The sequence below is a fragment of the Varanus komodoensis genome, unplaced genomic scaffold, assembly GCF_004798865.1.
Source record: "Varanus komodoensis strain SLA01 unplaced genomic scaffold, ASM479886v1 scaffold43, whole genome shotgun sequence".
NCBI classification, from domain to species: Eukaryota; Metazoa; Chordata; class Lepidosauria; order Squamata; family Varanidae; genus Varanus; species Varanus komodoensis.
Window position 1 is genome coordinate 979,139 of NW_025335985.1, and position 122,623 is coordinate 1,101,761.

Genomic DNA, 122,623 nt, shown 5'->3' on the forward strand with positions numbered 1-122,623 from the left:
AACATTTTTGAGGCTTAAATTAAAATTCTGGGTTACCATATAAGGACAGAGGAATAAGTGATTTTCATGCTCACCAAGAGTCCCAGAAAACAAACTTGTGGCTTGCTTCACCTCATTTCTTGCATTCAATCATACTCTTCCTTTTGTTAAAACAGGAAGAGTATACATTTCAAATGGGAAAAATGCACATTTTAAAGAAAGTGGTGTGCTCAAAAGTGAACACCCCCCCCCGCAGAATAAGGTGTGCATTTTCCATTAAAACCACACACACACACTTTTTTCCAACATGAAAATTTCCAACATGGGGAATTTGCAAAAAATTTGGAGAACTTCTGCTCCTGCTTGCATTCACATTTAGATGACAAACAGCAGGATTTGCTAACACAATCACAATTCTTGTCCCTCGTAGTCATCACACTACCAGCGTTCATGGTCCATATCAGGACTGTTGCCACCCTGCTGTGTGAATGGTCCTCACACTTATTTTACATACAACTACGCTTTAACCTAATGATCACATCTCTTGAATTTCACTGGACTACAGTCCCCATCATACCCAGCCAGCATGGCCAGTGTTTAAGAGGTCAAATAAAAGGTCTGGCCTTGTGCTTCGGTTGCTTGAGAAAACATCCACCTCCAAGTCACCTTTTTCTCTTCTTACTTAGCCAATCCACTGGGACTCCTCATAGCTAATCTCCTGTCACCTGCAATTGTGCAGGAAGACAAAGATATTCCATTACTGGTAAGTGAAAATCATCAATTTAGAATTCCCCACCACTTCCGTATCCTTGGCACAAGAGCCAACCCCTTTTCGTTCCTTTAAAAATCCTTGGCTGGGGTTGTGTTTTCCAGCTTGGTGTGTACGCAGGCCCTGCTGCATTTGCTTGTGTCTTGGCAACCTTTGGCGTTCATCAGAAGGTTCCTCCGACACCTCCGTCAGCCAGCGCCTTTCAGTCTGATTCTCTGTCATTCTCCGGAGGCCTGAAGATGGTACGTGGCAAGTGAGGCAACATAGTGAACTGGGGAACTGAGCTTACCAAGGTTATGCCAGATCAGGTGGCTGGTCCATCTGGCTCAGTGTTGCCTCTTGAACAGCCCTGCCCTGCCTCTTAGTCAAGAACCTTGATGAGGAGATGCCAGGAATTAATTCTCTCCTCTGCTGCATACACATTATGGGGTCTGCTCCTCCTCTCCTACGGCTCCTCCAAAATGTAAGCCTCCAGTCTAGCCCTGGGCCTCCAAGGTGGTGCCCTTGGACAACCCTCCTGCTGCTTGCCAGACTCTCTGCTCCTCCTGATTTTTAGTTGTTTCTTACCATTTTTCTAGAGCCATCTTCTTAACTGGGAGACTGATACAGTAGAGAGCAAAGGCCTGCCCTGCAGTGCCGGCTTTATATGATTTTGGAAGAGCGGCTTTGCATTTTGGAACTCAAACCTTCACCTGGAGGGTTCTTGGACAAGTTAATGACCAGTTTGCCTTCCGGTAAATGTGGATTTTCTGACTGCTCATGTCTACTGTGGCAGCCATTCTTGGAGGGCATTCAAGACACCCTCTGCAAATCCCAGATGTGAGCACTGACCCCCCAAAACCAGGGACCTCTGAACTTGGTATGCTGCGTGTTAGAAGTGGCCATCTGTGTACATATCCCAGCTGATGCACAGTTGCCAACTGGGGTCTAAGACATCGTGGGGCCCTTGCAGACACTTGGTGACACCATTGAGCAGTTCAGGAAGGACATCAAAGTTGGAGCTAAATGGTGCTTCCATCTGCATCTCCCCCTCTGACACACACACACACACGCGCACGCTCCTGCCAAGTGGTTGATAGACACAACTGGCTTTTGCATGTGTGAACCAGACTGCTGGGCACACATGCCATTGAATTAGGGCCAAGTTCTACAAGATTCTTGTAGATGTATCAAGTGACACATCCAGGCTGTTAAAAAGGCACCTCTGGAGCAAACCTGCTCTCCAGTCTTTTTTCTCAAAGCTCCCAAGAAGGAAAAGGGCATGCTCAGATATCAGAACTAACAAGGTGAATAGGCACAAGGAACATGAGAATTACTCCCTGGGATGCCTGTAGCAGCCCCCTTGGGTTGCAGTGGACTTTTGAACAGTCCGTTGACTTGTGTACCTGCTTGCAAACACCTCTGGCTAGTCGGCGACTTCCATCCTCCTGATATTCCTCGGTTCCCCCTCCCACTTTAGCTTTTCCCTGAGGTCCCTGCCCTATAGGACAGCCTTTTCTGGGAATGGAGGAGGTTGCAGTGGGGAGGAGCCAGAGGCAAATCCTGCCTTGTGCTGGCATTTGGACACAAACCAGTCCTTCTGATGGCTCGCAGCTGCACACGGAAGCACGTTTGGACAGCACGGCAGGGGAGGGGAGTGTATGCTCAGGCTGGCAGGATTCATTCTGCCATGCCTCTTTTGCACCTGCAAGTCCTCATCGGCTGCTTCCAAAGGAGAGGTAGCACAGTGGGACCATGGAAATGTCACACAGACCAAAAAGCTCCCTCTTGGTGACCAGTGACTTCATCAGTTTTCTCCATTTTTTTTGGATTCACTAGTTTTGCATGATGGAGAGAAAAATCCCTTTCGTGGGCAACTTGGTTGTTGCACCAAAGGAAGGTGTAGCTTCAAAAGACAAAATTACAAGAAAGCATGCTTCCTCAGCCTGGTGCCCCCCAGGGGTTCTGGGCTCCTATTTCCAGCATTCCTGGCCAGTGGCCATCCTGTCTGGGGCTGATAGGAGCTGAAGTTCAAAACATCTGGATGGTGCCAGCGTGGAGGACACTGCAGCTGCAACAGTCCCCCAAATCACACTGGTGCACCACCTTTTAACCTTTCCATTGCTCCCAGTGAGGTTGCGGTGGCCCGTGTGGAGCCTTCCTATTTTCACAACAACCCTGAGAGTCAAGGTGTAGCAAGTGATGCTTCATAATCCTGGCTTGTTCGACACACCCTCGCTTGAATTAGCCGCCATTCCTGCTTCAAACAAAAAGACTGATGGCTCCAAATGGTCGCATGGACTCACTTGCTGGAAAAGCAGTGCTGCTTCCTGACCAGTCCTCCTTCTTTTCCATGCTCAGCTGCTGCGGAACAAGGCCTACCTCATCCTGGCCGCCAGCCTTGGGAGTGGGATAGCGCTAGTCACATGCTACAGCGCTCTGCTGGAACAGATCCTCTGTGTGAACGGGTATTCAGATGTAAGTCACGGCACACTTCTTGCAGGACTTTGTCCTCTGGGGAAGGGGCAGGGCTCGTAGGTGAGCGGGGAGACTGAGAACATGCCCGATACAAAGCGAAGAAGATGCCACCTGAAGTCTTGTGGGGAGCAGTGGATGTGGTGGGTCTCGGGGTGCCTTTTCTCAAGGGAGTCCAAGGTAAAGTTTCTGGCTTGGGGGCCTGCCACTGGCTGGGTTTTGGCATTCGGCACCTTAAGCAGGAGAATGTTCCTGAACAACCAGGGGAAATACCCCGATTGCTTTCTAGTGATACATTCTGATCTGAAGAATGTGCCACCTCTTGTTCTTTGGTTTGTGCAACGCAACCTCTGAATCCATCATGTTTTACAGTCTTTTGCAGGCATGTGTGGTGCTTTCTTCACAGTGTTCGGATTAATTGGTGCCTTCTTCCTTGGCCTGTATGTTGACAGGACAAAGAAATTTACAGAAGTTACCAAGATCTGCTTTTGTCTAACTGCACTGGCTAGTACTGCATTTGCAGTGGTAAGTAGTTAAGACTAAATAGTGCCTCAAACAACGTAGTCCTGGAGATGTCTACTCAGAATTGTCCCATTGTGCCTGATCCCATACTGGACTGACCCCCTTGCACTTGATTATTCATTTCATTAGCTTTTATTCTTTTAGCTTTTATATACTGTTCATTCGGTGGACAATCTCCAAACAGCTTGAATTGCCTGTTGGGGCAAACTCTGACCTAGTTTCACTCTAATGTAGTCACTGCAGTCATGCTGTTTCATTTTTAAATCCTACATATAGAAAGAGCTCCTTACATCATGTTGACATAACTCCAAGATAGTCCTCTTTCATATGACCAGACTCAAAAGTACACTGTACCATCTGTCTTTAAAATCTTCTGTTCTTCTAGACTTTGCTTTTGAAAAGTCTTTTGTCTGATCGACAATTGTTGTTATGTGCCAACAAGTTGTCTCTAACTTATGTTATCCTAGGAATGCCCTTCAAAATGGCCTGTCCTAGTCCTGCTTAGCTTTTGTTAACTCAAACCTGTGACTTTCTTTATGGAATTGATCCATCTCACTGTTGGTCTCTTCCTGCTTTTCCTCTTCGGCCTTCAACCTTCCCTAGCCTGACTGTCCTTCTCCGGAGTCTTACAAATTTCCACGTGCCTGTTTCATGAAGGCTTGGCAGTTGATGCACTTGTCCGCTTATTTTATTTTCTTTGAGAGGGAAATAAAGGTTGGTTGGGGGTGGGTAGGGGGTAAAGGGATTAAGGTAGAGGGGGATATAAGTCAATAAGGTAGGAGGTTTAGGAAGATTTGGAATTTAAGAAAGATACACAATGAGGAATTTGTGAGGGAAATCGAAAGTAGACTGAGAGAACCTGAGGACAGCGAACGGCGGTTGAAAGCAGACTGGCAATAGGGTGGGGACTCCGCCTATTTATACAAGGGGGAGGGATGTGGAGTTCCCGCCAAAAATGTTAGTAGCTGAGAGAATTTTCCCGAATGCAGGCATTGCACAGGCATAGCTCCCATATGTGTGATGCACAGAGACCACGACTTGATTGTCTTTCAGTCAGTCCAGAGTGTTTGCAAAGCTTTTTTCCATCACCATGTTTTAAACACATCAGTGTTCTTCCAGCTTTTTTCTTCCAGCTTTTGCACCCATCGTGACTGGAAATACAATAGTGTGGATTCTCTTCGCCTTCATCTCCAGTGAAACAGCCTTACTCTTGATTATCTTTTCTAGTTCCTCCATTGCTGCCCTTCCAAGTGTCAGTCTGCCTCTAATTTCTTGGCTGTAGTCTCCATTTGAATTGATGAATGAGCCAAGATATGCAAACTCTTTCCCAATGTCAATTCCTTCATTATGAACAATTAAGTTCTGTCATTCTTCTTTAGTCATTTTTGTTTTCTCACTGCTCAGCTGCAGTCCTGATCCTCTTTCAGAAGTAGCTGACCACTGCCTCTTTCCGCACATTGCTGTTGTTTTTGAAAAATCCTGCCAGTGTCACTTTCAGCTACTGCTACTTCCCAGTCCCTTCAGAAGTTTCTTTGCCATATGACCATTGGAGTTACCCATCCACTTCTGCCGATGTGACATTACTCCTGAAGAGGGTGGGTGCACCTTAGTCTGGTGTCTCTGCTTTCACCATCCCACCTTGGGGGGCCTTGCAGAGAACCCAGCCTGATGAGAGAGTCTGTTCTCCTAGGGGATAATTGCCTTCAGCCCCTCTGACCCTCTCAAACCCCCTCGCCATATTAGGGGTGCATCCAAGAGGGGGCTGATTAACAATACATATTCTAGGTGGCCATTCCTCAATATTCTAGTAATCCTTTCCACTGGTTATCAAAACTGAAATAGCTGTTGCTTTATTCAGCACAATGCCAAGCAAACCGAAAATTAGTTTTGGGGTTTTTCTTTAACTTTCTACCTCAGAATTCCCTTTCCAGATCAATTGGTTTGCCAAGACAACCCAATACACCTGCCACAGAAGCCCTACATTGCATATTGCGGAAAATTTGGGAACATTCTGAATGCAAAGATCATAGGGCTAGGCCTTACTGTCATGCCCCATGACTCAAGTGTGCCTTCAAATATGCCCAATATCTTTCTGCAGGAGACTTCTGACAGTGCGAGGAAAGCTCCCCTTTGTGGAAGACCTGTTTCCAATGAATTTCTAGGGTTCCTCAGCTTGGAAACCACAAAGAAAGCAGGCAGTGTGCCTCTGAGGCAACATAAAATGGTGGCTGAAATCAACCCATTCCAAGTAGATCCAGGATTTCTGAGGTCCAAGACTTCTGAGGATCAAAAGAGTCAGAAGAGTAGCAGCTCATCCTTCAGCATGCCCCAGTAAGCTAGAAGCCGGAAGAATGATCTCAGCAAGGCATGCAGGGTAGTTAGGGAGGGCAACATTCCGGGCCCCGCTTGACTGAGGTAGTGGACAGCTGGGAGGCTTCGCAAAGGGGCTCTCCACCCTAGGTACAAGTCTGCTCCTTATCCTGAGCTGGAAAGCTTTGTCCTTCTAGAACCCATGAACGGGATTGCCTTAACTTTGTTGTGTGGAGCAGGAGGGTCGTGCTACAAACAAGGGGAGACAGATGCATCAGTATCCCACCTTCAGCATAGCCTTTCCTCCTGCAGATGTCTCACTACAGAAACCAGACCTATGCCGTGGCCACCTTCAGCGCCCTCTTCGGGTTATTTGGATTTGCTCTCTATCCTGTCGCAATGGAACTAGCCGTCGAGTGCTCTTACCCAGTGGGGGAAGGAACCTCATCAGGACTTATTTTCGTGATGAGGTAAGTAGCAGAAATGAGACAGATTCCTTCACCCATTGAAGCAGAAATGGGACGATGCTGAATTTTCTCTTCTGCGCAACAATGTGTCATGGGCAACAGGGTTAACCCCAGATCTGGTCCTCCGGGGGTTTCTTTCAGGCTTCCCCAGATAGCTACACCCTCTTTCCTCCAGCCGCCCGTCCTTTAGTCGTTTCCAGGCTTTGTGCCATTTCTGAAAGGTCGAAATGCCTCTCCTACAGCTTGGCAATAGGCAGTGAGAGCTTTACGCTCCCACAGGCAAATGCCTTCCTGTTTATAATTTGGCCCCATTTGTGTATTTTGGCCCCATCCAGCCCTGGAGTGCAGCCCTTAGCAGCTTGCCTGAAATAAAGTTCAGCCCTCCACCGCCGTAAGAGGCGCACTCTCTCCAGCAAGGAGGCGGGCTTGCCCAGCTTTCAAGAGCCACATAGGCTGCTTATCTGATTTTCTTTGATATTAGCTGCTTCCAGGCTGGAGCTAAGCAATTGCTTCCTGGCACGCTTAAAAAGGCATCCCGTGGAAGGGACTCTGTGCAGAGAGGGGATAATGGTGCTGGATGCTGTGAAGGATGTGCAATTAAGTGTTTCCCAGGATAGAAGGGCTTTCTCTTCTCTGTCTTGCTTGGCTCAGGTCTAATCCTCCCTCCCTCCTTCCCAGTGCAGGGCTTTCCCCATGTTGAAATTAAAGTGCACGGACAGGGCTGCAAAGCAAGCACTTATTCAAGTGATGCAAGTCTCAGAAAACAGACTAAGTCAACTTTCGAGAGAGCAAGGGATGTTTCGTCTTCATGGGATGCCGAATTCTCAATGGATAGGGCCAGGCTGCCCCGTCTCCAATCCCGTGGCCAATTTAGTTGCCTAAAATGCACTATAGAGGCTGGGGTGAAGATTAACTTTCCCAGATCTTTCAGCAGTGAGGCACCGGCAGTCGGAGTGAGAGCATCCACACAGCCATGCACTGTGTTCCCCTGGGTGCTACAGGGGGAAAGCCTGCTTTTCAAAAGCAGTCATAGATCTCCAGAAAGGGTCTCTCTCCCCTTCCTCCCTTCCAAATTAATCCCAGAGGTTCACTGGTTGCCTTCCTTCCAGCTTTCTTCCTTAACTTCCTAGCTCAGAAGCCAGGTGAGGAGTTTCTCTGGCTTCTTGTGGGGAAAGAGAATTCTGACCTGGGTTCCACACCAATTTTTTCGCTTGGGGTATGTTAGCACATGTTCAGCGCCACCTCTGCCAAGCACAAGATGTGAAGCAGAGGAAAGCTTCAAGTCAAGGAAGGAGAAATAAGCAAGTGTTCTGGGACCAGACCCAGTTCACTGGCAGATTCCTACTTGACTGAGCAGGCAGAAGATGCTCATCTGGGCCAGTACAGATTCCACTGGGACATGATAGGAATCCAGGGAAAGCAAAGATAAAATATCTATTCTAGGAACACAAGCCACCATCAAGTGCAAATATCCCACTGCAAAATCGTCAGGCTTAGAGTTGGGGTGTCAGTAAGCACGAGATAACAAGGGTAAACTGAATAATGGTCCGTTTTGTCTTGAACAGCCAGCTGCTAGGAATGCTGTACATGTTCTTGTTCCAAAGCCTGGCTGTGAAGAAGGAAGAGGCCCCATTCTCAACTTGCACTGTAGCCAGCGGCGGAGCGCTAGACTGGACAAGTAAGTGCTTTCTCCAGTAATACAGAGCGATACTTGGCTGGGCTTTGAGGTTCTAGGCAGCTTCTCTGCTCCATTGCCTGGTGGGGAGGCTCTCTGAAAAAGGCACAAGGCCCCTCGCTGGGAAGAAATGCCGTAGGTGTTCACAAGGCTCAGGGCCAAACTTCATATAAGGTTGGTTATTCACTCTTTTCTTAAGGTTCAGAGCCTGAGTCAGTTTCCTTCAAAAAGGAGAAGAATCACCTCTGGCTCCTATTTGCTTGCAAAGACGCTGTTTGCCACCAACTGTACCTTGGCGGTGGAGAAGAAAGAAAGAGAGCAAGAGCGAGCAAAGAATCCAGGGAGGCAGAAGATGACTTGGAGGCTCAGGAGTGGTGGCAAGCTCTCCTTCCTCACCTCACGTGTGTTAGGTGGAGGGAGACTGCCTCAACGTTTTCACGGCAGCTTCCTGGGGCTGCTTAGGAAGGGCGTCGGGCAGCAGCTGCAAGTGAAAGCTGGCAGTCTATCCATAGCAAGGCTGTTCTCAGGACCACAGTTCTTCCCAAGATTCGACGTAGGGAAAAAGCCAAGAGCTGAGCCAAATGTAGCAGTATTGAATGAAGCGACTGTTCACTGTGGAACGAAAAGCCCCCATGGAGGAATTTTCCCCAGGGCTTCTTGTGGCAGTGCCCATTTTCAGCGCTTGAGCTGTAGCCGTAGCTTGGTGTTGCGTGTGGGGTGGGTTGCTGGGGTGGCTTCTTTGTAGGTTATCTGTTGAGATGGAATCAGTGTTACAGATGTATGAATATTGCTCTGAAGATCTTTGGGTGCTGAGGCCCAAATCCACGCTGGTGTCCCAGCGTTACATTGCAGGAGAATAGTGTTTGTATTCCATTTAGCCTGACATGCCTGAGCCTGTGTAATCCTGGAAGCTGTGCAGGGTCAGGCCCGGTCGAAATCTGGATGGGTGACTTAAATGTTATGAACTGCCCAGAGAGCTTCAGCTATGGGCAGTATAGAAATGGGAGGAGAAGGAAAGATATTGAGCTTTTGTTTCATACTATTTGGCAATTTGAAGCTGCAAGATAATAATCTGGTCTTTGATACACCCTCTTGCCTTGTTCTGTCCAGCTGCTCATTCATTCATTCATTCATTAGTTTTCTATCCCACCCCTTTGGTTAAATCTTTCCTGATTTCTGTAATGGCTGGTTTTAGTTGTAGATCCTATCTGTTTAAAATGTAATCTTCAGCTTAATTAAACTGGTAAACAAGTTTGGCTCACTTGTCTGTAGTTCAGTTACTCAGTAGTGGAGCCCTACACGTGACCTCTCAGAAATCAGGCTTATCATGTCTTAGGACTCTGTCCCAGGTAAGTAGATTTAAGACAGCACTGTCAGTTGACCCAGCTAATTTAATCTGTTTTTAAGACCAGCATCCATACCACATATTTAGAAATGAAGTACTGATGAAGCATCTTCCTCTTCCTATCGTAGCTTCCACCCTGGTAATGGCCGGACTCTCCTGCGCAACGGCCTGTACATTTGTTGTCAGCTTCCACACGGATTACAAGAGGATCTCGGCAGAGACTTCTCGTGGCTGCTCAGTCAACCCAGTGGAAGATGGTGCAGTGACGGCACAAAGCTGAAATGCTTCCCGTTGACTTTCAGAGGAACACAAGTGCCTAAAGACAGTCGTTGATCCCTCAGTGACCTCAGGTGCCACAGCTACATAAAACAGCAGGATAAGTTTTATCTGGACAGAAATGGATAGGAGCAAAACTTGCTGCTTAACTATAGAGCTCCTGCTTCTGAAGTCCAGATATGAGTGCGGATAATTGCATAACAAGTACAGCACCATCTGTACACAGGAGTGCAGTATCAGCAGGCTTGAAGGAAAAGCAGGTTGCTTACCTGTACCTGATGTTCTTCGAGTGGCCATCTGTGCAGTCACACATATGGGTACTGCGCCTGCGCAGTGCCTTTGACCGGAAGATTGATAGCTAACGGTTTGGCGGGAAAACTCCGCTCCCCTCCCCCCCTAGCAGTATATATGGAGCAGAGTGTCCGCCATTTTCCAGTCTTTGACAGACCGGACGTTCGCTCTCTAAAGAATAAATTATAACTAAATGAAGGAAAAAAACGTCGTCAGTATCAACGGTAAGAAGAAAAAATACTGTGTAGGTACCGAGGACAAAAATAGCACAGTACCAAAAAAAAAAAAAAACCACAATACCACCCAATGACACCAAGTGGGGCCGGCGGGTGGGTTGTGTGACTGCACAGATGGCCACTTGAAGAACATCAGTTACAGGTAAGCAACCTGCTTTTCTTCGTCCTGGCCTCTGTGCATCACACATATGAGTAGATTAGCAAGCTTACCCCAACTGGAGGAGGGAGGTGTCATCAACGAAGAATAGTTGAAAGAATGGCTCTGCCCAAGGAACAGTCCTGTCTAGCCTGAACATCCAGTCTATAATGCTTAGCGAATGTACATGGAGTAGCCCAGGTGGCAGCTTTGCAGACATCGTCGATCGGAACTCCCGATGCAAAGACTGAAGAAGCAGCTACAGCTCTAGTAGAATGACCCCTGGGAATTGTAGGTAAGTCTATCTTGGCCAACTGATAGGACAGAATAATAGTGTGAACTATCCACTTGGAAAGTCTCTGAGGGGTAACTGGAAAACCTTGATTTTGCTCAGAGTACTTAATGAAGAGGTTATTGGAATGTCTAATAGACTCAGTCCTCGATCTGTAGAAGGCTAGGCAACGCCGTATGCTGAGCGTGTGTAAGGACCTCTCAGTCAGATTCGAAGGAGATGAAAAAAATGGGTAAGACAATCTCCTGGCCCATGTGGAAAGAGGTAGCCACTTTTGGAAGAAAAGACGGATCCATTTGTAGAACTACTTTCCCCCTATGAAAGTTCAAATATGGAGGGTCTACCCTGAGGGCACAGAGCTCACTAGCTCTCTGGGCTGAAGTAACTGCTACAAGGAAAGCAGTTTTCCAAGAGACAAGGTGCAAATCAATTGTTGCCAAAGGTTCGAAAGGAGATCTTGTTAGTGCTTGTAGCACCACTGAAGGACTCCAAGTAGGCATAAGCGGTCTGACCGTCGGATGGATGTTATGGAGTCCTTTAAGAAATCTCTTTACCAGTGGTTGAGAAAAAATGGAAGAACCTTGAACTGCACCACGGTAATAGGAAATTGCTGCCGTATACACTCTTACGGAGGATGGTTTAAGTCCAGAACGGTGGAGTTGTAAGAGGAACTTGGAGGATATGATCTATGGATGCAGAATTTGGCGAAAACGAGTGAGATTCAGCAAAGATAGAGAATCTACACCACTTCGCCGCATACCATTTTTGAGTGGACGGCCTTAGTGCAGAATCGAGAATACGATGGATGTCTGGATGAAAAACTCGCGAACCCGACAGAATATTCGTCGGATCCGAAGACATAGAGAAGGTAGATGAATTCGAAACATGGAAGAGCGTGCCGGATCCGGAGACAGGATCAGTAGAAACTGCAGATGACATCGGTACCAAGTAGACGCTGACTGCTATCGAATTCGCCAGGCTGTCAATTTCAGTGATGCTAGATCCGGGTGGTGAATCGTGCCTTCCCGCTGAGTTATTAGATAAGGAATGGTGGGTATTTTAGAATATTATGAGATACATACCGAAAAACCAATGGCTTTATTGTTCATGGATGCCCAAAAAGCCTTTGATAATGTTAACTGGCAATTTATGAAGCAACAGATGATTGAAATGGAGTTTGGTGAAAAATCTATGAATGCGATATCAAGTATTTATCAAAAACAGTCGGCCAGGATCTTAATTAATGGAGAACTTTCAAACCCTATAGCGATCCAAAAGGGCACAAGACAAGGATGTCCGCTGTCACCCCTTTTGTTTATTTTGATCTTAGAGGTACTGAATAGATGTGTTAGGGATGACAAGGACATCAAAGGAACTAGAATTAGGGACGAAAGTTATAAATTGCAAGCCTTTGCGGATGATTTGGTTTTTATAACGGAGGAACCTTCTGTAACAATGCCTAAACTTCTACAACGGATTGAGGAATATGGTGAAGCTACGGGAATGAAAATAGAGAAAAAAATGAAATTGTTAGTTAAAAACCTTACACAAGAACAAAAAGACTCCAGGAACAAGTAGATTTGCAGATTGTTAAAAAGGTTAAATACTTGGGAATCTACCCAAATGTACCACTTTGAAAGAAGATAATTATGATAAATTATTGAAGGATATTAAAGATGTTTTGGAAAAATGGGCCAATTTACAATTACCTTTGATGGGAAGAACAGCACTTGTTAAAATGAACATATTACCTAAACTTCTGTTTCTGTTTCAAATGATTCCCGTAAAAATTGATAAAAAATTATTTGATGACTTAAATTTTTATATCTCAAGATTTATCTGGAGAAAAAAGAAACCAAGGATTAAATTAAAAATGCTTCAGGAAGCTAAAAAGAATGGAGGTTTTGGTCTTCCTTATTGGATCTTGTATTACCAAGCATCTGTTCTAACTTGGCTAAAAGAATGGATAATGTTGCAAAATAAGAGAATTTTGTATCTTGAAGTTCATGACTTACAGATGGGATGGCATGCTTATCTGTGGTATGAAAAAGCTAAGTCACATGGGTCGTTTCTGAGTCATTTTATTAGAAGATCTTTAATGTCAGTGTGGGAAAAACTAAGCTAAAACTGTATAATAAATTACCAAGATGGCTTTCACCTATGGAAGCTTTTGTATATCCAAATGTATTGAACTTTGAAAAGATCATAAGATATGGCGATATCTTGGAGAAGGATGGTGGCCTGAAACTGGAGCAAGAAATACAAGAACAAGGACTTAATATTTCCTGGTGGTATAAGGTACAGATGCAATCGAGATATGCTAAAGATTGTAAAACATGGGGGTTCTACAAAGACCTAACAGAATTTGATCAAGTGATGCTTAAAACAGATGAGAAAATTATTAAAAGACTATATGATTTTTTACTTGACAGTGGAAGGAGAACAGGGTAAGGAAACTATGATAACGTGGGCACAAAACTTTGGATTTAATGTTGAACTAGAAAAGTGGCAAAAACTATGGGAAAGAAACATTAAAGCAACATTAGCAACTTCATATAAAGAAAATTTATATAAAAAGTTCTATAGATGGTATTTGTCACAAAGTCGATTAGCTAAGATGTTTCCAAATATGTCAAATAGATGTTGGAAATGTAAACGTAAAGTGGGTACATTTTATCATATGTGGTGGACTTGTGATAATGCAAAAAATACTGGATTAAAATACATGGATGGAGGAAATATTACAAAAACCCTTTGTCTTTAAACCCAAAGTTTTCTTGTTAGGCATCATACCAGAAGACGTTAACAGACAGGAAATGTATCTGATACTGCATCTAATCACAGCGGCAAGGATTGCATTTGCTCAATATTGGAACAGTGAGATCTTGGACTGTGCAGAAATGGAAAGATTGACTTTATTGTTGAAGGAGAAAGAGGATACTGATTTCTATCGAACTTGGGACTCTTTCTATAATTAGCTGGAGAAACGGGAATTGGCGTAAATTTAGAGATGTTTTTTAAACTATTATAAACTGATTTGAAATTTGACTTGAGAATGTTAAAAAATATGTAGTAGGAGGTTAACCCAGTAAATCCAATGTTTGCCATGTTTGATGTTTTTTAGTGTTAGTTTAAAATGTTAATAAAATATATTTTAAAAAAATAAGGAATGGGAGGAAGTTGAAGGTATTCTTCTCGAGAAATGTGAAGAAGTGTCGAAAACCATGGTTGGCGTGGCCACCAAGGAGTTATTAGCAGTCCTGTGGCTCCGTCGTGGATTATCTTTGCTATTACTCTCATAATGAGGGGAATCGGGGGAAAGCATAAAAGTTCATATTGTTCCAAGGGATCATAAAGGCATCCCTGGACTACGAACGGCGGTTGCAAAGACTGGAAAATGGCAGACACTCTGCTACATAGTTACTGCTAGGGGGAGGGGAGCGGAGTTTTCCCGCCAAACCATTAGCTATCAATCTTCCGGCCAAAGGCACTGCACAGGCGCAGTACCCATAGGTGTGATGCACAGAGGTCACGACGAAGAACCTTAAGGTTTGCAGAAGTAGGAAAAAATAGGGGGGGAAAGAGCAAGGGAAGACTTGCAGTCCAATGAGGACAGACAGTGACCACGAAACACCAACAGTTGGTGGGAAGAAGGGAACAGGAAAGTGGGTGGACTGGAGCATCTTGGAAGGAGACATAGCTGACTAACTGAAGTATTGGGCAGGAGCATTTTTTTTTGTTTAGTTGCAAAGTCGTGCCCAACCAATCATGACCCCATGGACAACATTCCTCCAGGCTCTCCTGTCCTCCACCATCCCTCAGAGTCCACCCAAGCCCACACCCACCACTCCAGTGACTCCATCTAGCCACCCCATCCTTTGTTGTCCCCTTCTCCTTTTGCCATCTATTGTTCCCAGCATTAGGCTCTTCTCCAGGGAGTCCTTCCTTCTCATTAGGTGGCCAAAGTATTTGAGTTTCATCTTCAGGATATGGCCTTCTAAAGAGCAGTCAGGGTTGATCTCCTCTAAGACTGACTGGTTTGATCACCTTGCAGTCCAAAGGACTCGCAGGAGTCTCCTCCAGCACCACAATTCAAAGGCCTCAGTTCTTCAGCGCTCAGCCTTCCTTATGGTCCAGCTTTCACAGCCATACATTGCAACTGGGAAAACCATAGCCTTGACTATACGCACTTTTGTTGGCAGGGTGATGTCTCTGCGTTTTAGTATGCTATCTAGATTTGCCATAGCTTTCCTCCCCAGGAGCAAGCATCTTTTAATTTCTTGGCTGCAGTCCCCGTCTGTGGTGATAGTGGAGCCCAGGAAAATAAAATCTGTCACTACCTCCATTTCTTTCCCATCTATTTGCCAGGAAGTGATAGGACCGAATGCCATGATCTTAGTTTTCTTAAGGACAGGAGCATACAGTACTGCAACGTTTTGTTGCAGGTTCCACATGTACCAGCTTAGCATTAGACTACAAAGACCAGATGTGGTTCAACAGCCATTTCTATAATTTCTCAGCACTGACTGGGCTGGCTATCTAGGGTTGATAGGAGCTGTCATCATCTCAAAGGCCAGATGTTCCCCAGCTCTGGTTCAAATCTCAGTGCTCACGCTAAGGAGCAGTAGAGCGCAAGCCACTTATTTCCCCTGCCCGATAAGCTACACCGTTTCTGAATGGTACTCAGAAGGGATTCAAGAATGCCTTCCTTGAATCCTCTGAAGTCCAGGGCTATTGTGATTATTAAATGGGATACCGCCATGTGTCACTAGCCTAAGTTCTTATGTGGACTGAAGAGGAAACAGTTCTGCCTATCTCTGCCATAATTACTATTAATTATGTAATCAACAAAAAGGGCAGGTTGCATACCTGTAACTGCCATTCTTCGAGTGGTCATCTGTGCATTCACCCAGAGACCATGACAAAGAGCAGCATCACCCACACACAAGAGGGCAGTAGAGGCCAACTCTGCAGAAACTCTAGCTTTGTAGAAGTACAAAAATTACCTTGGAAGAACCCTAAGGACCTCCCTTCCTCAAATAGCCCATGGAATGCTTGCCCACTGACTCTTGCAGGGGACGGGGAATGGAACAGCCCAGCTGAACCACTGCAAAGAGCGCCTGTCACACAGCAATGTTTTCTTGCAGATCCCATTTGAGTATTTCAGTCACAGGGTGTATGCATTCAAAGGGTCCTCTCTTGTCAGCATAGGCAAGGGAGATGGAAGAAGTGATCAGTCCATCGGACACACTCAGTTGTTGCATGTTCACATGCTGGTTCTTTTGGACCTAAAAACGAGCAAATTCACATGACAGGTTGACCAGGGGAATGGCTGTTTGCAAGTCTTTCTGTCGCAACACAATACAAAGGACCAAAATATTCATGGTACAACAAAAATTGTTATATTCATCACAGAAAAATTCTAAACAGATGTCCAAGACTCAAAAGCACTTGATACGGAATTGTTACAGAATTTTAAATCAGTGCAAAATATACAATCAAAATGGGGCCAAACACAAATACATAACAAAAATATATACAGACTCTTCCTAAGGATATACTTTGAAGACAAACTGATATTTAAATAAAAAAGGAAGCACGTCATATAAATAATTTTTACAGACATTGCGTTTCAGGACTCATCACCCCAAGACAAGAAAAGTGGTGTGCAGCGCAGACAACTCGAAAATGGTACACAACAAAACCCTGTTTAAGACAGAAGAACAAGCAAACACGTATGATGCGCATTTCTAGCTTCTGCTTTAGGCACACAAGGTGGAAACAGTGTTCACCTAATTTTTACAAGAAAACTATGTCTCATGAGCAAATAGTTTAGCACACAATTTGCAAACAGCAAGCACTACATGAGGCAAACCAGTCCAGGTGACCAGCTTTGCCCAATTGTGTGGCATGATCAGGAATGCTCTGCAAGGTATTTGCTAGATGGCTCAATGCAATGCATTGCCTCGACGTTTCTCATCTTTTTTTCAAATGCAGGCCTCCTTCTAAGGCATCTCTTTGGCAAGCACATACAAATCCTCACACACACCCTATGTATACAAAGCACTACAGATTCAGCGGTTTGGGCCACTAATCTTAGACTGATATTAGAAAAGGCCTGGCTAAGAGAAGGTACAAGGAAAAGCTGCCATGCCCAGGTCTCCTATGTTCCCCAGGTGTTCTGCAGCTCTCAGAGTTAGCACGGCAGCTTTAGTGGGTGCAAAGTTCAGCCTCTGCCTCTGGGAATACTTTGCCTGGCCTCACCTTTGCCTCCGGATTGAGCTGAAATTGCCTCTCTGGAATTTCCTCCCTGCACCTATGTCCTCTCCTGCCCCTGTTACAAGCGAAGCCGCTGCATGAGCTGCAGGAGTAAATGATTTACAGTCTGGCTAAAATCAAGATTAGCTGTAGACTAGTGGCCAGGTGCATACGGAATAAACTTGGGCTTTTGCTACTGCGTCTCTAATCACCTTCTCTTCCTCAGAGTCAGCTGCATTCACAGAGGAACGGCCTTAACAGTCACTGTCTGCCTCGAGCCACACACACCCTCCGAAAACCCCGGCCATTCTGGAGAACCTCACCGAATTACACCTCTGAGGATTCCTTGGGGGAAGTCAAATGTGGTACAACAACATATTTGTGGCGTGGATAAGCCCTGAGGTTGCATTCTCACTAGTTCCTAAAGGTTCCTGAGGGGCTTTTAACCTTGAATGTTTCTAGAGATCTTTTTAGTTACAAAGAAGTAAAACTATGACTGTTTTTAAAAATTTGTCATAAGCCAAATGAGGACACTCACTCATTTCTTAAGCACTGATTTATCCATCTAATTTAAGAAATGGGACAATCCTGATTTCTGGAACACTGGAGGGTGTTTGTTCCTTACTCGTGACTACAATCTAGCACAGCCACTTAAGACAATTTGGTTTAACCACCTTTTTGAAAGATGACCAAAAAAAAAAAAAGCCAGAACATTGAGCTGTAATTATCCCCTAAGAACCATCCCATTCCCTCAAAGTGTAGCTTTTCACACTGTCTTCTGGGGAACCCTCTGGGTGCTGGGGTCCCCTTTTTGAGACCGTAAGGGCAAGCATGTTCTTGGGGCTCAGGAGCAATGCTAAGCCTTGGCAGGCCTGCTTGGTTTGAAATTTGCTGACTGAAAGGAATTAGCCCCGCTAAACAGAAATTTAAAGCTAAGAAGCCGTTTGTATTTTCCAGAAAATTTGAAAGGAAGGTTTGCATAAAGTTAGTACATACAATGCAATGCACACACTGAAAGTTTTCATCTTTGCTCAAAAGGGCCTCTTAACCCATGCCAAATTCCTCCTCCATATAGGCAATAATGTAAGCACTGAGAACATGTGATCACCCTGGTCACAACATGTGCAGTTTACCATGCGCATACAGCACAACAAACCTCAGCCAGGTGTGTGTTCATAGACAAATTGGCCTGTGTATGGATGGAAGCAAGATGCGTGCAGAAAATTTAGTATGTGCAGCTGTTGTGCTTTGAAAAGTTGCAAAAAAAAAAAAAAAAAAAGCAGTGTAATAGAAACTACGAACACAACTTTTGCACTTGGAAATAAGTTCTCTGTTAGCAAGTTTGATTAGATGATGATTATTTGAATTAGCATTTACATTAACACTTCCATTGTATATAAAAGCTTCCTTATAAATTATCTTCGGAAAATATAAACCATCTAAATAGAAATATTCTGTTTAATATTTATGCTAGTACAAACTCTGTGCATTCTTCATCTGCAGCTACACACAGCTTTGAAAGGTTCTACTTTGGAGGCTGGGTCAAGAAAGACAATTATTCCATTCATTGTCCTAAGCAAGAAGCATAAACCTTCCCATGGAAGCAGCGCACCGATAAGGAGGTTTACAATCACCAGTCACCACCCTGTAAACATCAAAATAGTTGTGCTACTGCAAGCAATGCAAAGAATGGCTTTACAGTCAACTCAAGAACCACAATGAATGAACGCAGCAGCTATTACAGGATAACCTGATTCACAATCTGATTTAATCAGTCTGGAGTAAATGCATGCAAGCTGATGTCATCCCACTAGATGCAACACTGGTTGGAGAGCCATAATCTGATCTCCACAGCTTATTAGGTTTTTTATTTTCAAAACTCAGAGCCAAAGGTGATCCGCAAGTGACTTTAGGCTGCCATTTGGAAAGGATTTAAAAAAACAAAAAAATGTTCCTTCCCCTGGCCATTTCTACACCCCAAAGCACCTCCCAAAGTTTATGTCATGTATAAACTAATAGTAGCATTGGAGGCAAAGGAAAAAGTGCAGAGGGAGTGCTAAATACACCTTCCTCAGCACAAGCAGATTTAATTGGGTTTAAGCTGCTTTAGGTCAGAAAACTGTCAGTACTTGGCCTTTTGTTCTTCAGCTTAATGTAGATCAGCCTGTTGCAGGAAGGTGGAGGCAGCACAATCACAACCATGAATTCTCATAAAATTCCCATGAATGGCCTTGGAAAGTATGTAAATTCAGTCTTATATATCCCTGCACCAGGCTGCTGTGGGGTCCATAAATTAGACCTCCCCGGTTACAAAAGCGAGTGCATGGGCCACACCTGCCTTCCCCAAACTGGTGTCCTCAAATGGTCATGCTGGCTGAGAACACTGGGAGCCCAATGCACCTGTAGGGTCCTAGGACGGGGATGCTGGGCCCTGTAGTTCAGACCAGGACACTAACAGTGGGCCAGCACAACCCTCATCTCCCACTCTGCTGGAGAGAACAGGGCTTTGCTTTGAATATCTTCAAAGGCAATTTTCATCTGGACTTAAAGTGAACTTTCAGTTGGCTTATTCATAGCCTATAGGATCAACTACAGAAGTCCTGACTCTATTTCCCTCCTGAATTTGCCTAGGAGGAAAGTTCAGCTAAATAGGCACAACTGGACACACTAAAATGATCAAGCTGAATGTCTAGCCATATATTACAGGCAAGATCTCAAATCCAAAATATATCTTTCCTGCTATGTAAGGGCTTAAAAAGCCAAAAGAGTTTGCAATCAGCTATACAAAATATAATACCATCTCTTTTATATTTTCAAGTGCAAATGAAAGAAGCTGTAAACAATGAATGTAGATCTTAGCAATGACAACGACAGCAGCAACATGGTCTAAAATCAGTAACAGACCTGATTTCAAAAAGCTCTTCGGGAAGGCTGATTCCAGCATTCTGTTTTTGAGAATGCGCATCCAGGCTTATATGTGCAGATAGAAGTATCTTTGTTCAGTAAGAAAAACTACACTAGCAGTGATCGTCCTTCCGTCCTTCCGTCCTTCCGTCCTTCCTTCCTTCCTTCCTTCCTATGCTTTTATTTTTTTAATTCATGTCAAACAAGCCAATCCATGCATTTATTTTCTAAAACATCTACACACACACACACTGATATGACCAATTCTACATTAGTAGTTACTCATCCCGCACGTACGTGTGGACCAGCTGCACTGTGGACAAAGACATAACGTGGCAAGCGGCCCCAGTCCCAGCTTCATTTGGTGGAGCAAAGGCCCACTGCCAAAGTAATGCCAGTTACACGTGAATGTCAGCTTGTGTACCAGGAGTATGCGGTCCTTCCCTCTCTGTTCCCAGAGTGACTCTTCACTCCCCTCTTAGCTTTCACCATGGTCGGCACCATCCATGGCCACCTACACCAGTCACGGTTCTTTTGCAAAGCAAAGCCTCAGTGAGCGGTCGCCCTGTTTATCCTGGTGCGTATGCGGAAGCGTAGCTAGTGCTGGGAAAGGGAAGGCGCACAAGCAAGCTCCTGCTTTGGCGAGCCAAGATCTTCAGGGAGGCCAGAGGCAGATGGGCTACTGGGACAAAAATGATGGGAATGGCAATGGCAACCCACCTAACGAGGAAGGCAGAAATTGGCAGGAAATGCACCTTATCCCTACACAGGCCGCAAGTCACACAGAGAAGCATTCTGTAGTGCAAATGAGCATGTAATTTGTAATGCCCAGGCAAATACACACCGCACTTTAATAAAGTACACCGTTTAGGAATAAATGCATTAAGCATAAACAACGTATGGTACAAGCCATAGAGTTCATTTTTTAGGATCCCAGCTTTTCAGTCCATATCTCTTTTAGCAACAGTGTAATGAAAATATACCAAAACACTTTTTAGATGAAAATATATGAAGTAATACTCTCTTCTAATCTGAATGCTTCATAATCACAAATCTCTAAAAAATCTCTGATATATCACAATCCTTAAAAAAAGCAAAACCCCTCCAAAGTGATAAAGTGTTCTTGAGCTTAAATCTTACCAAAAAGACATATTCCATATACAGTTCCATGTAAACTTAATTTAGGAAGCACAGCTTGGGGATCTTTAATAAACTTAGTAACACATACTTAAGTCTAGCATTACAAATATCAAAAACTAAGAATGGACTAGTTTTTTGCTCCAGTCCAGCACTGTGCCTTTTGTTTTAGTGAATGACATTTGCTAATGATGACAGACACCCAAGATACTGTGAGATTTGGAGCAGACACCTCAATGTTCTGAATTATTTCAATCACCCCCCCCCCATTTTTGGCATTAAGCCAGAGAATTCAGAATGGCAAAGTAATACAATCAAAACTATGGGCACAATCCAGGCTGCTAAGGCTGATCAGTTCAAGTTACATTCCATTTCAATAGAAGAGTTAAGAGAATGCTTAACTTCTCTCTTCACAGAGAGTAACAGGGTTTAAAAGTGCTTAACTGTGATTGGTGTGTGTGTGTGTGTGTGTGTGTGTGTGTGTGTGTGTGTGTGTGAGAGAGAGAGAGAGAGAGAGAGAGAGAGAGAGAGAGAGAGAGAGAGAGCGCGTGCGCGCGCGCGCATCCTTGAAAAACTTGTATTACTCGTATTCAGTTACTACTGAAACACTCCTTAGTTTGAAAAGTAGTAGTGCCACCTCAGGGGCACCGAACAAGTCTCAGCATCACTCTTTGGATCTCAGCTCATACCTTAAAACTTAACCACCCTCCCCCACAAAAAAAAAAAAAAAGAATAATTGCAGCATAAGCTTTTCTCTAACCTGATGTGGAACTGGTCCAGGGACTAATTTAGAGTTTCTAAATGAAGTCATGCAATTATGTCTACATACATACTCATTAAATGTATGCAAAGAATGCATCATCAATGGATTGGATGGCAAAGCATTTGAGGAAGTGAAACTCTGCCCTGCTACAAGTACAGTTTTGTGTGCCAGTATAATTTGTTTTGGAGAGCAGAGTTCACAGATGAAGGATTGAGTTGGCCCACAGAGAAAACAGGTGGCCACTTCAGTATAAACTAATGTCACTTGACATTTATTTAGATTCTGCTGAATATGGCCTTTTAGCAGAGTGCAAAGTTATTCTATTGGACTAGTAAGTATTAAACTGCACAATACTTATGCAAGTTCAGAAGCAGTAATTGGTTGAGGTGAATTTAAACCTCTGCTGACAAATGTACAGCGCATGCTTTTGCAATTTCTATCATTCGCAATTTAGGTATTTGGGGAAGCGGTCACATTTCAAAAATATTGTGCTATTTCACTGACTGGCAGTGAAAATCACCAACTGTACAAACCAACTGTCTTTTATTCAGCTTGCAAGGTGGATTTATAAGTAAGTAACTGCAGAAGAAGAAAATGCAGAGTGAGAACCAAAGAGCTACTGAAGGCAATTTTCAGAATAAATATGGCAATCCTCCCCAGCCTGCTACCTTCCAGAAATGTAGGATTGGAACTCTAACAGTTGCAGTCTAACACACTGAAAGTCAGGCTAGGGAAGGCTGCCCCATGATATGGGGGCACTGCTATTTGAGAAAAGCAAATTTAAATCCTTCTCTTGCTCTGGGAACTCATTTTTGCAGTTTGTTGGAGTCTGGCCAAGCTGTATGACAATTTAGATTGGATAAAAGAAAAATAGGAGTATGATTCTGGTAGCTTAAAAATATGGTGCATCTCTGTGTGTGGGGGGGACTATATTTAATTGTAAAAGACTAGTTCACAGACATTTGTAATGAATATTTCCATTCTATATTTTGCTTGCAAACCCTAATTATCAAGAGCTTTAAACTTCTGCCATCCATGAAAGAGACAATTCCATTTTTAAAATTACATGAGAATCTTTTACAAAACTTGCACAATTGCCCAGTTTTATTCCGGGCATTGCAGAAGTATGTACAAACCACAATGTAGTCTAATCATTCGGAAGACAGATGCATAAAGACAAGTTGGCTGTAACTGGCTGCCTGTAGTTTGCAGTCCTTGCTGTGTAACATGCAATGAATAAAAAGAGACTTGGTGAAAATGGAGTGCAACAGGCAATGGATCCACAGGTGATGCTGGAAGAAATGTGGGCCCCAAGAGCTGGTACGCATCGAGTCTAGTTAAGGTCCTTTGGGTTAGGTGGGTCTATTGAAGCACCTTTGCGTCCATCCTGGTTCTTCCAGAAGAATCTCGATACCACAGCAGCAAAGCAACAGCACGTGCTTCTTTCGTGCAGAAGCGGCTGTGGAGGCAGCCATCACACAGCTGGTGAGAGCGGCTGCAAACAGCCATGCCTCCTGCAACCAGAGCTACTTCTGCGGGTCCTCTGGGTTGCAAGAGGCCTGCGCTAGTGTTCCAGGCACCTCCTCACTAGTGTCTGCAATATCAAGGGGAGCACATGGTGAGCCCTCCTCTGCCTAGCCGCACCATTCTGAACATTTGGCGGCAGGAAGGAAGTGTCTAAGTGCCAATTTTCTTCTAGTGTCGTGCATGCCCTCTCCCCGCCTCTGAATGCAATCGGCAAAAGGCTGACCTGTTCTCCTTAAATACACACAGATGGGGTATTAGAGTAGATGGCTGTGAAGTAGTCCTACAGCTTCTGGGACAGCCGCAGGAAAGGACTTCTCTGGCCATTGCCAGATGGAGAAAGGCAGCTTCAGCATCTGTGCAATGGGGAGCCTTTTAAAACCTGAAAGGTGCCATCGTGCATCTGCGTAATGATTATGAGAGTGCTTGGTGCTACTGCTACTGCTTTGGTATTCATGGGTCATGATATTTCTCCATAATGTGGCACCATTCAGGAGGTTCCCCACCCCCCGGAGAGGAATATTCTGCTAAAGTATGTCCATCTTTTATTACAGCTATGTGAAATAATACTGAACTCAAGCCAACTCCCATGCTTAGGTTGCTTTCTGTGGTTTCTTCCAGCAACAAAACAATACTGGCTACAATTGACTTTGGCCATGAGGAGTTCAGAAGTTTTGATCAGCTACAGTTGAGTGGTGCATCAAAACCTTAAACTGTGGTTAAGCTTAACTTTTGCTTAAACAACAATTAAACAAGCAAGAGTATGATTGCCCATAGTTTGCCTAGGTTCAGATATGACAAAGTGTACAATGTGTGGTTAATCAAAAATAGCAGTGGCCTCCTTGCAGATGCACCAAAGCAAGAAAATGGGGAGCAGGAGAGCCCAAGGGTCACTGTGGTTTGTTCTTGTAACTATAAACTATTGCTTACTATTAAGATCATAGCAACATTTGAATGCAGATCATAGTAACATTTTGTGTAATGTTAACTAATATCAAGGATAGAAAAGATCCTCTAGAACTCAAAATACTAAGAAATGCCAAAGTGAAACTGGTGTGGAAAACATGTAAGCAAATACTACCTCACAATTACTGGCATTAAGACAGAAAATGTGTCTTATCACTACAGATCTCTCAATGTCTTGTTTTTTTTCTATACAATCAGTATACAGCCAACCACAACCAGTTTCATACCCAACAAGGACAAAGCCAGAGATCAGAAGGAGTGATTAAAAGAAACAAAATTTAGAACATTACTCAACAGAGAATAAACTAATACATCTTTCAACTTAGTGTATCAATATTATATCTATCTACATATCTGCATCTATATACAGATATAAAGATATACATATTAATGCTGAAATAGATTAGTTTACTCTATTGTGCCATAAACTACACATTCTAGATTTGGCATTAGGGTTGCCAGTATCAGTCTCACACAGTTAAAAGATTTTAAGGAATGAAATTAGAAACCTCAAACTAGAAACCAAAATTATGAACAAATGATGCATTGCTGCAGAAAAACAAAATATTGTAGTGCATATAAAAGGGTCTGCAATAGAAAAATAGACAAAAGTACAGCAGGAGAGCTTCCCCGTTGCTGCTGTTTCATCGAGTAGTGTGGAACAAGGAAGCATGGCACACAAATGCGACGAACGGGAGGGGAGGGGGCTCAGTCCATGCTAAGCTGTCACTCTCCATCCCGTTTGCCTGAGCATGTCTCCCTGCCAGGTCTCCACTGCATCGCATCCAGCCATTGCCAGCCAAGATGGGGAATGTGAGCAATTTGTGCATGGCAATCTGGAGAGGCACAAGCTGCTGGATCCCCCCGTGTGGGGCCATGAGCGCCCCCCCCCACCAGAGTAGGAATGGCCAGGAAATTTGGTAGTGAAGTGGGTGCACTGGCAGCAGCACCCGCAGAACAGAGGACAGGTTGCTGCCGCAGGAGCCAAATGATTTGAAGCATCTTTGCACAACTAATCAGCAACATAAAATCATCCATTCTGCACGGCCTTCATTACAGTTGTTTGGCTTACACCTTCAAACAGGGAATGATATTTTAATGGCTTAACAGGGCGAAAAACTTATTTTTATAAAATAAGCTGCTTCCAGGGAGGAAATAGTAGTGTGTGTGTGGGGGGGGGGGAACAGTATAAAAAGCACATTATAATGTGATCTCTGCTTTATTCACTTGTTGCATAAAGCAAAAATGGGTGAATGAATTGCGGAAGGGCTACCCAGTGCAGAGGTCTCTGATCAATTTGTGATGTGTGGATCTGTCTCGCGTCAGCCACGGGGTGGTCGCGGGAGCGCAATGTGGGACAGAGCAGCAGCCCATCTTGGCCTGAGCAGTGCAGTGCAGCTTTACCGGGTAGACTCCCCTTCATCCAGAGCAGGGCGCCACACTGGCTCCACAGCTTTCCTTTTCCATCAGCGCCCCACTTCACCAACTGACGCGCTCTCCGTCTTTGACTCCTTCACGTTTCCAGTTTTTTTCTGTTTCTGTTTTGATTTCTTTAACATGCGCACCTGTAACAAGCATTGGTTAAAGACAACATTTAGGCAAATGCATCTTTATCTGAAGGAACCATAGGTACTTTAAAAATCGACCACAGTTTTAGATCCGGGTCTCTTCTTTTATATTTATCTATAGTAGCAAAATGCATAGGAAAAGACTGCCTCACATGCAACTGTAGGTAGTTTCTTAAAAATTAAAATTAAAAATATTAAAAATAAAAATAAAATTCAATGGCATAATTGACATGGGTTCTGAACTATGTCACAGCATATACACATGGAAAAAATACCCCCCCCTGTTTCTCATACACTCAGAGGGAGGGAGGGAGAGAGAGAACATAGCAAAGAAGTATATATTTACTCAGTCTTTAACATGTGCTTCTTTCTAAGAACATATGAATCAGGCAACTGTGAAGATGATAGAACTAGCATGTGAATGGCTGGGTGAACACTAGGAGTTTTCAGGCTTCCATTCCAACTCGCTGTATCATTTTAGGTTCTTAATGAGGGCTCACCAGCATGACTGCTACTTCATACATAAAACATTTTGTACAACGAGATCTAGATGTCTGGAAGAAAAACTCTGGCCAAGCTGGTATTCTAGGTAGAGGAAGGGTTTTGCATGGAAAATCATTGCGTTACTGTTAGTCTCCTCCTGCAGTCTGAAGTGATACATCCGAGACACAACTTTATCTCAGACAGTGAGAATGTGGTCCAGTTTAACACAACACACCCCACTTGTTAAGCCTTGTATCTGCACCCCACTTCCTGGCACAGCATGGATGAAAACTTCTGAGTGAAGTAACCATAGCCTCCCAGTGTGAATGCAGTGGGGCACACTGGTTAATTAACCTAATTAATTCTGGTTAATTCACATAGGAAGTCTTCTAAATCATGATATACCAAGCAGAGGACTGAAGCAGCAGACACAACACTCGTGTGTATCTTGGGCCAATATGCTGAGATGTGTCATACCTGAAGAAGGGAAACCTGAAGAAATGTTTTTAATATTTACTGTCTATTAGGTGTAAGTTGTATGTTTTTAAGGGCAATGATTCTGAGAGATCCATTTCTTTAAATGAATGAAGCATGTTTGACTTAAGACATGTACAAATACCTTTGGTCCTGCGACAGAAATTATGATCTGGCCTGGTGGCTGAATCCAGGGTTCTCCATCTACTTGTACGGGAATCGGTTTCAGAAGAGTTACACGGAAGTAGGAACCTTGCGCTATCCGGATGCCTGAACGGAGGCCTCCCTGCACTTGACCCTGTTGAGAACAGTCTAGTCAGAAGAATCATTTGTAAAAAACCAACAGATTGTCATTATCATTATTTTCATTCCTATACCGTCCAATAGCTGAAGCTTCCTGGCAGGTTTACAGCAGTACACAAAAACAATATAGTAAAATACAATAAAAGTGCAATAAAATCTTACCAAAACAGAAAGATAAAAAGTTAAAAATATACCATGAAGAATAACTCTGTAAAAGAAAAATACTTGAGGGGGTAATCCCCTCAAGCCCCTAGATATCCAAGTCTATCTTTAAAAGCCCCAGTATAAAGGGCAATCTTAAACTGGTGCCAAAAAGGTGACAAGGTCGGCCCCAGGAAAGCCACAGAAGTGAAGTATCTCCATGTGGGGGGGGGGACCACAAAGCTCTCCCCCTTGTTGCTGCCCTTCAAGCATCCCTTGGATTTGGCACTCACAGGAAGGTTCTGGATGTTGAGCGTTATCTCCTGGTAGGCTGCTGTTGGGAGAGGTACTCCATCAAGTTTGGTGGTCCCAATCCATGTACAGGTTAAAACCAGCACCTTGAATTGGGCCCAGAAGCATCCAGGCAGCCAATGCAGGCAGGTGAGAATCGGTCATATGATCCCACTTATTATGGGTACCACTTATTAATCCGGCTGCCACATTCTGCAGCTTCTCTTCAAGGGCAGCTCTACCCAGAGTGCACGGCAGCCATCTAATTTAGAGGTGACCAGTGGGTAGATTACTGAAACCAGGCTATTCCTGTCCAGATAGAGGTGTAGCTGGACCACCAGCTGCAGCTGGTAGAAGGTGCACTGAGCCACTGAGGCCACCCGAGCCTAGAATGACTCAGATGAATCAAAGGGAGTCCCCAGGCTATGAACCTGCTCCTTCAGGGGGAGTGTAACTCCACCTAGATCTGGCTGAACTCCATCCATCCAGTCAGAGGACCACCCACCAACAGCATCTCAGTTTTGTCAGCACTGAGCTGCACTTTGTTAGCCCTCCTCCAGTCCATGGTTGCAGCCAGGCGCGGGTTCAGTACAGCTACAGCCTCACCTGCTGACAATGGAAAGGAGAAAGAGAGCTGCGTGCCATCAGCATACCGATGGCAGTGCACCCCAATACCCCAGATGACCCCACGCAGTGGTTTCACGTAGATGTTAAATAACACGGGGGGCAGAACAGACTCCTGAGGAACTCCACACAGCAGAATCCACAGAGCTGAACAATATTTCCCAAGCATCACCTTCTGGGGAAGACTCTCTAAGAAGAGGGTGAACCACAGTACCCCCCATTCCCAACTCAGAGAGTTGCCCCAGAAGGATCCTGCAATCAATTATCAAAAGGATAATTGATCACAGGATCAATTATCCTGGGAGGACCAAGAGTATCACCAGTGCCACACTCCCCTGTCACACTATCTTAACAAGTATTAATGTTATGATAAACCCCTTATTTATTTATTAGCTGCCAAATAGTCCAGAAATACTCTCTATTTAAAACTGGATGTTACAGTTTTAGAAATAACTTTAAAGGTATTTTTCCACTCATGAAACATTTCAAAGCATTATAGCTTCACAGCATTTTTGCCAACAATGCAGGGTATTCTTTTCATTTAAATACCAATGCTATTTGACTTACAGGTTAAACCATTCTGTGTCAAGTCTAGTGGAATAAATGCTATTAAAGTTGGTAGCACACTGTGTTTATGAATGGATCAAATCCAGGAAACATTTAGAAATTGGGTGCTAATGATTCAGATGCATTTAATCAAATGCACTGGTGTTAAATACTGGACTTACCATATGAACAACTCCAGTGACACCAACAACTTCCAGCAAGCCATCATCGATTCTTGGTTTCTCAAACCGATTATCATTATCAGATCCCCAAAGATCAGCACCTGATCCCCAACTAAGCAGAATGAAACAAGGTAGCCATTAGTAACTTTTTTTCCCCCCAGGAAGTCCATTTGCAAAAAACTGGTAGACCTGGTTTGCCTGATACAAGAAATCATTTTGGCTAACTATCCAAACCCAGCCTGCCTCCTTCTGGCTTATTTTGAAACAACAAGTCACCCTAATAACCCATGGCTTCTTACGGGTTGCACAATCCACAAAAGGGTGTTGTGTCATTCGACCCCAGTAAAGCAACATCATGATGGGTGGAAGGACTGTCTTCTGAGGCAGTCAGCAAGACTGGCAACTTCCCATCACTCTTTATAATCTCAGATGCACTGCTGACAGCCCACTGACTGATAGCAAAGTGGGACTTTGGAGTGACTGTCACTGGTTTGCCACCCATTCTAAAAGCTAATGCTGCCTCAGAAAACTACACAATTCTGTTTCTCATCCTTGTCATCACTGTTGTCACGGTCCTCAATAGTCTTTTGGAAGAGCACTCTTGGGGCTATCTAATACATGTAGCCTTGTCTGGGTAACTTCCTTGTCTACTTAAGCTGGTGAAAGGAGAGTGAAGTGGAGCAGCTCATAGGTTGATCAGGTGAGACTGCATACAGGCTAATTCGCACAGAGCTGCTGACTGAAAAGCACCAGTAAAGGGGAGAAAGTAGGCAAAAGAGGGTGTACCAAAAGGGGGAGCAGCCTCTCCCCCTATGCAAGGCGATCCTCCAGCTATTAACTGATTAACTGACGGTTCTTGGTATACTGCCTCCCCAAGTCTCCAGATTTTCTAGAAAGGGGGAGGGTATTAACTCCCTCCTGCCAACTTTCAGAGTTTCTTTTGGAGCATGAAATTGTGCTGTGGTTACTGGGGCTCCCTAACAATTCTAAAACCCCCACAGAAAATATGCAAATTTATTGGCTGGAAAGTAAATGGAGGGGAAATAGGCACCAATTTACGGGCTGAGAAGTAAACATGAGATATTTGTGCAGTTGCAGTAAAGGAGCAGTTCACGCAGGTGCACACATTTCTTCTCAATTTACATCTCAGCCATTAAATTTGCATACATTTCATCAGGGTTTCCCCCCCTAAACTGTCAGGAAGCTGCAGAAAGAGCCATTTTTTTTAAAGCAGCAAACCAAAATGCATAGTGATGAGCAGGGAGGGGAGATGAGGCTGCTTCATGAAGGACATTTGAATTTCAGCCAGAGTACGGGGGGGGGGGGGCAGAAAAACAAGCCATGGTGAACCCATTGTCTGGCAGGCACACTGCCAATGGCTCCCCAAACAATCCACACCTCAGAGCAGGTTTGGGGGATGGTTTGGCGTATGTGCAAATGTGGCCAGGACAACATAAGAGAGCCAGTGTGGTGTAGTGGTTAAGAGCCTGGGACTGGGACTCAGACGATCTGGGTTCTAGTCCCCGTTCAGCCACGGAGCCACCTGGGTGGCTTTGGGCCAGTCACAGACTCTCAGCCCAACCTACCTCACAGGGTTGTTGTGGGGATAAGATGGAGGAGGAGATGTAAGCTTGAGCCCTTTGTAGGAAAAAGGCAGGATATAAATTGAAAAATAAATAAATAAGATGTCCCTAAACCAACAGCTGTGTCATAATTGGGCTCAACCACAAATGAGGGCTAAATGGGGAACTGCTCTGACTCCAGGGCCAGACGGGATCAGCAGGCAGGCCGCGCCCTCCCTCCCCACATGCCCTTCCCCAATCTCCATTCCCTGACATCAGAGAGAAGGGTGGACTTGCTTGGCCAGCACAGAGCAAGGCTGCCTGTGTCTGACCTGGAGAAGGGAAAGGCAGGGCGCCTTGGAGCAGGCAGCCTAGATGGGAAGCCCTGCAGGCCGGACGGCCCCCATCCCTACCACAACAGGATTCCATCTTTTAATAAAAATGCTTAGCAGGGAGCAGTCTTTGTACTTGGGAGTTCAAATATTTTACAGAAGCAAGGACAGAAGCGTGTTGCCCATCTCCCATTCCGATCATGGCCCCAAAGGGCCAAGAAAAGAAGCAAGAGCAATCTGGGCTTACTCTTTTACTCCAGTGCACAAAGTAACCTCCTCTGAGGGATACATTACAAGGAGAGGATGTTGTGACAGAGCCACATGGGGGCAGCCTAGTTGACCTGTCTTGCTCCACTCATCCCTTACAACAGCTTTCCCCTACCTGGTGCTTTTCACAGGTTTTGAACTACAACTCCCACCCACATGTCCAATGGCTGTGCCTCATGGGAGCTGTAGTCCAAAACCTAAGAAAAACACCAAGTTGGAGAAGGCTGCCTTAGAGGCTCAAAGGATTCGCCTCATCTGATTAAATGCAATCTCTGGCCTTATTTTCCTTATCTACTCCTGAAAGTGGGTTTGTCACTGCTTCATCTATTTGTTTTCAGGCCTCATAATTTAACATTGTCAACAATTTATCACATTGACGCCCATAAATCTTTCCTTTAATGAGCTTGAGGCAGTGTCCATCTCCCTGCTTTGTCCTGGGAGTGACCCTGTGAGTCCAGTGGGCTTCATGACAGTACTTGCCCTAGCGCCACCCACTGGACTTCAAGCCCTAGTAGAATTTGAACTGGCAACTCCTCAATCCTAATCCAGCCCCATTAAAATACATGTGATGCTTTCTACTGTCTCAGTATTAGGCAATACTAAACTGGATTAGGACAGAGACCACTGACCACAGGGAATGATGGGTGTGATGGGTGTACTAATTTGACTGCAATGTGGCTGACGTACTAATTTGACCAGTAAAGACCTTCCTCACCTGCAGGGGTGTTTTACTTTTAGTAGACTGAACTGTGCCTGTATTATAGAGGTCTTTATCCTACCAAGCATTTGGATATAAAGGGAGCAGAATTCCAGGAGGAATGGTTTGTACACAGACCCAGATAGTGGCAACAGGATGAGAGTGTTGCAGTTAATTAGTTTAACAATCAGGAAAGTGGATAGTTCTCTGGTGGACTCTGTTTTTGCATTGATGACCTGCAGAGGGCACTTTAGGATATTTTAGAAGGCCATTTTTACGATTATTTAACATTACACAAAGTGGGAGTGAGATTTAAACCTTATGCTAATCTACAAATACCCAGCAATGAAGACGACGAAAGATATTGCCATCAACCCAATCTGTACAGCAACTGTACTATATCAGCTAGTCAGCCGCATGGCTCAGCTAAAAAAAGAAACTCCTCATCACCGCATATTCACAGCAGCCCTCAGATAAGGTGCTACAATTACACAGAATGGCTTTAAAAATATATCCTATAAGAAATGCATCTGTGACCCATTACAGATCAATAACAATAGTTTTTTTGGAAGTGGTTATAACATCAGCGTGTATAACATTTGTCCATTTTTGGCCAAAAATGATTTGTCTCGAGATGCCTGCAGACAAACCTACAAAGAATGCCTGCCAATTTGTCCAAGATCAGCCCATTTTTTTCCACACCACCCTGGTAGTAAGGCATGTCTGTCTGTCTGTGTCTGTGTCTTTTCTTTTTTTTTTTCTTTTCTTTTCTTGTCCCTCCATCTCCACATGGAAGATGATTTTGCCAGGCATGTCATCTTATCCTTCTGTCATGAAATTCTGACAAGAGTGACCCCTCAGTAGTGTGAGCCCATGTTTTGCACTAAGGAAGCCCATTGATAAGATTTTGGATAACAGGGACAGGAAAGAGCTCTGCCAGAGACAATAAAAGCGGTTGCAGCGGGAACAAACAGCACTGAGCTCAAAGGATCAATGGTATGCCTCAGTATAAGCCAGCACTGTATGGTCAGACCCCAAGCTGAATGGACAAAGGCCGGAGGAAGAATGAACAGAGCTGCCAGAACAGAGCTCATGCATTAAGTACATCTTTACATGTTTCTGCATTTCCTGTACCTAAGCATGCACAAACAAGCAAGCAAACTCTTTAAATCAGTGCATTAGTGCTATAGGTGAGGTGCTGGCTAAGCCAAGACTGCATATCTGCTTCATTCCCTTGAATGCAACATTAACCCTGGTTTATAAATATATAAATAAATGACAGGCAGCGAGCCTCAGGCTTCCACAGCCGTTCCTTTTCCAGCAAGAGTGGGAGTGGTTTGGAAGTTTTTGCCTCTGTTTTAGAAAAACTGGAGTTAAATGGCACGTGCAAGTCAGATAATAGCAATGAGTCTTAATTATGCTTAACTGAAACAAGACAATTTCAAACAACAGTATATGAAAAGAGATTGTTTAAACTAACCATAGATAAAGCCTTTGTCTGTTAGGGTGCGGTGGCAAATCTAACCCAAATGCATTTTATATTGCAGAGTTTCCACAGAAGTACACCTATTATAGTATATTGTTTTCTATCAACTACATAATGTCCCCAACTTTCAGCCACTTAACATGGTCCATATGAAAAGAGAACCTCCTAAGGCATAAAAAATCCACCATATCTTCTGATTTGGCTGTCAGTGGGTTGGTTGAACTATGGGATTTTATTAAGAAAACATTTACCTCACTAGAGACAAAGTTGTTATGGGGGGAGGTATAGAAAAATACCCACAAATCCCCAAAATGTTCTAGTAATTAACATTTAACCTAAAGATTTACCTAACAGTTTATGATATTTTCCTAATATTTTGAGTTACACTATATTTACCCCACAGGATACATTGCAATACAACTGCATATGTAGAGAAATGCATGGTTTTTACCTGGGAATATTAATGAAAATAAGGCCCTCTATGTTTGGAAGCTCAACTTCATGTTGATTCACTTGAAGTTTTATTTCTTTATGGAGATTTCTGGTGTGACTCATTTTCTGCAGTCCAACCTTAACATAGACACCTTTATTGTGAAACCTAGAGAGAGAGATTTTTATTTAGTTTTCATGTAACAGAAACGGCAAGTTCCATATGGCATTTTGTTTAATGATTTATTCTTATTTGCATTATACAGTGACATTGCGCAACTGGTTTCATTTTCCTCGACGATACCATTCTTTTGCTCCTGAAATTAAATGCCCTCTTCAGGGATTCTTCTGCATGCACGAGGGCTCGCACCGTGCAGGGGAAGAGCAGGCCTCCTGCGCCCTCTCCCGCAGCTGGGGCCCTCCCACTCTGTCCCTGATGCTGCTGCACCGAGTGACAAAGCCGGGAGAAGATCTGCTCACATCCACCTGAAAGGAAACAGAACTGCAGGGCTTGCGATCATACACAAAGTTCTACTCCCATTCAAGTGAGCATAAGCAGGATGCCCCTCCGGACAATGTGCAAGATCGGGGACTGAGGGGGTAGAACACACAGAGATGGAATGGGAAGGGTAGTGTGCCCCCCACCCCCCAATATACTTTAAGCTCCTGGATGTTTATGGGAATGTCTGCAGGTGGGTTTCCTTTCTTTCTCTGAAAGTAAGCAGTCATTCTACAGGTCCAAACTGTAATGGAATACAAGCTGTGGGTCCAGCACCACATTCAACCACAAGGAAGCCTTCATACAGCCCCACTTACTTCCATCCGAAGGCCAACTGCAAGCTTTGAACCCCACAAAAAGACAGTTCAAACCAGACTCTACTGTCCTTGGCTGCTTGCTCTTGTTTCAAAGTATGACCCAGCGGAATAACTATCTAAATGGCAATATTAAAACAATGGCCAGAGAGCTCTGAACTAGAAATAGAACTCGAAGTGAAAAGAACAGCTTGTTTACTTGGAAATGATGCCAAAGGGGCTTATCCCTCAATAAGCTTGCACAGAATTGTTTAAAGAAATAAGGCTCAAATGTCTCTCAGTTGGCCTTAAACTGAGAGAGATCATAAACAGCTGTGAATCCTTTGGTGAAGTTCGGGACATGTTGTTAGGCGTGCCTCTCCCCCACCCCCGGGACACCTGGTGGACGTTTTCAAGGGCAGTTCTCACACAGGTTTGGTTTCCTTTTAGTGAAGACAGATGGATTTGTGATGCATATAACATTTCAATGTATGTACAAATACAGAACCAAGCATGGGAGGAAACATAGAACTTGTCACTTCTAGGAATGGCAGTCCCACTGCCATTGGGTATAGCTCTGGTGTAGATCTGACAGGAGCTATCAGGTCTGCAGAAATGTGACCAGCACCCTGAGATGATGCCTATTTTCCTTCCACTCACTTCGTTCCCTGACTCCAGTCCTTCCAGACAAGGCTGTTATTATGTGATTGGCCTGCCCGAAACTGTATGGGGCGAGGCGGGGAGGAGAGAGGCACCGGCACCTTGCATCTGTAACCCTCCCACTGCTTCCTTTGTCTTTTCTCTTACAAGAAAGAAATGTGTTACAGAGGAAAAGACAGAACAGCACAGCTAATCAAAAGGCATTATTCAGCTAGGCACCCTCCATCTGGAAGCACCCTCTGACTCCAACTACAGTCTCTTTGTTCCTGTACATACAAATGGAAAGCAGGGGGAGAGAGAGTGTTTGTGTGTGTACTAGTGTGCGTCATTCTTAGCTGGAGAATGGGGCAAGAATGCCACCTAGCCTTCTGCATTTTCTTGCTTTCTACGTTATTGACCTGCAAGTTCCATTACCAGAGTTGTGGCTGTCAACAGGGTGCAAAGCTTAGAAATGCTAAGTAGTTATTCTGGCCCATGACACCCTTTTCTTGGAACCCAAAGCTGAGAAACGGCATTGCTTCCAGGCAAACCCACAACAGCATTATGATGCATAGCAGAACTACACAGATTTTATGCTGTTGGATGAAAGGAAGGCCAACAACTTATGGCTGGCATTTGGGGATGCAAGTTCCTCTGAACAGCCACTAGCCACAGTCCATATCCTGGTAACAGTTTGAATCAGGTTCAACGGTGTTCCCATAGGAAGCGGCCACACTGCAGGTCCAACCACATGGCGTCAAATTCACAGAGGTCATGGCCAGATGCCACACAGAAGTAGCTCCTATATCCGCCTGATTCATATACCTGCAATTGAGTGTGAATCAGGTTGTTTTTGCTCGAAAGGACATCTTGAAACTCACATCCTCTCTCCAGCCATGTGTGAGACCCCAGAGAAAAGCAAGCATGTGTACCAAAAATATGAGAGGGTGAACAAACGGCTAACCCAACCTCAGCAGTGTCAACGAAATTAGAATATATATACTTTTCTCCTCTATGAACGCCAATGAAAAGGAGCACTTGATAGCAACTGATACCTGCTGTTGAATTTGTCTGGTTCTACTTCCCGAGCATGATGAAAACCTAGACTCAACTCTGCATCGATTCCCAGACCACAGTAATTGTTCATCTGCACAATCTAAATAAATAGATAAAAACAATGTTCTACAATTTGGTACAGATTTCTTCTAATTTTCAACAAACCAACTAGAACATTTGCATTATAAACTGTCTGACTGTAAGGAGCTACAACATAAAATGTTTCCTCAAGTGTTGAACCTGAAGTAAAGAACCTAGACTCAGCATGAAGCTTTCCAGCTGACCCCAGGACAGTCAGACAAACACATGTATGTATGTATGTGTGTATGTATGTATGTATTCATTCATTCATGAATGCATGCATGCATTTACTGGATTTATCATATTTATAAAGGAACTCAAGGCAGCTTACTTAATACTCCTCCTCCTCTCAATCTCATCTTTCCAGCAACAACCCTGTGAGGTAGGTTGGGCCAGAAGTCTGTGACTGGCGCAAAGTCACCCAGTTGGCTGCTTGGCTGAGTGGGAGTTACAGCCTTGATCCCGAGTCCCAGTCCAGCACTCTCAGCCACTCTATCACACTGGCTCTCATATCCTAACATCTCACAGTATTTGTTGAAAGGATAAATTGGGGTAGCCCAGTTTTACACCCAGAGCTCCTTGGAGGAAGGGGAGGCTATAAGGGCAAGGAAAGGAAAGGAAAGGAAAGGAAAGGAAAGGAAAGGAAAGGAAAGGAAAGGAAGTAGAAATCAACATTTTCCAATTGATGAGCCCACAAAACTGAAATATTATAACGATATGGTCTTATGCAAATATTCTTTTTATTTGAATTAGAACTTCCTTGTTCAAAGAGTGAGCTTAAGGGGAGCCTCTGCAGAGGCAGAGTAACTTTTATAATACATTCTGGAGCTAAAGGTATCTTGTTCATTCTTGTTATAATATATTTCAAGAGGCTATGTAGGTGAGCTTTCAGTGACTTAATTTCATCGGGCAAAAGGTATCTTTTTCTGCTATCTCTATCTCCCCTGGAACTGCACACTATGCTAGAGTGCTGATTTATAAAAGGAAAACACAGACAAACTGTATTCCCTTTCAGAAAAACTCTGTAACAAAGAAACAAACAATTAACTGATCCAGTTAATCCTAATTAAACTTACATCCTAATGTCTATTTCCTAAACAGCAAGACCCCATATCTGTGGGGAATGGGCCCAAGCCTGCACCCCCCCACCTCCGGCAGATGCCTGAAATGGTGCATAATAGCAAACACTACATTTGCACAGGTTAGGGGTGTAGGACCCCTGCAAAAGTGGAAAAACCACAAATATCTCTAGTGTCTTCACCCCATTTGAAGGACTAAACACGTGAGTGAGGCTGGCTGGTCCCTTGACAAGGTACGTGGCATTCCCAAAGAGAGTGTGTAGTTTCCTGGAGATATTTACAGTTTTTCCTTAGAGATATTCACAGCCTTTTTCCAGAGATGCAGGTTTCCATGTCTGTGGGGATCCTGAGCCCCTAATCCCACAAATGTGGATGATTGATGGTTAACCATGGTTAAGCAAAGCTGTGGTAACTAAGACAGCAGATATGGGGATCCTGCTGTACTTCAAAATGGAACTACTATATCCAACAGACTTTCTGACAAGGAAAAATATATACCTGATCCACATTAGATGCCTGTAAAAAGCTACATCAACTATCAATAGTGTAGTGCCCTTAACAGCAGTGAAATTTGTCCAAAGGAGGATATTCATCAGATAGGAGGAGCAGATAAGAGTGTGAAAAAGAGACAGGTGTGACCCCAAGAGAGATGGGAGAGGCAATGGCAGGAAAGAATATGCCATACAGGAAAGTAAATACACTTATGACAATTATGGGTTTATGGTTTTTAGCAAGAAAACTACCTTGGGAGGCTCGGGCTCTAACACACCATTTTCTGAGCTTTCCAAAGCCTCTTGTGCATCCAAAAGGATGGTCCAACGATCCATTAGCACATCGTCAGCTTCATCAACTGATATCAGGACGGAGTATGGATCTTCTCCGCTATATCCAGCACCCCAGCGCAGCACCCTCCCCAAGTCATTGCCTGAACAAAAAAAAACAGGTTTTCATTAAGGACTTCTACTAAAGGAAAAGGCCTTGCTCTAGTACACTGGCTACTTTCCCTTTATCTCTTAAATAATCTTGTGCACATTAAACATTTTTCTCTTGTCATTTCTTGTATTTGCCCTGACAGGAACTTAATTACAGCAAAAAGTCTGTTTTCAACAGATAGCAAACCAGACAGTTTGAAGTGGGATAGGCAAAATCTGTGAATTTAAGAGCAATTTGCCATTTTTATTCCCGAAATCCAGGGTCGGACTCACCGGTTCCCAAGGGTAAAATTGCCACAGATGGTTCTGAACAGACGAGTTTGTGCCTGATCTCCTCCAGTGCACCGAGAACCCAACCAACAGTGCCATCGCCACCACACACGAGTATTCGGAAGTAAGGAATTTGAGAGAATGCATGGAACCTTCAATATTAAAAAAAAGAAGCAAGCACAATGTTATGGTAACAATACCTGTAAATACAAGCATGTATGCAGGCTTGCTTGCTTCATTCATTCATTCATTCATTCATTCATTCAAATTTATTTGAAAGCAGAAATATACTAACAAGTATGGCAGAAAAGGAAAGTTCAGGATTCTCTTACTGGAAAAGACTGACAAGACATGTTTAGAATAGGTCCAGTTTTAACTTGCACACAACACTGTCATTTCCAATTAGCAGGTGACATTGTCTGCTCATTCACTATTATGCAACCAACCTGCTTCACAGAATTCCTGGGCTGCCTATCCCAGGAATTCCCAGGACCCAATGGGAGTGAGCACCCGGCCTCCAGCTGCTTTTTGCTTCTGCTTTCAGTTACTGACCTAGGAGCAACTGTTCTTAGGATGTTAATTGAAAGCAGAAGTGATGAGCATAAATGAAGGCAGAATGCTTGCTTGTTGCTGTTCAGTCCCGGAAACCTATGGTTTAAACAAACCCCGGGTGGTCATTAAGTGAAACTGGGCCAATTCAGTCATTATCCAAAGACAGGTATCATTTAGGTAACATTTTGATGTACAGTGCAAGTGTGGAATGACAGAACCCTGTGCCAGAAGATAAGGTGGTTTTGAACTCTCCCCACAATGCAATCTGAAGCCTACCTACTCAGAAATGGAGCAAGTAGTTTGCTGGTTGTACTAAAAACAATTTGGCTAAGATACAGTGCAAAATTTAAGGAAAAACAACATAGAAATACTTTGAAATAAATTCAAGGCATCTTTTTAAAAATTCGTAATATATGTGGTTGTGCCTTATACAGTTCAAAAGCAAAACCTGAAAAATGCTTTATTTCAAGGGACAATGAGTGACCTAGATTTACAGATAAAAGCAGATTGCAAAAAAATAGGCCACTTTAACTCTTGGAGTTACGTAATAGAAGTTTACTCTACTTTTCAATAAAAGACAAGTGAGCTGAGTAGACCTTGCTACCCATCTCCCTTTTCACAGAGGGCTGTTGTGCAAGCCCCAACCACTTTCTCCAGGGTGGCTTATTTTTCATGAGCAGGCCACCCTGAGACCCCATGGCTTGTTCTAGGGGCAACCCATTCTAGGGGCAACCCATGGCTTGTTCTAGGGGCAACCTATCTAACCATGATAGGTTGTCATGTCATCCAAATCTGGGAGAGATTTTATCATGAGTTGCAGGGATTAGCTACAAAGCAAAAACCTCTGCTGCTCTTTGCAATCTTGCTCAACGATGCCCAGACAGTCCTCGTTTGTTACCCTTTTTACAATCCTAGAAAATGTCATTATTATTCTTATGACTGGTAGTGCTCCTTTGTGATTGTGCAAGTGACACCTATCCAATATGAGTAATCTTACTCATATTTTCAATGTCCTTGTAAGTTTCAGCTTCCAAAGAGAGCAAGAACAGTAGGCAACTGACAAGACAATTGACAAGATGAGACTACACATAGGAAAATCTGCACACACCAGGAGGAAAACTAATGCTACATAAAAGGACCACTGGGGGAGCACTGAAAATGGGGAAAACCTCTGGAGAAATAGGTGCATCTAATGGGAGGGACACATTATCTCCCACTTAGCACTGTGATTCTTCCAGGTTCAAGTGCTGGCCTGATATTTGTCAATGTCCTCCCCCTTTTAACTCTGCAGCTAGTCCAAAAAGGGGAAATATTAACTCTCCACCACCACTTTTCACGGCTTCTTTTTGGAGCACTTCCTTTTGCAGTTACTGGTGTTCTTGACAGTTCTAAAAAAGCAAAAGGTGGCTGAATGGACTAAATGAAAGTTTCCCCATGGTATGGGAAGTGACATGTCCACTTTGCTCTGTCCCATTTTGCCCCCTCTAGGTTTGCTTGTTGTTTCAACTGTTGGGGATATACGTACATATTGAATGACTTAAAAATAAATCGAAGGAAAATTTGCACACATGCATTAATGGCTCCACTACTGCAGAACAGGGGTGGTGCTGGGTACTGAAAATATCTAGGGCTCTTGCTCATCAGGCGAAAGAAAGAAGCACAAATTTGTATATGTTAAATTGCACATGGTCTACAGTCTCTGTGTTCGTGTGCCTTTAAAGTACCCTGCCTTCCAAGGGCAGCCCTATTTGTAAAAAGATATGAATGGGCAGAGGACAGGAGAACATTCGTAGCTGGGGGGCAAAAACCTCAGGGAGAAAGATTCAAGGGGTGCTGGGACAGCAGGGCGTAGAGCACTTGTGGGCAAAAACTCAGATGAACTAGGGCATCCTTCCCCAACCTGGTGGCCTTCAGAGGCATTTGGACAACTCCCAGAATTCCCATCCAGCAGGGCCAATGACTAGGAATTCTGGGAGTTGCAGTCCAAACGTGTCTGGAAGGCACAAGGTAGGAGAAGGCTGATCTAGAGGTGTCAGATACAGCAAAGATCATCAGAGCCCCTGTGCATTTATTTCAGGCAGTGTCCATGGACAGCAGAGTAGTGTGGAAGGTGGCTGCCAAGACATCTGAGGAGCTGAATGAAAGATCTGGGGCTCCAGCCCTAGTGGGTTGCATCTCAGCACTGCTCTGCTGCAGTGGCACATATTTCCTCTCAATCTACTTTCCAGCTATCACATTTGCATATATTTCCCTTGCATTTTCTTCCCAGTCTCCCAGGTGAACAAATATTCCCATCAGGTTTTTTAAAGAAATCTTACACCGTGACTGAATGGGACAAAGCAAGTGGGCTCCACATCTGGACAAGCTGGCAAGTTAAAGAAGTGGTGAAAAGCCTGGAGACTGTCCATTTATCACTTAAATCCACAGGATTGCATTGCCACGCTCTACCCCCTGCTTCTGGTACAATTACTTCTTTGTCTGCCCCACTATTTTTGGTATTTCTGATGGATTTTTGTGCTTGCACTAATGGATTCACCTGCTTCCTTTACTGTTATTTCTCCCCCAGTTATTTGCAATAGTGTGCAAAGCAGCCAACAGGCAGCCACATGTGTCAATTTCCTTCTTTGTCACCCCCTCCTCTTCAGCAATCCCTCGGACAATTGAAACATGCCAGGAAATTGACCAGGAAAGCTTAACCATATCAGCCAATTGCAAGACTGTAACTGTAATAAGTATTTACAACTATAATAATTACATAAATTTAATAATTATGACCTCAACTGCACATCTTTGTGGCTCCAAAAATAAAAGCCAGACAATGCAATGGGATTATAGCAATCACTATACAGCTCTAATGATTATAGCAAGATAAAGGCTAGGGTGGGAGACAAAATGCTATGAAATCTTTTGGGACACACAACAAAACAAGCTGGGAAGCTGAGGAGGAACGAGGGGGAAAACAACCCACGGCAAGTGCAGTTGTCTGTCAGGCATACTGTGGGTTACTCAACAGGCAAGCGATCCAGTGTCGCTTGTTCAGAGGGATGGATTTGCATGTAATGCTAATCCACCCACCATCTTTGACAAATGAGCTACTGCTGCATTTGTTTAGCCGATGCCAAATCCCAAATGTAAAAATAGAAACGCTGTTTATTAAATGACAGTTTTGTTAGTTGACATTAAAGGATGTTGAAAATAGCAGGAAGATGTCTTATTTGACAGTAGGGTTAAACATCCCAGCACCTCTGGCAACAGCACAGTTTGGCTCTGACTGCAATGCTACTCACACTGTGGATGTGTCCAACTACTGTACTGAAAGCGTTTGAAATCAGTGGCCGGGGCCAGAAACCTGATGGTCAATTTGTCTGCACCCCAGTGAGGCTTTGCATTGCCATTTCACAAAAACCAACTCCCTAACCCAACTCTCAAATTTAGGATACGGTGTGGAAGTCTGCTGTTCAAATCAAAAGACCCCACAAATTCCACTAAGCAGCTGCAAGACCTCACAGGCACCTCAGACAGTTTTTCTGCTTTTAAGCGTTGCATGTATGGCTGGCGAACCCTGAAAGCAAACCTTGCGCATATTGTGGCAATGCGATTTTATGCAAAAACGCGATGACGGCTAGCTCTGCAATATGCAATGCCCAATCTCAAGGAGGGATTTGGGGAAGAAAAGGAAACTGGGGTGGTAAAAGGCTGCAGCAGTTTGGAGCAGGGCTGCAGGAAGGAAGAGGTTACTGATTTCATGTCATTTCATTCCCATACACACAGAAACACGAAGTTTCCCAGGACAGCTTGCGCATGACTCTCATCCAAGCCCTGCTCAGGGTCAAGTTATTTAGCTTCAGCAGCTGAAATGCATCATGTTCTTCCAAGACCAAGCAACAGAAGAAAGGAAGCAGTCCAACAGAATGCAATAAAAGAATACCACTTGAAGAAACATATTAAGAAACAGGAAATCTGCACTGAACAGAAATGCATGGTTACCCAGGCAATGGGCCTCCATTCGTTAGTTCGAAGATCTGATGAGGATTCAAGAGCTTTCTAAAACTGTACAGCAGATCTCGACCTTTAAGTCCTCCACTTTTCGGATTCACAAATACAAGCAATGGACAGCAGTCCTGAGGAAGCTTGTCTTGCTAAAAAAAGGGGAAGGAAAGATGAAAAAAGAAAAATAAGCAATTAAGGAACATTGGTTATGTGATCAACAAGACAGTATTCCAGAAACATCCAGTGGAACTTTAAAAAGAACCCTGTTTTACAAGTGAAGTCGTCTTGGCAGACTCTACAAGGACTTTCAACTGCATGTGCTTTTTTAATTTTAATTTTTTGCACAAACCACACAAAAGTGAGCCCATATGTTTGTGCAACTTATTCATTTCAATGATAAGTGTAGAAAGAAGACACCCCCATGCAATGGTTCAATGCAACAAAACCCGAAACCTATTATAAACATAACCGATGTCAATCATAAATGTAATATAAAACATTATACAGTGTGTACTTTTCCCTAATTGGCTTCAGAATTAGGATTTACATAGTAATAAAGTATATGCTCGCCTTGATACATATTTCATCATCACCATCATAAACAACTTTATTAAGCTCATTTCAAATATTCAAAGGGCATTTCAAATATTCAGTGTCCTTCAGAAGCACTATCCCAGCAATTCTTGCCTACAATTAATTCGGGAGATGGGTAGGTATCATCAGGCTGAGGGTGGGAGAGAGCAGTACATGGCAGTCTGGTTAGGGCACATGGTCAGGGCCACTCCACACTTTACTGAGGCAGTTAAAGTATAATTAATGTATTTGCTTTTAAACAACTGTATACGTAGGCCTAGGAGCAATGATCCAACACAAGTACATGAGCTGCTTTAAAGGAAGGCCCATGTCATTCATGAACTTCTTGCTTGCTTTCACAGCAGGCACACCTGAAGAGAGCTTGGAATCAGCCAGCAAAGGCAAGATTGCTTATTATGACCTGAATCAAGGATAAGGAATGGACTGTTCTAGGCAGCTGCTTGAGCAGAGAAACAACATGCCTCTATCAATTGATCTATCGATCGATCTATCTATCTCAAAAGGCTAAATGAAATGAACTAGTGTTGATGGAAAGAAGCTACTTTTGTTGGCTTAGGCAAACCAGAAATGGCCACAGCAGCTTTTTCCCCCTAGACAGGATGAATGTATTGATGCAACCAATCAAGGAGAAGGTGTTAAAAGTGGCCTATAAATAATTGCAGATGAATGGGTGTATGGATGAGTGGGTGATAGACAGGTGTGTGGACACTGCAGATGGATAGAGCCATGCTGTGAAGGCCACCTATTTGCTCTCACAGCAGCATCCACGTCTAGATACAACAGAAGCTCCAGTCAGGCATGACACTATGTTTTGAGCTAAGCTCAGCATGAAATTGGAAGCACAATCTGAGTTTCCAGGCATGGAGGCAATCCATGATGTACAGCAAGTTCTCTCCTTTCATCTCTCATCTACTCAGCTCTCCAGTGGCCTCTAGTGGCAGTGCTGACTACAATCATAAACTATAGTTTGGCAATGACTTCATCCTTACCCTGCTTTTGTCCAAAATACCCAAACCTGAAGAAGTGTATCAAAGTCCAAGAGCTTACAACACTTTTAATTAGTTTGCTCTGTAAGGAATATTCCTCCTCTATTCTATGTTTTTCATATCAAAATACTAGAATAGACCTTCCTCTTAATCCTTTGAGATAGCTGTCATGATAAACACATCTACTTTGTTTCACATACATTCAGTAGGAGTTGTGGCCGACTGCAAAACATTAATTACTGCATAAACCATGGTTTGGTTTTATGGGAATGAGCCTTAGGAAGATGTGGTCTGTGGTCACAAGGCAACCAGAAGCTTCCATTTCCACTCTGGATGGATGGTTACCTACCAAATAATGCTTGAATGAAAAGGTTTTGACCTGGCACCGAAAAGAATATAGGTGTGGCGCCAGGCAAACCTCTCTGGGGAGCACATTCCACAATCTGGGCGCCACCGCAAAGAAGTCCCTACTCCAAGTAGATGCCCTTTAAGATGCCCTACTATGTTCCTACTTGGCTCCTGGGAGCCAAATTCAACCCTCAGGCCAAAAAGAGTCCTGTATACCCTCACTGTATATTTTTGGCTGAGAGTGAAATTTTCCAAAGGTTTCACTCAAATTAATAGCTCTTTTCAGGTGTACAAGTTAACTAACATGCAATTTCTAAAACCTTTATTTACAATACTGTGTCTTGCCCTTCATTAGAAAAAAAAGGCGCTGACACTTGCAGGAGGCCGCAGTTAGCAACTACCGAGGGTGCTGAGCTCCAGTCAATTCACTGTGGCCCAATCCTTGCGCAATAGGGACTCAGCACTGTGCAGCATTACCCCCAAACAAGAAAAAACTTTTATTTCCAAAAAAGGACAAGCCAGCAATTTTCTACTGAGTACGGTCCTCTCCCTTGCCCCTTTCCGGAAATGAGTGTTTCTGCTCATTTCCATTTCTAATTCGAAGAGTTAAGCACAAGTACAAGGTCCTGCTGGATTGGATACTTGGCAAAATAGCTCAGAAATTAATTATAAACTCATACACCAAGGTTCAAGAGAGCCAAGTAGATAGTGGACACATTTTAAAAGTGTACCTAGAAGTAAATTAATTCAGCATTATGCTTTCAACATATGGACAACTGTGTTATCTGGGGCACATTTTAAGTATCCTTCAAGATTATTAACATTATAATTGTTTTTCTTTCAGGTTGAACAAAAGTAATTCTTTATTTAAAGGCCAAAACCAAACTTGGCCATTCTTTGTTTATAGCCACGCATTCCTCTGCTGGAACTAAACTTTGCTCCATTCCCTTATTTGTTAATTACTACCATCCTCTCCATAGCCAGAGCAAAGTTTAACTGGATTTAATTTAACTTATTTTCCTCCGGAGTTGCTATAAATATTACATTTATAATGCTCATTTAAGGAATGCTATTTTACTTTTATTGGTAGAGTAAGTTAATAACTTCTTTATAACAGCCAGTTCAAACTCAATTAATGTGTTTTGCAATGGGGAAAGATGAAGATTAATTAAAGGACGTAAGAACAGGTGTAAAGAAAGGTGCTGTGTAACAAATTTAAACAACAACTTCTAATGTATCCTTACAGCACCAACTTATTTCTTTTCAGAATTAAATGTGAAATAAACTCAAATGTCCAGAGAAAAAAACATAAGCATGTTTTCAGTAGTGTTATAATGATTGGGCTCAATCTTCATTCCAGAATACAGATGCATATTATGAATGCAATCCAGAAAGTGGGACAAGTCATTTTATGCCACACCTATCTAACCAACAGTAATTCAAATTAAACTCTAGGAAATTAAATGCAATGCTAATGGTAAAAACCGGTTACATAAAATATGGTATGCTAGAATAAAAATGCTCTAGTGCAAAACTAACAGTGCTGACTGGCATGTTCTTTTCCCAGTGAAACTGGTGCACCAACCGTCTGCTGCTGTTTTAGAATAGTTTGCATTACCATTCATGCCTCACTGAATTCTACCCCTAATTCCCTCCCTGCACACAACTTCATGGTTCTTAAGACCAGGGGCTGGTAAACTGTGGCCTCCCAGATGTTTTGCCTGCAACTGTCACAATTCCTCACTGCTGACTATATTGGCTAGAACTGATAAGAGCTGAAAGCCAAAACAGCTTGAAGGGCACAAGGATGGCCTTCCAGCCCCCTTCCAGGCTCCTTTCAGCTTGAGATTCTGTGAAGTTGCTCACTTCTGAAGATGCACATACTTTAATGCAAGTAACATTCCCGCATTATGCCATTCATACAGCATCCTTTCTGCTGCAAGGCTTTCCTTAGCATTTGTTTAAGTGGAATATTTACTAGCCTAAGTGAAATAAAGAGCTCTTGGCTAACATTTTAGCAAGCTGAAATGCATAAGTCTCATCTGACTTTGCTGGTTAAAACAGAACCAATTACCTATTTATACAACCTCCATTTCCAGACTGATTTTATGACTACCTTAAAGTTCCATGGACTCCCTATGGATTTCCCCAGCAGCACAGTAAACATGTCGCACTTTGTTTGGGGTACCAAGTAACACCAGGGAGTGCAAGTGTGACCATCACTTACATATTTAATCTAGGACAGGAAAAATATCACTAGTGGAATCAAATGGCACTTGTGCGAATCAACTCTGACATAGAAATACTTGTAGCATGGGTTCGTATCTATCCACACAGCATGCTAAAAACATTTCTGAAATACAGCCATGTCCATTTTGCATTCATTTATCTAGCTGTTTCTCCTGTCCTATTAGCTTTAAGGCTCACTGGAAGTGCACACAGATAATTTCCTGGAAGTGCACACAGATTACTTCAGTTAAAATGAAAACGCCGAGATGGATTTAATGCATGCTAATTTGGATCACATTAGACAGCAACAAAACTCTATGGAGAAAGGCACTGCAAACTTGGCAGACTCTGCCTGAACACTGGCTGCCTGTTTTAAAAGGATACTGTACTGCAAGGCCTGATTTTGATTTCTGTTCAATATGTCCAACTTTCCTCTTTTGTATGCCTTATACAAAGCATGCTGTGTTTACAGTTAGAGGATAGATTCATTTCTTAAATTGCAACATGTAACTAAGAGGTCTTACCAGAACTTCAGGGATGACAACAGCAGCTAGTGGTTTGTCATTAACAGTGGAGTCTTTAGCTAGCATATACAATCTTTCAGCTTCAGAAAAACATGAGATTTCTAGTATGACAGCACCTGAAACAAAAGATTTCAATCATATCTTCAGTTGTTTAATATGAAAAGCATAGGTTCATTAAGTACTCAATAGCTTTGTCTGACACCAAGTGTAAATATGTAACTTGACTAACAGAGTTGTGGAAAGTTACACAGGTGGATGCTCCCACAGGTGGAAGCTCACTGAACATTAGTGGCTGGGTAACTGTGGTCACATTGGAACCACAGCCATGTTACATCTCTTTCAGTGGCGCCTGCTGTCTTTCCTAATAAGAGATTCTAAATAAAAAGCGCTGGACCTCTTGGTGTGTCAGTGCACATCACCAGCAGAGCAATGTGATGTTTAGGCCAAAGTCAGAACTGGCATGAACCATTAGAGCAGCTATGAACTGAGGGCTCCTATGGTGTGGAGAGCAGCAACACGTACCATGCTTAGCATTTATATTCCTCCAGAAGGACAGCTGCTGTTTTCTAAAAGGCCGTGAAAACAACAAGGGCAATTTCAAATTTGTTTATGGCTGAAGCAACGTAGAGCTATCACCAAAAACCACATCCCATAACAGTCTTCCCCAACCTTTCCAGACATGCTTGGACTGCAACACCCAGAATTCAATGGCCCTGCTGGATGGGAATTCTGGGAACTGTGGTCCAAAAGCCTCTGATGGCCACCAGATTGGCAAAGGCTGCCATGTAAAGTTCTCCCTGTATAATCTGTGGAATACTTGATCATGTAATATCATTGTACAAAACGGCTGCCACGGTGGGCATGGCTCATCACAGGACACCCATTTCCCACAAGGCAAGCTGGTGAGACTAAGGGAAAAGAAGCCTGCTAATGAGTTTACCTCTTGTACACTGTGAATGAAGTTAGGAAGAAGTATGGATGCCAAAAAAATCGCGCCCCCATCTCACCACATGGAGTGAAAGGAAATGTAACACCCACACAAGCCCAGGAATGGAAGTTCATAACCCAACATTGTCAACACAGTTAAATTCCAGTTAAAATATTATCTTCTTACCTTGAGATGAATATACGTGACTCACAGAAACTAAATTTGCTGTAGAAGTTGAAAAAGCAAAATGTTTCCAAATGTAGCATTAAAATGTTTATTTTTTCTAAACGAAAGCAAATTGTACATTATATAAATAAAGCTTAGCAAGTTAATACCTTCTCATTTTACACATAATTGAAGAGATCAGTCTTGTTTATTTGAAGATGTGTGAAAAGTATACACAAATTACCCACGGAATTTAAAATAAAAGCTCCAGGGCAGTAAACAAGATCAACTGTTCACAGAGAACAAAGTCAGTTCCAAATACTGCTGATGGAATATATTAACTAGAACAATAAACACAAGTTGCATATAAGCTACCTAATAATCTTAATTTAAGCAAGCGCTACATGGGTGGGAATCAAAAGTGGCAAACAACACTCAATACATGCAACAGAGCTTCTGAGACCACCTCTGACTGTGGTCAGTTTTTAAAGATCAGTAATGGAGTTAGGTGCAGAAGACAAACAAGGTCACCATACTGTGAGGAAGTCTCACACACGATCTCCTAAGCTAGTTCACTACACTCAACATTTCCGCTTCCCCCTGATTGCCAGAAATGAGAGCACCTCAAACCAGCATTATACTCAGACTTACATTTGTGAAGGAATGCAGCTCCTGTCAATGTTTTCTGTCTTGCTTTGTTTTATTAATTTAAAACACTTTCCCCCGAAGCTCAAAATGGTCCACAAACACTTATAAAAATGATGTTTTTATACATCATTTACACATTATAAAAATGAAAACCAGTATGTAATTACTTATATCATTACAAAGAAAGAAGAAATGTATGTGTGGGTTATGATTACTGCTGAAATAGTGCCATCTATATGCCCCCCATTTTAATAAGCATGGAGCAGTATGAAAAATATTGACTGCATAGATATGGAATATCTATATTATTATTATTATTATTATTATTATTATTATTATTATTATTATTATTATTGGAACATTTCTATGCTGCCCCTTTTTGGAACGATGGTGCAATCGAACAGGATTTCAAACTATAAAATAGTTTTATCATTTTACACAAGCTATGATGGTAAATGACTTACTTTTGATGGCTAATTCATCTTTGAGGATGTTTGTGTATTCTTCAGTGGAGAGGTGAGGTGACAAACCACCCACAAACAAATGGACCCGCACAGGTGATATGTGATTTTCAACAAGGTAAAACCTTGTTTGATTCATCTGACGTAGTGAAGTCTGTGAAAGAGAAGAAACGTTGAATAGTCATCATATTACAAATGCACCGCTTTTGGATGATTATGACTCTAAAGGTGTAATCCTATGCAAATCTAGATAGAAAAAAAAACCCATAATCATCCCCCATGGCACACCCAGTCTAAACTTGCACAGGATTGTGCTCTAATAATCTAAAATCATTGCCAGCAACCAGAAACTTTTACTAAGCCTGCCTATGAAAGCAAAGTTCTCCTATAGAAAGCTTCCCTTTGTTTGGAAACAGCTCATTTGTTCTCATTCTGTGCTAAACGTTAGTGAAAACTGAAAGAGTGCTGGTAAAAAATAGCCAAATGCCATGATTATGACTCCCAAATAATTCTAGGTGATGCATCACAAAATTCCAAATTCCATGCCAAGAATATACTGTGTAAGCACATGTGCATGCCTTCATTTTGTACAGTTTAGTCAGCTTTCCAAAGTATGCTGCTCCACTGGAAATTTTGTAATTTATGAAGAGGATTATTCAGTGGAAGAATTTGGAAAGAAAAAAAAATGCTGTTTTGGGTAACTGTTGCAGGGGAACGGATTCAACCCATCACGGAGGAAGGACAGAGATTCTTCTAACCCAATGACCGCCAGGATAAGCACCAATTACTACTCTTCTGATTGTGAATATTCTAATAGCATTCGGACAGTAAATCTACAGTGATGTTCTGAATCTTGGGAGAAAGAATTCTTTCAAAACAAAGTTCCAAAAGCTCTCTCCCACGTCATACCTTTAAGAACGTAAGAGTTGTGGTGGATCAGGCCAGAGGCTGATCCACTCTTGCATTCTGTTTGCACAGGCCCTTATGAGAAGCCTGTAATACAAGAGCACCCAGTTGTCCATCTTGTTCCTTGAGGACTCCCACCTTCACTAACTACAGAACGTTCCTGTAAAGCAGACAGCTCCAACCATTCCTAACCACCCTCCCTGGAAGCAATATCGGGAGTGTGCTCTCTGGGAGGCTGAGCTCTGAAGTGACGTTTATGCCAGGCACATCAAGCTCTGCTCAGACCCAGAAGACAAAAGATGCAAAGAAGGAGGCACATGATACGAAGGAGCACACTGTAAGCATGGACATCCCAAAACAGACATGCCACGGCAAGACATACATACAAACGAACATCCATCTTTTGCATCTTGTTAGCAGAAATAGAAGAAATTCAGCTGGGTCATATTTCTGTTCCTTCTAGCAGGCCAGGGACAAAACAAACACGAAGTACTGACCCATGCTAAGCAGCGCTGGCCCTGTCAATGCCCAACGTGTAGGTTATAGAATGGACCAAGGGGGGAATCTGAGGCACAGCTGCCTTTGGCTGGTTTAGGATTTGTGACCACTATAGCTGCTGGTAACAATAAGTCCAAAACAGCAGCGAATTCTAGTTTACTGTCTGTGAGTGATGGGCGGCTACATGCCACCCAGTCAGTCCAACATGGCTATGAGGAGCAACCAGCAACAGCTCAGCATCACCTCTAAGGGGCAGAATATTGGTTTGTCACCTCCCCAATAAGCTGAAGTCTGGAGCCAAGGCTTGCGATTGGTTTCCCATTCCTGGCTTGTTAAAACTACAAGCCAGGATTTCCAGTTCAGACACAATAATATCCTGGCTTATCATTAGATGTAAACACAGTCATTGTACATACATTTCTTTTCAGCAGCTTAATAAAAGCTCAGAGGTAACATGGCTGGAAACAACATTCAATAAAAGTTCAGGAATATGAAAAAGTATACTGCAGTATTCCTTATTTACCTTTCTGATGTCTTGCAATCTGCTGAGAATCAGTTCATCATCACCCAGTACCATTCGCTGCACTAAGGAAAATAAAAACATTTCTTTTGGGGTTCTATTTTTGATTCAAATAATTATGAGACTTATTAACATAATCAGAATTTCCAATGGATAACTAGTTGATCCAGTTAAGTTCAATCTGTTCAGTAGTAAATGAAATAACAGAAATGACAACTTTGAAAAGAATTAAACCCAAAGGCTTAAGTTTCAGGCTCTTCAAACTGAAACCCAATGATCAGACTTCTGAAAACCAGCACTAACATTAAACTGCAGAGCCATGCAGTAACAACAGAAACGTGTGGGGATTTTTTAAAATTAAATTTCTACCCAACCCATTCGTCAGGATGACTCTCTGGGAAGCTTACAGGATATAACAACAAAGATACTGACTTACCTTGTTTGGAGCCCATGAGTACCTCAACTAGTTTGAAGTTCTGGGAACACTCCACCTGACAAAAGATAAACATATTCAAACAGATTTCTACTAAGTAAACACCCCTTTAGCTTTGATACTTGTATATCTTTTCAAGAAAGATATTAATATAATGCAGAAATTAGATTTTCCTGTTGTACTACAGCTTTCCCAACCTCAGTTGTACAGCCTACAAAGCAACACCAAATCATGGGGTTAAATTAGATGCTGAATTACATGTTCCTTCATTGACTGCACTAATTCCAGAATATTGTGTATACGGGGGGAAGGGTGGTGCCCAGTGTGCAATGCTCAGCCACCAAGGGGTTCCTCTTAAGGAGTGGGCCTTAGTTTGCATAGATGTCTTTCCCTGGCCCAGCTAGTTTTAACAAGATCACAAACACCATCAGTTAACAGAGGATTCCAAATTTAGGCAACCCGATACAGAAGAGAACCAGGTAATCAACAGAACAAGGAATCATTAGCAGTTCTTCAAGCTTGAATTGCCTGTTCTTAAGAAAGGCCTTGCTTGAGGCCCCAGGACAGCACAAGATACAATCCCAGCAAAGGAAGGAATGTGTGAACGTTACCTCTAAGATTCCCTCCTGCTGGCACGATTCTTCAGTAGGGCACACACTCTTTTCCTCTGCAAGGTGTATTTGTGGGTGGGTGAAAGAAGGCAGCTCGAGCTGCCCTTCCAGCTCACTTCAGCCTGCAATAGCAGGCTCACATATAAGCCACTTAAGCAGGACCCTGACCTTGCCTGTTGGAAATGCTTGCTGCCATTTTTGCAGGGACTCTAACAGAATGGGAGCCCAGCCCTGACCTCCTCCTGCCAACTCAAGAGAAAGTAAAAAGAAGATGAGTGGCAAGCTGCAGTCTTACTGGCTCTCAGCACATCCACCTTCCTTCTTTCAGGAGGCAGAGAAATAGATGCAGGGAGGGGAACTCAGAACCGATCCTAGTAAATCCTAGAAAGGTTCACCTCTTTCATTCTCATCCCTTTCTCCCATTCCTTCCCTTCCTCCAGCGGGTGAGTACCACAGCTACAGGGGAAATGGCCACTCAGCCTGCCAGGACACTGGAGGACTTGAAGCAGATAAACCTGCAAAGTCTAGCGATCCACAATGGAACCCCATTGTCCTCCTTCTGTGCCATTGCTTTAATTTTTGTAACATGGGCATTTGGAGGTTCTCTGATCTGAATACAAGCCGAAGTAGGAAAAAACAGAAGACAAAATTATCCATTCAGTATCATTTACCTGGCATCCAAGTAGTGGTAGAACTTTTTTGATTACCATCTGGGTAGTGCTTTCTTTATCTATTCGTATTGAGACACAGGCCATTCCAACCCTGGAGAAGGGGAACAACAAGGAATAACTTGTGCAAGCTGGGGAGGGTCAGAGAAACATCAACAGGGAGCACCTTCTCTGAAGTATGTTCACTAAGCTTGCAAGACCTTGAGCTTTTCTACACAAGGCATTTATTTTATGCTGATCAGCATCAAGACAACACTGTGATCCCCCCACTGCCAGTTTTGCTTCTGTTTGTAAACAGCATTTTCTGCCAGCTTTTTTTTAGAGCAAGGAAAATGGGATATTATTTCTTACAGTATTTGTGCTATTCTGTTACACCACATGCCACCTAGAGATTATATAGCTGAACAGCAGGGCTTGGATCTCAATTCCAGAACAAAATCAAAAGCACATGCAGGGAATTAACAGCCTTGAGTAGAACAGCCCCTTGACCCTAAAGCCCAGTTCCTAAAACCAGTTCTCAAAGCTTTAATGGCTTGTTTATACTTAGATTCACCCCAACCATGGAAAAAGCAAACCGGGGGGGGGGGGGCAGGGATGTAATAGCACAAGAAATCCACAAATAAAAGCCCCTGAACCTTCCCCACCCCATCATTTATTTCCCTCTAAGCAGACTCACTTCTTGTGTCAAATCATAGCCAAGGAAGAAATGGCAACAAGGGGACAGACATAAGCCAAGAGTTAAGCCAAGAGCAAGAGGAATGCAGCGTCCATTTCACCCCTTTTGCTCTTAAAACCACAGCTCCCCGGCCACCCTCTACACCCACTTTCTATGTAGTTTGGTCCAATCTGGGTTTGCCACCATCATAAATCCATTGGCTCAGCAATTCCTGTTCTCTAGTCAGACCCCAACAATGATTTAGAAAAGAGTTAAAAACGAATGTTAGAGCCCTTTTAACTATGGCAGAGCAATCACGGTCTAAGAATAAAAGGGAAGGGGCAGCACTAAATACACACACACACACCCTTTTCAAAGTGTACTGCAGAGACAGGGAAATTTTGGCCTCCATAGACAGGATCTGGCCTATTGGTGTTTCCCTGCCAAGCCGCCTGTCGGCTTCAGTCCCTACCCCTGCCTAAAGCTCAGTGCTAGAGAACAGCTTCTTGATAACAGGAAGGCCTTTTCTTTTTCTGTGCAAAAAGGGGATCAAAGTGATCTCCTCTACGGCTAGCTAAACACAGAAAAGGGACCCCAAAGATTCAATTCCTGACATCCCCCGGAGCATAGGACTGGGAGGCAGTCAAGCCCACAAGGTTTGAATAGTTTTCCAGTCTGCCCCCATCCCTGCCCAACTTCTGGTAAACAGAATTTGAAAATGGACCGAGCCAACACTGCTTCAAGTGTTACAGCTTTTCATGGATGTGCACCATCTGCCAGCACCACAAATAATTACGTGTTTTGATGTGGCCCCCCAAGAATTTTACGCTTTGATTATTTGTTTGTTTAAAATATTTCTATACTATTCAGTCCATGACTCTCAGGATTCTTTATGATATTCATTTATCTGCAAGGTTTATATACGGCTGCATATTCTGCTATGGAGATTGCAGAGTAGGAAGCAAGAAAAGATAGAACAGATGAAAAAGCAATGCAATAGGCCACAAACAAAATCAATATAACCATGGTTAGTTCAGGAAGGTGCCTGAAAGAAGACAATGTTGGTGCCTTCCTGACCTTCAGAGGCAGAGATTTCCAGAGAAATGACACACTGAAGGCTCTTCTTCAGGTGGCCTCCAGTCAGACCACAGGTCCATATGGACCCATCAGAGACCTCAGCACCCTGGCAGGTTGGCAAGGGAAAAGGTGCTCTCTCAGGTATCCTGGCCCCAAGTTGTTTAGGGTTGTTTAAACCTGGCCCAGAAGTGAAATGGCAGCCTGTGCAGTTTCCTCTGTGAAGGAGTTGCATCCCCAAAAGGGGAACAGATGAGCGCCTTAGGCTTGGGGCAACCAGCCATACCTGAGCTGTTTTATATCTTCCTTTACACTCTGTCCAATAAATAAAACTTGTGGTAAGTTCAATCTGAAGTTTAGAAAATAATACAACTTCAGACACTTATGTTGAAAGGATACTTCTGGTAAAATTTAAAGTTGCCATTAGTCACAATTCTGTATAAATGCAGTGGGGATGTGTCTTAACACTTTGTAAGTTTCTTAGAATTATTTATAATTAAAAGCAGGCTAAGCTTTAAAAATAAATAAGCTCTCATTTTCTTAAAACATATCTAAGGCTGTACATGTCAGTCCTGTTCTAATGAAGTCATGGTTTCACACATTTGGAATTTAGAGAGAAAAAGGTCACTCACTTCAGCCACCCAGGATATATTTTTATGATTTCACTGTCCCTTGATTTCGCTCTGATAATCCAAGCTTCGAAAACAGCTTCTCGGAATACAGACCCAGGGTGGATCTCTTCTGTGGTATCATTCTTATTAATGATGTCATCACAAAACAAGGCCTGCTGAGTGAATGTCTGAAGTTCATAGTCTTGTTGATCATCATTAATGTAGTACACCCTCAATGCCGCCTCCTACGACAGGAGAGAAACACAGCTGATTTGTCACACACTTTACTGGAACAGAGATATGACCCTGATGGACATGATGGACCGTGGGCAGGTTCACATGTAATGGCAACCCATAATGGTAAATCGCCATGGCAGCTTGGGGTTAAGTGCCAAGCAGCTACAAGCAGCCTGATAGACTATCTGGCTCACCATGGTTGCTTTGCTCCTTCCCTCGCCTCCTTCCCCCTCATTCTCGCAAGCAGGATTCCAAAAAATGTCACGGAGAGGAATGAGGTTCCTCTCTTTGGCAGCCACGACCACAAGCCAATTTGCCCACCGTGGCTTTCAGGAGTCTCTGGTGCAGACCAACATGCAGCAGAGAAGATGGGGGAGCTGCTCAGGCACCTCCACCTCCCGCTCCAGAGGTCTCCTTGTGATCCACCGCCAGGCACAAGAGGGGCAATCAACTGGGCAGCAAAGCCAGAAGTGGGAGTGCCACTCATTCGCAGATTCCCCTGCTCCTCTGCAGTGGGAGCAGGGAAAAGGGAGTCTGGGCAAGACTGGGAACAGAACACCCCTGCTTAGCTCAGGCCCTCCCTTGCCTGTTCGTGCTCAAGCAGCCTCTTCTCTGCCACATGGAGATGCTCCCTTCTGTCACATCAGAAAGAAAGCCCGTCTGCTGCGGATGGGGGGAAGCAATGCGCTGTGCATGGCTGCCTCCATGGGGGCAGCACCGCTTGTCTGGCTTCCGTCCCGCTGCTTGGAAGAAAGGAGCAAGGAAGCGGGGTGCCAAGAAGAGCCCTCTCTTGTTCTGGGGATGTTCCTGCATTGTGTTGTGCATCCAAGTTCAGAGGACAAAACAGGCAGTCATGCGAGGGAGAAACCCAAGAACAGACTGATGCTACTGACTCTGCTTTTTGATCATGATAAATCACAGTGGAAAATCACTGCAACTGGAATACACAACCAAGAACTGTTGACAACAATTAACAGCAAGTGTTCTGGTCAGCAATTATATTTTCCTGAAGGGCTATTTTGACAAGACCAGAAACCCTCTGCCCCTGCCTTAAAGGTGGCAAGAACTGTTACCACATATTTATCTCAGCTCCTTTTTCTCTTTCTTGGCAACTGGGCGCCAGACCTCTCCTTTCAGGATGCAGACACAAATTAGCCGTGGGGGCTCCAGTGTCTAATTCCCAAACGAGGGGAAATCTAAGCTCGGTATAGCAAAGAATACTATTATGCACAATATCAGATGTTAAAGAAGCCAGTATATGTTTCAAGCTAGCAGGAAAGAAAGCACAGATGGAGTATAAATGCTGAGTTCCATTCTCAGGCTCTCAGTGGACAAAAAAGGACAGAATCTACCAGATAAACAGGTATAACCCAGCAGGGCAATTCTTGTGCACTTTGCAACAGCTACTATATCAGGTAGAATTTGAGTTATAGTCATGATTAGTGTTTTGGAATACCAGCCTCATATTTTGCCACACACGGAGATAGTTAACAGTTTTCAGTGTTTTCATTTTAGGATACACAGACTTCAGCATAAATCACGGACGTTCTTACCACAATTTCTTCACTTTTTGCAATCCTTGGAACTGTAATAAGCCGATATTGATTGCGTTTTACTGCATCGTTCCCATCATATATTTTTACTATTTGTTTACCTAGAAATAAGATTGTATTTTAATGCTTAATACAAGAAATAAAGTAAAACAGAATTTGCATACAAACTGCTAAGGCATTCTTAAGGTCATTTATAGGTGCATCTTCTTGGAACCTTAGTTCTATTTCCATTCCCTAAATTGCCATGCAGAAAATTTAACAATAATTTCTCAGACTTCAAGCAAACATCGCCTTATTTCTCTGAAAGAATGAAATGCCTTTAAGAAACTACTTAAACCCATTTTTCTCATTATCCCATTTGATCTGATTTTTCTTAGTGTTACCAGCTCGGAAGTACAGTTGCCAGGTTCTGATTGCAAAAGCACCGGCATCTGGGGTGGGGTCAGCTGCAGGTATTGTGGCTGACCAGTTTTTATCTTTGGCTGCATGACCAAGCTGGCTTTACTGGCCAGGCCAACCTTTTGGAAAGCTTCATCAGAAATACTGCTATATTTAAAATAAATGCCATAAAACCATATAACCCTAACCCTCATGTGTGTGTGTTTGTGTGTGTTTCCCCACCTCGCAAGTCTGGTTAAGTATAAGAAATGTAGCTTCAAGGAAACAAGTGCTTCTGGACTCTACACAAGCACATGGATTTCTTGCTCCCCAGAACTGGCCACTGGCTCCAGTCTTCAAGATACACTGGGGAAGCAGGGCACAGAGCTTTCGTAAGCAAGACGCTAATGACGGCAGGTGGCTAGTGGGCCCAGGAAAGCTCCATAAAAGTATCAACCTACCCCCACAACCCAATGAAATCCCCTCACTACATCTGTCGCACTAGCTTTGTTCCTAGCTGTCTTGGGACCAAAAACACATCACAGGAAGACAAGCCCGGACAACACTGGCCGGCATCTCCCTCCACCTCACACTTTTAAAAAGTGTCATGCTGTGACACTGTGAGGGTTTGCATGTCATGACAGCCTAATGAGGTGATTTGTCCCATTGGATTGGTTGTTGCACAAAGCACCTGCGATGAGGCCAACAGATGAAGTGTTTCTTCCCACACATTCCTCTAGGTGGCCATCCAGGAGACGCCATGAATGGAATGGGTGCCGTCTCCTTCCCCACTTTCAGCTCAGTGCAATGATTTGTGCCCTCCCACCCCACCTCCCACTTTTCTAGGCGATAGCAAAAGCTGTGGTCTCTGTCTGGGTAACTGCAAGCTGCCTCCCACAAGGTGCCCAGTGGTACCACAGAGGAGCCGCCCATTGTTACCCCCCCCACACCCTTTTTGGTATGATCCACAAATTTACATGTCCAAACATAAGTTCAGGAGGCTAAAATGGGCTCATCAGGAGGCCCATTCTGCAGGTGTATAAAGAAGGGAAAAGGGGGTGGCCCCACTTGCCATCCATGCCAAATGCCACTTGGGCACTTTGAGAGTAGCTGGGAATATCGGGCACCAATTCACCCCTGGCAAGGGGGTTTTATCACTCCTGCCAAGCAGCTCACATGCAGTTGCATCTGCCTCATGATGGATCATGTTGTCCAGTTCAGCTAACGTGACAGCCCATCCTGAGCCAAAGAAACCCTGCAGCAGACCACTGAATCTTACGTACTTCGCCAACCACATTAAGAACCAACAATTAGTAACCACAAGTGGGTTCGCACAACTTAACAGTCAACAGTTGGGGGTCGTGTTGTGTGGAACAAGTCACTGTGTAAATGGTTCTTTGCCCCTGCAAAGGCAACCACTGAGACAGAGTTGGGGAGAAGGTGGCAGGATAATCACATCAGGTGCTTATGTTGGACAAGTTTCAGGGGAACAAGAGCTGGTGGTGCCAGCACATCTGTGGTGCAGCTTGACAGGAGACAATGTGATACACATTCACTGCCCTCTTGCGAGTAATAGAATTGTTGGATTAATTAAATGCAGGTCACAATCCTAGGCTTTTGCAACTAAGAAATCACAGCAAGTGTAGAACACATCTTTAAAATTGACAAAACCAAGATGATCTCTCACATCTTCATGACTCCAATTTGAACTATATATATTTAAAGAGTTTACAGAGTCACACAGGCAACAGAATGACAGGCACAAACAAAATTAGTCTCAAAAAACCCTCCAATTTCACAAGTAGAGAAAACTCTGAAAACAGGAAAAACAGAATTGCAAAGCTAGCCAATTTAAACCACCAAAAGCAAAAGCATATGCACCAGAAGAAGTTATATAAAAGTTACCATAACACAGAAATTGCGCATGAGTCAGCACTAAAAGAATCAAGTCAAGGCTTGATATTAGAATAGCAGCTTTAAACTAAAATCTCTGATGACTCATTTCTGTGTGATGTTCTGTTTATCTTTTGTTTTCTAAACCTTCAGATGTTGTTCACACAATATCACCAAGGTACTAAAAATAAACATGAGGGTGGCCAAAAAGTTGTTTGTCAAAGCGAATACAGACTTGCAGGTATACAATGACTTTCTTTATACGGAAGATCTTTTAAAAAGCGTTACAGCTTTAAGAGCTACAAGTTCATTTTAGCCTTCATAAAGATAAAGATGACGGCCAGGATCCAGAGCTGTTCCATGAACCCAAGAAGGCTCTCCAGAGCAATCCTATTCAGAAGCAAACCACCCGAGTCCCAAAAGGTTTATTTCTAAGTGTGGATCAACGTACCGTGTGGCAAACCCCACTGAAATCAATTATTATTCTACATTTCTTTTTCCTCTTGTGAGGAACCCAAGCCAGATTAGATGGCTCTGTTTTACCCTTGCAGAAACAACCCTGTGAGCTAACTGAGGCTGAGAGTGAGAGACCAGCCCAAAGTCGCCCAGTGAGCTCCACGGCCAAGAGGGGACTAGAACCCAGATCTCCCGGGTGCCCAGTCTAGCACTTTTGGCACCAAACCAGCTCTCAGTGGGACTAGCTGGGTCTGCTTTTCTTGAACAGCCACTCTCTTTTGATCTCCTCTGCCCCACAGAGCAAAGTGCTCATGACACCTCATGAAATTTCAAGAGCAACTTGTAAAATTGGTATGTTGAGGGCGAGGGCAGGGGCTTACCTGGAGTAGGAAAAGCAAAAAACACTGCTGGGCTACATGTTGCCCTCCAGATGTGTTGGAATACAACCCCCAACATGCTGGGAGCTGTCATCTAACACAACTGGAGGGAAACAGGATGGAGAGGCTGCTTCCTCAGGCTGACATGTGGCTCATGACCCTTAGCAAACGACTTGAGTTGTTCCTCCCTCTGCAGGGGAAATCCAGAAAATACTTTCTTCCTATACCAACAATAGCCCCAAGTATATTGTACTTCTGTATGGTTTGCTGAGAGACACTTTGGGAACAAGCCTGCCTGATTTATATAATATATAAAGCACACCACATGCAGCTTTTTGGATCTGGACCAGTGCAAGACCAGCGCTACTCATGATTTTATTGATCTTTTTAGTTACAACCATTTTAATCCCAGCTTTCTATTAAATGCTTGGTGTTTGGTTCAATACCAGTGCCAGGCAATTTCAGTTTTGCAATAAATCCCATTATGCTTCATGTTACTAATTCAAATCTGTACAGATCTTTTATTTTCTATTACACCCTCCTTAATACCGGAACCTAAGTATTCAGTAGTGAAACATTAATACTTTAGAACAGCTGTATTGCACATACTCCAAAACCTTCGCTTCAATTCACCAAATTGAAGGTTGAGATTACAGGCAGTCCCCAGGATACGAACGAGCCCCATTCCTGAGAAAATGGAAATCCGTCTTTAATTTGAATATGTATGTAAGTCAGATCGCATACAGACAACCTTCCACATTTGTGGGGGTTAGGGACAGAGGACCCCCATGAAGGTAGAAAAACAGTGAATATCTCTAAGCCCCAAACCACCACCCAAACCCCAGCGCTGCCTCTTTGCAGCAAGGAAATGCCAGAGGAATTTCCCTCTCCGGACGGACGGGATAGGAAGGCGTGCTTCGGAGGCCTCCCTCTCGCCCCTTTAGCTTCCCCCCTCTATATGACGATGGCAATTTTTCCCAGTAATTTATAAACATTATTAGGCTGTATGGCACAGTTTGTCTGTAAATACAGGTTGTTCATAACTCGGATATTTGTAACTTGGCGACTGCCTGCATTCTCACTGGCATATCGCTGCCTTTGCCCTACTACACTTACTGCCAATTCTTTGAAATTGGACTGTGTGATATTAAAAAGCATAAATCTACTTACCTGAGTCTGCTGATGCCTGGGATTCTTTCAGTGATAGTTGTGTTGAGCTATCAACGTCATCATCGTCATCTGTGGAGAGGAAGATTTTCTTTACATGTGAACTGCACAAGATTGCATTGAAGAAAGGTGTGCATGTTTTTTAGTGATCCATAAAATGCATAAACCTGTTTTATTACCTGGAAAATTTTCTACTCTGAATGAATGACAAACAGACCTCAAGACATGTGAGATACATCTGGCAATGCCCTCACTGACCAGGCAAATCTCTCTGCTGGCATATGTATAACAGAAACTGTTGTGGTTGTAAACAAAACTCATGCTATTTATGACACATTTTTCATAGCCTGTACCAGAAAGCCATACAATTTTTACCATTGTTTATTTTTATTTAAGTTATGAGTTTGTTTAACTTGTATATTCAAATGACAACATCGACCCACTGTTTAACAATTCTATTTCTATGAAAATGCAATGTTGATAATTTTTTTACTTTGGTTCCCAGTTTTCTAATGCAAATCAGATTAAAGTCTTCAAGCTCCAATAAGTTGTGAACTTTATTTTTAAAAGATAAATTAAACTAAACTAAATTAAAATCCCATACTATAATATCAATGACAGCTTATCGCATTCAATGCACTGCTTTTAACCCAGTTGCAGAATGACAAGAGTTAAAGTAATTAGAATGTAGTGCCATCCACACCCAGTTTTTTTTAAAATAAATGTTGTATCATAATGTTATGCTCAATTCATTTTATTTGCTTGGGGCATTGTCAAATAACAGTCTGGTAAGCAGTGTGAAGATCAAGATGGCTTGTAAACTGATAATTTTGTGGGAGGGTAGAAACAAGTTAAATTGCCATCCTGAATGGGTGGAGAAGTTACCTTGCACAATTTCTATAATTTATGTGACAAAAACTAGATGCCTTTATAGGTCAGCCATGCCACAGTAATGTTTGTGTTTTCTGTGCACAGTCTGACGATGCTTTTTTTTTTTTTGCTAAAATTATGTATCTCATTCAGCTGGAGAATGAAAAAGATAATGAAACAGCCATTTATTCCAGTGTCCTTGCTAAATGTAGTCCTTGGGGTGCCATCTTTGGACCACATACAGCAGGTTACAAGCCGCTTCACTGGGGCCTGTAAAAATACTACCATACTACCATTCCAAGCAACCGTTTATCTTGCTTGTTCTGTCAACGCCAGTGAATCCTGGGTAGCCTTATGTACCAACAGAAAGAGATCTCTGACTTGACTTAAGAGCTAGTTTTCATAAATTGACAGAAAATCCCATTAGGATTTGTAGTAGAGAATGATGTTACAGGATTATACCGAAACTAACTTCCTATGTAGTCATAAGTAATGCGGAAGTTGGCAAGGTCCACCTGATTTGTTATTTCAAGCACCACTTTTTCCATCTCTGAAGGATAAAGCTTTTTATAGGCCTTTTTTATCACAGGAAGTTAAATTTCAGGATGTGCTACATGACATATGCATATTAAACCATTGCAAAACTAGCCATAACAAGTTTGCCCTCTGTACTTTTAAAGTGCATTTTTCCATAAATACCCACGGAAAGATATATAACTCCCCACTCTCATTTATGCATCAAATTCTAATGGAAACAACGTTTTAGGTTGGGGGCTTTTCTTTCCTCTTTTCTTTTCAAGCTATCTAGTGTAATTAAGGACACCACCCTATGGGAAGCCTGTAACCCGAAGGCCACCTCCACACTCCTCCCACTCTGCAAAGCAGCTAGGTGGTCAGTTTTGGTTGTCTCACTGCAGAGTGTTGGAGAGGGAGAGAAGGAGACTGAAGCACTGCCAAGAAAAGTCGTATCGTACCTTTGCCCTTCCTGCTGCAATACCCAGTAACCCCTTTCTCTGAGGTTGCTTTTGTGGCCTTGGAGGAGCAGCTGGCATTTTGTTTCTGCACCAGCTGCAAAGGGGGGCAGGGGGTTCATACAAAGCTGTGGTCCTCTAAACACTCTCTAGGTGACATGGATTGCTGTGTTAACCAAGGAACAAAAACGTTAAGTTCTCAAACATTTGTTGAGAAAGGCTTGACCAATTTTGTTGGTGTTCGTTTCAAAATGACTCAGAAAGACCAGAAAAGATTTATCCACAGGTCTGAAAGATAGCCCCGTGTATTTGCAAACTAAACTTTTAAACTCACTTTTAGCAAAGCATATACAAGGGCAAATTTCACACAAACCAACTCTGACAGACTGTTTGTATTAACTCCACTTTGAAGCATGTTCTGTAAAATATGAATGCGTAAGAGGCTGCAATTAAGGAACTGAGAGGGCATTATGACAACACAAACTCCCATCTCTCATCCCTTTTCCTCTTAACAAGACACAGGGAAGGTGTCACCATTGACCTCAAGTAATGTGAGCCAGTGCAATACTAAATGTGGTTGCGCAAAGGCTCGTTGCATTCAATGAGACTTACTACCTAGTCATTTGTGTTTAGAACGGCAACCTTACTGTAATGTGCTCTACGGGGCTCTGCCTTTCAAGATGGTCCAGACTCTTCAATTAATTCAGAACAGAGCAGCGAGGCTGTTGACAAGGACTGGTCCTAGAGAGCACATCATGCCGGTCCTCTGTCAGCTGCACTGGCTGTCGCCATCCAGGCCCAATGTAAAGTGTTGACATTCACATACAAAGCCCTAAACGACTTGGGGCCAAGATATGTGAAGGAAGGCCTGTGTCCATATATCCCTACCAGACTGCAAAGATCTTTAACCGAGGCCGTTCTTTGGGAGCCGCACCCCTAAAGAAGTGATGGGGAAAAGGCTAGGAGGCTCCATCTTTGCACCCCACTTGTGGAACGCGCTCCCTAAGGTAGGGTGCTTGATGCCTTGGCTACTCAGCTTTCATTGCCAGGTTAAGACATTTGTTTGTTAAGACCTGTTTTTAGTAGTTACACCAGTTTTATTCTGCTATTTTTTGCAGCTTGGTTATTGTATTTTCCTGTCTTGTATATTACATTGGATTTATTTCTGTATAGTTGATTGCATTGTTTTAATTCTTGTTTTATAGTTTTATGCTGGTTATGCTTCTTATTGTAAGCCACCCAGAGAGCCATCAGGCTATGGGGGGCATATAAATATAATGAATAAATGTATTTATTATTGGGGATATTTCTAGCCTGTCCAATCACTTTCGTCTCTGGACGGTTCACAGATAAATAAACCTAATCATGGTTAAGAAGTAGTTAGCAATGTATCTTCTGAGGCTCTAGGCTCTGAAGGATACAAATAACAGAGACCCTGAAAATTACAGCTGAAGTCATTAATCATGCTTTTTTTATTTGCTTAAAATAACTGTCAGGAGCACTAAGAGCCAGTTTAGCTTCATGACCACTGACATTCACATTTAATGGATGAAAACCCTATGATCCATCTTATCCAAAGGTACTGAAGTGTAACCATGTCCAGGACTAGTGAAGGGTCAATTAAAAAAAAAAGTGCTTGACTAATGTGTCACACTTACATTGGATGCTAAAAGACCTAATTTCCACCATGTTTAAGGCAGCAAGACAACTCCAGAACTTAAAAATGATCCCTTCAGGGCAGATAAAGATCTGTCCTATCCATCATTCTACGTTCAAGGGTGACCAAGCTGAAACCTCTGGAAGGTTTCATGTGTTGTCCACCTCCTGTTCTTTGCTTCCAGAACACTGTCTTCAACACTGTCTCCACAATTGGAGGTTCAATTTAGCCATCATGACCAATTAGCCATTGGCAGAACTTGCCACATGGTCCTAATAACCACAGACAGACCTATCTCCACTGTGAAATGGAATGATTATATATACTCAGATAGATGTGAGCATATCTTTTTTGAAAGCCAGGAATTATACATGAATGATGTACTCTAGGTGGCAGTAAAATATTATTCTGGAAATTTAACAAACTATTTTCAGCCACAGCCAAGACAACCACCAGGAGGGGTGGGAGGTAGTAGTTTTCAAATTGTATGCATCCACTGAAGCCTTTTCATACTGCACTGTATATAATCTGATCCTAAATTTCTTTTTAGCTTTACTTTAAGCACACAATGGGCAAGTAGCAAAGGTTAGATCTAGAGTAAAAATAAATTAGGATCTTGTTTAACCCTCACATTAGCAAATGTTATTTACTGTTTTACTTTGTCATTATTCAAAATATTTTTTTCCAAGACAGGATTAAAGCATTTATATGTATCTAGTATACTGTAAAGTAACTGCAAAGACAGGAAAGTAAGGAAAGGATGCATCCTAAAATATTGACCTTCCTCGTGTTCAGTTGTAACAGGTTTGCAAATAATAAAGACAAGCAGGTGTCATTGTGCACTGCCTACAAAAGCAGACAATGCTCTCTTAACTTTCACAGGTTAAGCCATTAAATTAAAGCCATCTATTCAATATAAACTTTTTGTCCTTGCTTCAAAAATGCACCAGACTTGAAGTCATCTACTTGCTATATATTCCTTATAGGAAACACATTTTCAAAACATGAAAACGATTTCTTGACATTCTGAATCTGGCATGACCATTCATTTCTTCACCTTCATCTTTAATAAAGAGATGTCTAACCCTCAGAAAATTTCTGAACAGCTGCAGGCAAGTTTCCAGAACTGTAAAAAACACATTAGAGGGCTGAATGAGGCCTGCGGGCTGCATGTTGCATACTCCTCCTCTCCAGAGTCTCTCCTTTAAAGAATGACTAGCACTCTGGCAATAAAACATTTCAACTCATCATCAATCTCTAAACTGCTAATGAAGCAAAAGTTTAGCACATATGCATTCAGAAATTTACCTGGTTCTGTCTGTAAGCTCTCCGATATCCGAAAACAGTGCATTTTACTGAAGTTACGAGAAAATAAGCGCACACAGTTTGGAGGAAGAATCATATTTCTTAGTCTTCCAAATGCACATTCTGGAGGTTCAATCACATAGCAAGCAGCATGAGCCTATGAAAAATACAGCGTCAAGGTATTGTAAAGTTACGTCTAAGTTCATTCATATATTTTTAATTCATGACAGCAACTGGCTGGTCAATATGTTACAGCACTTTAACAACTCTACACCTAAGTTCTATAAAGAAGTTGTCCCTGCCCCATCTTTCCTGTCACAACAGAACTGTGACAATGTATAAGCAGCAATGTATAAGCACCAATAAAGACTGGCAAGCAAAAAGTTGGAAGGAAGCTAATATTTCTTCCCAAAGCGATCACATCACACATATACTTACGCACACTTCACATTTCAGTGCTATTCTGAACCCCCTTTGTCACAGAAGACAGGCACCAACCGTAAAGGAATTAACCCAAAATCCAGACGCCCCTTTGTGACCTCAGATGGAAGGTACATTTGTTTCACAAGAGGGGGAAGACCCACATGCATGAAGAAGCACACGTGTGAATCACTGATGCACATAAATCAGAAATCGACTTCGATGGAGTGTGCGCGTATGTGCGCGCACAGCGGGCAGTTCACTGTAAAGAGAATGGGAGATTTTCCTATCCATTTATAAAGTTACTTTTTAATCTACTCCCTTATCCTACAGTGTAGGCCTGACAATGTCACATCCTGGTTTGGTACTATTTTTTAAGAGAGTCTTAATTTGTCCCCCACCCCACCCCATTTCAAATGAAACATAAAGTAAATCTATTACAGCTTTTCACCTCCCTCTAGAAATTTATTAACTGTATTCTCCTTGTTTAACAGTTTAAGCAGACAGTTTTGCAACTAATGAGTCAATGAACTGCAAAAATAGAGTACTGGACTTTTGAAAGCACTATAATTGCCAGTACTTTCTGTATCTGATGCCTTACAAAGAAAAATGCAGTAGTAGCCAAGACACCTTCAGACCTTCCTGTCCCAACAGTGCAAGAGGCCTTTTACCATAATGATTTCTGATTTCTCTTGAATAAGCAAAAGATACTTACAAGCCTTCTGCTTTTATAGTCAGGCAAGTGGGGAAGTGTTGTTGAAGCTTTTGCACAAGTCTGTCGCCCAGTGGAATTTTCCCCTAGCTAAGCCCAAATACTGTAAGTGAGCCCAGCTGAGAGAGATACACAAATGGGGAATGCAGGAAGGCTATCCCAGAACCTACACATTCCCCATCATCAGCACCACCACCACCACCACCTTTTGCTTTCAACATCAGACCCACATGCTGCCAGAATATACAATTCAGGTGGACGTACATATAAAGGGAAAGGTCTGCTACTGCGGCACCTAGTTTAGTCCTAAGACTTGCAATACACAAATAATTTAGATGGAAACATACAGAACTGGTATGCATGTAACATCAACCCACAGTTTTTTGTTGTCTATGGTTGAACTGCAGGTTGTTTTTGAATCATGGGTTCTTGATATGTATGAACTCTACTCTGTGATTTAATCATGCATTTTCAACTATGAACAACCCAAAGTCTGCAACCTGATGGCAAACTGGGTAATAACAACCCAGTATTCAGCGCCCATCCATGCTCAACCCGCATTCTGGGTTACTGTTACAAGCAAACCAAACCAAACCAAGAAGCTACAGCTGAACAACAAAGCTCATCCTTTCCACCCAGGAGATTTTGCATTCAAACCCTGGCCTCTCTAGGGTAAGGAGCCCAGATAACAAGATAAAAAAAAGACATTGGCCTGAAACCTTGGCAATCTGCTTCAAGTAAGAGCACAGACAGGGCTAGAGGGAAGATGAACTTTTTATGTTCATCTGATTTAAAATAAAAATAAAACCTGTTACACAGAAGAACTATGTAAACCCGAGTATTGGATAAGGCATTATTCAAGACACTGTTATATCGATAGACAATGTCACATCCTTGCCAATTTTAAGATTGGTAATGTCATCCAAAAGCAACCCCCTTTCTATCTGAAGATTAAAGGAAGGTTACACTATGGCATAGTATGGACTCCGAAGACCTTGGTTCTAGCACCCACTCAGTCATTAAGCTCACAGGGTGTCTTTGGGGCAGTCAGAGACCTGCAGCTTAACCTACCTCACAGGATTGTTGTGAGGATATAGTAAAGAGGAGGAGACCCATGTAAGCTACCTTGGGTTCCTTGATAGCTATAAATGTAATGTGGCAACAACAGCAAGCATTCTAATTTCCTTGGAGCACAATTCTATGCAAGTTTCAACAGAAAAACTCCCTAGAATTCCCAGCATCCCCAGTCAACTGCCTGCACTACTGCATTACACTGTGTACTCATCATATTTGAGTATAAATATATTGTTCCAGCGTTGGGGTTAAACAAAAAGCTTGCATCGTTCTCTTTCTATTATAAATTGCCTAGAGTGAGTCACCAAGTTCCTAAGGTACATACCAGAATTCCACACCATTCGCATCTCATACCCGAGAGCACCTCTGAAGAGCCACACGTTTTCTTGCAGACTTTGCAACGTGCACCTGAAGGAAGGTTGCCTTCCCTCCAGTGATGATGGTACGTGTCCTGTAGGAAGTACACAAAACAAATCAATTATCCCCAAAAAACCATGCGGCACATATACTGATAAAGTATTTACATGAGCTGCATTGTAAGTATGAACATGGAACCTTAAAAAAGCACCAAGAAACACACATTTCATGAACGACGTTTCAGAGCAAACAACAACAAACTTGCCTGCATATTAAGCCTTAGAAGACAAGTCTTGTGTACCTCCTCAGACATTTACTTTCCTGTGGGTTTTAAACAGAAATTATACTTACGTGATCTTGATGACCATCTTGATGGCACTGGCGACAGTCACTGCAAGCAAACGGGACACAATCTGTATGCACGTGTAGCTCACACACTGGAAATAAATGGAACGAAAAGGGAAAATGAGCTCACTATTGGCTTGCATCTGTATATTCTTTTCTTGAGTTTTACTCTTTAAAAAGATGGTCCTTGAATACTGAGGACTGAAACTATTCTGAACCCAGGATAAAAAGTACACCAAGACAGGACCCAGCTTAGGCCAAATTAGATATAATACCATTCTCATGATAAGCAACTGAGTAATTTTTTTAATGTGCAAACATTGTTGGGAAGAGGCTGATCCAGACTGCGATGTCAACAGAAGCAAAAGTTAAGGGGAAAAATCCCACCCTGCCACAGCAGGTCCTGATCAAGATCAGGAGGGGCTATGTTGGCTATTTACACTTGAAAACAAGCACTCGGGTGTTGATTGCATGAATGGTGTCTGGTCTACTTAGAGAAGATTACTAGATATTGAATCTTGGAGGGCAGCACTGAGGAGGACCCTCTGCTGTTTCATAGCTCTATGAAAACTACATTAGAATTTTTTCTTGAGTGTCAACTGCTTCTTGTACAATAACAATTAAACCCCCAGCAACAAACAGAGAAGGCAGTGAAGGCACAGCTTCAATGATGATTCTCTGATAAAGACTATTCTGTTACAAACAAGAGGATGCAGCTTCTGCAGCTGGCTTCCTTTTAAGCCATTTTTTTCCTGGAAGCTTCAGATTTCCCTCTGCCAAGATACTTGTCAAATACAGTTCTGAAGACCACACCACCACTAGGGTGGCAGACAATTAACAGCAGAATTAATTAGGCAATGCTGTTAGGAACGTGAGCCATTATCCTTCAGCCTTACCTTCACAGCGAACAGCTGGAGACTCTAATTGCTTTCTACACACAGCACAGAATTTTCTCTTGTAATGTCCTGGAGGTCCTAAACAATGTGCAACTGGAACCTGTACAGAAGAAAAGTGTCCTTAAACTGTATGTTGCATTCTGAAAATCAGCAGGACTGCATGCATTTATACAGGTGACTAAAAGGACTTAAGAACAGTTTAAGGGAGTCAAAATTTCTGCGTCATCCCCAGTCAGAATCCAAGACCTCATTCTCACATAACAGTGCAATCCTAGGGGGATGCCCACAAGCCTCCAAGCTTGGAGGAGCGGTGGAGACAATGTTTGCCTCCCCACTCCATGCCCTCTGCATTTTTGCTAGATCACTATTTGCAAATGTTTAGTGATGGAATTCCAGAGGGAGAAGGAGAAGACTGGAGCAGTTTCAAGATACCTCAAATCTTGGCCACTCCGAATTCTTTCCTTCCCCACTCCCAAAACTTCCTCTTCTTCAACACTTCACCCCGAGGTTGCTTTCCCAACTTTGGAGAAGAAGCCAGTTTGATGTACCTGTGCCATGAGCAGGAGGACACGGGAATCCAACCCTCAGCTCCATGTCAGAGTACTCAGAGTTGGGAATCCACAGTATCCTATGGCCCCATTTAGGGCCCATATAACCATTCCTTATGTGTACAAGCCCAGCATATAAGCCCTCTCCATCCTAATAAGACAACTTTCCTTGGCAACTTGCTGTTGAATACTAGGGATAGGCATGGAATTTCTTTGGTTCATATTTTAATATTAGCTTACCTAATATTTGCACTTTTCCAGCATTTTGTGATACATTTTACAAAAATGCGCAAAACACTTTATATTAGGGGCAGACATTGCACAAATATTAAAAGTCAAGACAACTGCTGCCCACAAGCTTGCATTCCAAAAGACAAAAAAATAAAAGGGAATAAGGCATATACAATATGATGCACCTTCAAAGCCACCAAATACCCGTATAAGTTCCTTGGAAAAGTATCCCTTTCCTCGTCCAAGTGAGAAGCAACACGCATACGCACAAATGTTCAGGACCAACGTTGCAGTCAGGCACTGCCTAGTATGTGTCTAAGACCTGCAGGGAGGGGAAGCGTGCCAGCCCCAAGGCCTGCCCCATCACTGGTTTCGCCCTCCATGCACAAGGGCATCTCTGTAAAGAGGAGCGCTTCCTTTATCTGCGGGAGCACCACATGATGCTGGGAAATCTCCAGGCTGTATGAAGAGTCCCTCCCAAGAGCGGAGGCTCTCCTCTTCCCAAAACTGCCCTCCATGTGGAAAGGGCGATGAGGGCAATGATGGAGGGGGCAGGTGCTGTGCACTCCCCCTCTTCACACATTGCACTGACTCGGAATACTTCAATGGGGCAAGAGGTGACGTTCTAAATGGCCGCATTCCGGAACGAAACTGCACGCTGCAGCTACCATTTGCATCTGTGTGGTAAATGAATAAACGATGAAGTTCCTTGTATAGGCCTCTGTGTATTTTGAGGGAAGAGAGGGCGGTGAATTTACCTGTCTATTACCTGCTATCCTGTCTTTCCTTCCGAGTAGATCAAGACAATATATACTATTCCTCCACTCATTTTTCCTTTTGCAACCCCAGTGAGGTTGGTGAGGCCTGGTGAGTTACATGGATGAGTCGCGATTTGAATCTGAGTTTCCCCAGTCCTAGTCCACCACAAACCACTACATCAGGGGTGGAGTAGATGCAAATGAGGGAGGGGGAGATGAGGCAGAAACCGTCTAAATAAGTTGGCCTTTAAGCAGCCTGTCCTGAGGATGCAGAGGGGGGAACATGTTCAGGTCATCCCAGCTGCTCCTTTTCCCATCACCAGGGAGAGGGAACTTGTGCATTATAGATGCTGCTGGACCATAACCCACATCATCCTGACCACTGAGCATGTTGGCTGGGTCTTAATGGGAACAGCAGTCCCACATCTGGATGACCACAGTCTTCCTGCCCTTGGGCTAAGTCCTCCTTCCTCCTCAGTATCATCAGCAGGAGCATTACAGAAACCCTTTTTGGTAGACTCAGCAACAGATCTGAAAACATAGTGCTCATGCAAAAGTGAAGCAAGTGATTTGCTTTGGTGTGAAAATAAACTCTGTTGCAATACACTGTACAGAAGAAAATAAAAGATTCCCTATGCAGCCAAGCAAAGAAAGCAGCCTCCCTTTAAAGATTTATTTTACTTGACAAAAATTCTGTGCTGCCACAATCTAGGCATATTACTTTTGCATCACAGAAAAGTGACACATAAACCAGACTGAACAGATTCAATCCCCCTATATATAGGAGTAAGAAGAGGAGCAAAGATAAAATAAAGCAAAGAAACAAGTCAGTGTTCTGATTCCAAAAAGGCACAATTCTCCCACCAAAGATAAGGATGAGGCAGTGCCAGACACATCTGACCTAGTAAATCAGGCATAAAAAGTTTCTGGGTTGTGCAAGCATTGCAAAAGGAATGTTCTCCCTTCTTTACGCTATCAAATGACGCAATTCCTAGTGATTGGTTTCCCTTCCTTAAAAAAAAAAAAAAAAGCACAAAATAGTCATTTCCCTTGCCTCCCTTTAAGTGAACAGCCAAAAGAGGCTCTGGATCAAGACCAGTTTTATTACCAGCTTGTGTACACAGTTTCTGCTTCAGGAAATAGGTGGGAGTGAGCAGTTCTAATTACCCTGTCCAATCCCATCTTCCCCACACCCCTCCATGCCCCCACAGAGGATATTTAAGAAACAGGAACTGCTCATGCTGCCATCGCCACATAAAGCCTCAATTATTCTCACTCTCAATAGTTACCATGGCCAACTAGCTGCATTAATTCCACTGTGATGTCACAAGACACCCTAACAAAGCTGTTTGGCTCTCATTTATTACTGAAAGCCCTTTATAAAGGAGCCATTAAAATCAATTTGCCAAAGAGGGTGTAACAATCTTGTTGGAGCAATGGTTTTAAAGCCATGTAACTGCCTTGAATATAGTGGGCATCTACCTAAGCAACACTTAATACTGGGATCTTCCTCTGCTTCCTGAATACCCTTAAATAATCAGTTTACTTCCAACCACAACAGCTACTTTCACAGTTATCAGTTCTGGATGATAAACCATTATACCTGTTAGAAATTTAGCATGCATGGTTATGGTTTGGAGGAGTTTATCTAAAGGCTATTAAGGCATGGTTTAGTTCAGCCTTCACAAATTCATCTTCTGCAAAAATTTTGGACCAGTTGCCATTAGACAGCATAACCAATGATCAGAGATACTGAAGATGCACTTCAAAATGTCAGGAGGGAACCAGTTTGAGGAAGACTCACATAACATTAGGAATACAACTGGGTTCAGACAATATGATAATCCATAAGGGTTCAGTATTGGTTGAGTGTGGACTCCTGCTGAAACATGGATTATCATGTCTGAACCCCACTGCACTAATAAGCCACATACAACCCATGAAAAGAACCTGTGTTTTATTTCTGGGTTGTGAACTGTAGGTTATAAGTGGGTTGAGACAACAGGATAACCCATGGTTCAACAAGTCAGGTTCAATGACAACCTACATGCAACCACTTAGTGTAGGTTATTATGTGTCAACAAGTCTTGGGGTCATTGATTTGCTCTTTTGGTGTTAACTATGTTTACTGGGGGACTGCAGGTGGCGCAGTGGTTTAAACCGTTGTGCTGCTGGGCTGGTTGATCGAAAGGTTGCCGGTTCGAATCTGCACAACGGAGTGAGTTCCCATTGCTCCGTCCCAGCTCCTGCCAACCTTGCAGTTTGAAAGCATGCAAATGCAAGTAGATAAAAAGGTACCACTTCGGTGGGCAGGTAACAGTGTTCCGTGCACTTCGGTGTTTAGCCATGCTGGCCACATGACCACGGAGACTGTCTGCAGACAAACGCTGGCTCCCTCAGCTAGGAAATGGAGATGAGCACCGCCCCCTAGAGTCAGACATGACTGGACGTAACGTCAAGGGGAAACCTTTACCCTTACCTTTATGTTTACTGGAACAAGCCAACTTCAACCCATGCTTTACAACATTGGCTTGTTTTCACAGAACACATGTAAGATTAACCACTGATTGCTAGAGTCAAATGACATGACAAGCTGCAGTTTATCACAATCTGAAGCAAAGGCCTTCAATATCCTCCCAACTCTGCAAGGGGAGGTGGGGAAGGGAGGAGGGAAGTCACAAGTGTAGGGCTGGGACTTGCTGCAGCTGGTCCTCAGAGCTGTGCACTAAGGCTTAGCTTGACCTGGGAACAACTGCAGCTCTTGTACACCCAGGTATGTTGCTCTGTCATGTGGGAAAGGGCCTTAAGAGCCCATTTCATACTTTGTGCAGCAGGTGCTTTTGTAGTGCAGAGCACCACAAACTGTGATGCTGAGAGAGGCTTGCTTATGAGCTCTTGTGATGGGCACTTGCCAGAGAAGCTCCACTGGTTGCAGCTCCCCAATGCTACTGCAAAGAGCAACCGTAGCTCAGTAGCAAGGCACATGCTTTGTATGCAGGAAGTTCCAGGTTCAAGCCTGGGCTTCTTCAGTCCTGGCTAGAAAAAGAGCCTGCTTGAAACCTGGCAGAGATGCTGCCAGTTGGTGTCAACTCAACTGGACTGGACAGGTCTGACTCAGTGTCGGCAACTTCCTATATTCACTTTACACTATCAGGACTTTATCCAGAGAACAAATGGCGGAGCATGTACACAAAGCAAACATGTTCATCATATGAGATCTGAACTACTCGTGGGAATAGCATCATGCCTCAGGGTTTTCCAGGATTTCCGTAAGCCAACAGCTTTAGGTCAGCAGAGTGGATTGTATTTCTTCTGTTAATAAAATGAATTAACCAAAATGCCTCTAAAAAACTATCCCTTTTTGCAGAAAAGGGATTCACTTTGTTACAAAAAAGAGTAGAAAGCAAAACCAAGAAGATGGCTTAAGTTTTGAGAATGGAGGCATTAACAGCTATTTGTGCTTCAAGGATACCATTCTATTTTCAGCTATCTTTAGCAGTTATGCTTCCTGTTTTAAGTTTTGTAGGGGTTTCCCTTGCTGTGCAAGCCTTGGTTGCATTGATAGGCTTCAAACAATGTCATGCGTAACTGTAAAACAAAAACAATATACCTAGCCAGAGACCACTGGAAAAATACTCTCAGCGAGACAGAAGTCACCAGAGGCAGATTAAAATTATTACCGTTGAAAAGCATGGTTGAAGGCATTGCTTAATTTGACCCAGGACAATTTGACCTAGCACCAGAAACTCTTCTGTGCTAGCAAGCCAGCCCTGAAATATGTAAAGCGTCGATCAAGATGTCTGCGAACGTGCACGGAGCGCTTTTCAGTCACTACTGACAAATCACACACACTGCCCCACAATCTGGGATTTATGTAACTGCTTCTTGGTTGGAGGATATAATTTCCAGGAAAGAATGAACATTGGCAATACTTCATGTTGGAGATTAAGCACTTTTATGGAAGGATTTTACTCTGCTATCAACAAAAACAAATGCATCCATTGAGGTCAGCATCGTTAGCGATGCAAATCTGCCTTAAAAGGAGTGTAGTCAAGCTTTTCACACAGAAAAACAATTTGTTCCTCTAGACCCAAAGTGTCTGAAGAGATCAGAAGGGGAAGCAAACAAATGAGGTAAAATTCATGTCTAGATACCGTCTCAATATAAATGAATTCTATTTTTGGCACAAATCATCCCCTCACGCAGTTGTATCCTTCAGTGTAGGGAGATTGTTTGGCTGTATTTTTCCCTGAGCAAAACGTCCATTCAAATTCACAGGAAGCAGCTGGCAGGTAAAGAGATGGTTCAAATAGCCCTGCTCATCCCTTTTCAGCCTCTGTCCTTCTGGTCCACACCCCTCTGTTCGTTTCCGTTCTTCCTCTATCACTTTGGCTTCATTCTGTATTTTCCATGCCGTGCATCCTAAACCCTTCCTCCTCCTCCTCTCCTTGCTCCATCAGCCACTACAGTGCAGGCTTCTCACATGCTAGGGAAGAAAAGCCATAGAAACAAACTGGATGTACCTCTAAGGCCGGTACAGTGTTTCTGGATAGTCTGAGTTTTAAAGATGGTTCCCACCTGAGAGCAAAGTGTTCTGACTACCTTACCCAACCTCCACTGCTCTGCTTCCCTGGTAAGACAGGAGAGTGTGATAGCAGAGAAAATGGTGCAAGAATGTCACAGGGGAGTCATAGGAAGCTGGGGAAAAAACCCTCAGCCTTGCTCCCAGAGGCCAGGGCTAGCAGGAGGAGAGGCATTTAAAAGCCTCTTGGTCAATTGTTTTCACACTTTTCCCTCCAGGTGTGACAATAAATGGACCAGCTGGTTGGTATAAAGATGCCATTAAATTTGCCAGTTCAGTTGGGAACCATAATCCATTTTAACTAATTCCAGTTGTATCTCACTCAACGATGCATGGCTCTTACTTATTTCAAAAAGGAAGCTGGCCAACCTTTCGATCTTCCTCACCAAAATCCCTTTTCCTGCAAAGTTGAAGACATGATGGATCTGAACAAGCGCCCTTCAAGTGCTCAGGTGCAGCTCCATGCTGCAGTCTCATAAAGACAATGCAAAGGGGAAAGAAAACTGAAAAGAGAGGACAATAAGCAGCTCCTGTTTGTCTGACCTACGCCAGCCAACCACTGGATAGTCATTCCTACAATGCCCTTGCATTCTAAAAGTGCCACATTACCTTTACAGGCCAAACTGTCTTAAGGCACAATCTTATGCAAATGCAGACAGAGAAGGGGCCTGCAATTCCCATCACGCTGTATACAGGCCTTTCTGCAGTCTAATCTTGCTTATGCCCTTAAGACAGGAGTCCTCAAACTTTTCCACCAGGAGGCCAGTTGAAAGCTGCTGGTGCTGGGCGCAGGCTGGAAAGGTGGTGCTGGCGGTGCGCGCGGGCCGGCGCTGGGGCAGGGCGCATGGTGAGGCGAGGCGCAGCGCAGGCGGGTGGGCACACGCGGTGAGGGAAGGCGAGGCGAGGTGGGGGCAGGCACGCGCTGCAAGGCAGGCTCACAAGGCAGCGGCTTGCTTGCTCGGAGATGGTTTTCTCCAAGCGAGCAAACCGCTGCCTCTCCATGCGCAAGGTGAGGTGGGCGGAGGCGGATGCGCGTGCGGCGGGTCCAAATGAGCATGGCGGGCTTGATCCGGCCCACGGGCCGTAGTTTGAGGACCCATGCCTTAAGAGATACCTAAAGCTTAGACTTTAATAGGAATGTTTTGATACAGTTATGTAAGCTGTCTTCAGAAGGTTATGCTCATGACCATACTGTTGTGTACTCACACACAACATACAAATAGTCAGGCACATCAATTATGAACCTTCAGTTCAGAGAACTTGGGAATCTAAAACAAAAATCTGAGGTGCTAGAGTCTGAAGCTCATTAAACCACTTGCATAAGAAATCAGATATATGAGTTTTCCAAGAACATGTGCATTATTTTAAAGCATCCTGTGAGTTTTAGGTTCTGTCACATCTGTCATTCATCTGGAAACCTGAGCTTGCAGGAAACATTTTAGCTGTAATAAAAAAGCAGAACATATTCGAATCAATAGAAGCTTTAAGAATGATGGGGAACGTAGTTGTCCTATCTTAAACTTCATCCAGAATAAAAAAAGAAAAAGCAGTTGTTGGGAGGGACCTTTCTGTACCCAGACACAAACCTGCCGCTGGCACTGCCAATGTCCCTTGTGGAAGGCCATTGTTTGACTGAATGTTTTCCCAGCAGGTTACAGTCAGTCTAACTATGAATTTCAGGTAACTTCAGACGGAATCTTTCCTGCATCAGTGCACCATCAGAAAAACCACGCTTTGCCCTATCAGCTTACAGTCGAAATCCCAATGCTTTCCTCCCATGGATTTCAGCTTTGGGTTGAAGGAGGGGGTTGCTCCTTTTTCTGGCACTCAGGTAAGACTGAGGGGATCTATACTTCACCTCCATTTGTGCCCCAGTAACAAGTCACAAAAGCAGCCAAATGGCCTATTGGTATGCAAATTGTTATGCAAATTGAAATCATATGCTCCAGGCATGACTGTTTTATAGAAAGGAAACCGTAAAAGGAAGGTGCTGACTTCCATGCATTTGACAATGTCCTAGGAGGACTAGGTTGTAGGTCAAAATATGGTCAAGGTGCCAGGAGACAGGAATACTTGCTAGTATGTTCTCTTCGGGCACCACCAAGTTTTAATCCCTGATGAAAGAGATTTGTTTAGGATGCCTTCCTTTTCTGACAGCTTCATAGATTCTACCACATATCTGCACTTGGTGTGTGCTTGTTTTCCTTACCAGCATGCTAGAAGCAACCAAACAACATTCACAAGTAAATGTGCTCACTCAGAGGTATTCTGATCATAATGCTAACCTGAGTGGTGCAGAGCTTACCCTAACCCTAACGCTGTAACATTTTAAGCTCAACAATTTTACTGTCTAATTTTTATGTTTTAACAGCGCATTTTACACCACTGTAACCTTTTGGCTTCACAGCACTCTGAATATAATCTGTCCCATCTTATCCTTGAATGCTTCAGTGAAAAACTGTTAGCAGAAGAATTGTGGAAAAGATGTTAGGAAACCCCCAAAGATCTTGCAAGCAGGAAAACGGTAGACAGAAATTGCAGATAAGCATGCTGGTCCATTAAAAAACAAACAAATAAGCAAACAACAGTAGCATAGTCGCTTTTTTAGGTGTCACTGAAAATATCACAACGTAGTAAGCAAGTTTTTGAGGTCAGCAGAATACAAGGAGCACTCTCTGGACAAGTTTGTTTAAACAAACAAGGTACTGTAACTAGACTAGACCATGCAGACTGATTGCTCACACAGAAAAGTTCTGAAATATCATCTAACAAATTCCAGCTTGTAACAAAGTCAAAGCAACAAAGATTACTCATTCTACAAAGACTTCATAATTCTCTTTGAAAGTTGTCTGCGCAAAACTTATCTGACTCATGCCATCCTTCTGAGTTAATGAGCCTTTACTTGACCTTGAATTCCATGTCCTGCTTAAGAATGACATTTTTAGAAAGACAAGGATAATCCAGTTTCAAAAGAAACATTCAGACAAAGCTGACACTTTGCCAGATCCCCACTTCCAGTATTCACGATGTAATTTTAAAAAACACAGAATTCATGGTTTACAATAAAGGTATGCTCTAAGAAACCATCAGGAAAAATCTGCAACAACTTTTGTATATTGGAAGGGTCCATAAAGTAAATCAGTAAAGAGGATAGGGGGTGACATAAAATCTTTTCCTATATAAAATAAGCTATAATGCAAGCCTTCTGTTATGCTTTTAAAAGCCAAATTGAATATTCTGCACAGCCACCACAAAAACACCAATATCCCACATGACTGCTTTTATACAGCAGATTAACCTGGAAACCAATCCGCTAGTCTGTCACTAACAGCAGCAGCTCAGAATTCCATGACACTTTTTCACAGCAAAACCGAAAAGCTAGCGGGGGCTGGTTCTACTAGCCTAAAAGGCAAGTGCTTACAAGGATAAAACACAAACAAAAGCATTCTTCACAGCACCAACTGAGAGAAACTCCATAGCAACTATGCTATTTACAGATATAGTTTAAGATCTGTAAGTAGTATTAAACCGCAAAAGTGCCATAAATACCAGGGTTTCCCCCTGAATTCGATGTGTTCAAAATCAACAAGAATCATAATGATGCTGTGTTGGGTTATGACTTTCAACCTGTATAGTGGAAGACGTGCTAATTACAGAAACAATCATTTGTGTTTTGGTACAAAACAGGAGGCAGAAACAAACACATCTGCATCTTTTCTGGAGAGGCAGAGTCCCTACTTTGCATCTCCTGGTAAGGTATTTATTATTTATTTATTATTTATTTTTTTATTTATTAAAACATTTTTATGCCGCCCCATTCGCCGAAGCCTCGGGGCGGCTTACAACATAAGGTAGGAAAAGCTCTTGCTTGAAATCTTGGAGAGCTGCTTGTCCGTCAGTGTCCGTGGCACTGGATGAGATGGGCAGAGGGTCTGAGACAGAAAGAGGAGGCTTCCTGTGTCCCTCTCCTCTTCCAGTCCTTCCACCTGGAGCAGCTTTGCCAATATGAAGAAGCAATTCCTTCTGCTTCTCATGCTGTATCCCAGAAGGATGAAGTCAGTACTGCAGCTGAGAAGCTCAGCTACGATAGCTTGAGAAAGAAGCAGTTTTTTTGTGTCGGTATCATCCTTGCAGCTAGCCCAAAATGTACTGACAGAGGCTGCGTAGAGAAGGCCTCAGGGCAGCTATGCTAGTGCCTGACGTTCTCCACTACAGCTTAATCAAAGACGCTGCCCTGCTGCAGTATTCAAGTTTAAGAACATCGGAGAAGTGCAAATGCTCTTGACCAACAAGTTGCTTCCACAGCCCAACAACTCACAAGGATACTTTCATGTTCACCAGTTGAGAGTCTTGGAGGGAAACATGGTCAAGTCCTGACCTATCTATCCCAAGTCCTGTCCTGAACCATCTTATCCCTAAAATACCATCAGGGCACCCCTAGAAGTACTGCTTTTGTTCCACACACCTCTCTACCAATTGACTCTCAGAAACAGGGCTTTTGTAATGATAGACTTAAAGCAAGCTGACTAATGCAGCAGCTTCCATTAGGGCCCCTTTGTTCCCCAGAGCCAAATTATTTGATCCCTTTCTTCCATCCCATTCTGTTTCCATCCAGAATCTTTGCCCTTTGAAGGGGCACTCAAAGGCAGCTGGACAATCTGTTGGAAATGCTTTAACTTGGAAGTCCTGAATTGAGCAGAGGGCTGGACTCAATGGCCTTGTGGGCCCCTTCCAACTCTACTCTTCTGTGATTTTATGACTCTGTAAGTCTCTAACTGGCCTTGATTTTGGGCATCCAGCACTCTGTTCATCTGTGGGACTCAGGCTGAACAGACTCGCACGGCTCCAGCATCACCCAGGGTTTGCTTGGCTCTTTATGTGTTACTTGTGACCCTTCTGAGCACTCCTCCTCCACTACTCTGGTGCCCAGCCCATGTCCCAGAGATACTCCTGACCCTTTGGCTTGAACCCCCTTGCTGCCCTGAATATTTAGGCAGTCCCAAATCCTCGCATCCACACCCACACTGAACCATGGTCACAACTTCTCAGCCAGCCTCCATTTGTGCTATAGCCCAACACTGCTGTGAACTTGTGGGCCAGGTTCACGACATATTTGTGGACTATTCTTTCGTTGTATATACACTTCTCTGTTTTCTTTGATAAAGGCATGTCCTCGAAAGGTACTGGGAAACAAACAAGCATTGTTGCAGCTGTCTTTTGTCTTTGTTTTGCCTTTCAACAAGCAACTTTTTAGTCCCATGTTGTTGTTGTATTTAAAACATGTGGACATCCATGTTTTGAGTACATAATCACAGACTTGGGGCTCTGACTTTCTATAGGCTCCCTAGAATCCCAGGGCACTGTACATATACAGTGAGGAAGACAATAGTGCCACTGGCTTATAAGTGGCCTCGTGGCAAATTCATTTGGTGGACAAGCAAGGAGTATTGTGCTAAGTTTTCTCAAGCAAAGCCACACTTTAGGCTAGCCTCTATGACTTACCTCCTTTCCCTCAGTGCCCCTGCCTCTCTCCAACCTTGTTATTTAAGGCAGAGTCAATGCAGAGATGCCACTTTCAGGCTCTCCATCGCACAGTCCATTTTTGCCACCCTAATATTTGGCTCCAGTGTTCCTAATGACAGCACAGGCAGAGCCGCTCAGCCCCTGCCCACCCTGTCCTCGGAACCATCCTACACCTCTGACTCTTTCTTGAGAACCTGATGTTTAAACTTGTCTGGGAAGCAAGGGGATTACCCCATTTTGAGTGAACAACCAAAATCCAATAGACCAGAGGGGGTTCTATGCCTTCTGTATTTGTGAGGCCATGTTGTGGTCTTGTATTTTGAAAGAAGGAAAATGTACACTAGACTACGATGCAATAGATTATTTCTTACTCCTCTCCTAAAAATGGCTCTGAATCTGTCCAGTCTGCTCTTTGCATCGCAAGTCCTGCTTCACTGGCTCCTAATGCCCTTTTATTTACTTGTCTGGTGAAAGCAAAGTTTCCACCTCGTATCACCAATCTGTATTCTAATGAGCAATGCAAAATTCAGTAGGCTCTTCTGAAGATTTTCAAGAGAGCCAGTGTGGTGTAGTGGTTAAGAGCATGGGATTGGGACTCAGACGATCTGGTTTCTAGTCCCCGCTCAGCCATGGAGCCAACTGGGTGGCTTTGGCCCAGTCACAGACTCTCAGCCCAACCTACCTCACAGGGTTGTTGTTGTGGAGATAAGATAGAGGAGGAGAATGATGTAAGCTGCCTTGAGCCCTTTGTAGGAAAAAGGCAGGATATAAATCAAAAAATAAATAAATAAAGTAAATAAAAGCCTGGAGGGGTTTTTGGGGGGAAGAGGTGTGGGAAAGTCCAAGCCATAGCATATTATCCCACCTTTCAGTTTAGGTAACTTATATTTTGATGCTGAAAATATGCCAGAAGTTTAGGACATGATCCATTTTGCTACGCATTCACTGCCCTTCTCCTCATCAAGCTTGAACCAGCTAACTTTTCAGCAAGGCCTACCAGCATTTGAGTTTAGGGACAAATTCTATTTGATGTATTTGTATTTTAATCCTAAATAAACATCTCATGACATTTAAAGCAGCATTTTTCACCATATTGTTTTCAGTAAAAAGATAACCAGACAAAGGGGGTAGAAGCACAGCATTATGTTGGAGAACGGCAAGTGTACATATAGGACAGCTTTCCCCAACCTTGCGCCCTCCAGATGTTTTGGACTATAAATCCCCAAATGCTTTACTGCTGGCCAAGTTGGGCAGGGCTAATAGAGCTTGTAGTTCAGAACATCTGGAGGACACCTGGCTGGAGAAGCCTGATTTAAGGGATGTATTTATTTTTACATGCAAGTCAGCTTATCACAAAGCATGGACCACTCACCCTTACAAGACTTGGAGCGATACATGAGCACGGTATCTTCACATGTTTCAGGCACTTCTCATGGGACATAAAATTGCAAACTGAAAAATAAAGCATACATGTTAATTTGTCTTGAAACGCACCCCTGCCCCAAGACATTTCTAAAATCCCAATTACACAATATATCCTGGACTCAATTAGGCATTGTGTGAAGTAATATTTCCTTTTCTGTCCTAAAACCACAGCCAATCAAAATTATTGCATGATGAGTTCTAATATTATTAGACAGGGGAGGAAATTATTTCTATCCACTTCTCCACAACATAAATAAATAGATAACAACTAACATGTCCCTCCTTTACTACCTATTTTCTAAACTAAAATGCACCAAAGGTTATGGCATTTCTTTATGCCAGGTTGCTGGTTGGTTGCCTTGTCTGGACCTTTTCTACCTGTCTGAGATGTAGCAAGCAGAACTGTGCACAGAGCTCCACATACGGCTGCATCACAGATTTTATAAGGGCATAATGGCATTAGCACTTATTTTCGACTCCCTTCCTAACAGTCCCCAGGGCGGAACTTGTCTTTTTCACAGCTACAACGCCTCTCTCCAATCTGCAAGCCCGAGGTAGCAGCCTACCATAGAGATAAGGTATGTGAACCAGTCTGAAAAACTGAATCTTACTGTATAAATAAACGTTATTGAAGATGCTCAAACCCCAGATTATGAATAGCTCCAAAGAGACATTCTTCAGCCCGGGTAAATGGACAACAGAACAACAGACACAGTTCAGCTCAAAGAAGGGGAAAGGATAGGGCAACGCATCCTGTCATCACATACATGCTGGTGGGGTTTGAACTGTCATTGTCTCGCCACAAAAAGCATCCAGGGCTTGTGGTGGAGAGCTGAAAGCACCCACTGCAGGGCAGCGGTAAAGAGCAGCTTCCTTATTCACGGGCCTTGTTTTCACAGCAGGACACACCACAATGAACCGAGCCATAGCGGGGCGCTTAATAATGCCGACAAAGAGCTTGCCGTGGTTTGTTTGCGCCTTCACGCCTTCATCCTTTCATCTGTTCTGCGCATGCATCCCAAGGGCCTTTGCAGCACCACTTGTCTACACTTGTGCAGCCATGAAATTCTCGCTACCACAACCACCCTTTCTTGCCTCAAGAAGCGCCTGTATTGACAAATACACGTCGCATCTTGGAGGTTTGGGTGGGGTGGGGGGTTAAGTTGGTTGAGTTTATTGGTCATTAATTGAGCACTGAAAAAGCATGATTAGCTGCTCTCAACAGTCAAGGACTTTCTAAAGAATAGAAAGCAGAGAGAGGAGATACGTGGTAATTTTTTTTTAATGGATGGGTGTAGGCAGTAGGGTCCCATAGAGTTCTGTGTTGGGGCCAGTGTTTTCAACGCATTCATAAATGATCTGCAACTAGGAGCGAGCAGTCAAACAGCCAAGTTTGCAGATGACTCCAAACTAATTAGGGTGGCTAAAAACAAGAGAGATTGTGAGGAGCTCCAAAAGGATCTCTCTGAGCTGAGAGAATGAACATCGACATGACAAATGCAGCTCAGTCTAAGCAAATGTAAAGCAATACGGGGGGGGGGGCTCCCAACTTCAAGTATATGCTGATGAGATCTGAGCTAGAAGTTAATGAACAGTGTGGGACTGCTGTGAAAAAGGTAAACACCATGTTGGGCAGAATTAGGAAAGGTATGGAATATATTCGAAAAACTGCCAAGATCCTTCTGCCCTTATACAAATATATGGTGCAACCTCACTTGACATATTGTGCATATGGTCACTGCATCTAAGGAAACGATATTGCAGGGTGTTGGAGCAGGTGGTGGCTGAACGGTTCCAGGCACTCTTGGATGAAATGGACCGTCTTGATCCTTTCTATTTCAATCAGGTTTCAGGCCTGGGTTCAGAATGGAGACTGCCTTGGTTACCCTCAGGGATGAACTTTGCCAGGAGAAAGACAAGAGGAGTTGTGACCCTGTTGATTCTCCTGGACTCCTCAGTGGCTTTCAGTACCATCGACCACGGTGTCCTTCTGGATAGGCTGGCTAAGTTGGGAGTAGGAGGCACTGCTTGGCAGTGGTTCTGCTCCTAGTTGACTGGCTGATTCCAGAAGGTGGCGCTGGGGAATAATTGCTCTGTGCCATGGCATTTATGCCACAGAGTACCACTACCCATCCCTCATGCTATTTAACACCTACATGAAGCCACTGGGGGAGTTTATCCAGAGGTGTGGGCTGCAGCGTCATCAGATGGGTGATATTACACCCGTCCTGGATGGGACTGCACTCCCCCTAAAGGACAAGGTCCATAGTTTGGGGTGCTCCTGGCTCCTGAATTGTCAATGGATTTAGTGGCCCACAGCAAATTCTATCAGCTTAAGCTGATTCACCAACTAGGATCCTATCTGCACAGACAGAACCTAGCAACAGTAATCCATGCTCTAGTAACCTCTCATTTAGATTAAGGTAACGACTTCTCAACTGACAACAACAACAACAATGTGCTCTACATGGGGCTGCCTTTGAAGATGGTTCAGACACTCCAATTGGTCCAGAATAGGGCAGCAAGGCTGCTGATGAGGACTGGCTAATATGAACATATAACATCAGTCCTCTGTCAACTTCACTGGTTACCAAGTCCAGGCCCAATTCAAAGTGTTAATATTTAAGCCCCTAATGGCTTTAGGGCCAAGTTATCAAATGGATCGCTGATCGTCATCTGAAGTCCTTCTCAGAGAGCTCCTTCTGAAGGATACTAAGAGGGTGACTACAAGGAGAAGAGCCTTCTTGTGGGTTGCACACTGACTCTAGAATCAGCTCCCCAATGAGGATTGCCTAGCACCCTCCTTCTACTCCTTTTGGAGCCAGACAAAAACCTTTTTATTTGCCCATTATTTGAATAGTTAATGTAATTTTTAAGAGAACCTTCATATGGTATTTATTATATTTTCGTGCTACTGTACTTTTGGATTCATCTGAATTATGACTGCTATGGGGTTTTTATTGTGTGGTATTGTTGTTATTAATTGCTTAGCAAGTATGTAGATTTAATTTTACTGTTTTATTGTATACGTTGATAATATGTTTTGGTAAGCTGCCAGAGAACCATCTAGGCTAATGGGCAGTGCAGAAATTTATCAACTAATAAACAGATAAAGCACGTTCCTCTTCCAAGCAGAGCGATGTATGTATATATGACAGACATGCCACTGGGTAAGTGAGCAGGACCACAACTTGGAACCTTAATAATTTGTGGGGAGGGCGTTGAGCTCTCCTGCTCCTATTTTTCTGCTGAAACTTCCCCCATAGGGTGAGGGGGTGGGTTGAAAAGAGAGGGGGAAATGAGATTCTTTTAACCCCTTGGGAAAGTTCAGGATAAAAATAAGACTGAGGCAGATTAAATCCCTGATCCTAAATTGCTATGCTCCCAAATTGGAGCCATGTGCACTTACCCAAAGATAAGTCAATCACACACACCCACAGCTACGCTAACTCCGCTCACAAGAGCATAAAACTAGTTTGTGTCAAACGAAGCATCAAGCCAGAAGAGGAGACGAAATGAAGAGCGCTGTAAGGAGCGGTTTGGTTCTTGCCAGGCACCTCTGTAGCCCTTTCAAACAAGCTGCACACACAAGGCGTCATGCACTTTGCACACATAATGACAAGCTGCACTAAAAACAAGCATACCGAACAGCTCGACCGGCCATGGCTCTCCGAGTAGCTTGTGCAAGGTTAGTAACCCGCATTTAAGCTGTTGTGCCAAGTTTGCACATCATGACAAGCCACTCCGAAACAAAAGTGGGTGATCACTGTGATGCCCTGCTATGGTAACTTCCTGACTGGATTACTGTAACGTGCTCTACATGGAGCTGCCCTTGAAGATGGTCCGGATACTTCAACTGGTTCAGAACAGAGCTGCCAGGATATTAATGAGGACTGGCAGGTGTTCACATATATATCTGGTCCTCTATCGTCTACACTGGCTACCAGTTGAAGTCCAAGTCCAATTTAAGATGGTGGTGATGACCCATAAAGCCCTAAACAGCTTGGGTCCTGGATACCTGAAAATGCACATCTGCCCTCCTCCCCTTGAGCTCTGAGTCAGAGGCTCTCCTCCAGGAGCCGTCCTTGAAAGAGATCAAAAGGGTGACTACCCGGAGGAGGGACTTCTCTGCGGTGGTGCCCAGATTGTGGAACATGCTCCCCAGAGAGGTCCTCCTGGCACAATCGCTTCTTTCCTTATGCTGCCAGGCGAAAACCTTTTTATTCTCTCAGTATTAATTGTTAACTTGTTTTATTTAGTGGGTTTTATTTTAACACTGAATGCTGGACAACTGTTATTCTTATTTCTATTTTAGTATTAATTGGCTGTAAACAGTCCAGAGATGTCTAAGTATGGGAAGGCATAGAAAAGTTTTAAATAAACAGATAAAGAATGCAAATGCCTAGTGTGCGTTGTTGTGCTGCCTAAACCAAGTTACACTGTTATGGTCAGCTAGGTAACACCTGCTTTTCTGATGATAAAAAACAGGCAGTTTTAGCAGGCTCTGTGCGACTAGCTATTTTACCGTTACACGTGGCGTGCAATTGCTCCCATTTCTTTTTCAGGGTGCGTTTCAACATGCCACAGCCTAATATAGACGTCCTTGAAGCTATCAGCATAGATACAGAAGCTTTTATTCCATACAGTTTTCAAATGAAACATCTCAACACTTGCTTTATGCAATATTAATGTTGTTAAGTTTGATATTAACCGGATAACTTGGGCTTTCTGCACTGTAAATACTAAAGGGCATGAAAAAAGCAAAAGTTAAAACCTTAACACCAGTTCGCATGTCAGGATAAGCCACACTAAAATTGAATCATGTGGGTTTGTTGTTTGCTCACTAACTGCGTTACTCCTGACAGATTTGGCCCTCTGTGGCTTGCTGTGGCTTGTTTCTTCCCTTGTCCCCCTGCCCTCACTCTACACATATCCTTTGGTCTCTGTTGCACAACCGCGCTTGTACCCTTGACCTTACAGAAGGAAACCTCCCCAGCTTCTCATCCTACTCCAACACCTTAATGCCACTTCCGCCTGCTCAGGTTTCTCCATTTACACCTTCTTCTGCTCCAATGCTTTGGAAGAATGCAACTGGGTAATTTCTCCCCAGTGATCACAGGTGCACAGTTGCCCTCGTGTGTCTGTTGCTTATGTCCTTTCTGCAGCATTATAGATCATTATCCTGTATGAACGTATTAAAGGCCACTTTTCAGTTTCTACCACTTACTGTGCTACATCTTGAATGGACCCTTCTCAGTTTCCTCCCCCATTCAGTGCTTCCCTTGAGGCCAGTTCCAAAAGCAGCGTCTGAACAGGACAGATCTCTTGGGAAGCATGGACTTACTGTGCAGCATGGGTATGCTGACTGGGAAAACAGGTTTGTGGGTAGCATTCCCCTGTTGTTCACAAGTGTGCACTTGCAAACGCTGGGAGGAGAGGACACACAGACGTTACAGAAACATTGCGGGGCAATGATAAGCCATAGGGAGGGTATATGCAACAGTTTAAGCAAAAGAACTGCTGTCTCCCATAAGTCATGATGGTTGAGATGATCAGCCGAGGCACTGACAGTCTGTTTTCTGCGATAGCTGACTAGAAAAGAGGCAGAATAGCTCATGCGCAGGAAAAACTACTCATTTCAGCAATTTTTCTTTAATAAGTGAAAGAGGTCAGGATCCTGAGGGAAGTACTTGCAACATTTTTTAAAAAATCATTCTGCACTCAAACGAAGTACAGAATTTCCCTGTTAGTTTCCTCAATAATTAATCACATGCTTTTTTCATGAAACATTCTGGGAGGTGTGGGACTTTCCTGCCTAAGCAGGCCTACAGTTGTACCCTTAACAGATTACAGACACAATCCTAAGGCAATGCAGATAGTAACTGAAGGGCCATAGGATAGTTTGGATTCCCAGATCCAAAACTGGAGAAAAAATTGGAACCGCAGAGCTGGGAATTGGTGTTCCACCACTCATCCCACCTCCTCACAACTACCACAAAAAGAACCAGTCCGGCTGTGACCTTGGAGAGCAGGAAAGGGGGATACTCTGGAGCATGGGGAGGGAAGGATACCGGAGAATAAATACCAGGGTGCCAGCTATCCCAAAGTCTTCCCAATTTCCTTCCCTCGCACTCTGACGCATCTCAGCTAAAGAGGCCAACCCCCCCACCCCCCAAAACCATCTACCAGAAATGCAGAAGAATGTGAGGATCACCCTGCTGTTCCTCTTGCTCAGCACTGGATGACATCAGGGTGCTCAAGCCTGCAATCTAGCAGTAACGTATATGAATCAATGCATGCTACATTAGACAGCTGCCAGTCTGTCCTTATGCTAGTTCTGTAGTAACTCAGGAAACCCTACCCAATAGCATTGCATCATATAGGAGCAGAGATATAAAAAGGGAGGAGCATATGCTGGACTAAACAAAGGAGAAAGCATGGCAACTCCTCTTACTTTCGGATATGTCTTTCTCTCCCCTCTTCTCTTGCGGAACTTACACAAGGATGGTAGATAAATGATAGGAGGGACAATGGAAAGAGAAAACCTATTTAGGCAGCGCCTGAACACCTGCCATTTGCTCTTAAAAGGGCAAGCGTTGCCTGTAACTGCACAAAGAAAGTCTTTTGTTTTTCATATTAATTAGAAAAACATGTTTACATTTTTGGCATGACTTTCATTCCAATTTGGGATTAATGTTTTCATGGTTTGGAATACAGGACTTTTTTTCTGCACACAAAACCTCTTGCCATGATTTTAGAGCCAACATTCAAGCACCACAGAAGAGGTGCCATCCATCATCTGGGACATCCCTTAGCACAGTGAATGTTTATTTAGGTAAACATTTGGGAGTTTGCTTGATCCCAGACGTCACTCTGCTCTCCCCCTTAAAAAAAAATCTTCTTATGACCATGTACCCACTAATTACTCAATTCATTGGTACATTTATGTCCTGCCTTATTTTTTCCTCCAAGGAATGTAAGACAGCATATATAATCCTCAACTCCATTTTTTCATCACAACAACCCTGTTTGTTAGGTTAGGCTGTGAGTCACCGACTGGCCCAAAGTTACCCACTAGGACCCACGGCCAAGTGGGGCTAGAACCCAGATCTTTTGAATTCCAGTACAACACTAACCACTACGCCATGTTGGCTCTTGTCCATTTTTCCACAGATGACAGACTTTCTCCTCGAGATTTCATTATGTGTCATACCAACATATTTTTCAAACTGTTCCTCCACTCTCTTTTTCAGATTCTGCACACCCTAAATTAGTATGTAAAAGAAATCTGGTCAAGTACAGGTTGGTTCTATTGTTTAACGCACACAAACACATACTCTATCTCTGTGCAAAAAAACACAGAGCACAACTCAATTATCATGGGGAAAGAAAGCCCACATAGATTGCAAACAAGCTCATAATACACGCAGGAGAGAGACAATGCAGCACAGTAATCCATGTGTATTGCGCATAGCCAGCTTCACGAAAGAGAATCTGATAACACCGGGAATCGGGCAAGCATACTTCACAAGGAGGTCCACAATACCATGGACGTAATTCAGTTCTTATTTGGAAGTAGCTGGGCATGACCGTACCAAATCAGCAAACTGAAACTGGTGTATTTACGTAGAATGTATTGTTTTAAATATGAGAGTCTGGAATGTGTGAGGGTTATTGGGGCCAGAAAGGTTGGTTAATAGTCAGTGGCAAAGTATGCCAGCTACATCTATGGTTAGGGAAATTATAAGTAAATGGCCTAGAAAGGGAATGACTCATCCTACCTGCCCAGCCAGAGGGAGGAGGGAGGCAAGCTAGGTGTGCTTGTACACAGGAAGAAAATAACAGAAGCGGGAATTTTTTTGAGTGTGACTAAGAGAGGGGGGAGTGCTGGCTTTGAGTACAGGAAGCATTCTAAGATGAAGGTACCTTCTCTCTAAGGATCAATGTGAGAACCATGGGCTTTCTGCTGCTGCAATTCAGCTGTGCCTCCACAGATGCCCAGCTCTCCGTGAATAAGCTCCAATGTTACACAAACACCTGACGTCTCCAATCATCCCTTCTTCCGAGTGAAAGCAAATCCAGGCAGGTGCTGGCCCTGGAAAGCCTGGCTGTTTGAGGAAGAGGGGAGCATGCCACAGTACTTTTGACAACAGACTTGGGTAGCAACTGACAAAACATTACAAGCCTCTCTCTGCTATATGCCTGTCGTGGCCCAAAGCGATATCCTACTGCTATGGGGCGAGTTGCCTTGTCACAGCAATCGCCGCCCCCGGGAAATGAAGCCCCCCCAAGAGGACTTTGCCGTCGCTCTTCATGTACTCGCTTGGGGCAGGGTGCTTCCTGCCCAGCAGGAGCAGGTCAGCATGGACTGATAGAGCAAGAAGGATTTCTAGTTCCCAACAATGCAAATAATAAGATGACTCCATCCACAATGTACTGCTGAAACAAAGAACTCTTGAGAGAAACAGAAATGGATTTTCTCCAGGGAATGATCACGAGTCCCACTCAATTCAGGTACTCAGAACAAATTCCTGCGAAAAGTCTTTCTGAAGGAAAGAAAGGTCCTTTAAGCCCTTCCTTAAGGAGCCACCCCTCAGGGAGGTGAGGGGGACGGCAGAAAAAAGAAGTGCCTTTTTGATGGCATCTCTACAATAGAGAGGGGCGCCTGGCACCACTTTTGTTATCATTCCGATACCAGATGAAATGCGTCTCTCCTCTCTAGCTATTTTGAGAGATGATTTTAATGATTATCTTGTTTTTAACATGGCCCTGGTTAATAATTTTGTTTTAGTTTATTTATTAATGATTATTTAGATTTTGTTAATGTAATTACCTTCATTTGTTGGGCTACGTTTTTGTATTATTGATGTTTTGTTAATGTTCCTAGTATTACGTAAGGAAGCTGTGGGAAGGAGTTGAGGTGCACGTACACCAATGCTAGGAGCATGGGTAATAAGCAGGAAGAGCTGGAAGCTCTCCTGGGTACGGGAGAGTATGACCTGGTGGGGATCATGGAAACTTGGTGGGATGAAAGGCAAAACTGGAATGTAAACATAAGAGAGATAACACCTGTTTAGAGAGGGCAGGAAGGGAAAGGGGGTGGGGGCATAGCTTTATATGTCAGGGAAGGGATAGGATGCAGTGAGACAGAATGCAGTGCAGATGGGGATCTGGTAGAGGCAGTCTGGATGAAACTAAGGGGTCTTGACAGGGAGAGGAACCTGACAGTGAGGGTATGTTATTGCCCTCCAGGTCAACTTGAGACCCTGGACGATGTCCTGACAGATCAGATTTCAAAGATATCTCAGGGGAGGGACACAGTAATTATGGGAGATTTCAGTCTCCAGGATATTAGTTGGGAAACTCATTCAGCGGTGAAAGCCAGGTCATGTCGCTTCCTAGAAGGTATAGAGGGAGGGTTTTTCACACAGAGGGTCCTAGAGGTGACAAGGGGTGGAGGACATCCTTGACTTGGTCTTGACCAATAGGGAAGAGCTGATAGATGGGGTACAGATTAGGGGAGCTCTGGATGCGAGTGATCACTCCATCCTTTGCTTTGAGACCAGGGAAATGGAGATGTGCAGCAGGTTGAGCACTAGAAGCTGGGACTTCAAGAGGGCCAACTTTGGTCAGCTGAAGGCCACACTGGGGAGAGTCTCCTGGGATAGGTTACTGGAAGGCAAGAGAGCTGAGGAGGGGTGGATGGAACTCAAAAGGGAGGTTTTGGAGATGCAAGCCTTGAAGATACCTCTAGTTAGTAAGGTGGGGAGGCGAAGGAGAGTGCCGTCATGGATGTGAAAAGAGGTGGTAAGAGGGATTAGACACAAGAGGAACCTCTGTAGGAAATGGGCACTGGGGCAAATAGACAAAAGGGCATACTGAGAGGAGGAGGCCTATTGCAGAAAAATTCTTCACAAGGCTAAGGCTGATTACGAGCTGAGACTTGCCAAGAATATCAAGAGCAGCAAAGAGAGAGCAGGCAAAGTTCCAGAGGACTGGAGGGTGGCATCAGTGGTCCCAATTTTCAAAAAGGGCAGTAGAAGGGACATGGGGAATTATAGACCAGTTAGCCTTATGTCCATTGTAGGAAAAACAATGGAATGGCTCATAATAGCAAGAGCTCTAGTGATGCTAGATAGGGAAGGGAGGCTGGCAGCCACACAACACTGTTTCCGCAAAAACAGGTCCTGCTAGACAAACCTTGTGGAATTCTATGACAAGGTTTCGAGATGGCTGGATGAAGGGGACACAGTGGATGTGGTTTACCTGGATTTCAGCAAGGCCTTTGACAAAGTGCCCCATGACATCCTGGTTGAGAAGTCGAGGAGTTTTGAGATAGACCAATGTACCTTCTGATGGATTAGGGCATGGCTGACTGACCAAAAGCAGAGGGTAACCATTAGTGGGGAATCATTGGGATGGTGGCCAGTTACAAGTGGGGTCCCCCAGGGCTCTGTCCTGGGGCCAACGACATGGAAGAAGGGATGAACAGTCTGCTGATCAAATTTGCAGACAATACTAAAACAGGGGCAGTGGCCACAACTGAGGAGCAGGTACTCCAGACCCAGAAGGATCTGAACAGACTATGGAAGTGGGCAGGAGACAACAGGATGGCATTCAATGGGGATAAGTGCAAGATCTTGCACTTGGGGCATAGGAATGGGTGTCATAAGTACAGGTTAGGGGACTAGTGGCTGTAGAGCAGCAATTGTGAAAGGGATCGCAGGGTACCGGTCGATTGCAGGCTAAACATGAGTCAGCAGTGTGAAGTGGTGGTCAAGAGGGTGAACATCACCCTTGGTAGCATGGCCAGAAACATGGCTTCTAGATCGAGAGATGTATTACTACCACTCTATACAACTCTGGTGCGCCCACAACTGGAGATTGTGTTCAGTTCTGGGCTCCACATTACAGGAAGGATATGGCCAGGTTAGAGTCAGTGCAGTGTAGGACCACAGGGATGGTGGCCGGGTTGCAGGGAAAGCTGTAAGAGGAGAGACTGAGGGAACTGGGTCTTTCCAGCCTGGAGAAGAGGAGACTCCGAGGGGATCTGTTGGCGACACATAGGTATGCGAGGGGGTGCCATGCAGAGGTGGGTAGACACCTGTTCTCCCCTTCAGAGGAGGGCAGGACGCATGCCAACGGAGCAAAACTCAGGGAACCAAGGTTCAATTTGGATGTCAGTAAGTACTTCCTGACAGTTAGGACCCCGAGGGTGTGGAATGGGCTTCCACAGGAGCTGGTTGAGGCCCCATCAGTAAGGGTGTTCAAGGATAGGCTAGACATGCACACGGTGGGCCTGTCATGAGCAGAGCCAGCTAGAGCCGGGGGTCAGACTAGATGGCCCAGGAGGCACCTTCTGACTTGCTCTGTTTCTATGTTTCTATATTATTGATTTCAGAATGTTGCTGTTTTAATTGTTGCAAGCTGCATAGGGAGCTCCAATCATGGGCTATAGTAGTAGCATTTACACTGAATTAATTAATTAATTAATTAATTAATGTGTGTCTTTTAAACCCAAGCAGATCCTCCCAATCTGAATCTGCATGTTACTGATTTCAGCATATGGCCGTACATAACTACACATGGATATCCAAAAATGCTAAGCACATACACACAGTGCTGCAAACCAACTTTTGATATATATTGGTTTTCACCTTAGATTGCTTGCAGGATAATAGATGCAGCATATGAAATCCCCCCCTCACAAACACAGATTCTAATATACCTGTAGATAATTCCAGGGTACTGCTCTACTCCCACTTAAAATATTCCTGCACATCAAACAGACAATGTAGCCACTACGTAAATATCCATATATGAGAGGGAATAAAACGAGGTATTTTGAATCACTTTTAGTTCTTCTGAGAGTTTTGGCTATTTGCAAGTTTCATTCCAAAACAATTCAGCTATTTTCAAGTTTCATTCCATAAAGTCATCATGTTAAAGTGAAGGAAGTGACATTTCCAGACTACACAATGTAAACAAGCAATTCCCTCCTGGTCTTATGCACAAAAATGCCACACACATGGAAACACAATTTTGTATTCATCAAAAACAATGGCAACAGCCCAAGCTTTTAAAAAGCCACTTGCTCATGGAGAGGAAGAATTTGTTCTAAGCAACCATGGAGGGACACTTTCTAAAATTACAAAACAAAACTAAAAAAACAAAACAAAACAAAAGCAAAACCCTTCTTTTCTTTCAGACTGTCACTACTGTCACAAATTTATTTGTTTACTTTTAAACAAGCATGCTATCTTCCAGTAAACAACTCTCAAGGCAGTTTAACAAAAAATAAATAAGCTGTAAAGAATGCCATAACACAAAAGAAAAAAAAAACACCCACAAAATACAGAAAAGTAATTGGAATGAAAACTACCACAGTACAGAGAAAAAAAGACACGAAAACATTTCTAACTGTGAAAAAATATCTGTAGTCAAATTATTTTTTATTTTCTTATTTTTAGATGCCACTCTTTTCTTATGAATTCAAAGTGGCTTGCATCATTCTCCTCCTGCTGCTCTTAATCTTATCCCTACACACAACAACCCTGTGAGGTAGGCTGGGCTAAGAGTCTGTGACAGGCTCGAAGTCACCCACCTGGCTTCATGGCTGAGAAGAGTCCCAGATCGCCTGAGTCCCAGCCCCGCACTCTTAGCCAATGCACCACACCGTCTCTGTTTACCCACAGCTAAGACTTATTGAGTTCAATAGAACATTCTTCCAAGTGAGGATGCACAGGATTGTATTGTTAACCTATTATAGAACAAAGACTGGTACATGCTGCTGTTTGCCCAGTCTGAATATCTCCATATCTCACAGGCATGCTCCCTCCTAATCCTAAACTGCTCAGAACAAGCTGAATGCAAAAATATGAGTAATCCAAGATGCATAATACTCTTGAAATGCTGAAGGCCTAACAGACAGCCTTTGTCTTCTCCTATGGAAAAGGAAAGCAGTTTTAGAGTACTATACACCTAATTAGAGTGGAACACTGGTTTATTATGGGAAAATACAACATAGGGTAAGGGCAGCCTAGGGACACAGATTGGCAACCCAGGCAAATCACAGTGAGCACAGGCAAGTTTAGTTGGAAGTACACTTACGTACAGTGTGACTTACCCCAAAGTCGTTTCCCATGGGATCACTGCTTCTGTTCCAAAGGTGTAATGGGACAAAAGAGGCAATCTTAGGCTAAGTTATCTGGGAATACATTCCACTCAATGCAACAGACCTTACTCCTCAACAAACATAGTTAGGAGCTAACTAATCAGTTTTAAACAAGTTAAACTAAATTTTACTACAGGCTTCCAGATGTTTAAGGAGAATGCCCAACTTATATTCATGTATCAGTTAACTTGGAGGAGGAAAACACAGAAGAGTTCATGGAAAGAAAAGTGAGAGCAAAAGAAGGGCATGCCGTAGAGAAAAACTTGCACAGACACCAGTGGGAAGATGAAGAGTTCAAATCAAAAGAATGTGAAGGGGAAAGTGAGAAATATGCATTTGCCATTCTTGAACATGATTTATAATTTCTGTGCCAATTGCTGAGGAATGGTCAACAAAAGGCAGAGAAGTGATGTGTAACTTTCTGCAAGCAAAAACATGCAGAAATAGCAGAGATACTCCGGGCTGAGAAGTAATCCTATATAAGGAGTTATCTTGTTCTGAATCCGACCACTGGTCCATCTGGCTGAGTACCATGTATTCCCTGGCAATCACGGTTCAAAGGCTCAGGCCAAGATCTTCCCAGTCTTTCCAGCCCTTTGAAAATTGGAGAAGCAAGGAGCTGGACAAGAGTCCTTTTGCATTCAAGTTTTACCATTGGAACCCTCCCTAATAAACTTGCCGCTCAATATACTAGTGAAATTCAGCAACTGACCAATTCTGCAGGATAAATAACTGTCTTTCAAGTCACTCCATTGCTCCCTGTGGAGATAAGGTGGAAATTAGATTTAATTCCCATAACTTCCAAGCGTATTAACTTTTCAGACTGGGCCATTCAAAACTCACTGGAATAGAAAATACATCAGGGGAGATTATTTGATATATAGGGAAATGATGCATTCCAACGGAATGCTGCAAGAGCATCCTTTTTGGATGTGTCAATAGATCTTATCCGGCAAAAGCTTCAGTCCCATGTATGCTGGACATTGCAACAACTCTTCAATAAAGGCTTAAGTGAGAAAACTATCTAACGGAGGTGTGATACAATTAATGTTTCTTTCAGCCATGTTTTGGTAATGCCCTATAGCTGCCTCCTTCTGAGAAGAGGTTATAAATCGGATAAATTTAGCGCTGAAAAACTTTAATAAATATGGATGCACATGTTTCACTTAACTATTTATCCGCTTCTTAGAATATAATGCAAGGGAAATGTAAATGGATTTTCTTTGACCTCGTGAGAGCTAAATGGCTGATATTACAACATGGAAAAGAAAAATGCCAACTCCCAAATAATGTAGTGGCTTTTAGTTTTATTGACTCTTTCAACCTTTGAAGAGGTAGCATTCAGATACCAACTGTGCATGGATATATACAGAACTATTAGGTTTGACTTCGTTGAAACTTATGCATACTTGTTTCTATTGATAGTTGCATATTTGTTTACTTATATAAAATAATTTCCATGCATAGCTGATATATTTAAATTTTATGCAATGCAAACTTTTAGAAGCTATTATTACCTTTAGTTTTTGTTATTTTTTAAATCCTCATTTCCTATACTTTAAAAAAATGTACAGGAAAAAAAGGAAAACTGTGCACACATAAATACAGATATTTGTCAGGAAGAGATCTGAAGGAGACCTGAACAAAACCGATCCAACAAGCTCCATGTAGAGATCGGTGATGCATAACAGCTTGTAAGGTGCCTCCAGATTCAGACAAGTAGCCAAAGGGGAGGGTTACTGAGCTCCTGGTAAGCCATCCCACTTGACTGGTGGACAGCGAGTGGGCGAGGATGGATTAATATCTATTTAAAATAAGCCCAAGAAATAAATGTAGCTTCCAGAGGAATAGCCAGTTAAAACAACATTTTTTTCATTAATAATTACAAGTGCTACATCATAAATGTCTGAGCCTGCCACTAGATATTGGTTCTCTCCTTCAGGTTGCAAGTTGTTGATGCATTTGCCTCTCCGTGTTATCACAGCCTCTTCCATCCTTAGAATCAAGGCTGGGATTGTTTCAACGAGGCAAACTTCCAGGCCGGAATATTTTGTTCTAGTTTTTCAGATTGAGTGGGTGTGAGAAAAGTGTGCCCAGTATACTCAATGGCCAATCGGGCAGGAATAAGCAGTCTGAAAACTATCATTCCAATATCATTTTCACTCTCATTAACAGCACTTAATTAAACAACATTTGCAAGACAAATAAAACCACTCTGAAGCGTCCATTTTGTTTGCATTTTGTTTGACCTTCCCTCCAGGTAAAATAGATATGCTGGCTAGGAAGAATTTTCACTATATGTCTCATATAAAAACACAGGAGGGTTAAAAATGTGTCCCTGTAATCTGTCAACACCTAAGAAACAAGTACCTCAAGGCAAACATGAAGATGGCAGCCTGCATATTCCCATGAAATGCAGCCATATTCACATGATCACTGTGGCTTAAACAAGCCATGTTTTAAGTCGCAACACAAGCTGATGCATGCCAGATGCCATTTTGCCCAATTGTCCAGCCAGTAGTTGCCTTATTACTTACTTAATAAACCTTCCAACAAGCCATGCAACAAGGTTTGCATGACACAACTAACCACACCCAGGCGGGTAATGAAACAAATGGCACCCAGCATGGCTCCACAGCCCATTTAAGTTATGGTAATCATTGGATCATGGTCTCCTTCCATCTCTGACTAGAGATTAAAGGCGGTTATGCTCAGCATCATGAGAACAAGATGGGGAGGGAAAAGAGCAGCAGCAGGGCAAGCGGAAGACACAGAATAGGGAAGATGAGAAGCAGCAGCCTGTGACAACAAATGCCTAACATTTAAGACTCAGATCATGCTTGTTCTTCCATTCTTAGGACTGGGCATTAGCTTTAAAAAAGTCAAGAAGACAAAACCAAAGCATCACTCCGTTTCAGTTTGGTGTTACTGCTTAGAACACTAGAGGAAAATATCTTGCGGTGGACCTGGACACGATGCAACTAACCTACATCTCTATTTTACCGCATCAGAAACTGTATTACAATGACGTAGAAGCTGCGGTATGACTAAGAAGCAAAGTCCTTTCAACGGTTTGTTTCCTAGTATGCTGGAAGCTAACATAGCTGTATCTCAAGTGATAGTATTTCAGTCAATATTGGGCATATGTTTCAGGGAGGTGGAAGGAACTTAGCCAGGCTAAAAAGCAGCAATTGCTACAGGATCTAGTGGCAATGACAGCAGAGTCAGGTTTCCAGCTTTCACCTCTGAGCCATGGAAATAGCCAGTCTTCTCATTTAAATAGATTTGACCCCCTGGGCAGAAAATGTACTGATATTTAGTTGTGCCCTCGCATGTTGCACAGAAATTACATGATGCCATAGAGACCTGCCATGGGACCTCTGGAATATGGGGAGCCCATACTTTTGGGCAGAAAAACTCCAGTTAATACTGGAGGCCAGTCTTGCCAAAGGAAAACAGGCAAACAAGAGGGCTAGCACAGAGCTGAAATCACCATGGCCTGGACAAGGAAAACAGGTAAGATCCCGATCCCTACCTCGGTGGAGGTGGTCTCAGGCTTACAAGCATCTGAGGAGAAGCTGGACCAAACCAATATCCTAGAAGCCCTGAAATAACTAATGGAAGCAGTGATGGTTTTGCTTAAGGTCCCTCTTGCAGTGCTGCAATTAAAGTAGGAAAGTATAATGGTTAGGACAGAGTCAAGCTTACTGGGATAAAGCAAGGCTAAAACCCTGCTGAAGAAGTTAGTCTGACAAAACTTACAGCAGTAAGGGAGTACAAGTTAACAAAGAGGCTAATCTAGGCAGAGAGCGTGGCAGAACACATGGATAATAAAATGGAAGAGAAGAAAGCCAACAAGGTACAAAGTGGGGAGTTTAGGAGTAAAGAACAGAAGTTGAAGCTAATGAGCAGAGTGATAGTGGCAGAGTTAGGAGGCAAACAGAGGCTCTCAACCATCATGTGTAGGACTGGAAACCAACAATAACAACCTCCATGTTTGCTTGTTACTAATAAGAACAGAGGTGCAAATTGTTAGAGAAGCACAAAGGTCTAAAACTAGGAAAATAGGTAAACCATTACACTAGCCTAACATTCCTCACTCTGAAAACAGTTTTTCTGGATATTTTATTAAAGGTAAAAAGGTAAAGGTTTCCCCTTGACATTAAGTCCAGTCATGCCTGACTCTAGGGGGAGGTGCTCATCTCTGTTTCCTAGCCGAGGGAGCCAGTGTTTGTCCGCAGACAGTCTCCGTGGTCGTGTGGCCTAAATACCGAAGTGCACAGAACGCTGTTACCTGCCCACCAAAGTGGTACCTTTTCATCTACTTGCATTTGGATGCTTTCAAACTGCAAGGTTGGCAGGAGCTGGGACGGAGCAATGGGAACTCACCCCGTTGTGCAGATTTGAACCGGCAACCTTTTGATCAACCAGCCCAGCAGCACAGCAGTTTAAGCCATTGTGCCACCTGCATCCCTGATATTTTATTAGAATGTTGCTAAAAATATCTCTTTTTGTTTTAATTTGTTCAAAGTCAAAAAATCTTCCCAAGCTAAATAAGGAACTCAAAACTGCATGCAATTCAGATCACCGGTTTCCATCTGCAAGTGTTTCACCTCGAATATCCTTTATTCATTGTTTAAAATATAGAGCATCACCCCATTGAACAAATATTCTAAATTTACTTTTCCTCTAGCCAAGGGGCCAGTTTAAAAAGTATGTGATATATAAAGGAGTATGTAAGCAAAGGGGTAATGAAGTTATGAGGGGAAAAAACTGGGGTACTGGTTAAAATGAGGCAGAGTGAAAATGGACACAAACACATTTACCTCAGAGTAAATCCCATTCAACTCAGTGAGGCTTACATATCAGTAGACATGCATAGAATAGCACTGTAAAAGGACTCAAGAAATAGGACATGCTTTATAGAACAGAAAAATATCGACAGACAGATATTGGGAAAGCACTGAAATAGTTAATAGCAAAAAAAAGAATGAAAAATAAAATTAAAAAATCCAAGATCGAATGAAAAATTTTCCTAATACATGTGTGACAGTTTTGTTTTACTTTGATGCAAACAATAGCATATCTTTTTCATCTGTCATTAAGCCATCCCTCCACTACTTTTGTTAAAGCATTTGGTGTCAACTTCTGTTTCTTGAAGATTTACATGAGTCCACATGAAACAGCCTCTCTTCCTGAGAAAGAGAGCGCACAAGAGAATGAATGAATGAACACACACTTGGGTATTATTTGCTTAAACTTCCTTCTAAATGATGCCAAAGAACTCCTTGCTGCAGCTACTTTATTGCTCAACTGCATCCAGCTATATAGTAAATTACTCATACTCCCTAGCTCCATACCTAGCTCATAACCTCTTCAGTTCTTACGTAACACTGATATGAGCAATGCTTAATCATGGTGCCAGGACTTAAAACTCCTCCTCCCCTTCCTGTCCTTCCTGTCCAAGGCCACCTTAAGATGTCTGTTCCAGCAAATCAATGTGGTGTATCAGGATGTCTACCCCCTAATATACATGAATGAAGAACAAACAGGGAAGATAGCTGTTCCCTCCAACAGCCACATGAAGAGGGAAGGAATACAGCAGCACTGCAGAGACAAGGATGAAAGACAGTGCCAAACTTCAGAGAGACTCAGTGAGTCCAATAACAAACTAATTCATGAGATTATTTCACCTTGGGTTTCTATCAGGAAGGATTAGAAAAGCATGTCTCAAGATCAGTACAATCTCTCTTTGGCTCCATGTTGCTTCTCTTGCTGGATAAAGTATCAATTAACCAGGAAACTACAGACACCACCAATGCCCAAGCAGATGCAGTGGCCAGGTATCATCTGAAAAGGCCCCAGGTGTGCACAAGGTATCCAAATAAGAGAAAAGAAATTTGACCTGAAAACTATATTAGCAAGAATAAGAAACCTCATGCTTCAGAGAGAAAGAATGCTTCAATCTGGACTGAATCCTTAAGAAATTCACTATTTATTGCAATTGTAACATGTGTCAAATGTAAGGGCATTTCACTGGAGACTAAGGCCAAGATCATCCATACCATTCCATGTATTCTCAATCACTGTGTAGGATTATGAAAGCTGGAAAGTGAAGAAAGCTGACAGAAAGAAAATGGATGTATGTGAAACATGGTGCCAGGGGAAAGCTTTGCAAATACCCTGGGCTGATGAAAGAAAAATGAGTACGTCCTTTTCAAATCAAACCCGAACTTTCTCTGAAAGCGGAAATGAGGAAACTAAACCTGTCATGCTTTGGACACATCATGAGAAGGCAAGACTCACTGGAGAAAACAATCATGCTAGGGAAAGTCAAAGATAGAAGAGGAAGACGAAATAGGAGAAGAGCTGCTTCCATATAGTAACCCCTGGTCTTGAGTTTACAAGAGCTGAGTAGCACTGTGACGGACAGGCCATTTTGGGGGGCATTCATTCATAGGGTCCACATAAGCTATAGGTGACTTGATGGTCCCTAACAACAAAAACAAATAAAAAGTGGGTTTCTAGTGGAAGGCAAGGAAAATGAGAGCAAGCAGCAGAGGCATCACAACCTGGCTGGATGAACCATGCTCAGTGCAGCTTATTTCAGAACTACGTAACACAGCTTGCTTGCAAGTCATTAAAATTTTCTTCACAAGCTGTGAAGTAAGTACTGTGCAACAATCTTACTCTCACTCTACTAGCCTCCATAATACTAAGTGGTGTAAGTATATCTCACATGCGAAGAACTGTTCTTCAACTATGACACCTGATGTTTATCAAAATTCAGAGCAGGATGGAACCCATCTGGGGAAGAACTTCACACAGGGCCTCAAAGGGAGGATAGGTCTCACTTTCACCCTTGCATTGGCAGATTGCCCTGTCAGAAGGGTTCAGATGGACCCCATCGCACATTCAAGGAATGTGGGAATGGTGGCATTTTGATGGCAGTCCAGAGGGGGCCAAAGCCAACTACAAAACACTCTTAAGTTATTTGTCAGCCCACAAGCCTGCACATCCATATCTACTTATGTAAATACAACCAGTGTTTCTCCTGGAAAGAACTGATACTCGCTCTGGGGAGATGAAATTAGGCAGAAACTGGCTTTAAAACATTGCTCTCCATCCATATCTGCCCCATCCAAACATATGAGTATGAACAGAAATAAATCTTCTTTCTAACTCAGTGAACAGGAATATCACAGTCAGCTCTTTTTTGCCCCAACAGCATACCAATTTCCAGCAGCCCAGGTTCAACTCCTCATATTAAGGTTGCCAACTTTTTTTGTCACAGGGCTTCTCTATCTTTAATAGCTAGCTGCCTGATAAATTAAATTTCATTTCTTCTTGGCCTTGGAGAGGAAACAAAAGAAAAAGCTTTCCTGCTATGTTACAGCCTACCAGACATCTCATCAGATGATGAGCAGGCCTGAAGGTAAAATCCCATACATCTGTGATGCAACAGGGAGGTTCTTGCCAGGATACAAATGATACTATGATGAAACCCAGTGAACCCAGTGTCAACTTTAGACTCATTCCACTGTTACAATACAAGAAGAAACATCAGGGAAGAAAATATTTCCAACTATTCCAAGGAAAAGTCCCTTCCTCTATCCATTGCAGCACAAGACACTTTTCCAATGCCTAAGGGATCTGAAAAGCTTCATGGAAATGATAGCTGTCTGTCAGACAGGCATTTAAGAAAAATACATCCTTACATGGCATCTGCCCCTGTAAAGGGCAGTGCTTTCCCCAAACCACAGATAGGTTTTTGTATGACAGGCAGCTGGTAAAAGGACAAAAAGGAGACCTGGAAGAAAATGCTGGCAAGCCTGGAAAAGGAAGCTGCGTTGGATAGCTTTTCCTGGTATAGCGAAATATCAGAGGTAGCATCCAGTAGAGTAGACCCATTGAAATTTATAGGATTTACACAGGCTACTTTAATTCATTTCAATGGAGTTACTCCAAGCAGGTCAATCAGTGGACACTGCCCAAACAACGCAAACACATATTACCTGTCAGGAGCCAACTTTCAGGCGCAGGAACCTTGGGAAAGACTGGGAAGGCAGGGGCAGAGTGGCAGCCTCATCGTGAAAGAGGGCTACTACTCGCCAAAACTACGGGCGGGGGGGAGGTAAATCCTGCCGCCCCTCCCCTTGAGCCTCTGCAGGCTGACGTCTCCCCACTGACTTCTGCCCCCCACTCCGCTAGGAGTCGCGAGGCGGCTGAGGACCCTCCCGCACACTCGGCTTTACCTTCGCACAGGTATCCCGCCAGCCCCCAGATGAAGTCGGTGCAGGAGTGGCAGAAGGTGGGCTTGGTGAGGGTCACCCGCTTGAAGCAGTGCCCGGGCGCGCTCCCCCGAGCCGCCGGCTGAGGCGGCGGCGGCGGCTGTTTGGGGGAGCCGGGCGGTGTTTGCTGCCGCAGCGAAGGCGAGGAAGACGACGGCGTGGGCAGCGAGCGGCTCTTGCTGCCTCTCCCCAGCAGCGGGCTGGAAGCGGGGCTGGAGCCGCGGCTCCCGCCGAGCAGGGAACGAGCTCCGTCTGCCATGCTGCCGGCGTGTCTGGGGCTTGGGAAGCGCCGCTTCTTCCTCGCGGCGGCGGCGAGCTTGGCTCTCCCCGCCTCGGCAAAGCGCAGGCGGCGTCTCTCTCGCCCTCTTCCCGGAGGGACGCGTCGTGAGATGAGCGGCGGCTCCTTTTGCAAGACTTCCGCCGCGCTGCCAGGGAAGCCGGAGGCGGCGGCGGCGGCGGGGCCGCGGGGGGAGGAGGAGGAGGAGGAGGAGGAGGAGGAGGAGGAGGAAGAAGGAACCGGACAGAGGGGCGGGGGGGGGGGGAGGGACGCAGGCGAGAGGGCGGCGCTTCGCCGCTGCCGCCGCCGCAGGAGCACGGCTGACCCAGGCCGCCTCGAGGCCGCCTCCTGCCGGACTCGCGGGCACCTAGAGGGCGGGCTGGCTGGCGACGGCGCCCGGGGGCTGGCCGCAGAGGAGGCAAGGGAGGCGGGCGCCCGCGGGCTGCCACGGCAGGTCGGGCTGGCGCCCGCGCCGCCGCTGCGTGGCCGCCTGCGCAGACCCGTGCGCGCTTTCCAGGGTCGCATCCGGCGCCCGCCCGACGTCAGTCGGGGACTGCTCCAGAACATCGGAAAAGCTCGGGCTGGATCGGACCCGGGGTGCATGAGACCCATTGTTTTGTTCACACAGCGGGAAAACAGCTGCCCACCGGAACCCTCCAGCAGGATGTGAATACAGCAGCCCCCTCCTAAGCCTCGGGGGTTGCCAGGCACACACCGCCCCCAACACGGGACGTAGCACCTCAACTAGCAGTCGTGGATAGCCTTTGCCTCCAGAGTTTCGTCCGCTCCCCTTTTAAAGATTTCCAAATCGGTGGCCATCACTACATCCCGTAGAAGTAAATTCCAATCTCCTACCCATCAACTTCATGGGATCACCCCCTCCCCCGTCCTATCATTGTGTGTGGTGGGGGGAAGTGTCCACATATGCTCAGGGACTTCATGTTTACTTGGTTGTGTATTATATTTTGACTGTGCTCCATGGTACTCAGGTGGATCTGTCAGGATTTTTGAATACTAAAGAGGCAACTTGTAATGACAGAATTATTCCCAACCAAATGTGGCTAGGATTGCATCCTGAAAAGATCCAGGGATTTTAGACCAACTCTAATTTTAATAATATTCCTAGCTTCCCAAATATGAAAATCAATGGGAACATTTTAATTTTCACATTCAAAATCCTCAGTCATTTGGCATTCATAGCTTGAGAACATTATAGTAGCTGGAATGATCAGGGTTCAGAGTGGAATGCATGAATGTTCTTTTTCATTGTTGTTTAGCCATTGTTGGCTATTCTATGTATGTAAAACTTGCAACTTGCCCCTTGATTTTTAAAACAGACTTGATGGCACCCTAGGTAAACTGGGCGATGGGGGAAAGGGGGTCAAAATCATCCTTGCAAGTACTGTTCTTGTCCATCTCATATAGATTTGGAAATGGAAAAAAGTCAAACTGATATATTTACTTCAAGATATTGCATATATTAGAGAAGAACTTCATGATGTTAATAATGATCAACTCAGCTTTCACTTTAGGTGGCCCAAGGTAGGGGGTGATAGGATAGGCCCTCCTGGTGCCAAATCTGCCATCTTATCAGCACCGAGTTCTTTGTGGAAGCCTTTAAAGATCTCCTTGGATATCTAGGGGTCTGATGGGTTTATCCAGGTGCCTTTTTATTTCCTTGTCTGGGTCTTTTTCATTGTATTTAATGTATTTCAATGCTATTTTAATGAATGTTTAAATGTTTTAAATGCTGTTGTGTTGTATTTTGTTGTCATTATATCATGTTGTGAACTGCCCAGAGAGCTTTGCTGATGGGTGGTATAGAAATTAATAAAAAGAATAAAATAATAAAATAAAATAGGAACTGAACAAATGTCTAACTTTTAAGACTGAGTTAAATGTGTTTGAAAGCAGGAGTGCCTCACCAGTCCTAACTCTGATAAGTGCTCCTGGTTATGATGTATACATGTGTTTGTGTTGAATTTGTGTTTTCCACATTCTCACCATGTTTAGGCATATAAACATGTATACATAAAAGATTTCAAAAGAAATCTTCAAGCACTAAATAGAGCTAGTGTATGAAGAAGGCATCATTCACAACAGGCAGCAACAGCTGAATTTCCATGTACAAAGTAGGCTTCTGATTAACTAATCACATTTCATAGCCTAGAGAGGTACTAAAAACTTGTCTTTGTGGCTCTTGTACACACTGAGGGTGTTTCTTGTGTTTTCTTACCCCTTCTCTCTGCAATCTGTAGTATGACTGGCTATGAGGTGCTACTAGTAAATAATCATAGCAGTTACATTTAGAACAGTCTTAAAAGTATTGACCACAGTGCATCTCTTTCTGCCTGAAACAATTCAGTCTAAATCCCAATGTATTTAGTTTTTATATTGATCATCCTACCAAACTAGAATGGACATTTAAGCACAGAACTTAGAAGTTCTTTTCTGCAAGGTCTGTCTTTTCCTCTTCAAAACAAGCATGAGATTATTTTCAGTAACATAACACTCATTTACTCAGATTATGCACACTAAGTTTTATAGGGATATAAATCACACCTAGTTAGAATGAATATGTTTATACATACTGACAGTAACCATGGTTCTCATTCAAATGCTAATTTTAAAAAGTCCTCTTTTGTACTGGTAAATCAAGTTATTTTGTTTACAATCTATTATACAAGTTGGCAGTGTTACATTTTCCCATTTTATTTACTCTACCCCCACCTGACTTGAGTAGCTATGGTGACAAAACTTAGGTACCCAAGGGTTGCTATTACACAAGTAAAGTCAAAGACACGCCTGACATTTCTTATTTCTGGGCTGAACTTGAAGTGAGGGAGCTGTGGCTGCTGCTAGACCTTTAATTTAAGATACTTCACACAGCTCTGTGAAACAGTCAGCAGAATGCTTTCTTGCAGTTCTATCTACATACCGGGGTAAGAGCTTAAAACAACTTTTAAACATCAGATGTTGCAAAGAAAATATTTCCATAGTTAAACAGTATAAACAGTTCAGAACTTCCGAATACAACTAACTATTCACAATCTGAAAATGTCAGTTCCTTCTAAAAGTAGTCTAAAATAATCAAGAGTGACGATAAATCTGGCGAAATAACACATGCAAGTGGATCAGGAACTAGAATAATTAAACTGCAGATATTTTCCAGTTGTCCTTATTTTTAAACCAGACTTTGAGGGAAGGCAGAATATAGCACTTTCTGGAACTTCGTACTACTGCAGTTGAAGCATCAACTCTTCTTGGGATTACCTGCTGAAAACATACCTTTTCCAAGTGGCATTTCCGAAAAGGCAATCTTGTGCTCTGCATGAAGATTTGTTTCTTTGTACATCACTTAGAAATTTGATGTAAGCAATTAATGCATAGTGTTAAATAAGTAATATTGAAGCAAATGGTGTGCACATGACTGTACTGTGTTGTTCAGTGGTGGTGGGACATTTACTACCTCCTTTCTTCAGATTTCTGATCAGGAGCAGAATGTCAGTAACGTTCTCCTTGCCACTGGAAGGTTATATGTACTATTGTATTTCAATGTATTTTATCATGTTGTAAGCCGCCCCGAGGTTTTGGCAAGGGGCGGCATAGAAATGTTATAATAATAGTAATAATAATAATAATAATAATAATAATAATAATAATAATATTACAGATGGCTCTCTTAGTGAGTTTAGGGAGAGACTGACAGTGATATTCGTATTTGCCTACACTGGGGCTCTCCCCTTCCTACTTTACTTTGATTGAAAGTAGTGAGAAGGCATCTAGTCAGTGCTGGACAGAGCTTCAGTGAGGACTCTTCTCATTTATCTGCGAATCCTGCGGGGACCCTGAACAATGTTGGCAAGGTAGTTGTACTGCAGTAACTCCTATGTAAAAGTTAATGAGAGAAGTGGCCCAGGTGGCTAGAAAGCACCTGCTCAGTAGAAAGGAATATATTTCTCTCCAATGTGTAGCACAGCTGTTTGTTTAATGCAGTACTATGCTAGTTTTGCAGCAAGCTTTATTCCCTTTTTTAATGCTGAATCTTTTAATTGACCCAGCTTAAATTATTTCCTGAAAAGTGAAAACCAAATGAGTACAAAGTCAATTCAAGTGCTTAAAACACAGTGCAGGAGCTGTAGCCTGGGAATTATACCTATATAAACATATGAGCAGAAATGAACACCTCCATAGACTCATATGAGTCCAAATATAACCAGACAGACACTGCAACCCTCTACAAACCTACCAGAAAGTGAATTTCACTGAAATGCCTCCCAGTAAACATGCATAGGATTGCACTAGGAATTTTTGAAAATTGCATACATATGCGATAATTTTTCCTCTTGCTGATTTGGGAAGAGAACAAAGGTTTACAAACTCAGAAACAGAAATGTTTTTTGTACGCCATCCAGAGACTTTTAGTATTGGGATGGCATATAAAAACTTTAAATAAAAATAAACAGAAGGTGCTGCAGAAGACGTACCAAATCCACCAGACAATTCAGGAGCTGTGAAGCTCCTGAATTCAGGAACTGAGGGCTGCATTGGTTTGGGTGCTGGGTTCCTGAGGACACGTTGCTTTTGCTTCCACAGAATAACACCACAGCCACCCTTCTGGTTTTTAAGCCGGGCTTCTCCTTGTCTGTGACAGTGCATGGGGAACTCTCGTAGATGGCTTCCACCAGCACCACATATCATTAGTTGTACCGCAGATGACCAGCATGGATATTGTCCTAGTTGTTTTGTACTCATTCCTTTATTAGGCAAATTACTCTGATGCTTCCATGGGGGGGGGGGGGCTGGCATTAGCACACCTCCATCTTTCTTCCCTTAATTTTGTCTGCAATTAGTAATAACAGAGGGTAGTAGGAGGCACAGGAGGGTTACAAGGGGAAACGGAGATAATCTCATATCCCCTCCACCTGGAAAATTGTGTGAATGAGGCAGGGCAACAACAGGTCAAAGGCCTCAGCTGGCAGCACCCCTGAATAATGGCCCCAAAAGGTCAGTGGGTTTTTCTAGCATTCCCAAGGAGAGTTAGCCAAAACAGGGGGTGCAGCCTGGGGACAAAGGCTGGCTAAGTTGCTCCCTGGGGAATTTTCTGCCTTGTAGGAACTGCTGTTTGTTTCCATGCCTAGTAAGCAAATCAGTTATTTCAACCCCCTCATAAGTCTACGGCCCTCTTTCGTCAAAGGTTTGTAGAGCTGCCACAGAATTTTCCACAGCTTAGGCACAGAATTCCATGGGCAGACGGGCGAGAGCAACTTTTATGGGCTTACTGGCAGCACTTATGTAAAATCTCACATCACACAGTTGTTTCATGGGTGCAGATGTCAGCTGTGTACAAGAAAAGGATGCTTGCAACTAGAATATGAGGGAGAAACAAACAAATAGCAAATGGTAAACAGGTTGAGTGTTAAGAAACACATCCTATTACTTTTTTAAAAAGCACTTTTTTTTTTGGCCTTCTGGCCTTCAGGAAAAGCTGGGGAGTGGGAGGAGGAGAACAAGGGGACTTGTGGTCACCTTTTCTGTGGCACAATGTAGCACCCACGCACTCCCTGCAGCTGGCATTTCTCTTCCTGGACCAATGGGCTGAATAGAGTTTCCTGCTGGTTAACTTTCCTTCTTGGCTTGTAAGTCTCTTGCTCCAATAATGCAGCTCGGGAACTTCAGAACAATAGCCTTCTTGAAGAAGGGCCAGTGTTCGTGTTCATTCACTGATGAATTCCCACATTGACAGGATGAGGGTGGAATTTATGCCTGTGTTTTCTGGCACTAAAAAGAGCGGCCAAGTTCCGCCTCTCCTGCATTTAACCACCTGACACAGTGGTGCAGCAGAGCCAGGTCGGAAGAGATCCAGTGCCTGAGCCCCTTGATCAGCCTCTGGCACCCCTTACTGACTTTTCCATCCCTGCTGGGTTTTGCCATGATTTCTAACTGGACAACAGGACAGGGAAGTTCCCAGGACAAATATATATTGTTTACACTACTCCTGCAGTAACGCACAGCATTTTTCTATATTTATTAATTTATTATAGTTATATCCCTCCTTTCTCCTACAAGAGACCTGAGGTGGTTTACATAATCCTTCTCTCCTCTCCATTTTAATCTCACAACAACCCTGTGAGGTAGGTTAGGCTGAGTGACTGGCCCAATGTTACCCAGTGAGCTTCATGGCCAATGGAGAGCCAGTATGGTATAATGGTTAGTGTTGGACCGAGGACCTGGGAAATCTGGGTTCTGATCCTCACTCGGCCTTGGGTGACTTTCCTTCTTGACTTGTAAGCCACTTCCTCTCAGCCTAGTAAGCTGCCTTGGGTTCCTTGCAAGGGGAAGAAAGGTGGGGTATAAATATAAGGTAATAATAAAAATGATAGTACTATCGCAGTGAGCTTGGTCTTGTTATCGAAAGTTCAGATCCATGAACTTTGCAAAACTGTTAGAACTGGTTTATTGACGTGGATCAACACAGCGGGCTGAGATTTTGGATTCACCTTGGAGATGGCTTTGATGAGCACTCCAGAATGTTCCAGGAGACCAGTGGCTCTGAATGTAAGAAACAGACCGGCTTTGTTCTCACTATAAGCCCCAGCGCTGAGCCTTGTGAGTTGTGAGATGGATGTTATAGACATCTCCTTTTCCCTTAGAAATTAAAATAAGAATAAATGCTGTGCTTTTGGATATTAATGGCAGCAGCCTTGACTGTGAAAAGCTGGGACAGAGCAGGGGCCCTGCAGGCTCCACCCCTATCCCCCCTGACCATTTGGTAGTTTCCAAGATTGGGGCAGCTCCCCCCTGCCATTCTGAAAGGTTGAAATGCCTCTGTTAAGGCTCAATTACTGGCAGTAAGTGCCTGGAGGAGCCATCTTGACCAGGTCCCTTTGGCTCCACCCTTTTTGCCTTTGACTCCACCCATCCCCAGAATGCCCCCCCCCCCACCGTATCTCCAAAATAGAATTTAGTTATATTGCTGAACGAGGTTCTGCACTTCTGCTTTAGGCCAACGAGCCAATGCAGTAGAGCTCAAGAAAGGTGCTTTGTATGTATATTCTTATCAGATTTGTATACTGGCCCAGTAAAATTAATAAAGCAGATTAAAGATTAAGTGCTTCTAAAAGAAGGTCTTAACCTAGCCTCTAAATATGCACAGTATATTTTGATCATACTGTTACAGCTTTGCTTTAGTAATAACATTTATTTGTTGTGACAGAAGAAATGATCCAAGCCCGAAAAAGATTTGGAGTTTATTCCCATTCCCTCTCACCCTGACTTGTGTAGCCGCCTGTGTGAGCAAAGCTCTCTCAGAGCCTGTGGAAGTTTGCAGTTAATGCTTGGCGGTTGCTTTCCCCACAGCTATACTGGGTTCATACCCAACCTTGAAAGCATAGTTGGAGAAACCTACGGCAATGCTACGCGAAAACTGCTCGCCCGTCAGGCAAAATCACGACGATTAAGCCGTTCTGTGGCTGGTACACCTGGGCACTGGCATCTTCTCACGAAGACCCTGAGCCAGCCATACAGACACCCCTGCACTCACCTGTCAGAAGACAGGAATACGGCACCTGGTAAGACTGTCCTATTTATAGCCCACCTTTTTTCCTTTCAAGGAACTCAAGGCAACTTACATAATTCTCTTCCTCTCAATTTTATCTTGACAACAACAAACCTGTGGGGTAGGTTGGGCTGAGAGTCTGTGACTGGCCTCCAGTCATTCAGGGAGCTCCATGGCTGAATGGGGACTAGAATTGTTAATATTATTTGATTATTTTATCTGGCCAGGGCGATTTATTTTATATTGTTATTTCTTATATTTTAACCTAATGTTGTGAGCCGCCCCGAGGCTTCGGCGAATGGGGCGGCATAGAAACGTTTTAATAAATAAAATAAATAAATAAATCAGGATCTCCAAAGTCCCATCCCGCACTCTTAATCACTATACCATACTGGCTGACATGATATGATTTAGTTCATTTCAGAATTCAATGTATTATTATTCATATTAATATTTGTACATCATGCAATATCCAAAGCTCTCTGAGGCATTTACAAAAGGGTAAAGCCTTACAAACACAATATAAACCATCATACAAAAACTATTAACATGCAAAACAAGTTAACACTTGATCACACACCGTTGAAAACCTTATCCTATGCTGTCAAATGCTCACGAGCACAAAGGCCAGCCTCAGCGAGGACGCCTTGGGTGAGGACATCAGATGATGGCTGCAGTGTATGGATAGGCTCATACCAGGAGAGGAGCCCTGTTAGGTATTCGGGTCCTGAACAAGGACAAGATCATTACCCTAAACTGGGTCCAGCAAAATCCAGGCAGCCAGTACAAGCATGTCACAAACAGTGATACATATTCCCGCTTTCTGGTTCTTGTAATCAACTGGCCTGCTGCATTTTGCGCAAGCTGCAGCTTCCAAGCTGTCTAGAGGCCAGTACAGTGATGCATTCTGGGTGAGGCTGCCCTAGAAGACAGCTTGGAGTTTTCTGGAGTGTGGACTTCTGAGGCCAAGTTATCCCTTCCTAGATCAGGATGTCTGACCTGAGCCTGAAGTGACAAAAACAACACCAAGGAAACCCTCAGGTGACCAACCTGCTTCTTCAGGGGGAATGCAGCATGGACTGAGCACCCTTCAAATAATAATACAGAATACTCCTTCCCCAAAATGTGTATTCTTCCTCTTAATACATCAGATCACTTACTGTGTATTCCAGTCTTCCTCAACATGGCACCGTCCAGATGTGTTACACTACAGTTCCCATAATTCCCAGCCAGCACGGCTGTGACATCACTTTGTGAATCACTCCACTTTTCCCAGCAACTTGCTGCCACTGGCAGTCAAGGAAACATGCTAGGTGATGATGTCACAACATGACATCATCATGGTAAACATGCAAGTAAACAGGGAAAGAGAAGAGGTGAGCTTGCAATAGGACAGTATTTTCAGAGACCCATCTATGTTTGGCCTAATGTTCAGTTCTGCCCTTATAGTTCAAGATTCCTTATAAAGCTGTGATGAACATTCACTCTAGTTTGCAAATGTTTTGAAATCAAGCCACTCAGTTCTGAATACAAACTCATTGATCTGACATTTTCATGACAACATTAGAAAGGTATTGAGTAGTATCCAATGACAGTCCTTCTTACAACAGACTCACTGAAATTAATGTAACTTAAGTTGATTGCCTTAATTCTTTTCAATGGAGCTCCTTTAAGTAGGACTTTCATTGAATTCTACCCTTTCAAGTGCACAACACAGTTACCTCTGTTAACTGTATTTAACATAATTCTCCATTCTTTTTCCAGAACACCTGCCTTCTAATATCAACAGACATTCCTTTAAACGAAAACTCATCTACGATGGTGATCCTTCAACCACTTCTGCCATCCAGGAAATAGAAAAGGTCAAGACAGACTTAACACTGCCAGGAAAAACCAGCCAGACTGGACAGCATCTCCTAACCGAGCCAGAAGATGAGTTGGCTACGGTATGTAGCTTTCCATTGTTATGTGGTGTACACCCCAAACAGTACCACCATTTTATGGCCACATGGGTCTGCCATTGAGCATTTCACATTTCAGTACTCCAGATATAATGCTAAATCATGCTTTAGTAATAGAGGACCAGGTTTTGTGCTTTACATCCCTTTCCCTCTTACACTTATGCACACTGCTCACTTGATTCGTAACTTCCTGGGTTTTGGCAAACCATTGCTTGATGTTACTCTGGCCTGGCAAATGCTGGTTTTCACGATCCCAACAGAACAAGGTTAGAAACCAGCGTTTGATCCTTGTTTCCAGTCTTATGTCACAGGGCAACAAACCCTTCCCCCAATTTGCCAATCCATGTGTAACTTCAGACTCACATAGTTTCATGTCTTTTATTGATATCATTTATTTTATTATTGCATTTTATTTATTTCAATATTACATTTCATCACACCATTTTTCTTCTTGCAAGGAATCCAAGGAAGTTGACATGGTCCTTGTCCTCACGACCACGCCAAGAAAGAAGGCTAGATTGAGAGTTAATGACTCCCAAATCACCCAGTCAGCATTGTGGCTGAGCAGGGACTTGAACTCGAGTCCCAGTTGAACACTCTCATCACCACCCAACTCTAGCTCTGAATATGCACAGATTAGAGCTGCATGGAATATTCCCTGAGCCATTTTGTCAGGTTGTAAATACATATTCTAGAGTGAAACATATAAACTTGAGACATTGAGGGAGGCCTTGCTGATGATGCCACATACTCCTGAGAAATGCTCCATTGTTGTTCAGAGCAGGGCATCTGCTTATGAAAACCTTCCCTGTGCAGTTTAGCCCACCATCTTATAGACATGTTGATACAATACATATTTACATATCCAAAACATGTTTGCAAATTAATATTTTTATTATTTGTGGGAGCACTTTGAAACCTGTAGATACAAGCAGCTTATGAATACTAATCCATCCATCCATGTAATTGATAGTGCTGTATTATTTCTGTTGTGATAGATTTCTTCTCCAGCAATTCATACCTTGCCTTCTGATAAAAAGATCTTAGATACCACCATCTCCAAGACGGATAAAGTACAGCACCCAGAGAAAACTCAGGCATGCGTTTCCCAAACGAGAGATGCAGTTCAAAAAAGACGAGGCAAGCTGATTTACAGAACTGACTGTGGCCTTCTTCCAAATTACACTGGCTACATCCCGGGTATGTTCCCCCTCTTCTAAATTTGTGATTCCATTTTCTTTAATCCACCCACATTAAAATCCTTAATCTATTTCACTGGAGAAGCTTAAAAGCAAACAGGAAATAATGGCTATTCTTAGCTCAGGTCAATTCGTGAGTCCCTTTAATATTCTAGTTATAAGCTATTAGAGAAAGTGGAAGCATTGCCAGGACAGATGGGGATGCAATCCTTGGTGAGTTGTGCCTTGCGGAGAGGGTAAAGGGCAAGTTTTTGAAGGAGAGCTATGCCTTCTGTAAAAGTCCTTTTTTCACGCTTTCCACATGTTGGATCAGACACAGGAAACAAGAAAGCCTCTACATAAGAATTTTCCTGACAGTCTTTCCAAAGCCACATGCCAAAATTAGAGACAAGGGGGACCTGCAACAGGATGCACTCCTGTTGAAGACTTCCATTCTCCCTTCTCCCCAAGTCAATCACCAACGCCATGACAACCGAGCACGTTCACTTCTCATTAGGTGTGGAGGCGGGGTGATAAATATTTCTTGCATATGTATAAATCTTGGGTTTATACCAGCTGTTACTTCCTGAGCCAGCTGATACTTCCCTGGAAGTGTTTGTGAGTGGAAATGGCTTCTCAAGTAACGGCATCCGAAAGGGAGGGCCTCACACCCAGGATGCTGTGCCAGCAATCTCAGTTAAGAGAGTCGGGCCCACATTATGTGCCCTGAGGTCAAATGCATATGTAGCTGTTCTCATCATACTTGCTTGAACAAGAGCCAAAAGTGGCGTGGTGCACTGGGATAGTAATTAAAATCACAGTGTGCTGCCCATAGGCTTGCATCCGAAAGAAAGGCAGCCAATCTCAGAGAAGCAGGGGAGTGAGGAAGAGTTAAGAAAGGGCAGCTCTTTTGTGAAGAAAAGTAGATTCATGTCCCAGCATGGCTTGTTTTGCATTCTGAAAAGGTTAACTGTGCTGTTAGGAAACAGATTTAGCTCTCTATTTACAAAACTCATACCTGGGCAAAGATTGGGAGCTCGACTTAGCGGCTGACATTTCAAAGAAAAGGAAACAAGGGGCCCATCCCATAACCACAGAGGCGGCTCTGACTGGCCCGGGACCAACTTTGTTGCAAACTGTTGCATCTTAAGCAAGCTGAGAAGTATAAACCCACCTTAAAACACTGTTAAATTTGCCACCAAGGAGCAAACGCTTTGGGTGGTATAAAAAGGAAGGTAAATAATCTCTTATCCTAGTTCCATTTGTGACTAGTTTCCCTCTGCGTATCGTCCAAGGCAGTAAAACAATGTTTTTTCTGGTTACCAGTAGTGGGGTCTAGAAAACCAGCCACTCTGGATTCTGTCAAATGTCGGCCATGAAGGGGCAATTTCTGCACAGCCATACAAGTTGCTCGTTTCCACCTAAACTTGGTATTAAAGCAAGAAAGTGAGATGGGCAGACATATAAGGCTTGGAACAACTTAGAGCAGACTACCGGAGGGAAGGCTTACTCTCTGTCAACATGCCTCTTCTCTGAGATTGATGGATCAAGGCCTTCTGGTTGTCCCCTCACTTGCCCACCTGATGACCGGGGGAGTGGGGAGTCTTTGGAAGTCTCTCCCTTCTGCAGGTGGCATCCTTGATGATGTTTCGGTACCTGTTGGAAGATTATCTGCCTACCTGGACACTCACTGATTTTAATAAATACCTTGGTAGCTGTTCTAAGCTTTGAAAAAGTCTGTTTACTTCTGTTGATTTAATGCATTTTGCACACTGCTCTGTGTTTTGAGAAAGGGTAAAGGTTTATCTAATGATATATATATATATATATATATATCAATATCATTCCCTGCCCCCAATTCTTCGAAGCTCCACCTTTGACAACCAGCTTTTGTCCAGGATTTCTCTAAGCTCTGCTACTCATACAACCAAAAAGCTCGGAAGGGGGTTGTTTTGTTTTTTGTTTTAATCCAAAGTTGGCATCTTCCCATATCTGGATTAAGGGAAACACCTTCCAAACACATATACAGTCATGTCAACCTTCTACCACTACAAATTCACTCTGGAAGTATTCTTGCCTTTCCCCAGCACTCCAAGCACATATTCTTAACAGAATATATCCGAAAAGGAGATGGGCCAGAACGAAATAAGATTGACTAGCCTTGCACTCCTGTGCACAGTTACGTAGGAGTTAGCCCTACTCAGCAGTCAGGACTGGCACCACAGGTTTAGCACATGTCCTGGCAAGGGGCCCTCAGACAAGAGCCCTGCCGAAGTCATGACACTGATGGGAGAATGAAAGCGGAATGGGAGATGCCCCCGCCTGCTTGCTCATGGCTTCTCTGCCCGGCAAAAGAGCTGGCGGTTGCAAGAAGACGAAGAGGGACTCCATCATATGAGCTCCCTGAGGGAGCGGGTCCCATTGAGGGTGCCCTACTCAAGTGCCCTCTGAAACCCAGAAATGGGACTACATAGTAGGATTTCGTACTGAGTATACAGGAAAGCCCGGCCACTTTCTGATCTCTTCAGATCTACTTGTAGTTGTGCAGTCACAAAGTCCAAAGTCTGAAGGTTTGTCAGATGCGTTCCAGAAACAGCAAGAACAAAAGGCACAGGTTGGTGAAATGCCAGTGCTGTAGGTGCATTGCCACTCAAATGCTGCCAGCACAGAACCTCTGCCCAGAACATTTATTTACGTATTTTTGAAATGTGTTACCTGCTTTTTAGGATAAAGTAATCCCAAACAAAACAAGATACAACCAATGAAACACAATGAAACACACTCTTTGCACTGCGATCTTAATTTTATACTCTAGTCTTAACTATTTAAATGTGTATAGTGTTTTGTTCTAAGTTTGTAATTTATGTTGTAACTTGCTTTATGTTACATACAATCATGTAAAATTGTAAACCTTGTACTTCAAATTGCTTTGAACCATGCAAGGCATTTCAGCTTTTGGGGAGTATAAAACTTTAAAAAATAAGGGCAAAATTCCATGCATGATTTGATGGGGGAAAAGCCCTACAAGTCCTGATATGCCACAAGCAATGTAGCCGTGGAATGCTGAGAGCTGTTTTAACAGGCACAGGACTGTATCCTAAATCAAACATCTTTGACAAAAGCAAAACCACCAAACAAGAACAGTAAAGTGGTAAATTACAGTTTGCACAATGCAGGAAAACAATCCCGAGTGAAGAAATAGGCCTTGAGGTGGTGCCAAAAGTATTGACGCTTCAGCACCCGTGAACATGGGTGGGAGAAGGGAAATGAGTTCCATAGTCAGGGTACCTGCTTCGTTTTATTTATTTATTTATTTGAAATGTTTACATACTGTTCTTAATCCATATAGGATCTCAGGATGGTTTACATAAAAACAAAAAACAAAAACAAAAAAAAACAGACATAAAATCCACAACAGCATTTACAATGCAATAAACAGTATATACAATATATAATACAATCATTGCAACTATTAAAATACTGGGTAAATAAAAAGGTTTTAGCCTGATGCCAAAATAAAGAAAGAGTTGGTGCCAGGTGTACCTCTCTGGGGAACAGATTCCATAACTGGGGCACCACCACTGATAAGGCCCTTCCCCTGGTAGCCACTCCAGCCTCTTTCAAAGAGGACTCCTGGAGAAGGGCCTCAGGAAATGATCTTAGGGCAAGGGCAGGGGCATATGGAAGAAGTTCCTCCACAAACCTGTCTGTCCATGTAAGGATGTAGTTGATGGACCAACCAAAGCTGGTGGAATGAGATCCCTGCCACAGTAGCCACCAGAGATTGCAAGGATAGCTCTGAGTCAAGAATAATCCCAAACTATACATCCTGTCCCTTAGGGGGGAGTGCAACCCTTCCAGAACACCTGGACATGTGATCCACCTACCAATAGCACCTCCCTCTTATCTGGGTTGAGCTTGAATGTATTGGCCCTCATCAAGTCCTTCACTCCACCCAGGCACAAGTTCTAATGAATACCATTAGACAAACTCTCTTTCTTCATTCTGTTTTCCTTCTCATCAAGCTGCTTCAGTCCAGCCTTCTTCACTGGATCCCCTCAGGATGTATTGGACCGCAATTCCCATCTTTCTTGGCTAGGACCATGTTGGTTCAGGATGTTAGACATGCAGTGCAAAGCATCCAGAGTATAACAATGCAAGAACAGTTGTTGCCAACAACTATTATAAGATTTGCAACACTTTGAGTACCTTCACAGAAAGCCAGTGTAGAAATTTAATTAATACATGTACAGAAAAAAGCTGGTAGTTCCCTTCCATGCCCAAATATCAGCCACAGGTTTCCAAAAAGAGAAGCACAAATTAATTCTACTGTTCATTCAACACCAGGTCACAAGTTCTCGTTTGGAAAGACTTGGGGAGTAAGCACCAGGAACCCTCTGTCTACAAGAACGAAGAGGCCTTTTGTGTGGACATCCTGTATGTGAACATGGCTGATGCTGTTGGAAAGGGGCACGTGTCTTCTCATACGGCATTCATGAAGTTGCATCAGTGCAAGCAATGAGCTGACATCTGCTCCTAAACCTATTAATTTCGCTCTGTGATTTCTGGATGTATAACTATAAGAAGATAATTTTTCCGTTCTCTACCAATGCTATGCCTATGTCTGTGATTACAAGAATAAGCACCAATGAGTCATGCTACTAGAATACCACTCACTAATGCAAAAGCTTTTTACTGAAATCACGTTTTGCAGATTTTCACTGCCTCCATTGTTATTCCAGCAGTGGCAATAGTGGAGTGCAGGGATATGGGAGGAAAAGGAGGAAATAAAGATGCAAATCTGTAGGTTGTTTATTAATAAAGAAATTGCAAGTCAACATAAGGAATCGTTCTTTAAAACTACCCAAACATGGACAAGACAAAGGCTGGGAAAACTGTAGTGCAAAATTGTTTATTAGCTCTCCTAATAAACATCTCTCTACCAACATCTAGTGAAATTTCACTCAACAAGCCCTGCCATCAAGAAAAGCTCTTCTGATGTCTTTGACACATATATACAACCTACTGAATTTTCAGATATAATTTACTTTTAGAAAACAGCCTGTTTCATATTCATTCACCTCTTAATTCCATGTTTTGAAGGTATATACCAACCACCACCCCCTTTGATCCTGAAGTACCTCACAGCTTATGTAATTAGCTTAACACACAACCCTATGCTAAACTGAAACAAGTCCTACAACTCGAATCATCCTGCAGCCATGGCTGGGGAATGCTGGGGTTCATAGATTTAGGTCTAGGCCTGCATAGGATCATTAATCTTGTCTCCTAGGAGTGTCTGTATCAGCCTTCCCATTCTGGTGCCTTCCAGATGTTTTTGGCCTACAGTTCGCATCATCCCACACCACTAGCTATGCGGGCCATTGCGGCTGGGATGTGTGGCTGCCCAGATGCTTTGGCCTACAAGCTGCTTGCTCAATGGTATCTTCTCCTACCTTTTCTTCCACCAAGATGCCTGCTTATCCTTTCTTCTTCTCCTTCCTTTCATTGGAAATTTGCTTACTGGCATCTTCCTTTGTAACTGCCCATTTTCTCTCCGACTGCAACTTGTTTTCCCATTCATAAGGATTTTTGTTCAAGGATAATTGTGAGTTAAGGTGAGCAATGGTTTGATGCTCTTTGGTTCCCCTTAATATTGTACCAACTAATTTGTTCAACAATACATTATATTTAAACTGTTGTAAAAAAAAGGAACAAAAAACACAACTTCCACAAGCTTTTCATTATATATATTAGTTGTGTCCTGCATAATGCTGGTGGGAAAAGCATACATTGTGCAAGCACTAAAGGAACAACTCACACAGCTAGTGCAAGCAAAACCTAAGGCAATGGGTGAAAATGCTTGTGCAACAGCTTGTAGAATTGAATCAAAAGTATAAAGCTTGGTACTTGTACAAGGGTGGAAACAGAAGTTCCACAAATGATGGAAGCTTCATGACAGCACTGGATACAATCCATGCTTTGCAAACTTAAAAATCCTGCTAAGCTTCTAATTTTCTTACTATCTTGCTGCATTCCAAAACCCTATTCAAGATGTGCCGCTTTCCCAAGATAATTAGTAGCATGCCTGACACCTTCTCAGCCTGTTGAAGCATGCAATTGTATTTGCTAGAAGAATGCCATTCCCTCTTTCTGCAGACCCTCGCTCATTGGATTGACAAACTTTGACAAGTTATTTATCCTTGCAATGGTTATCTATCTCTCTGTGAATTTGCTCCTTTAAATGACTCAGCATAATAATCTTTCATTACTGAAGGGACATGGGAGGATGGAGTGCCTGGGATGAGCAAAGATGACTCATGCTGCCCTGGCACTATCTCTTGAAGCAGCTGAGCCTCCCTGCATTGCTACAAGGATCCTCCTGTGAGGTAACCCACACCAATTTGCTGCTTCTATCAGTAACTGGCAAGGTGGTTTTAATCAGGCTTCCTGAACCTGGTGCCCTTCAGATGTGTTAGACTGCAACACAGTAAGGCCCAGCTGCTTTAT

At 43.3% G+C, this 122,623-nt stretch overlaps 2 protein-coding genes across 5 annotated transcripts in view; one reads left to right on the forward strand and one right to left on the reverse strand.

Moving 5' to 3' along the window:
* Nucleotides 1–10,020, forward strand: part of SLC49A3 (solute carrier family 49 member 3) — a 16,704-nt gene extending 6,684 nt beyond the window's left edge. The window contains exons 4-10 of the mRNA XM_044443994.1: nucleotides 666–742; nucleotides 853–990; nucleotides 3,089–3,205; nucleotides 3,575–3,727; nucleotides 6,347–6,504; nucleotides 8,067–8,179; nucleotides 9,650–10,020. Coding sequence (XP_044299929.1) covers nucleotides 666–742; nucleotides 853–990; nucleotides 3,089–3,205; nucleotides 3,575–3,727; nucleotides 6,347–6,504; nucleotides 8,067–8,179; nucleotides 9,650–9,801 — 908 coding nt within the window. The 3' untranslated portion in view covers nucleotides 9,802–10,020. The remainder of the gene's footprint in view (nucleotides 1–665; nucleotides 743–852; nucleotides 991–3,088; nucleotides 3,206–3,574; nucleotides 3,728–6,346; nucleotides 6,505–8,066; nucleotides 8,180–9,649) is intronic.
* A 15,593-nt stretch (nucleotides 10,021–25,613) lies between these two features.
* On the reverse strand, nucleotides 25,614–105,587 carry DGKQ (diacylglycerol kinase theta). Of its 4 annotated transcripts, none has more exons than XM_044444070.1 (23): nucleotides 105,104–105,587; nucleotides 83,622–83,701; nucleotides 70,608–70,707; nucleotides 69,718–69,803; nucleotides 69,335–69,460; nucleotides 66,807–66,960; nucleotides 62,004–62,072; nucleotides 57,730–57,830; nucleotides 55,961–56,184; nucleotides 53,603–53,693; nucleotides 52,324–52,378; nucleotides 51,891–51,952; nucleotides 49,967–50,117; nucleotides 48,876–48,914; nucleotides 47,762–47,877; nucleotides 43,078–43,229; nucleotides 38,542–38,690; nucleotides 38,080–38,261; nucleotides 36,176–36,276; nucleotides 33,712–33,858; nucleotides 28,917–29,028; nucleotides 26,975–27,127; nucleotides 25,614–25,869 (listed from the first exon to the last, which is right to left on the reverse strand). In XM_044444070.1, the coding sequence occupies exons 1-23, from the start codon at nucleotides 105,396–105,398 to the stop codon at nucleotides 25,771–25,773; spliced, it is 2,844 nt and encodes a 947-aa protein (XP_044300005.1). In that variant the 5' UTR covers nucleotides 105,399–105,587; the 3' UTR covers nucleotides 25,614–25,770. The 4 variants fall into 4 exon arrangements, with proteins under 4 accessions (XP_044300005.1, XP_044300006.1, XP_044300007.1 ...); XM_044444071.1 differs by lacking the exon at nucleotides 105,104–105,587 and adding an exon at nucleotides 89,889–89,955; XM_044444072.1 differs by lacking the exon at nucleotides 105,104–105,587 and adding an exon at nucleotides 89,019–89,763.
* Nucleotides 105,588–122,623: the final 17,036 nt, after the last annotated feature.

What these genes read in the sequence shown, in the direction of transcription:
- DGKQ (XM_044444070.1), bottom strand. Translation starts at nt 105,398, where the DNA reads ATGGCAGACGGAGCTCGTTCCCTGCTCGGCGGGAGCCGCGGCTCCAGC. An exon ending in TACCACTACTTGGATGCCAG is followed by an intron (nt 52,379 to 53,602) that starts GTAAATGATACT and finishes ATCTTTTGTCAG; the next exon opens with GTGGAGTGTTCCCAGAACTT. An exon ending in TAGAGCCCGAGCCTCCCAAG is followed by an intron (nt 36,277 to 38,079) that starts GTAGTTTTCTTG and finishes CTATTTATTTAG; the next exon opens with ATTGTGCAGATGAACAATTA.